Genomic DNA, 127,352 nt, shown 5'->3' on the forward strand with positions numbered 1-127,352 from the left:
TTGTTGTGCCCTGTTTTTGCAAGAAGACGATACAAAGGGATGACAAATAGCGACAGCAAAGGTTTATAAAGCCTTGAGGCGGCAGTAACCGACACACCTCTTAAACAGTAGACATGATGTCACTTAATCCGTTATTCAATACATCTTTAATTTTCAATATAATAGTAATTTAACACAGCATCAGGTGTCTGGGGTATGTTTTGTACTGAATCGAATGACTAGGGGACTTGTCTTGTATAAAACACACATAGATGGAAAGCGCGTCTTTTAATGCAAATTTAGAATAACACACTGTACAGACGAATACTGAATTTGACATAAGAAACTGAAAATGGAGATGAAAGGACTGTGACCACTAACGACAATGAACAACATCATAAAAGCTCTAATGAACAGAGATATACCTAAGGCGTCCGTGTCGGCTGTGAAGATCACTCTACTTAAAAGAAAAAACCGTTCTGTTAGTTATTTAAAACAACAATTTCACCGCCATTGAGACCAATCGTGATTACAAGCTTATGCTAAATCCATATTCTTTAAGAAGCTCCAACACATCTCTTTTAAACCTGTCATGGTTAGTTTTTAAAGCTTGTGTGTTTTATTTAAGTGTTTCTTAAAAATAACCCTCGGAAGAAAAGGCGAAACAATACAAAGGGCAATAGAAATTGAAATGACAAATTCAGGCAATTTCGTTCTCTTTACAAATATGGCCGCCCACCGGAAATTCTTTTCATGCGTTTCAATATGGGCCAACGACAGTAACGAATACAAGCTGATGGTCTGCTTTCGCAGTTAATGTAATTTTTTTAAAAATTAATTTTGAATTTATTCAATTTGTGTTGTGCTACTGGCAAAGCATTTCACTAGGGAAGACCTTTCTACGAACAAGGGCCGAACTGATTGTTACGTATACTAATAACAACCACAACGACATTATCGAATTCTACTACTATGTGGGAACCTACGGAAAACACGATAGTAAAAGTACAAAGCAAAGTCACGTGCGAACAACCAGATACAAGAAAAATGATGTATATATAACGTGTTCATAATGATAAACATCGTTTGGTCTTACATACCTCTAATACTGTCGTTCTCAAAATAACGGTGTAGCAAACCATCAGACTTACTAGTATGTGTTACACATGTGATTAGCACACGTTTAATGCGAAGATTGCAGAAAGGCACACATGAATAGTGCGAAGATTGTACAAACGACACACAACTGTATTGTACAACCATTTCGTCCTAGTAGGACTCGTGATCTAAGGGCCTAGATTTAAAGTCTAGGAGGCAACCTAGGAAAATCAAAATTGATTAAGATACAGTATATCCAAACGACGAATTAAACCGCATCATACAGCTGTTTCGTCCCTCTAGGACTCGTCAGTAATGCTACATTATACAGATGTTTCGTCCCTCTAGGACTCGTCAGTGATGCTACATCATACAGCTGTTTCGTCCCTCTAGGACTCGTCAGTGATGCTACATCATACAGATGTTTCGTCCCTCAAGGACTCGTCAGTGATGCTACATCTTACAGATGTTTCGTCCCTCAAGGACTCGTCAGTGATGCTACATCTTACAGATGTTTCGTCCCTCAAGGACTCGTCAGTGATGCTACATCATACAAATGTTTTGTCCCTCAAGGACTCGTCAGTGATGCTACATCTTACAGATGTTTCGTCCCTCAAGGACTCGTCAGTGATGCTACATCATACAGATGTTTCGTCCCTCTAGGACTCGTCAGTGATGTTACATCATACAAATGTTTCGTCCCTCTAGGACTCGTCAGTGATGCTTCATCATACAGATGTTTCGTCCCTCAAGGACTCGTCAGTGATCCTACATCATACAGATGTTTCGTCCATCTAGGACTCGTCAGTGATGCTAAGGACCTACATTTTGAAGCCTAGTAGGCGAACGAGGAAAATCTAATGTGATCGAAAGAAAATTGATAATCTAGACGGGGAGGTGCGCTAGACCCCATAATTGAATTTCTTCTTTTTATATATATATCTGATAATGTTAGAACAGCATCAATAACATGTGTATACTCTGAAACGTGTCATAACTCGAATGAATTAAAACGTGGCAGGCAGGTTACGGCAAGCCTCGGGAACTCCACCAGCCGCGTCTACCACCTGCCAACAACTATTGTCAGCAAAGGCACTGTACTTACGTGTTTGTATTACTGGATGATAAGTGAAGATTATGTAGTTAGTGATAAACTCAATATTCCATAAAATCACCTGTCAATTGTTACGTTGGTATAACACCAAACAAGATCACAATATTCTGACGTCACTTCTATTATACTTACCTGTGTTTTCTATAAAGCTGCATGAAGTCATGAATAACAAGACACGGTATACATTATATACATATCCTTGGAATCATTTGTGTATGAAATAGAGGCAGACGACAATTTCCGTTTCTACATGTCACTCCCATAGATCCTATCACATCATTTTGTATTGCATAGATAGAAGTGTAAAAGACAGTCTCTGTGTTTGCATGGCACTCAAATAAATAATACCAAACCATTATGAAGTGTTTAAAACGAGCACAGGAGACAATGTCGGTTTTCTACCTCTCACGCCATAAATCACACCAAACCATTATGTAGTGTATAAAAAGAGCACAGGAGACAATCTCTGTTTCTACTTCTTACCGCTATAAATTACACTGAACCATCCTATAGTGTGTAAAAAGAACACAGGAGACAACCTCTGTTTCTACTTCTTACCGCTATAAATTACACTGAACCATCGTATAGTGTGTAAAAAGAACACGGGAGACAACCTCTGTGTTAACATATCCGGCATATAGATAACCAAACAAACATTTGGTTTTATTAACACTACGAGCAATGTCAATCTGCTGTGCAATGTCAATCTGCCGTGCAATGTCAATCTGCCGTGCAATCTGCTGTGCAATGTCAATCTGCTGTGCAATGTCAATCTGCCGTGCAATGTCAATCTGCCGTGCAATGTCAATCTGCCGTGCAATGTCAATCTGCCGTGCAATGTCAATCTGCCGTGCAATGTCAATCTGCCGTGCAATGTCAATCTAATATTCTAATTCGTCTGGTTTTGTTAAAACAATTGCTTCATAAAATAGGATGTTAATTCTTTATGACATGTTGAAGATTCTCCTTCAAGATCGACTTATTTTTCGTCTATTTTTGACGTTATCTTAATCTTCCATTTATCCTAACTCCAAGTATCAGAATTTCTATATAAACATAATTGACATTATGACGAATCCCCAATAGGGAGCACTCCTTGAAGACGGTTTCTTTTCATTTACTTTGGTCGTAATCTATATCCTGATCTTTTGATATTATTAGGAAGCATTGACAGTATATTCATGCCGTAGTTCGTATTATATTTCTCATGTTGTCAATCGTTAAGTCATTTTTATTTGGATTTTTATTCATAATATTAACTTATTTGTAAGCTTCCCCATTATATGTAAGCGCAATGCCTATCTAATATACTTCGAACTCATCTTCTTTTTGAAGAAATTCCACCCATCGTGCTTGTTATCAAACAGTTATCATATGGTGTTGAGTACCACAACAGTAACGCATGCGCACTTCTCTTAGACGACCGGAATCGGTTACCTGATCGGACGTGGAAAGGTAAAGGGTCATTTGCCCGACCACGCGGGTTTTTGTTTCCTGGTCCGAAGCTTGATTTATAGCGTAGTGTCCCTAGTGTATAAACTCGTTACTAAGAATCGCTATTAGCCCTAAATAACTTGATGGATTTCGACCATATTTTGTCAGAAGCATTCTTAGGGTAGGAAAAGAAACTAAGTTCTCGGCGCCCCAGGGGCCTGAGGGGAAATAGAGCATATTCTGTCGGAAGCGACCTTGGATGAAGAGGAATCCCTTGCGATAGGAGGGAGAGAGCCCAATATTGGGTATATAGCTTCTTGAATACTTCGCTTTCCTGCCAAATAAGACCCATGGTGCTTCCACCGATGCCAACAAGAACGATAAATACAATTTTATAATTTGTTTCGCAATTATTATAAATAAAGGTTTTATAACAGTTGTCACAGTAGGTTTCAATTCAATAAATTAAATAAGTCTAAGTGTTCAAAATGGATTGGCTTTAACTTTGATATCGCGGTTTTCTTCAGGAAGATGGTATGGATATTTCACTGAAAACGGCGCTTTGGAGTGTTCTACCGGAGATAGTAAAATGTTCACGGTTACTCTAACAACACGCATTCCGTTCTCTCTTCGTTAAAAGCTCTGTTTGACATTATTGTGTATATTAAAAACTCAACAAACAAACCAAATTATAACCAAAATTCATACACAAATTCAATAACAAGAAAATTTACCAGGCGATCCCGCAACAAGTGTACGGAGTATATGACCAAGTATTCCGAAAGGTTGAGCGTCGCCGCAATGTAAATCATGGTAAATCCAAGAAAGTAATGATGCGTGCTCAAATGAGAGACAGCGTTATCACAACGAAACAAACACGCATGGGGTCATGGTTTATATCATAGTCTTTTAGAGTCACACCTCTCGAAATCATATCTTATAATTAACATAAGTGTCCATTTATGGTGTTGCTACACTGCTGAGACTATTTTGTACAACCGCCATTTGTTGATTTGCCCTGAATTCTAATGTGTTACTTTATGTTTCTTATTGTGAGGACTGACCGCCAACATAGAACAACAACAAGGAGAGATGCAACATATTAACATAATCATAATCCGAACTCAAATTTAATCAAACTAGGAAATACCAACATGTCAACATAATCATAATCCGAACTTAGATTTAATCAAACTAGGACAGAAACAACAAAATACCAACATGTCAATATAATCATAATCCAAACCCACGATTTAATCAAACATGGGGAAATATGAACAAAAGATAAATTTACATGAGACTTCTGAAAAAATACAAGGATAATTAGACCAGGCGTTCTGGTAGAGTTGGCATCTTCTGCTTCATAAAGCGCAAATAACTACTTTGATTAATATAACTTCCTAGACCGATGATTTAAAGAATAACACTCTAATGTCTGGTTAATTTAGATACGTGAATTAATTACCATCATAATAAATTCTCCATTGTTATGGTAGTTGTGACAGACTGGACTGGTGTATATTTAGCTTCAGCGATGACAGTGGCAGGAAGTCTAGGTTTTCTTGCCCACCACGACTAATCATGTCTACTGCTGTTAGGAGTCTGAAGGTGAAGAAATCGTGTGCCCTATCACACTGGGTTCATGACAAAGGCCGTCTAACTTTGCCTAGTGATGAACAAACTAACATCATAATGGAATGAAAAAGTTCCCGGAATTGTTCATATCGTAACATTAAGTCTTTAAAGCATTGTCTTGCAAATACATCACAGTACAGTTTAACTGATTTTTTCTGTATGTTGTCCAGAGGACTATTACCGTGTCTTATTTGACCCAGGATTTTTTCCTTCCCTTCTTGGCACACAAGTAGATTAGTGGCACAAAGACAAATCATTTTCCTGGCTCTACAACATAATGTAAGTTTGTGTTTTTACATAAATCTTCTATAACAAATATATATTGTCATTAAATAGTCTTTCTTTTCTGTAATAATATCAGTTTTCAACGTATCTAGTTTCTGGGATTTCTTCTTATTCTCTAGAAAAAGGAAAAACAGAACTTAGAAACTCTAAAATTAACAATTACAATGGAGGACTTTCTATCGTGTGGTAGGCGTACGTATGTTTTCCTTTTGTAATAGCCCCTATACATAGCTCTCAGGTGGTACTGAATACTTATCACATTATCACAGTCCATTGTCAATAGAAGGCCTCCCTGTTGGACGTTAAGCGTAAATGAATGTTTTTCCCTGTCATTACGCGTTTAAAACTGCTCTGTCCGAGACAGTGTAATACAAGTCGACTGCAGTAAAACAGTCTAGAAGCGCTTATCAGAATGAAGTTCAATTACGGAAAATGCATGAAGGTAAACATATCTACATATACATATTGAGCTAGCAGTTGACTTGTTTCGTCCATATCTCTGGACAAATAAATACATGTATTGACTTAAAGTCTTGATGTTTATTACTGACATCAACTTTTCTTGGCATTTTTCAAAATCAATGGAACAGTGAAAAAGTTGAAATTGAAAAATTGATTTATTGTTTGACTCTGATGTACTGCATCGAATCTTAGATATTTATTAAAAGAAAAGTGATTGATATAACATGATGTTATATGATTAATGCAAAACAAATATAAATCAATAGCGAAAGCCGTTTATTACGTATGTTCCGATATGCCAGTTTGTGTTTATCAGAAATCTGAGAACCGGACTAATCCATGCTAATATGTCTTTGGGTAACACGCTTTAACCGTATGACTCTAGATTGCATGCACCTTGGCGTTATGCCATTTCATGCATAATACCGTAAATATATATTAATGATTCAAAATTTATGTGTAATTATTCTAACGCTGCTCTGCTGCACGACCTCAGTGGACGTTTACAGCACTATGAATGAAAAATACACACTGTATGCTTTCATTGAATCATCTAGATCTATTCTCGGGGGAACAGTGAACGCATATTCACGGCGGTAATATGATTTCTTGTTTTTCCAAGCTGACATAGATTGGCTTTACGCGTCATGATAATGATAAACCACACCTAGCCTAGTGTATCTTATCCTGTAGATATATAACACGACTTTGAATACAGAATTATGCCAAATTTGGTATCAATTTAATTACGGACACATAAAATATTGACATTAATTGATATACAAATCAAATGCAAATGATCTGATGACTAACACACTATTTGTTACTGAACGAAAAAAAATACATGATTAAGGTAACATATGGCTTGTCTAACATCCGTCATGCATTTGGAAGGAGGATCGGCGTGTTCGATATGCTTGGCTGGTTTTACGTATTTTGCACATTCGCTGTGCTGGACTGGTTTTACTAATTACAGATATTGCCATATGTATGATTATTGTCTTTGAGTTTTTAAATAGGAGTCTATTGAGGTTTTTAATATACTGTGTTATAATGAATATTGTAATAAGTTTTAATTCAGATATCAGACGCATATAGGATTAGAAATTTTAGAGAGAGATGCGGAAACACTTTAAGGACTTTGTCAGTTGTCTTCTGTTTCTGATAACTAAGAAATACTTTAGTTATGTTATTGGTAGGAAGTATTCGTTGTCCATTTGAGAAAGGTGATGTTTCCTTTCCACCGATCGAAACAAAAGTAAACAAGAAGACAAACAGAGAACATTTAACAGATATTTCAGTATTGTCTATAAATAATGACAATGGACAATATCAATCTGACATTTCCAAAAATAGAACAAAGAATGTCGATATAATGAAGTGATTGGGTAAACATTTGTTGATCGGAACACCGCGGATATTTCGTCAAATGCGAAATTGCCCCTTTGGAACGTCAGATCGCGTTTTGTGTATAAAAGACAGAAGCGAGAGAGGTGTGGAAACTTAACAATATTAAAAGCCTCGGGGGAAAAAGCTGTCAATATTACTGTGTACAAACTAGCTGCGAGTTTATGGCGGATGCAACAAATAAACCGCTGTGTAGGAATTTCTTATTGTGGGACGGCATGGTGTGTTGTTTTATGCAGATGTCAACGTCTTTGGTCATTTAAGAACGACCTCCCTATGTATGAAAGAAGATAATGCTTATCCTTGTAGCAGTGTTTTAGACAGTGAAGCATGGTGCCGAAAGTATACACCAGGGCAGTCAACCCCAGTCATATCATACTTACATCAGACGAAGCAATTATTACACAACCATAACACCGAGCTTTAATTAGACAGTAGGACCTTCTGATATCATAGACACTAATATGTCTCGGCATGGTGACCGAACATAAAGCCTTCTTCAAGGAAAAGAGAAAATGTCAAGGACGACATTACGAATAATTAAGTATTGAAAATGTTGAGAAAAGATTAGATACCATATTAATTGCTTCTTACAGCCATGCAATCATGGATATATTCTCAAGCTACCTGCAGGAGAGATGTTTTACAAGAAGAGAAAACAATTTTAGATTTTTTTTTTCAAAATACAAACACTCTTTTTATTTGGGAGATTGTCGTGGATCGAGACCGTCGTATACTACACAATATCGTTCAACACGGAGGTACAAAATGTAGAAGAAACTAACATGACAAGAAAGTCATAATCCAAATTCCTTCCTGAAAAAAGTACAGGGAGAATAGGACCAGATGTTCCTGAAGAGTAAGCATCTTCAGCTTCATCGACGACTACCGCTATGGTCAAATATTGGTCAAATCAAGTCATTAATGTCACGTTCTCAAAAGAACAAGATATACAAAAACAGAACCAACAAGCAAACTAACGAGCATTAAACACGTCCGGCTTCATATCACCAAAAGAAATAGAATATTTCTCAAAGAAATTACTATCATGACCGTAAAACTTCCCTATAATGTTAATTGAATTGCAAGTTTGGAACTTTGTGTTGCGAGATTGTTCATCAGTTGACGACTTCCTGCACACAAATTGTGATAATGAATGAAAGTTTTTTCAAACACTACCCTGATATCAAAGCAATAGCACCAAATACATGTTTTCTTTTTTTATATGACGCATGGACAAATTAGCGGAAATGTGATTTGATGAGGGTACCCATTGTTTCAACTGTGATTTCATAACTTAATCTAGTCATATACGTTTTGACGTCACCAACAAAACAAATTAATTGAAAATTTTAGATTTCGATTAAGTTTTAGTATGATAAAATCATGTAATTATATCAAAAAACGTTTGTTTCCATTTTACATCACAGTTATGAAGCTCGTTAGGAGTAGTTCCTTTTCGTTCGTCAAATGTTTCGCAAAATGATAATAAAAAAAACATCTGAGACTCTTAATATACATCTCATATGAAATAGAAACTCAACTAAGATATTCTATTACCTGTATTCTAATGATTTGTGTTTGTCTTAACATAATACAAGCCAGGTGTCCAGTATCGATTTCTACATCTATAACATGGTGTATGTCGAGTCTTTCAGAGGCTGCATTCAACCGTGACCACTCGATACTGAGACAAGATACTGTATTATCTCCTCTTAGAAACTACTGAGTGTACACATACATAGGATCAAGTCATTTGATGCATGATCTTGTAGTTTTAAACACAGGCACAAATCAAATACTTTTAAAACAATTCATAAAGTATTTTCAGACATCCACAGAATCCAAAACTCTTCGGAAATTCACATCCGAAGAAGACTCCGTATTTTAGATCCGTCATGATATACAATGTAGCTTAATATTTAGACTAATGGTTAGTTTTCCAGTCACTAAGTGTGAATGATTCAATGGCGATGTTCATTTTTTTTGTACATGTACCTTTCATGTATTTGTAGTAATTGACTATTTCATGAATATGAAAAAATAGCAATAATGGATTTGTATTATTTGTATTCTTAGAAATCACTGATGTAAGCATAGCTTCTTACTTATCAACTATTTGATTTTCATTAATTACTGCAACATTGTGTATTCGTAAGTCACATAACATTAATGCAATATTACAATTTAAGCTGTCTTCTAGCTTGTTTTAAATGGTGAACAGGAATAGAAGAGTCGAACCCACTCAGTGTGTATATGTCACCAGTTATAAGGTCTTCATGCTCGAGAGAGGATCAATGATGTTAAGTGTACTATTTATGTCTTAATGATAATATCACCTTAAGGTGAACCAAGATATCCCGTTTGCTTTACTGCATCCTGAATTGGAAATCCACTCTTGAATCAATATAAACGTTGCATCCATTTGGAATAGCAGTGCCAAGATGTCTGATACAGGTCTTCGCTCGCTCCCTACGGTAGATGTAAAAGCGACAATCGTTCCAAACAGTATTGAGGTGTGATAGGCGTTCGTACAATTTTTCTCTTTGGTAATTCGATTAATAATTCAACGAAAGTGTATTCAATGTAAGTGATTTTACTTTTTGTTTCTCTAAAAACAGCTATTCCCATTGGCGGTTTCTGATATATATAGCGATTAAGGTTGTATATAACGGCGGTTTCACTTCCATTCATGACTACTATTACTATTAGGATGAGACCATGAGGGTCACAGGTGATAACTGCCTGGACAGGAATGATATCTCGAGTGCTTTCCAAATACCCGATATACCCCTATTACGAACCTACGCGTATACTAAAATTTAGATATACTCAAACAGTGAACAGGCGTGTCGGTCGTGATGTTAATGAGGGATGACGTCAGGAATGGTCTTGCTGTTCTTTTTTGTTGTTATTGATGATGATGATGATGATGATGGTACACATAATAGTAGGTAAAATAAGTAAACAAAACGTGCATTTATAAAATATCTATCATAAAAGTCAACTTGACTAGTTATTGAAGCCTGATTGTGACGCCCTTCTTTTACCAACAAGCAATGATCGCTAATGCAGTTGGTGATTTTATACTACATACATCAGTATCTATCGAATCTGTCTGTTACAGGTCACAGGTTATCAGTACGAACAAAGCAATTGAGGTTTTCATCCAATATTTTATCGCACTCACTCCCTTTCATTTACGTTGATGCAGAACTATTCAATCTGCGAACAGGATAGTGAACACCGACCAAAAGGATAAAAACATGGCTTCGCTTTATCAGCAACACAAGAAGCCACGAGATTACGATCCGGGATACTTTTTAACAATAGAAATTTATCTCCTTAAAGAAATATCTTCGTCACTAGCTGCATTCCGTGTACTTTTATCAAAGGTGCTTTTATCTTGAGAAAGGAATGCACTTTTACCTTAACATGTAATAGATATGGATGACTTATTCTGAAACCAGGTCAGGATCAAAACATAAGAGCACGAACCTTTATTGTTGTGTCTGTCTTCAATGGTAGGTACATGCCCTGTATTTCTTCTAATTGTATGCTGGTTCATTAACTGCTGGGAAAATATAGGTCAGTTGAAAAAAGACGTTCTTTTTATTAATGTAACAATATTTTATACGTTACAACTGGGATCGAAAACCAAACATAAAGCTCATGTTTTCAGTGTTTTCCGAAAAATTGAACTCATCCATCTTATTCTAGTACAAGTACAAGTTCAATTGGTACTGTTATAAATCAATTAAGGACATTGAACTCGCTTTCTTCATCCTTAAGCTCTTTGCCATGGTCATCAGACAATCTTTCAAAATCAGAATCCGACATTAACCTTAATGACTAAATGATCTATATATCGGGGCATCGATGAAGAATAGTATGTCATCCTTTGCGTTTTTCATTTTTTGATATGGCAGGCTTATAAGCAATTAGTGCAATGTTTTGGCGTGTTTCGCTTCGGTAGACATGTGTTGCAATTACGAAAACAGATGAATATCGTAATAGGACAAGTACACTCTTGTCTACGTTGTTCAGAGAATCTTGAATAGTGCTACTGTTGGGTTACAGTCAACGACAGAAGTCAATGTCTTCACTTAAATGCCACATTTACAGATACAATTTGAAGCATCACATTTTTTTCTTTACAGTGTGCCATACTTATCATTACTGTCAAGATAAATCTATTGGCACATTAATGGACAGGTTATTAACCGGTTCAAAATGTCACATTTATAGACAGGTTATTAACCGTATTAATGTGTCACATTTATAGACAGGATATTAACTGGTTTAATGTGTCACATTTACAGACATGTTTTTTTTACCGGTTTAATGTGTCATATTTACACATAGGTTATCAATTGACTTAAAGCGTCACGTTTACAGACAGTTCATTCACTGGTTTAAAGCGTCACGTTTACAGACAGTTCATTCACTGGTTTAAAGCGTCACGTTTACAGACAGTTCATTCGCTGGTTTAAAGCGTCACGTTTACAGACAGTTCATTCGCTGGTTTAAAGCGTCACGTTTATAGACAGTTCATTCACTGGTTTAAAGCGTCACGTTTACAGACAGTTCATTCGCTGGTTTAAAGCGTCACGTTTACAGACAGTTCATTCACTGGTTTAAAGCGTCACGTTTATAGACAGTTCATTCACTGGTTTAAAGCGTCACGTTTATAGACAGTTCATTCACTGGTTAAAGCGTCACGTTTACAGACAGTTCATTCACTGGTTTAAAGCGTCACGTTTACAGACAGTTCATTCACTGGTTTAAAGCGTCACGTTTACAGACAGTTCATTCACTGGTTTAAAGCGTCACGTTTATAGACAGTTCATTCGCTGGTTTAAAGCGTCACGTTTACAGACAGTTCATTCACTGGTTTAAAGCGTCACGTTTACAGACAGTTCATTCACTGGTTTAAAGCGTCACGTTTACAGACAGTTCATTCGCTGGTTTAAAGCGTCACGTTTACAGACAGTTCATTCACTGGTTTAAAGCGTCACGTTTATAGCGTCACGTTTATAGACAGTTCATTCACTGGTTTAAAGCGTCACGTTTATAGACATTGAATTATCCTGATTATCGTTGTACAGTTTTGAAAGAACAGATGAGATGTTAACAAATATGGTCATTCTTTATATTCTAATTGCATTTAAGAAAAGTTAACAAACACAATTGGCATCGAAAATAGTGTAGCTTTGTACATTGCCAACCGATGAGGACAGATTTAAAAGGAAAGCTTATGGGATTGAATTTTGTTTACGTTTGGATAAATACAAAGCATTCTGTGGGTATTTCAGTGTCAGGACTAGAAATAAAAACCGGCATTTCAAGAAAATCATAATTAAAACTCGAAAAATGGGGCCGAGGGTAGAAAACTACCAAGGAAAATATGTATGCGAAGATCCTTGAAAGTGCAAGGGAACAAAGTGATATGAAAAAGTGTCTCTGAAAGGAAGGCATCTAAAGGTGGGCAATCCATCTAATGTAACGTTCTCATATGAGAACAAGATTTTATCAACACATCTAATGGATATGCAAAGGAACGCTGAACACATTTTAGCTAATATCACATAAGGAAATAAAGTATTCCCAAAACAATGTAGTTCCAATGCTACCATAAAGTTGATAATATCCCTGTAGTCCACATCAGTCGCATCATCTTAAGAACTTTAGAAAATCAAGCATGACATGTGCATAAGGTTGGAATACAAATGTTTTATCATCTAGGAAGAAATGCCACTTATGACATGTACATGTACTTTATTCTGTTTCAAAGTTATCAGATAGATCGAAATAACTTTGTTTATTGAATTATGGGCTAATATATCTCACGATCCAGGTTTTACTTTTCTTTCGATTTTTTCGGATTTTACACAGTCGTCTACTAGGCTTTAAAAGGACATAGGCATCACTGATGAATCATAGAAGGACGAAGCAGCTGTATGTCTCTACTCTAACTTTAAAGTTGTATTAAAAGGTGTTATTCACATATGTCTCTTTTGTGCAATGCTCAATTTTAATGTTAGCAAAAATTAGCGAGTGGATAGTGGCGATGTTGCTTGAACAAAAGAAGGTAAGCGACAGGTGTACAAGAATTTGCCTGAAACTGCATGATCAATTCGAGAGAGTATAGTCGATGAACAAAGATATGTCTTTGACATTCCTTGTTATGTAAGGTTATGTAGGTCATCGACAATTTGTCCAAAAATGAAATTATAAGATTTGTCATGGTCAAGTAAAAATAATCAATTTATTAAGACAATGCTACTTTCCTCGATTATCATGAATTTAGTACTAATCATGAAGAACTCGCCAAAGACAAAGGAAGACAAAAATAAACCATTTAATCATCATACATTATTGTCAATTTTTCCTATTAAATTGACAACAGAAGCTGGTGTATGTTACCACATTAAACGATATAAGGCGTCATTACTTCCATACTGATGCTGTTATTGATGCATAAGGGTTACTTCCTGGTGTTTTGTTGTAAAAAGCTCAATAAAACTCAATAAATTTTAATTACAGTATTTTGTGCTTTCAAAAACAACATATGTTACATATATGTTTACATGTTGCGGTTACCTTGTAGCCAGCAACTTCCTTATTGTCATGCGTGAACCAACAATTTACTAATCGACCAACAGTATGCTTTACATAAAGTTGTACGTTTTTAAAATTGCATTACATATCTGCATCAACATCGAGCTTTGTCCCTACACCAATAAATTATGCACGTCAGGTCAAATTCGTTCAAAGTAAGTAATGCGACGTCCTCAAAAGTAGAAAAGTGTAAAGAATAAAGAAATCGCTATACTAACTTCATCGCGCATAAGGAAGTAGCAAATATCCTAATCAATATATCTTGAAACTTTGTTTTGCGCGTTTATCAGACAAGTGCCGACATCTTGAACTGAAAAAAAACCACTCTTTCATGCAAGTCTATACAAATTTCCAGTGGTTTTGAGCTACGGGTTTTTGTCATGACAATATGCCACGTCCTTGTGCTTTCAATTAATGCATATTTTTTAAATAGTTTTCATTGGCTTTTCAATTTCGTGAAATCAGCGTGAAGCAAACGGGCTATTACCAACAGTATGAGATTGAAAACTGAGGACAGAAATCCGTAAGATAATGAGTTTCTTATTGAAAGTGATTTAAACACCACTCAGCGTTGAAATCATATTGTGGTTCCTCGGCTCCTAGCAGGTAGCGGAGGTAGAGCATGAGGTGATAAGAAGGAGGAGGCAGATGGTTAATAAATGGTAACAGCAGGGATCGGGAACATGGTGTCTGTGTGAGGAAGTCGGGTACAGGTAGGGGTTCCCTTGCTGGTCCTGTTTCCTCACCTTACGTCTGTTGGGGTCAAATAGGAAGACCAGAATAAACTTGTAGGGCAGACAGACTTATAGCTGGACAGAGAGAAAGACCGCACCGAAAACAAACATTTGCCGTCACCAGACAGTTAGGCATAATGTGGTCGGGGTTGAGTTGGCATCACTGTCGCTGGTAATTTAGCAAGCTGAGTGAAGAGGTTGTGATAACATTTATCAAACCAGTTGTGACAACAACATGTAGCATGACCGGTCCTGGTTGGGCCTGATCAACCCAGCTGGCGCACCCTCTGGAGGAGAATGCCATGGAAACTAACGACGATAGTTCTGGTTAGCATTGACTTATTACAGTGTTTTCGAAGTTTCTGTAAATGGATTAGTGTTTAAACATACTGAATTTTGTCTGTGCAATATATTTTCAAAATCATGTACCAACGAAACGTATCTTTTTTAAAAACAACGAAATTTAAACCCCTCTGAAATATTTTGTTTTCGTTTTATATTAAATGTGTCTTATTATCTGTCAATATTTGTTTGTACTTTCAAAGGAGTTGGCATACTCGCATTTTCTTTTAAATATCAGTCTAGCCTCCGTTAATAATAAAATCCACTGATTTTGCTACAGATAGGTAATACTACCACACTAGTTGAATCAATACGAATCTAGTCCAATATTTTAACGTTACAGAGTCTTGACAGGATTTAATTTTGGATTTCACTTTGAAGAGGAGCGTTAAAGATTTAAATACAACTTAATTATGTTGCCACAATCATGTGACGGTTGTACAGATAAAATTAGCTTATCAAGACGGGTTTCCTACAAGCATGGTCCAGTTTCTTAATGAGTATTATATCCCAGCGAAGTCTCGGCAAAAGGAAAATAAATCCCTGCTACCAAATGCATGAACGTATATACTATGATTATGGGTTCTGGGACAAGTATTTTGGCGCCTTTTATCATTTGGTTAGAGGGGTGTCCAGAACTGAACTGTTGTCGTCGATGTAATACTTAGGATGTAACTATGGTGACCGAAAAGGGCCAATCATAAATTTCCTATTTTCGTGGGTCGAGAGCACGACGACCAAAGAGCTAGGCTGAACTCCGTCCGCTCTGCAGTAATCTATCCTCCCCTTGCGGTTGTTGTTCCAAGAATGAGAGAGAGAAAACATTGGGCCAAATTGCAAACCACATGTTTGATATTCCTATACACAAGTTAAGGTGTCGTTTGTAATGAGAAGTTCGGAGTGAGAACATCATGTGTTAACAGTTGATGACCTAATCAGTCACGCGAAACCGTAAACAGAGTTTTATGTCAAGAAGTATGGGGCTTATGGCGAATTGAACCCTGAATGTTATCAGCTATATGATATAGTTTTATATGTTTTATAGTTTTAATCGTGAGTGTCCGTAGAATATTTCTTTCGTATTGGAAATAACATTGTAGACCATGATTAATACACAGAATATGCAGTAATATTCCTACTCAATATTTTTATACACATACGAAAGTGACATAGGGTTAAATAAATGTTCGACAATTTCCGAACATCTAGTTCCTGAAGGATATCCCGGACAATCCCTTTCCTCCTTAATACTGTTTGGAATCTCTGTTTGAATTTGTCAAAATGCATAGTGTTCTTTTAAATGAAGAGGGGACACAATAAACTTTATGATATTTTGATGAATCAATCTTTATACGAGACTAAAACGAAATTATTAAGTCATTAAAATGTTTGTAAAGAGAATATGATCGGTAGAGTAGGTAAGCTATTCGAATTCTATTCGGTTGTGACTTACATCTCTCGTTTTAATCTGATACGTGACCCTACTGGAGAGTGCTCCCTGAAGACACCCCAGAGTGATATCTGAAGTCTCTGCAATGTCTAACGTTAATTACAACAGTGTACCTCTTGAGTGATTACGAGAGAAACTAGAGCCAGACCGTCTGAGATGAGAAATCATAGCTTTTCGTTCTGTCATTAGGACTGTTTTAAAAAGTCACATTGTGAATTTTAAATCTCTTGTCTTGTATAGCAACAAACATACCACAGCTGCTCTATCTTTTTCGTTTTATTCGATTTTACCGTCGTGTAATTGAAACAGCGGTCTGATAAATATTTCCGTAAACAGACATCTTTATCTGAAATAAAGATAAAGGTGTAATACTTGATTTTACTCTTAAATTTCTCCGTTAACAAACCTCTTTATCTGGAATAAGGATAAAGGTGCCATACTGGATTTTTCTCCTTTAATCTCTCCGTAAAAAACATCGTTTTGGTTTATTCATTACCGTGGGGATTGATGTAATGGAATGTCGTCTTCAGAAATATCTCTTGCAAGACTTTAATATAAGCACTATTGGATTTCTTTAATATAGAAACTGTATGACTGCATAATGTTTTTACTGGATATTATAAAAAGTAACGTAAGCCCGAGATCAATGCATATTTTTCTGTTTTGTAATTAAAGCTATCATTTCATGAATTCTGTTTTCAATTTTTGAGGCGGAAATGAAATCGTCAAGAACGAAAACATTTCAAATAATAAAAATAAAAAATGCAATCATACGTTCACTTATTTCTGTAGTAAATTAGTCTGAAATGATTCGATCACAAAAAGATCTTGAGGTAGAAGAAAAAGTAGAGTAAGGTCATGTGTTTCAATGACGTCATCAATCACTTTAATACCAGTTCAATCACAGTGACGTTATGGATCGGAATCGGAAACGTGATAATGGACACAAGACAAAGTAAACATCAAAGAAATTGGGTCATGTTACCTTGGTAATAGTCGCTATCAATATGTGTTCGATAGATTCGGATACATTATATCAACAACAGACATTAGGTACAATTCCTCTTTTTAAAGAATGTGTAATTAGGAAGATATGTATCTAAGCATACTACATAAAGAAAACCTGTATAAACGTTGTTTCATTGAAATCAACTTACACTTTAAAAGACCATCACGATGGAAAGCGGTCATTTCGTTATTGATTGCACGTGTTTTATATACATTCTATGTTATCCCGATATTCACAGTCATAGCTTGACCATTTCTTTGGATCGAGAAACCTCTCTCAAAATTAGCATTAATTACTTTACGTAATGGTTTTGATAACGAGGCAGTTCATTTTGTAGACAAGACCACGTGATGGCGGTCAGAAATGACAGCATTAGCACAGTATAGTCTCGTTTTTCAGCACCGGATTTTGTTATGGGTGTGGCAAATGGTATTTGATTTGACAAAATAAGTCACATTAATCTCCAGCACTGCCGCGGCGGATCCAGGCGAGAAGCCCTTCTTGTTTGCAGGCGGTGGTGTTTTTTTTTTTTTTTTTTTTTGCGCGTGCGTTATCATATATGACGCAAAAGAATACATATCCCGACTGTTGATCGACAAATAAAGATTTCCATTTTTATAATCATTAATACAATCTTAATATAAGATTTGTAATCTTGTTGCCAGATCCATTTTCAATTTTATAATTTGTGTATGTGTATGTTGTAAATGAAAATCTGAAAATAAAATATTGTTTAAATCAATCATTAATACACCTCTTTATTAGCATATTTCAGCGAAAACCGACTGCCAATGTTCATAAGTTGATACACTAGATACAAATGTGCAATATGATGATAGAAACAATCAGCAACAGAAATCGTTTTTACTTTCAACCATCAACAATTCTTCTCGAATTTCAAGTCTAAGCTATTTTTTGTTTTAAATTGTGTAATAACAGATATATACATTTTATATACGAACGTCTATATGGCATATTTAACATCTTTCGAGAATGTTGATATTGATAAAAGTAACGTACCTATGGTTATCTACAAAAATAGTTTCAATCTACGCTGTGAAGGCTTGAAATCGATCATCACGTTTACCAGTTAATCTAGTGACATTACAATAATTTTACATGTCATTTGTTACATTTTGTTGCATTTCTAGTCGCTGTTGGTTTTTCGCTGAATTCATGATCAGTTTAGGTTTTGTACTTAAACATTTTTATGCTGCATTACACTTACTTCTATTTCAATTTTTAAACTTTAGCAATGAGGTTATTGACCAAGCTCAGAACCTCTAAAATACTCGTGTACTATTCACACAAGAGTACATGTGCCGATGCTTATGTAATGTTTTATTACCATCACGTGGGCGTGACTCTTTAGGATTTTTTCTTCTCGATATTTACGACAAATGGGGCATACATCCCCAAAAATGTAAGTAATCGGTATTTATACTATTTATGTATGACTATTCAGCTAATTTATCCAGGATACATCTGTGCCACTTACCCACAGGAATAACACGATGCCTTGTCTGTTCTCAAGGGAGATTGTTCACGATTGTTCATTTACTTTTGAAGTCATTTCTGTCGCTGACTTCGACACAACCATATCTATTACCTTTAGAGATATTAGTCGTGTTAAATAGGCTGCTGCTATGGTGATTAGCGACTCTTTCTCGTAATGTTTCCTCATTACAAAACAAGTGCTCCTGTTGATAAGGTTAAACGGTGATTTGAAACTAACGGGATGTTGCTTTTGAAATCAAAAAACAAAAAACCTAAGTAAAATAAGAAATAAATTAGAATGAAAGAAAAAAAAATAACTAAATGCTTCGCGTGATTTATATTTTGACAAAAATAAAAGTTTGAAAGAAAATTTTATTCTAGTTCCTACGTTTGATGAAGAACATCATTAGCGGTTTTATTCAGGATTATAGGTTAAATATTAAATGTTCTATAAAGAATCTTCAAAATTTGATGTGTAGAAATTGCAATTTACCGAATTTGCTCATCCTTTCAGCAATTTGTGTATTTACGAAGGTAACACACTCTCCTGTTTATTGTGATTACTCAAAAATATTAATTATATCAATTTTTCATCCATTAATTAAATGAATGGAAAGCAAGTAAAGCATATTCTGTATAAATGGAGTTGTACAGGACAGGAATTATTATTCAATTCTTTGCTCACATGTAGCTGCTGTACTCGAAACAAGGTTCAACAACAGGTCAGGACAAATAGGATTGCCCTCTCCTCTCGCCAGTATTGAAACAAAAGGTTCCTGACATTGAGTAAATCATATGTCAAATGCCTTGTTGTGTTAATTGTATTGATCTTGTTTGCAGGACAATATTTTCATATTAGACCCATCCAATGGCATGTTGGCACGCTTGAGATCGGAAGAAATTGACCGAAATACAGGGAAAGAGATGTTAACTGGGTCAAATCAAATATATACATGGATGTTTCCACCAGTATCAATGGTATGATCAAATAACGTATACGGTTATTTCTTCTTAAATTCCGCTTTTTTGTTTCGTTGAAAACAATCCATTTGGAAGTCACTCACATTTGACCTTCAAGTTGATCGTTGTCGTGAAATATAATTGCTTCTGTCTACAGACCGAGACATCCAAGGTGCACGAATCAGGCGTTCAAGATTAAATAATTTGATAAATTTTGGTCTCACTGTTGTCAATAAAAATAAGACCAGGTTACATTGATTGCTGTCCTTGTTAACGCACGCGAGGAGACTGCAATTGATTGGCTGAAATTAAACCTTATGTTTTTGAAGATTGAGAATGATGGCATGCGTGACTTGTAAGGTACTACCATTTCACAATATTCTTTTTATTAAATTTCAAATAGAATATATTTCTCTTCTCATCTAACGATATCATACTTTTGCCTCCATTGCCAATTCCATCGACAGAGAACATCGTTTTACTTGGATTTATACCAAGATCTATATCTTTTTCAAGTCTTTGTGAAAATAATAGTCATTCATTTTTTCCCATCGTTTCTGAGATTTTAGATAAAAATACAGTATTGCTTACAACGTTTCTTATAACGAAATGTTAACAACGTTTAAATGTATACATCAAAACGATAACATTTCACTTATCTTGATATAAACTTTTCATAATTTCTTAACATATACAGTTACTGTATTAGTTCCGAAAGATTCACAAAATTTTCATCACTTCAAACTATGAAATATGAACTTGTTATCCGTGTAATGTAATTCAGTTTGAACACGAACAGTCTGTGACAGCTGTTTTATATGTTATGCAGTCGCCACACCATCATAATATAATATAACGGGATATATCATCAGTTACACTGACAAGTACCTAATGAAATGGCGTCATAAAGACATCATGAAGATTTTATGATTCCATCACTAGATTACAAAGGTGATATTTTGTCACATCTGCATACCCATTAATCTTCTACCTATACCAGTTTATGTTAAAGTTTGCTTAACGAAACAGATGTAAAATATATCTTTCCTGTCATATCTGATAAACATTAATCAACTTTGATGATAAAAAAAGTTTCTTACATATTTAAAACATGCAGCTTTTGCAGTTCACTTTATTTTATAACCCATATTTATCAAATTTAGGCGATAATTTTACTACCCTGACAACAGTGACGTGTATACTACCATGACAACAGTGACGTGTATACTACCCTGATATCTGTGACGTGTAAACTACCCTGACAACAGTGACGTGTATACTACCCTGACAACAGTGACGTGTATACTACCCTGACAACAGTGACATGTATACTACCCTGACAACAGTGACGTGTATACTACCCTGATATCTGTGACGTGTAAACTACCCTGACAACAGTGACGTGTATACTACCCTGACAACAGTGACGTGTATACTACCCTGACAACAGTGACATGTATACTACCCTGATATCAGTGACGTGTATACTACCCTGACAACAGTGACGTGTATACTACCCTGACAATAGTGACGTGTATACTACCCTAATATCTGTGACGTGTATACTACCCTGACAACAGTGACGTGTATACTACCCTGACAACAGTGACGTGTATACTACCCGGACAACAGTGACGTGTATACTACCCTGATATCTGTGACTTAGATTCAGCACACTCAAAGCCACAGAATTGGTATATTGTGCACGTTTCTATATGTAAAAGACCACATATGCGTCGCCGAAAGCCGAGCAAAGAAACTCCAAAAATATATTATTTAAGATTGTTATCCATACCATCCATACCTATTTAAATAAGCTATTTTATCTTTAAAACAGTCTTTGCGCACTGAGAAGATTCGGTACGTGGTAATATGAATGGCTACAAAATGGTAAAGAACATGAACCTTTTGAATGCTGACAGATTCAATGCGTAGAGTAACGAAACGAAAATGAGGATATGCATTTTTAGCCCACGATCATGAGATGGTTGGCTATTAAAATCGCCCTACGTCTGTGGTCCGTCCATCCATCCGTCACTAGTATATACATTAACAATCAAAATTCTGTTAAAATGTTGTAAAATTTGCATTAAAGTAATGAAATAATGTGGAATTTTTAATTGATTTGTAAGGCTTCTATTAAAAGTCAATTAAATTAATAATTGATAGCCATTAACAGTCAAAAACAAAAAATGATAAACACATGCTACACAATGAACTATTTGAAAGGTAAGAATAAAGCATTAAAAATTGTTTTGTATTTAATTAACGGCCATTTTGATAGCAGTAAATAAATTTCAATACCAATGTAAAATCACCGGATTAAAAACAATAGATATTAAAAAGATTTCAGATTGACAAATTGAATTTTGATTAAGAGCCTGATCCATTGATAAATTTTAATTCTATTTATAATTATAGATAGGTGATAAAATATCATCATGCATTCATGAATATTAATAGAAATTATTCAAATATTGTGTCATGTCTATTTAAAAAAATGGAATATTTTGATATTTCTCTTTTGAATCTGATACAATTTTTCTATGAACGAAACAGCTTTAACTGAACTGAATGCAAGATACAGATCTATTAGGTATTAAAATGTTTGCTGCATGAATTTACACAATGTTATATAAATGAACTTGTAACAAAACCATTCTATTTGTACACTTTGTACATATGCATATAGATAAATTGATAAACCTGCTGAATGGTACACCATACCCGTTACAACGAAAAGTATTACATTTATACCTGCACATTGTATCAGTATGTTCACTAAAAACAAGTCACTAAATGTAGTCAGCAATGAACATACAACAGAGCATGTGTTATCAATATTCTTTACACCGGAAAAGTTGCTTTTTCCTACTATTCATGAACCACAGACATTTGTTTTCTATGACAGTGGCAATTGATGACGGTAACATCGTAATGAGTACAGATGATGATCTTTCGTTTACACTTTCTATCCTCTGGTCAACATACCACACTCCAAAACCTGTATCAAACTTGACATTATCAAACCGTTTAATGAAAGCAAAGGTGTGGTTATGTCTTGCTGCTTGTGAGCAACCTCCATCAGAATCTGCATGATCCACATAGTATTGAATTCTAATGAATTCCACAAATATTCCAGAACAGATTTTCTGTGGTTGTGGTCTTCTGTCCACTTTTATGCACACATAAGATGGCATGGTGCATGTCATGCTAGACTCCTTCACTTTCGATGTGTTATTAAGAGCACGTCTTATTTTGGGATACACTTCTTTGTGCTTATGATACTTTTGAAGAAAACAATGTCCGCGATCTAGTATACTCAGTATTCTATGAATTAATTTAAGATGTCTTTCCAGTAATCTGCAAATTTTCTTACCCACTACTCCTTGGAACTCTACATGACCATCATCCTCAAGGTTCTCTTCATCCTCAACAACATCAATAAGAGGGTAAAACAAAGATAGCAGATCAAGTGATACACGCTCAGATTGAAACGTGAAACAGCACCAGTAATGTAAAAGAAAAAGTCTCTGCAGCCGTTGCCTCTTGATATTGCATGTTTAAAACTTTTTTGCACAGCCAAGAATTGAAACCTTCAAATACGAACTTCCAGGAACTATAAACTGGGCCTAGTCTTCTCAAACTCTCAGGTATATGATGAAAAAGATGAGTAGTTATGTTCTGAAGATTGAGAGGAAAACTCATTTACAGAAGAGACAATGCTTCATCCTTAAAATTAAATTCATCAATATCATGCAAAGTGAGCCTCTCCTGATTCATATCACTTAGACAATCCAATAGCAAAAAGAATGTCTTGCTGCACTCATTGTCAAGTGTTTCTCTCAGACAGTACTATATAATGTCGTGTGTACCTAACTGAATCCAGTTGTTGGATTACAGAGGTCAGCCTTGTTGATGTGTTTCATTATCACCTACAGACGTGCCAGGTGTATCTTCATCGGAAACAAATGAGTTCTTCCTACATTCTTCTCAGCAGTTGCTATCTTGAATGCATTAATCTTGTTTCAAGTCATCACATTAATAATATTACTACTTTTTCATTTATTTTGTTATGTCCAGGTACGATTGACAGGGCATAGGATTTCTTGCTGCTAGTTGCTGTAGCAAATGACATTGCCTGTGCTATATTTTTGAATTCTCATACCCTTTCATATATAATGATACTGACACCGCATTTCGCTATTCTGGTACTTCCTCCAGATCTTCTTTTTTCCAGAAAAGTAAAATATGTTTATCCTAGTCGGGGTTGTTCTTCGCAGGTACTTTCTGTTTGATAAGTATATGACTTTATCTAAATATTCACACATTTTGCCCACAATGCGACACCAGTGGCAACCACACAGACTGTCACTTCCGTTCTGTTTAAATACCTTACAAAATCCTGGATTGTCTAATATATACATCAGTACTTTGATTTTGACAGCAAGTGGAGCATTGTCATAGGTTTGCATGGTACAATAATATAAAACAGTAGCTCACCAACAAGAACTTCTAAGTAGGAATCCAAGTTTGATGTATTCTTTACCTGTTACCAGGAACTATGCCAGTCAAATTAACATTTTCGAAGCTATTCCTTACATGTCTTGGCAAATTTAGTAAAGTTACCATTATAGGTGTCATCGAATAATGGACCCCTCTGTTATGAAACGGGTTAACACCGTCTAATTCAAAGGCACAAAAAAAAATTTTTTTTCTCCCCTTGGAAGAATTCTTCATCAGAATATAACTCCCTCCATGTAGACGTATGGTTAACACTCCACAAATCATCTATGTCTTCTTCATAATACTGGTTACCTAGATGTAATCGTACCAACTGACATCAGCTGACATCTCCAAAAATCCTGGCAATTCTTAGTTCAATCGGTATATAGATGAATTTCTCTCTTGGAATCCGTCTATTGGCTGCAAATTTCAAGAACATTTCTTTGTGAACACTGGGCATTTAGCAAGATTAGCATAGATGTATTTTGGACTGTCACGAAAAAAACACAATCGTTTGGGCAGATACTAGATATCTTTTTCCTGATGATGAATGAATCAATTCCTGGCTGGCAAAGCATTACCTGTGTCATTATGGATACATTTCAGTATCTGTTCATTATTTGTGAAAGCACTTTTACTCAATGTCAGACGTGATGTAAGCTAATGAAATTGAAGACATAACTAATTAAGTAGTGTCAAATTGTGTTTGGTACATATTGTCTTGCCAAGTCACATTCATATAACGTTTCATCATACACACAAGACCAATCAGAAATCCTGTATATATCCTAATCGGTTTTACAGTCATGTTCTGTATCATCCAAGCTGGAAGACTGATCAAACAAGTGTACATCGTCATTTAAATCATTTGATCGGAGTATTGAGAGTCCCGGGGTAATTTTATTGTATTCTGTCTTTTTAAAATGCTGGATTCCAGACTATGAGATTTGCTTTAAATGAGCACATAAAAATGTTTTGAAATTATGAGCAGAATGATTCTTGAAGAAAAAGAAAAATGATATTTGAAAAAAATTAAAATTGAGATCCCAGTACTACAATTTTGAATAACATTGTCTATAGAACTGAATGATTGATTCTTTAGATATTGCCATAAAAATAGTGTCATCTGAAAATTAGTCATCTTCGATTTCGACTGAGAAGTTTGTTACGACTTTTCCTCAAAACGTGCGGGTATGATTTTTCTCAAAAATTGCCTGTAGGTTACTCGTTGCAACCAGTTTTTGATTTTAGTAACAAGAGAAAACTTCAAAATGAGAAGTAACAGTGAGAACCATTTTTGATTTTGACATATAAGGAATGTTTACATTACTCTCTACAAAGGATCTCCCCAGATTTCATAAATAGTTTCACTGGTATATGGATGTTACCCAATAATCAACATTTCATTTACACGTACTCTAAACTTTTAAATGAAAACCGCGGAGAAGTGAAAAAAATAACATACTAATATACTTACAAACAATCACAAACAACTGAGAGTGTTTTAATCGCTTTGGGACTCTTGGTTATTTTGTAGAAGAAAATGCTGCTGTTCGACTAGTATCTATTTATAATCATGATTCCATCAAACATCCAAAAGTAAACAGGAATATAACCAGTAAATGACTAAAGCAATGGGCATAAAAGATAATCTATTAGCTTGACGTTTAGACTAAATTATATAGTCACAAGGGATTTCTATAGTATTTGATTAGATAACTTAGTGTGAGTGAAACATTAACATTAAATGCTGTCAGTGTTTATAGCTTGGCAGAGTTTAAGCGGATCCAGTCACGTGTTATTTCTGTATATAAAATACATATGGTTAATATAGGTATCAACCGTGACCAATAAGCATATAAATTTTAAGAGTTTAAGCGGATCCAGTCACGTGTTATTTCTGTATATAAAATACATATGGTTAATATAGGTATCAACCGTGACCAATAAGCATATAAATTTTAAGAGTTTAAGCGGATCCAGTCACGTGTTATTTCTGTATATAAAATACATATGGTTAATATAGGTATCAACCGTGACCAATAAGCATATAAATTTTAAGAGTTTAAGCGGATCCAGTCACGTGTTATTTCTGTATATAAAATACATATGGTTAATATAGGTATCAACCGTGACCAATAAGCATATAAATTTTAAGAGTTTAAGCGGATCCAGTCACGTGTTATTTCTGTATATAAAATACATATGGTTAATATAGGTATCAACAGTGACCAATAAGCATATAAATCAATAAACCAATAAATACATGTACACTTATTGCATTACCTCTGCGGAAATGTATTCATTTATGACGTTATATTTTAACCGGAATGATTCCTAAATGATTTTACCGATCCCAAAATACTTTTTTTCCCTTCAATCGCAAATGAAGACCCACGACATATCAAGTAGATATATTGTATAACCCAACATTTGATGAATTATAAAGTTTGTTACCTAAATCAGATCCAATGTCTGGGGCTAACCAAAAAGACATTAAAAGGGTTATTACTGTCACACTGTCATGCCATATCGCCTATTGTTTCATTATCAGTTCAACGACCAGAAGAGTAAAGAAAATTGATGGCGTCAATCTTGTTTATGCCTCCGTATCGAAAATGAGTCTATTGTTTGTGCGCAGTTTGTTTGTTTGTCTGTTTGTCTGAAAGAAAAATAATCATTTCCACAATGAAGACATAATTGTTTCACAAAGTGTGCATTCAATTAGAAAATGCCTTACACAGTACAGTTTTAATGTCCTTTTTCAGAGTTTTGTTGTAAGCGTGGGCACGGTGTTTCATAATAACATCTATTTTGATTGGTTTTCTTTTTCTCTCTTTTACAAATATCTCTAGGTCAACGACTTGAAGGATAAAGTGAATTGATGCCGTCATGATTAGAGAAAAGTTTCCTTTAGAATCATGATAATTAGGTGGTTTTGTGATTTTCAGAATGTAGAAAATGCTGTTACGCGTAAAACATATGAGACTATCAACTTGGGCAGAAAATACACATTTTCATATATTGTCAGTCCGAAAGAAGTACGTGAACGGTCGTACAGTGAAAGAAACCGGAGAACTGTAGAAGGGGGAGGCTACGTGGTCATGACCCTTGGTTTTGCATACTATATTACAAAGTTGTACTTAAAACATTTATTTTGTGCCTTTTCTACATTCTATAGTGTAAGAATGATGAAACATGCAGATGTTTATATACGTTAGTAAACTATACATTGAGGTACATAAAACATCCAATTTTGATAATTGCTCAATCCTCGACTCTTAAATAATTTTTCATTATATATATATATATATAAACAAGCAAAAAAACGATTACCGTATAACTATATGACGAGGAAATGATGGAATCTTTATGCCTATCTGGCATATAACCAAGTAAACATGAAAATAACACGCTCTACCGAACCATGAACTTAACAATTCTTCACGCAATTTGTATTTATCTCGCATCAGTAGAGATAAACACATGCTGCACGAACTGTTAGATGAAATTTAAGATATAATGAGCAATGCAATCAATAATGTGAAGTCGGAAAGCGACTTCATTTACTGCTACGATTCAAATTTGCAGCATACAATTTAAAAACTTGTAAACAATTTATTAAATTGTTGAAATACGATAACATATCGATTTTTTGTTAGGCTATGCACTTGTTTTATCCAAAAATCGACTTGGATTAAGTTAATCACAGGGTAATGTTCTATTTCTATTTCTTAAATATATGGTATAGACAATTTAAACGACTGTATTACGCTTTCATGTAGTCAAGATCCAAAAACAGAATTTCAATTAACTAAATTAGAGATCCGCTTTAAAATTGACGGTATAGATAATTCAATCGACAATGTTGCCCTTTCAGAGTCTTACATTGTACTCAGTCAGTCATATGAATCTTACTCGCCAAAATGTTTGGTCGGTATGTATTTAATTTGATAGTTTAACAAAATTTTAAGTTGTGCGATTGAAAGGTGTTCCCTTTTTTACGCAATGATGTAACTTGCAACTTACGAAGCATACCATTGGTTTGAAATCATATGGTTTTCGTTTGTTGACATGATTTACCGAATTTCATAAAAAAAAAAAAACCCATTAAACAGATGTATTGCATTCAGGTATTTTTCATGTTCTTGACAAATCGGTGGTAACGCATAATTGATAGCACATGTATCGCGCTCAATATGTGCCTTTGCAATCATAGCAAAATTGAAGGTTCCATGTGAGACATCTTGTGGACAAGACTAATTTTATCCCTTGTTGAGGTCGCATTACGGTTTGATGTAATGGCTTTGTGATCCTGTGATTGGTCTTTTTTTTCTCCTGGAACCTGCTCTAGACCAATCAAATTACTTTGCTTGTGCCTTCAATTTTCCCATGATATGTTCAAGGATTTAGAGAGCGAAAGTGACCCTTGGAGTTTCGATGATGGTTGACACACGATACCTATTGTTACCATTAAATGAAAAGAATTTATACTCAAATTACCTAATGCACATTAACTTCACTACATCGTAATAAGAGCTTCCGTTTCCACTAAAAGTAAAGATCGGACAAGTCTTTATCTGATGATGCATTAACCCTTTCTATGACAATACAATGTTAATTTGATCATTGGATTACCTTAATACATCTGCTGCGCCAATTTTTCTATTGAATTAATGTGCGTGTGCCCTTGTTACTCAAACGAATTGCTCTTTGTTCTGTCCTCTAGAATTAGAATATGTTTCTGTGGCGACATTAAATAGAACATAAACTCGATTTCACTACAAAACACCAGGAATATCGTGCTACATCTCATATAATGTTAGCGTTCCCCGATGCAATTGAATTTTTTTTTTCGAGAGAGAATTTATAACCTATCAAACAGAAAATCATAAAAAGGACGACATATTGAAGAATAAAATAAATGCTGTGCTGGAATAGAGTTCTGTTTGTATGGAGATATATGTGTTTCTGTATCACCCACAGTATATGAACACAGGCTATGACAATATCGATAAAAGGGATAATGCTGGGAAAAACGAACGTTCCATGTTATATCCCTTAGCTATACAAGTGGTCTAGATTATCCGCAACGTTCACATGCTGTTTCAGTCATCATAAAGAACTTGTTTCAGTAAATGTACCATCTTACTTATCAGTTCCAATTTCTTCAAGTTCGGCAAGTGAACAATATCAAGGCATACTTTCTTTAAAGGCAGAATTTTATCTTAACTGCTTTTCAAGGAAGGTCCTATTCTCCACTATTTAGATATAGAAATTAACAAAATGATAAATTTGGTCAAAATTACTTTTATCCACAGAATAAGTATTTTATATATTCATCTTTGTTTTCTCAATTCGGCCAAGCCTATCTGTTACCTGGATGGAGGAGGTAAACCATTTTTTCTAAAGGACCTTGTGCCAAAGGATGTTTTGGACATTTTAAATTTGATCAAAATTCTCAAAATATCATGATTTTGTGAACTCCCTTCGACGATTCCTTCATTGGTTACCTTTTGAATAACATTCCTCAAACGGGACAGGGAGAATAAGACTAGGAGTTCTGATGGCTAAATGTCTTTTGCTTCATGGATGACAGCTATCTCAATGTTACCACAAAAACGAGTTGATGATATCGATCTAAAACTTCCTCAATCTCTTCAACAACCTGTATCTGTCGAAACCCTATGTTGTGTATATATTAGTCAGCTGTCGACATATTTCACGGAAATCGTGACATCGGTAGTAAGGCTTAAGATACCAAAACAACTGTGACACGGAAGACACTATCCTCTTATAAAAGGGAATGATTAGTGAAGTGCGTGAGAACGGTACTGATGGGGAACCTTCGTTGATAGATTTAAAGGAATGGAAATGTTCCTTTTCATGACGTGGCGTGAACATTGTTTCCTAATAATATATTATAGCATTATATTATAGCAGTGTGTCCATCGACGACGAAAAACGTTCCTTATTAATGTTAGTTTTTTGACGTATTTAAAAGTTTCATTACCAAAGTTTTATCTAGGTAAATTTTTATTCAATCTTTGAAATTAAGAATTTCCAGTGTTGACCTATTTACTACTTCCGGTGGTACGGAGAAAATACCGACCTGTCAACAGCAGTTTTTTTAGTATTCGGCCAGGCAGAAGATGTATATCATTTGAGAACACGTGTTTATTTAAATTTCTTCAAGGCTGTAATTATTTATTTCAATTTTTCTTTCTTATTTCATACTTTTTTCATTTTCTCTACATTAATAAACATTTCGGTTTTATTTTCTACTATGATCCATAAACATGATGGTTCTATTAAATTTATTTATCTACATAAACTCATTGATTCATTAATCCAAATGATTTATAGCAAAAATATCTCCAGTTTACAAACGCTTATTTTGAGAATCATTACCAAGATTTTGTAAATGATAAAAGCAAACCTGCAACCCTTTCGCTCATATGTCGAATGTCCTGATGCACCAAACGAGCAAAATTAAACAATTGACACTTGATACCACGATATATTCTGTTTGCAAGAGTAATTGAATACGTGATTAAAAATTAAGTAAGGTCAAAAAGTGAAAATGGTCAACTACCAGTGTCAAAGATAAAGAATATCTTTTGATGCATTTATGGTTCAAAAGTTTCGAAAGAAGTGGGAGACAATGTATTTACCAAATATACTCTACAAAATTGGTGAAGCCGGCGATTTGTTTTGTTCATGGTATTTACTCGTATAGAAGTTGTATTTTCAATTGAATTTCATTTAAATATTTTGTAAATCTATGGGGATATATATTCTTTATTAGATGATCAAGATAGGGACAAAATGAATAGGCGATCAATACGAACACGGAAACGGTAGCTTTAGAAGTAAGTTCATTTCCCCAGTCTATATTGACCTTTAATGACAGACTCATCCTGGAAGTATTGCCTGAAGGTTGTCTGCCAAAAACAAGACAAACGTCACTTCAATGTTCCTGTAATCGTGTCACAACTTTGGTCATTGACTTATATAACGAAACAACAGACATTTAAATCTAAACGAAAATTGTGACGTACCGTATTTATTATGCACTTTTATTTTGAGATATACCAACTATGATACATGTATGTAGATTACTTTGGTGCGTCAGAATTTTCGTTGTGTTTCGATATTTAAAGGGCCGTCGGCGTCATCGGCCGAAGGAATTATCGATACACCTAAATTTATACCACAGCTCTCGACTTATATTTATAACTTTTTTTTGTTATGTTCTATATATGTGATGTAATTTGTATAATATTTTTGTCTTGATGAAGGGGCAGATTGGCCTGAAATTCTGACAATTCGCTTGTCTTTGCTGTTGCTATTATTTAATTGATATATATCTATCCCAGTAAACTGTGAATTATATACATAATGATAATGAAATCCTGTCGATGGTATAATTACGTTGGTGAAAAACTAAAAAAAAAAAGAATTGCGGGACACTTATGTAGCAGGTGATAACATCTGGTCTTTAATTTTTTTTTCAAATGCAGCAACAATTCAATATAGTAATTAATAAGGGGAAAAGAAAAGAATGAGATAACAATCACTTACACGCCCATTCATTAATCACTCTATGTGTGGACACAGAACATGTCATTATGATACAATAACACCCACCTATTTTTCTATCGTATACAATATCTAAATAAAGAAGGTTGTAGAAAGCACACAAATTACCATATAGCTCTTAGCTTTCATACCCACAATGAAAGTCCCTTCCAACAAATCATCGGATCAAACTTCACAGCGTTTAATACAGCTTGTAATTAACTTACTTACTTACTAGAAAAAGCATGTCTCTTGAATTGAAAGAACAGGCAAATATTTATCCTATAAAACTAATTAGTCTGTTCGATGCTATTCGATGCTGGAGCTTCACTGATAAGGAAGCAAATCATAATTTCATCTTAATCACTCTTCAAAGACGTCTTTTCATCTGTCTATTTTCTAATTTCCTTAAAAAGCCTCCGATTTAATTACCGTGTCTTACAGTGCTTATACGTTAGCAAAGTCGTGATTGGCCAATCGCTGTATATATTTATGTCTTGCCGTTACGTTTGTGCAGAAAATAACACAGAAGGAAGTAACGTTATCACTCTCCTAGTTGTATGACGGAAGTCGTTTTGATTGAAGTACTTACCATTTTATCATTCATTAACCTGATATGTTTTGATATCATATTGCTATGCTTCACTGACTTTAACCTATACCATGACAACTTGGACTTCGATAAGCGAAAAACATGTATTTGATTTCTTTCGGTTACCCTTAATTGACGTTTAAACGTGCAATTTAACACTATCATTATTTCCCTTGTGAGTATCAATTGTCAAAGATGTGTTTATTCGGTTTTGTACTTTAGAACAGGATATTTAACCTCCGGAATAAAGTCAATGGAATTACGGAGTAACAAATAAATCCCCCTGTGTTTCTTACTCCTATTGGTATCAATTTTCTGAATCTCGCAGATATAACTACACTGGGTTAACAAAACGATCGGCAATTTTCTTATTTCAATAGAAACTGACTAGCAATTTCCTCAAGCCCATCAGTTAACGTGTTAGATATATCGCCGATGAATTTTCAATTTGACTAAAAACCCGAAGCTGCACCCCAGAGAGGCTCTATTTCAGTTCCGATTGTTTTTATTATTCTGTCCATCGTGGCGGCATTAAGCCATGGAAATTGCTTGCTTAAACTTTTCTGAGGTCACTCAGACCAATCAGTTATTTACAGATCATCGAAAAATACAAAGATTTGAAAGGATTTTGGACAGACAGAGTTAGCCCTTCTTTGATATATTTCAAGGTTTAGAACGCATCTAATTGTCTTCAATTTCCACCACCCGATATCCCAAATTCAATTCCAAAGGAATCACACCTGTTGTAATTGTCCTGCTATTTAATTTCTATTAAAAGGTCAACATATGCTACATGCAACAAGTGTCTCTCTGTACCATTGAGTGAGACTATTACATGTGTTGGATTTCTGGTTCCTTTGGAATCTTTGTCAACCATGTATTGGCCACATGACCTTTTAGTCATTGTTGGAACATTAAGAAAACCATTCTGTATCTGTACAAACACAGTTTTTGTCAGTGGTAACAACCCTGGCGGATCAAAGCAACGAGAACATCATCTGAACAAAATCTTAATACCATTGATCGCGGTATAATAATTTCTTTTTGTTTATATTTTGTCATAGTTTTATCGATTGTGCGTTTTTATTGAGATTCTGTTAAAATATCAGTATTTTTGTGAAAGTTGTGGGGAACTTTTATGGTCGATGTTTTTGTGCGACATGAAGCTGGACGTATTTGATACTCGTTAGTTTGCCTGTTGGTTCCGTGTTCTCATTTGAGAACGTGACATTACTTACTTGGATTGACCAATGTTTACATGGCTGGTGTCGTCGATGAAGCAGAAGACGCTTACTCTTCCGGAATACCTTGTCTTATTCTCGTTGCTCATTTGCAGGGGTCTCCATGTAAATCTTTCTTTTATTCATATTTTCCACTAGTTTTATGGAATTTGAGTTTGAATTATGTTGCCATATTGGTATTTTCTTGGTGTATTTTGCAGCTCATTTACACGATAATACTCAATATTTTTATTTTAATTAAGAAACATACCACTATGTATATTACACGGAAGGATGCAAATTGAGATATCTTATTTCAGTTTAGTTGACATATCTGTATCAGCTGAGGATTCATTCAACGCAATGCTACATGTATCTTAACAGTGATAAAATGAATACAGGATTAATTCTTGTACTCTATAATTACACCAGAAGCTGTGTTCGTATAAAATCAATGGTGAATCCTTTGTATTTTTCAAATATGGCCTGGATTTATGATATGAGGATATCCTTTTTTTACTCATACCATATTAAGGCGTAACGCTGTCTAATCAATTCACTCGTTAGAATGTTCCTAATGAGAACCCTACAGCTGACAATATCCTCTAATTGAAACATACCAAGATATACATATCAAATTTCATAACCTCTTACATGAAAAGGGGTCGAAGTCCTATTTATCACTAGGTCTCAGGTAAAGATTCATTTCGTTATTTAGATTATCAACCAAAGTTATTGAAATGACAAGCTCTTGCTCTTTTAAAGGAGACGAGCGTGTTTTCTATAACACGTATACAATGATGTCTTTAATCCTTTCCTTTAGATACTGGTTGTTTTCTTAAACATCCAATAAGTTAAGACGCTATGAGTTCAGTCCACTGAGATAATCTCTATTCCTTGGAGGCGGGATACATTATCTCCTCGTTGTGGGCTTAGATATTTATGTCCTTTAAAAGAGAAAAAAATGTACATTTTGTAGTACTAAGCTAGTCATATTATTGCTTATTCTTATATACAAATATCAATCAAAGTGGATGTTATTGCTAAAACTAAGAAACGAAACCAAATAACCGCCGTTTTTTTCCGATTTGTTTTAACATTTCACAATATCAATAAATGTTGAGAGGTTCATATGTGTATCTAAACTTATTATGCTCTCAGCATCAATGCCCTAGAAGGACAAATCAACTGTTTGATGCAGCGTATTTCATTAATGGACTCTATATTTTTAATTCTTCATATGTATGAATATGTGTTATCTACTCATGTGTCGTTTGTAAAAGCTGCAACTTTATCTGTCTTTAGCGAATTGTTCACACGTCCGTGCTACGATGTCCTATAACATGACACGGTTCACGTAACAACACTGAGATATCTTTGAATTTATTCTGGACAATTTGGAATATTTCTTCGTTTTAATATTTTTTGTTTTATCGGGGAAAATTAAGATCTTTGTGCTTGCAAGAAGTGTCCTCTGTTATACTTGGTTGATAAACACACCAATTTGAGCTGTCTTCCAGTCTGTATAAACAAGTCGATGTGAAAGCTGAAAAAAATCATTAATGTATTTCAAAGGTATTTATGATATTCAGACTCTCAAATACCGGTTAATGAATTCAGGCAAAAGCTTTGTCTTAATGAAACAATTTTTCTGTGACTTAATGGACATTTTTTGAAAGACGGAGAATCGTCTTTCATATTGAGTTTTCATCACGAGCTTATAGACGATGCAATATATGTACTTAAAAAATAAATAAAAAGGGTTATCAAAATTTGTATCGGTGGCAGCTGTGTCAGGTGTCAGTGAAATATGGGGAGGGGGCATCACATGATTCAGTATGATGTCTGATAATGAGTGTTTAAATGCCGACCAAAATCCGTTTGGTGATTTTCCATGTTGAAAAGACATTTGGTGGTCAGGTCTCTGAGTACTGTGTTAGTTACTTGCATGGCCACGATTGTCTAGGACTACGGCATGCCGGCGCATAGCGCCTGTATTGTCTAATAGTATCAGCCCGAATGGCGTTCCACTCCTCGTTCAATACCAGCGTCAGTTACTATAAGTTTGGGAGGGGCGGATTTGATTGACGCCATACCCAACTTCAAGAACAACCCATATGTGCTCTATTGGATTTCAGATCGGGGGATTTTACATAGCAATTCAAACCTTGGACATTGGTCAGCAGGAAAAACGTCCTAGTCACGTGAAATGTGTGGGATGTCGCATTATGATGCTGCAAAATTGCCCTGGCGCCTTGACGTTGTAAAAACAGACTGATGCTAAAATTTCGTTCTGATACTGAATTGCATTTGAATTTCCATCGAAAATGACTGATCTAGTTTGATTTCATTGGATATGCCACACTAGATTATCAAACTATCCCCAACAAGTCACGCTGGGCTACACTGAAGTCTGCGAAGTGTTCCTTCCGATGACGGTTCCCATCGTTGTACATCAAACAAAACAATTTTCCACCGCCGTAAGAGCCATTATCGGTGTCTCCGAGCACAATGCTGGTAATTGATGCGATGGTGTCGCCTAAGAACGGGACCTGTCTAAGGCCTCTTGGTTGTTTCGGATGCAAGAAGAAACATATCCCGAAAATGTTTCAAAAGTCTTAGACGGTTTTCACGACGGGTGACAACTCGTGGTCGCCGCTCCTTGTACGTCCGGCTGTTAAAGCGGTTGTATAAATGCATAAATGACATACCGTCTTTTGGCTACACTCGTCTTGGAATTTATCATTGCGTTGCGCCGACTGGGAGCTTGCCCTTTTCCTTTCATGTTCTACCTTTCACTCTAAATTAAGTGTCCTCTGTAGCAGCCGCAGTCTATCCTTCCATGGACTCCCCCCTCCACGAATTAAGCATCCGACGTAGCAGTCGCAGTTTACTCTTCCTTTCCACCTTAAGTAAGTGTCCTATGTAGTGTCCGATTTCTACTTTTCCCTGACGATAGCTTTCACTGTAGCGGCCATATTGTATTCTTCCCCATAAGGTAAGCTCCCTAGCGACCGTGGATTACTCTTCCGTTTGAACTTTAAAAAGCGTATCTATTTTATTTCTTATGTTTACTCAACCGACCACGGTCAATGAAGTAGTATAATTACCCTTTTACGGTCGTGGTCTAGTATGCGACCTCTGGAAGCCGGGTGAAGGGAGAAAATGCAAAAGCTTCAGCTCATAGAACTATTGAATACTGATCTTATGAAATCCTGCGTTAAGATGTCGCTGAAATGTCTTGCTCATAGAAAGGAATCCTCTGTATAGTATAATCCTTCTAGTGAAGTGACTTCCCTTTCGGTCTAAACTTCCTCCATAAATAAACATCACTGTGTCGGTCAACTTCAGCATACATAACTCAAAACATAAGACGTGACAAGACTAAATTAAGTTTGTATTTACCATATCAGCGCTAACAGTAGGAGAATCTTAATTTCCCCTCTAGGATCAGTCATCAGCGGAGACAGAAAGTTATGCGGGGATATATTACCACATAACTTTGCTGTCTCTCATGGCTTCTGTAGGGAGGAAGTAAATTGTTTTTGCCGTATAAATATGGGATGCGTATTATTCATAGGAGATGATGATGAATATATTAGACAGCTTAATTTCCTAGAAATGATATTTTGTACTGTGATATACGAAAGAGTGGCAATATTACCATATTTCTCTGGTCCGGATATTGGTCCAAATGTTATATAGATCTATCGCTAACTAGTCATGACAACCTGGTCAGCTTAGTCAGAAATAAAAAAAAAATAATTTTCAGTTGATATGATATCTAAATAGATATGATAATTGAAATTATTGTACACTCCAATTCATTTTCAATTTTGTCGAAAAGAAGAATGATATGTTTTGAAAGAGAAACATGAGTTCAGTACCAGAATCCAGTCTGGAAAACTCTTTTTTCTTCGTTCGGAGTTCAGGTCTGACGAACTGTAATTGGTTATTATATACATTAGTTGGATAAATGATCCGAAACTGATATTCGTTTTCAGGTCGATTATGAGACCGTTTTACGGATTATGAGTTTGCCTGTCGGAGCGTTGTTGTAGAAATTATTCTCATTTTGACTCTAATTTCATGGATTAAACAATATTTACGTGACAGTTGTCGCCGATGACGAAGAAGTCATTTATTCTTCCTGGATATCCGATTTTATTCTTCTTGTACAATTTCATTCCATGTTTTGTAAATCTCTCTTTCGTTCGTATTTTGCAAAGGTTTTATTGATCGGAGTTTGGATTATGTTCACATATGGTATTTTCTTTTTTTTTCCTGAGATAACACTTTTCATAAAAATCAATATTACTTCGAGGTTTTGCAAAATGTAATAACTTTAAATTGTTTCATACTTAAGGGAATATTTCGAATGAGATCAAATGAACTATTTTTCAATTCAAAATAAGAAATTGATCAGACGCCGTCTTATCATCTTGTATCGAATTCTGTAATATGACATCATTTTAGAATATTTTATTTGTATTTAGATCAATTTCTATAATTCTAGCCAGTTTAACTTCTAAAAAAAACAAAAAACAAAGGAAGATCATGTCAACATTATCATAATTCAAACTAAATTTGATAAAACTATGGCAAACTATGAACAAAAGACAGATTTTTACACATTGGTATGGTTTTACATGGGCCGTCGTTGTTTAGTGATAATCATGGTGCAAGAGAATGTCATATTCCAAACATTGATCGGAATTCAACCATAATTAACATCTGACACGTTTTACTGTGAATGTGCCTGACTGTATTACGTATCGGAGTTGACGTAAACCCCTGAGTAAACTAATTGTCATCAAGTCAGACAGATTTTCTTAATGGGACCATTTCGTTTTGATTTATTGACGGTCAACCTGTTAGCAAAACCGTTTCCAATTTGTCGAGAATATCAAAGAAATTACCAATATGTTAACAGATTCTTAATCCAAACTCAAATTTAATCAAATTAGAACAAAATATGAACGAAAGAAATATTATATGAAAACGCCTAGAAATGTGCAAGCAAAATGGCATGAAATTTGATGGAATTCAAGCTTAACTGTCAACACAATTTTCTGCGTCTGATGTAATTTCTGGCGTTGTATGTTTTATATCGGTATACTTACTAATATACTAAGACTAGGCACATAAAAATAATTTCGTTTATGGTTGTACTTCACCTTCTGGAGCAAATCTTATGAACTATTTTTGTAAAAGTTTGGTCAACGCTTTCAATCATGCAATTATAAGAAAAGCTGAATTCGTATGTGCAGACATGATTTACTGTTGGAGAATAATTTGGTGAACACTGCTTATATAAAATATTATAACAAAAACATATAACTTCGGAATGATGTTAACCTTGTACAATATTTTCATTAATGTGATATTCCAAATATTGTTCGGAATTCAACTAGAAATACCCTCTGGCACATTTTACTGTGAAGAGTATCAGAGTTGACGTAAGCCCCTGAGTAAAGTAATTGTTATCAACTCACAGACAGGTTTTCTTAATAGGACTTATTTTGACTTATTGACGGTCAACACAGTTTCCAGTTTGTCAAGAATACAAAATAAAATACCAAAATGTTAATAGAATTCAAACTAAAATTCAACGAAATTAAGACAAAATGGATTGTTTTACGATTGCATGATCGACATGTAAAGATTTAGTATGAAATCACATCATAATCATTGATATTCAGAAAATCACAAAGACAGTCTCAATGCATGTAAGATACTTTCTGTTTGAAAGCGTTTAAATTATATTCTTAGCGATATGCTTTATAAAAGAAATCTAATATCAGTTTAAAATGTTCGTTTTGATATGTAATAGTTGATTTTTGTCGAAATATTCATCCCGTCAGGTAATGCTTAAATGCCAAAGGCATATAACAATTGGGAAAAAAACGTTATCACCATTCTTGCGAAGAAGGTTTCTTCAATTTTTCAAATTGGCTTAACAAAAATTGACATACTAATTACATAACAGCGCTCTCTTGGAAAATGATGGAAGAAAATATCCCTATTGTCTCGTTTTGATCTTGGAACTAGGATATAAAAACTTATCCAATACTAATTTCTCATTCTATAGCCTTTAACCTTTAATATCTTCACCAATAATTCCACGCAGTGAATATATTTTAACCAGCTTTGTTTTCTTTTACCATTGATTCCGCTTTCCACGCGTCTTTGTAGCTTCAAGTATAGACATAAACAAAACCACCTTTATGAAAGAATTCTTACAATATCGAGACACCCGAGTGTTCGTTTAGAGTGTGTCTGCACATCGCATCAAACCGATTCTAATTCGCCAGACATTTAGTCCTTGCCGAGGAGCTCGTCATCTCCCTCATTACTCTGGTCGACATGTATCCCACCGATCTGATCTAATATGACAGTTATCAATAATGAGTCGACGTATCTCTTTCACGCTCAACGGCAGCTTCAAACAACGAACCTTAAATATATATATACCACAGTCTGGCCTTAAATGAACTGTGTACTCCTCAATAACTAGACGGGTTTTTTTTCTGCGTCACTGATATCAATTACGTAAAGTAGTGATCTCTCGCTGGTCAACTGGTTTCCCTTTAGGTATAGTCATGATAGCAGTCAAAATAAGAATATGTCTTATTTTCATTTTGTTTTGAATTTGTTCTTAGATTTCACAGTAATTAGTATATAACTTTAGAAACTATTCTGATTCCTTCTAATTTACGAATAGCTCTATTGGCCGATTGCTCTTTTTTATCTTTCTTAATTATAGTTAAACTAGCTATGCAAACCCAAGGAAATGAAAGGCGTACTTTAGTATAAAATGTGCACAAAACTCGACGGTTGTTCCCTCGCATTATTGCAAAGCAGAATTTCTTCTGCTCATATAAAATCACTTTACTTGTGTTACAGAAGCAGAATGTGTATTAAAGAACAATCCTATCCAAAATGTTTTCATCCTGACCACTGTGAGTAAGATAAGGAGTCAAGCATCCTTCATCTGTATGCCTTGTCCTTGGTGTCTTTTAATATTTTTCCCTTTAAAACTAACTCTCAAATCAATTTCTTTGGGGAAGATTAAAGAAGATAATGATAGGGTGCAACAGTATTCAATCAACTTCAATCTTTTTCTAATATTTTAAAAATTATTTGATCTGATGCATCCTTTTTGAGAGTTTAGATCTTGGTCTGTTCCTGTTTCTTCCTTCATCATATGGTTTACTTTTCGCTATTTGCGGTCCTCTTGAAATCCGTTCTTATTTTGACCTTGCGTGTTGCGAGGATGTCTATATTGGCAAAACGATAATAAAACCTTCCAGTTCATACTTTTAACGTCTTTACAGTTCATGTCTTTGAACAATTGTGCACATTGCTTGTATAATGCTTAAACGATATTAAGTAGTACGATTGATATTAAGGCCGGTAGTGCAGCGTATTTCCGACGACCTAGCTACCAAATTCGTTTCAGATAGACCAAAATGTAGCAACCCAGCCTCCTTTATTATACATTACCACAATCCGTCAGACTGTGATTTCTCAGAAATCAAACATATCCCCTTTGTTTTGCCTTTAGACAGTAATGTTTATGTACACTTCCTTATGATTTCTGTGTAAGTTGGTCATTTCATCTGTGGCATGTTTTGCATTCCTGTTTGATTAAAACAACCAGATCTTATAAATGGGCCACATCACAGAACCCTGCTTTGAAATAACTTTGAGATTTTTAATAGCAAATGATGTTGATTTAAGTTTAAATGACACATTTTTTGTTTTTTCTCTGACATAGTTTCAAGGAAAGTATGTATTTCTTTAACACAACACAGCATATTGCACGGAAGTTTGGTTATTTAAAATCACATATAGGCTTCGTCGGCTAACTTATTAGAGCTGCCTGTCAGAAAAATCATTTCGAATCGTAATGGACTGTCACACAAACCTACGCTTGGTTGTGATGATGTACATAAACAGATCGATAAGTTGTCATGGTCTTGCAGCTATGTTATGTGCGTTCTCGAACAGTCGTCTTTTGTTATTGCTAAAATCACGACAATATGTCCATTTCTTAAGTGAGAATATTGCCAAATACTTTGACAGAATAACAAATTGATTCACAGTTCACAATTTGTATCAGTCATGTCGATAAAATCGTTGTTAAAATCACATTGCTGAAAATTCGCGATAAACAAAAACGAATTAATCATTGACAGGCATGCATATTTTCTGTTGTTTTTTTTTAAACAAAAAACAAAAAATTGCCAACATCAAAAGGTATACGGAAATAAGACCAGCTATTCCAGAAGAGTAAGCGTCTTCTGCTTCATTGACGACACCAGGAATTCAAATCTTAAGTAAATAATGTCAAGTTTTCAAATGAGAACAGGGTTTACAACGGAACCTTCTGGCAAACTAATAAGTATCAAACACGTCCAGCGTTATATCGCACAAAGAAAAAGAATTTGTTGTTTACAATAATTAACAATTCAGGTATCTCTCTAACTCGGAGCCTCTTTTCAATTACATTTAAAAAATAACAATTTAAATATTAGTGCTGATGAAACCGTGTGAGACGTGAGCATTTTTTAAGTCTTTGGTGCTCAAAAACAATGAAGAAAATCCTTTGACTATTGATATTATAAAGACGTTTCAGACACCAATAAGCATCATTTGGTATACTAAATATATTTGCAATCTCACAACCACTGCCAAAATACACATCTACAAATTCTTGTGAGACCTCTGTTTCCCCCTCTTTATCGTGCTATGGAGATTTTTAGGAGACACAAGATTAATTTTACCTTACATACACTGTCTAATTTATTTTTGTTTCAGACCCAGCAGGTGGCGTTCCTGTGTTTTCTATTCACCCTGACCTTGACAGCGAACTGTGTCGTACTTACTCTCATCTATCTCTCACGGAAGCTAAAGTCGCGTATGAACATGTTCATTGCTAACCTGGCATGCGCAGGTAGGTATTATGGAATCTTACTAGGTAGTAATATTTGGTATTAGATCAGATCTTGATTTACAGTAAGAATCCTTCAGCCAATCACAGCTCAGTTGTGTGTAATAAGGAAGCATATACAACGAGTGTTTTTCCAAGGATAACGAGTAACTGTGCGCTAAAACCGTTTATATTCGATCTTCGAAGATATAAACATCAGGAACAACAACATCCTTACAGTAATGGTCAACTGTTGAATGATATATCACTTATCATATAGGTAATATCATTTTTTGTATTTCAAATATCCGCCGGTATATTGAGATTGATTTTCAAAAGTGGAGTGCATTGGAGCTAGCGAAAATGATTTTTAAAATTTTATACAGCTACATACTTCTAAAACCTTAAGCTTGAATGTATTCTAACACCAAGAATTAGTCTCATTTTTAGGCATAATTTCAGAAGTTCGGAGAACATTCCACAATATTCATAGTATGTCACATAAAGAGAAAATATATTGACTTTTAATGGTCACAGTATCTTCCTGGCGTAATATTCTTGGATTGTCGAGATCGTTGACATTATCAATAACTACCGTCTAGGATATGTAAAATGTAATTGAGAAATAATGTTGTTATACTGCCATATGTTATTCTCATTGACCAATCAAATGTCGTGTTACATTTTTGATGAATTTGAAAGCAGTATGTGTCTGTTGTAAACACATAGCCCATAACAAAAGCACATGTTTCCTGATATAAGATACATGGACATAACTATATTTACTTGGATAAAAGAATGGATGTTATCTTTCCACTGATTAAAGCAAAATGAACGGAGAAGAACAATTCTTTCTAAGAATACATGTTCGCTTCGTTACCTGACTTACAATTAAATGCTTAAGTTGGGACAATAGCGTTTCACAATTGAATAATCAATGATTTATCGAGATTATTTTTGTCTAGATTTTGAATTATTTTGTTTGTTTTTATAAATATTGCGATCATGATCATATTAAGGATTTTGGCATATACACCATGAAGCTTACCGATCTTATATGTAATTTGTCTTGTTTGTGATATTGTGTCAAAAGGCACTGACTATTTTTTTGTTAATTTTCCGTTGTAAACAATTTTGAAGGAAAGCACAATATTGGAAAAAAACTTTTGAAGGAGCATACCCAACACATGTAGTCTTTAATTATTTATATACTGTCATCAGCAAGATTGATCTGACTCAGTAAAGTTTATATATATCACTCTACGAGGGAAATTTTTAAACCTGATATCAGAATCAATATCCATCATATTACAATGTCGTTATTTCTCAGACACCAATCACCAATAAATTAGGCTGACTTATGTAGCCGACTTTAAATGTCTATAAAGTTTTAATGGCTAGTCAGGATTCATCGTTGTAGTGATCAATCTTATTCGTCCTTCATTTATTGCTAATTACAGGCTGCATCTCATTGAGGTGATATACATTACATCCATCCGTTCTATATGCTCTCCCCCGAAGTCTGTTTGTGTCTAGACTACAATTAACTGTACAAAGAATTACAGATTTATGTCACTCATCCCCTATCAGTTAACCTAGAATTGAAATCAATGGTCCATCGGAAGACGTCTGACCGAATTACATTGAAACTATCAAAGATTGTACAAAAGACACACAAGTGAATAGCACCTTTTAATACAAATTTAGAGTTGGATACAGTAGAGCCAAACAATGAAGTAAATTGCATCATAAGCTGTTTGGTCTTTCTAGAACTCGTCATTGATGCCTAAATTTTGAAGCCTGGGGGCGACTGGGGAAAATCTATAAAGAAAGTCAATGTGCTTGTTTTGACCGACATGTTATAGGTTTTATCAAACACATTAAAGTAAATAGACCATATTTCAATACACACCTATAATGAGATACCGAACAAATACGGTCCCTCTAAATATGTCCTTCTAAAGCTTTGAACTCTTAAAGCCGGCTGTGGCAAATCGTAATTTATTCAAAATTGATATAAACAAAACTGGACAGGCAGTATGTACTAAAATATTACCCTTTTCTCCGCCCCAAAGCAATTTTGACACCCAGCTTACACATGTACCATATGCGACTGTGTCTTACTTGCCATGCCCACAAGACGAGCAATTTTAAATGATCCTTTAGCTATCAGATAGATTGTACACAGATTCTTTACAAAATCACGTGAGAAATAGCACTTCAATCAGCAAATTCATTTTATCTGGAATTATAATAAGATGACCGAAGAACTTAGTATAACATTATCTTTCCGCGCAATTGTCTTTTCATTTTTTCATTTTCAGAAGAAACTCTATTGACAAAATTAATCATGACAATAGCATTACGCTGTTTTTAATTGTTTTATTTTTAAAACTGTTACATAATCGCATTATGACCGAGTAATATTGCTTGCTGGTCTTCTAATGCAAGACTATCCTTTTAATCCAAGCCATTAGACATACACAAGTTCTAATAATTGTAGACTTTGACTTGATAAAGAAATACTTATACCGGACCGTCTATCTGAATTATAGACATTGGATCATGCTTTGATAGATATATAACAGCTTGATGAATTGATTTGCTCTTGAGACGAACTCAACATTCGCAGTTCATTAAAATTGTCTCAAGACACTTCCAAATCGGCGTTAATGTAGCTCCAGCTCATTAATGTAAGCATTGCTGTAATGTTCAATGTCATTAATCCTATCACCTTGTTTACAACCACAGTATGAAGTCTACACCGATTGTCATGTTTGTATATTTGAGTGCTGTTCAGTCCTTTTATTGATTTTGTGGGGCGTCATATGAAATGATTATGCAAGAGCTACTAAGTACGTTGTCAAACACAATTGCAGTTTTGCATGAACAATCGAGTAAACGACAAATTAACCATTGTTCGTGGTGGTTCATTATCTAAAAACATACATAGCCTTGCATCGTTTGTTTGCGATGATTAATCCTAGAAGTATGCTTTATTCCTGGAGAAGATTATATAGTCATCAAATCAGATAACATCATAGATATAAAGAAAACATGGTCGTACTTCGGTAAATGAAAAAGCACCGATTCTTAGTTTGCGATATGCATTTTAGTTACTCTTTTCTATAAAGTACATTAAAACGTTATACATTTTCATTAATACTACTCGAAAACTTGTGCCGTCGCAACTTTTTCCCTGGTATGTGTCACTTAACGGGACAGTTATATAATTCCCATGTAATTACGTTAATTTGTGTTATTTAGTGAAAAATGTACCCTTACTGGAAACCTTGGTGAATATGATGTATATAAAAAAAACTCATCTACAGCAAGTTGCAACTGCTCCTACATACAGCTGTGCCTCATTTCTAATAATCCACCAAGGAAGATGAGAATCAGGTTGTGATATATGGGAAAAGGTTGTGCAGATGATCTACTCCATTTCTAGGTCATGTGACCCATCGGTAGGAACGATAACTGCGCTATGCAATGTACACAGACCATTAACAATTGCGTGTTACGGTAAGATACTCTGAAGATAATTATTTTTGCGGTGATGATAAACAGAATCTTAGTTTTTTTTCACTTTGTTATGATTTGTTACATTAAAACCCACGCGACTATTCTTCTTTCCCATGTATTTGACCAAAATTCAATCCTGAATGCAGCATCATTGATTTTATCGGTTTTTTTTTTTTCTAATTTGCGACCATAGCAAGAAACAATAATTTGTTGCCGTTAGAATGTTCATGAAATTCCACTAGGTAAATACGCTTACTACAAACAAGGATTTTCTCTCAGATCTTCCTGATAATCTGTAAATAACTCTTCCCCTATCAAAGAGTACCATTCCGATGACTGATGTACATTGTGTTTACTTTCACAATGACACTTTTAATAAAGATATTTTGATCCTGTTCGTAAATCCAAATTACACGCACGTGTTATTCCGAAAACGGGCCTTATCATAGACATTATTCAGATTATCTCTGGAATGTCTCCCTTGGGAAGGCTGCGGTAGTTTATTTTCTCGTATCATTGCCTATGACCAATCGTTCGACCCCAGCAGCAATTTGTTCTCTTGATGAGCTCGTGTGTGAACTGCCAATGTACGATTGCCAACATTTGCTATATTTCAGATACATGAACGCGGAGCAATAAAATTTCAAGGGGAACATTGACTTCATTTTGTCCATGAAATTGGACATTTTACCGTTTTCATTTATCAAATTCATCAACATCTCTTTGTGTAGCTCTCTTTTCATAGGAATAAGATAAGTAACATAAATCCAAATGTGCTTTGTTGTAACAGGGATTAATCATATATTAAAGATGTTAGTCGTTAAAGTGAATGGCAATGTACTATATTGAATCAACCGTCCTTACTGTTTTCTATACTGACGATTAAAAGCAAAGAGCAATTTCATGCTATGTATTGGATTAGGTAGGTGTGTGTACAGACCCCATGACTTCATCCTCCCCGGAAATAACGTTGAATAATGAAATCATATTGTCAATACAAAGATGTGACAAAAGAACAAAAAAAAAAAAAAAAACCGGTTTTACGATGGACGCATCAGATATTGCAACGAGTAAAACTCAAACGACTTTAAAAATCATACGCCTATATAACGAGAATCTGATTTAGATTTGGATTCAGCAAAGAATTTTATTCCTGCCATATCCCAGTAAGATTTATCGAAAACAACGTCCATGAGGAACTGGACGTTTTATTATAGGCATCACGTTGGCATCATATTTTATTTTCGCTGTTGTTTGTTAAATAAATACTGAAAAGAAGAGAAGCGTTATCTTTTATCAAAAACATCATGAACAACGATAACATAAAACGTAAATATTTGGCATATCCGTAACAATTTGGTTAGTAACCTATCATGAAAATTAGTATGGAGAATCATTGCTGTATGATATCCCTATTTCCTTCGCATTCTCATTTGAAAATCGGAGGTTATAAGATCCCCGAGGCTATGTTCCCAATATCACGATATTCGTGGGGGATATAAATAGATGATGAGTAAACAGAGGTTGTATGATGTATGCTGCCGAAGACTATTGACAATTGTTACGGTCATGATCACGATTTCAATGGTTAATAGTCTTCTCCTTTCTTCAATATTTGTTTGGTGTGTATGGTACTTGTTAGCATGCCTGGAGGTTTGACAGAAACCCGGAACCTCATTAGAAACATTTTACACATCTTATCAAGACCGGCATTCATAAAAAACATTAATGATTTTTGAAAAGACGTGGTTGCATCTCTTTCTAATGGTTGCGAATTATCCACTCCTATTTTGACCATAAATACAGAGAAAAATTACACGACTTTTTGTTGCAATCTAATCAAGATTAGACATGTAATTTCCGCTCGTCCAGGATCCTGATCAATCATTGCAATGCAAAGCAGTTTTAAAGGGTTGAAGTTGTGCTCAGGTATGTAGAAATTGTGTTGAAAATGAGGGGGAAATGCAACTCTTTATTCGGAGTAGCAATATTGTTAAGTATGAATAAACATCAAAGACCTCAGGTATGTCAATATGTTTTTGATGAATGCTTAATTGTAAGGATGTCCGTTGTAGTGACATTTGCAGTATATTATAAGAATGTTTCGGTCACTTCTGGTAGAAAATGTTTCAAGCTGGCAGATTACATTGTCAAATAACTTGACAGCTCATAGATAGGAATATATATATATATCCGGTGGAAAACTAATTTAATCAATAACAAATGTCTTATGTATCATTGAAACAGCGTTCTCAATTGGCTTACAATACCGAAACGCTAATAAAAATTTAGTATTCTTTATACCCTGTGACAGGAAATTTGTCAGAGAAGACAAGATAAGGAATATCTTTCAATGAGATATTTGTTCTTATAGCCAACCGCGGATGTTTTTAGTTTCTATAATAAAGGATGAATATTAGTTTTGCGCTATATATAGAATAACGCTTGGTTAGTTTGATTACGCTGGTACATTAATCACTTATGAAACAGAACATCCCGTGAAGGATTTAATCAATATGCCGACACTCAATCTCCAATCTGGAGTTGGGGTAAATTACCTTGCGTTTTCATATGTATGTGAAAATCAATTATATTAAATGCAACTTGTCACCATTTGGTACTTAACTTTTGCAATCATCCAGGTTATCCCAGTTAACAGAAAAAATGCGATACGAAGCGCATCTTTTGTCCAGGAAAATCGGGCAAAGCTTCTACAGAGACTTACAACATAAACAATATTTCCAAGTTGTGGACTTTCGTGTTTGGTATGATTTGAATTGTGATATATTTACCATTGTGATAAATAATTCTAATATTCAAATTCTCGTTTGCAATATTTGGCGTCTGGGCTTGATATCGGTACATTCTCCAATAAAAATTGAAAAACTGAAAGTCGCAATAGATTCAGTATTTATGGAATCAGAATTAACGTTTAAGTGGTCAATGTAATATTATCAATTTGTTTAGTATATGTGTGTCTATATCAATGTCATTGATGTCTTAAGAGCTCTACTGTCATCCATAGTTTCATCGCTTATGCTGAATTTGACCTGTATATAAATATTCAATATGTTAACTGTTTCAAAAGAACTTTCATATGTGTAATGCTATTGTAAAACTTTGAGTGTGGGCAGCAGGTTAGTGCAGTCAATGAAACGTGTTTTATTATTTTATTCATTAAATTACGTTTAGTTCATACAATTGCAAATCAAATTGATATATTAATCACTATTATTGGCCCGGAAAAAGCGCATGAAGGGTCTTACAGTGGGAAAGGAACTAGAATGCACAGGAAAAACCACGTGGTTAGACAGGAGACTCATTACCTTTTCACGTCCGTTCGGTTGCATCGAACCGCGGAAGTCTAGGAAAAGGCGAGTGTGTTACCACTGCGCCACCCGACCTTCCACAGTAAATGTTTCACGCCTGTTGAGGTTGGTTTTCGGTCTTCCGTATATGTAAATGTCAAATGTATGTATGACCCATAAGAATACGATCAATGCCGAGTTTATCTCCGCGTCTATCTCTATAGTAAAAATACCATAAACACATTGTCAGTTTAATCGGATATTTATATCAGTCCATTTGCTACTGTGACATTAGAACGTGTTCACACTCAGTATTTTTTTTTTTTTTTTTTTGAAAAGAAAGACGAATGGTAAAAAAAAGGCACGATCTACCTTTTCATTATTCGATATTTCCTCAACTGTCCAGAAACCCAGCATAACACAATCAGACAAGTTGAGGTAAGACTATTATGTTGTAGTATAACCGTATTGCCAATGATAATGAGTTTTATCACTAAACGTTTTTAAAACAGAATCCGAACCGGAATAAACAACTCCTTATATTTCCAGCTTTTATGTGTTCAAGGGTGAATGTATTAAAGATAGGGATGTAGTGTTATTAAATGAAGCAGAAAATGCTGTCTTCATTTAGGAAGCATGGAACGAGGACCCAAATGTCGCAGACTGAACATAATAAAAAAACATTTCATTTGATTTAAAGATCCTATTGCCCGTTGTGAATGTCTCTAAATCAAACCAAATCAAAATCCTATAGATAAACTGCCAATGCCATTTAATTATCAACCTTTTTGGAGCGTTAATAGGGTTTGGTGATACTTGATTATTTGTTTATTCAGTAAACCGTAAAATGAGGAATCACTGTCTCGATAAACACCGGAATGAAATTTAATTTACGAGGTTTGAAGATGCAACCTGTGACGTGAATTAACAGCGTGACTAGCAATTATGCAACACTTGGGAAATATAATTCCGACATGTTTTCAGAGTTTACGCAACAACATCTACAAAAGAGCATTACCTGATGCTAAATTGAATTTTTTTGTTTCGGTTTTATATTCCTATCAGAAGTTTTGATCATCTTCGGATGGCCTCCTGTCTTTGCGAGGTGGACGGCTGTGTTTAGTGTGTAGATTTTACAAAAGAAGAGGGTAGTTATTAAAAATCAACACACATTTGAAATTCAGGAATTCGAGTAAATGCTCTCTTAGATGCATTTGTTCGCGTGATATCTGGAAACGTAGGCGTCACCTTCGGAGAATCGATGCGACACCGAAAAATATATTTCAACTTTTACCATAGTGATGCAGATTGTTAAGAGTTTTACGGCAGAAGACACGACAGAAAGTTCAATTCTGCGTGCTACCATATCTACCATGAACTGAAATTAGACATGACTATTATTTCATCGATTTAGGGTAGTGTCCGAACCATTACTATCTCCGATGGTAATAACTCCGACCAATATTGAAAAATGAGTGAGGAGAATGACCAAGAATCTTGGTACCTCAACATCCATGGAAACTATAAATAATCGTTCCACTTTAAGTCCCAAATTCAGGCTCTGAAAGATATTTTATCCATTTAATACATATTTAAATGAGCTACACTTTGAGCCAATGGACTGCATTTCATCCTTCTAGGACTCGTCAGTGACACAAACGGCTTAAATGTTAAACCTAGTAGGCGACTGAGTAAAATCAAAAGTGATTGGAAGAAATGTCAGAATCTAAATGGGAAAGTGCAAAGAGATAAAAATGTTAAGACGAGACAATTTTGTTTCTTTTGTTTTTGTTTTTTTTTTTTTTTGGCTAGGCTTTATAACGGTAGACTGCAATATTTGGCTGTATACGCTTATTGAACATTTATTAAAAGAACAAAATTCTAGTAGATATATCGGTCTTCATTGTTTGTCTACATATCACATTACACAAACATTTCGCAGCCTCCCAAAAACACAATAACTCAACGCATATCTTTAAACAAGAGAGTCATGGCCTTTAACGGTCATCTGACAATCAACGAATGAATGGACAAACCACAGCATTTGCTGATACTGGTCTGACAAATGTAATGAATTCAAATTATGAACATTCCTTGAAAGTATCAGAAACTCATAAATGTAAGTTCTGTTCACGTTACAAAATGGTTACAGCGGTTATCATGTTGACATTTTGATCAGACTGAAAAAATAAAATCAGATAACAAAAATCAAACTCCAAACATTTTTCTCATTGGCGTGAATAAAACATGACAGGTAGTTCAGACTATTTGTTCTCAATCAGTTATGTTGGATTTCGTCAGGACAATCTCATGAGCACTTCATGCATGCTTTCTTATCATTCCCACTGATAATGCTTTATACCACGTTTGGCTGGAATCATCCGACGCATTAAGAGCGTTTTGGATCCCTCTCGGTCAAATTAAATTTCTGAATTGAGGAAACGATAAACCACTAGCAATGATGTTTCAGATCAAATTTGCTTGAAATCTACCAAGGCATTTAAAAGGAGAAGCGTTTTTATGCAAAATAGTATTAAACTTCCCATTTCGGGGCCCTGCCACAAGTCCCTGGGAGTCAGATCAACTTTCTGAATTCCAGAAATAATTCCCCACTCTCATTGATGTTTCAGACTGAATTTGCTTTAAATCAATTTAAGCTTTAAGTAAGACTAGCCTTTTGAAGCAAAATTATGGACTTATTTCCCCTTTTTGGGCCCCGCCTCCAGATCACGCGGGATCTAATCAACTTTTTGAATTGAAGAAATGATAATCCACCTACATTGATGTTTCAGACCATATTTGACTGAAATCTACCCAGGCATTAAGAAAGAATAGCGTTTTTAAGCAAAATAGTGTCAAACTTCTCCTTTTGGGGCCCCGCATCAAAGTCCCTAGTAATCGAATTATCTTTATGAATTTAAGAATTATTAAGGAACAACTACTGATGTTACAGACAAAACTTGAATGAAATCGATTCAATCCTTCAGGAAGAGTAGCGTTTTAAAGCAAAGTTTGTCTCACTAACCTTTTGGGTCCCCATCCCCAAGTCCCTAAGGATCGAATAACTTTCTGAATAAAAGAAATAATTCCCAAATGATGTTTCAGACCACATTTACTTGAAATCCGCCAAGGTATTAAGCAAGAGTAATGTTTTAAAGGGAAAGTGTACGAACGGTGCACGGCGCACGACGGCTGACAATGCACTTTAGCAATAGGTCGTCTTGACCCTTCAAATCAAATGACTTAAAAAACGACATCTCTTAAAAGGATTCTACGCAATAAAACCAAATCATTGAAGAATCTCAGACACTGATTAATAGTTCATGAAAATACCAAGAAGGAATACCGACACTTTAATGCTGTTGCGTCTTTCACAAACGCCACCGGTTGTTTGAGGATAAGCGTGTTCGTTAATATTCATACAAATTGCATGTTGGTGCAAACAGACTAGTTTGTCTCGGTACGCAATGCAGAATGCAGCTTCATCTTAAAAATCGAAAACCGTTTTTCGCGTTATTCTGAGAAATGAGGAATATATGCGATTTCAGTTTCATTGGTGTCTCAAACGTCCTTCCGACCAAGATCGTAATTTTATAGCCACAGACAGTAAGTCCTTTCAGAATCAGCCAGATTCCATATAAATGATATGCTCTCCCATGAGGACCAGTGGAGAGATAAATGAAGCAACATATCCAATTCATTCTGTATGTACTGCGCGTGCGGTCTGTCTCTGATCTCGTGAGAATCTCGATTTAAGAGGCGTAACAGCTTTTATGCGTGTTGATTATGTACAAATCATGACACTTCGTAGATTATTGTCCATCAAGGGATACACCTTCCAATTAGCAGGGAAAACAGCGTATAGATCTTATGGTGCAATGAAGTCGATTGACCAACCCTTTACTGGTCAGTGAGTCAGACTTGCCTGATATGTAATGTCTTTTGTACAATCTTGTAAAATAAGACGTATATCTGACTTACTATTATAAAAGACGTGCTCATTTCATTAGGAAACTGCTGATACAATGTTTATTGGTTGCCTCCTAGGATTCGAATCTAAGCCCGTAGTATCACGTGTCCGACAAGATGAGATAGCTGTACAATATAGTTTAATTAATTGTCTAGCTCTACTGTATCTGACTCTAACTTTGTATTGAAAGGTGACATTCACTTGTGTGTCGTTTGTCTATCATTTTGAAGTTAGGACTGAATAATTCATATGACTCTCTCATGAAGACGATCTGTATTCCTCCAGACAAAAGAGCATTCGTAGAACTGTGTAGCAAATAACAGTCCAGAAAGGGTTCAGATATTCATCTCTTTTTGCCTTTAATGGTCTGAACTTAAAATGACCGGCCGTAACTAGGAAACAAATGTGATTTTGTTTACAGCAGACTGTTAATTTCCACGTTAATATGGATATTCTGGTAGCGGACAATATGGACTGAACGATTTTCTTATGGAACTTTGTGTGTTTTTTTTTTTTTTTTTTTTGGTATTTTGGTTTTTTTGGGGTTTTTTTGGGGGGGGGGATTAAGCATTACTAATAAGTGTGAAATAACACACCATTTTTATGATCCTGTTCAGTGAGTGTTTTGGCTATACCGTATGTAATTCATAATGAAAGGTATTAATCACTTGTGTGTCAAATGTGTCATAGAGCGACAGAACTTTTTTAGACATACGAGGGTGATGCCAACAGGCAAAGTAATTATCAATTACAACATATGGATGTCGGATAACCCAAACAAGATACAGTGACCTATTTATGGTAAATCCAAAAGCATTACATTGTGAGTCTATGTTTAAAGATTCTACGCAATTTTGTCTTCTACACAATTACTGTCGTCTTACATTGTAGTAGTGAAACGCTGACAATTTTAGTAGTCGCTTATGGTAACTCAGCTGCTGCATAACAATCGATTTAAGATTTATGTTTTTGTTTTTGTTGTTTTTTATGTCGCATCAAACGAACATTTTGTAAACAATGATTTTAATTATTCATTTTTAACATGAAAAGTATGAAGTAGAAAATGGAATTTTTTCGATATATGAGCAATAGCTTTCGCTATCTACTCTATTCTCGGAACATATTTTTTTACATGATGTATTCTATCCTTAAAAATATCATTTTTTTAGGATTGTAATACAATTATTGATAGTATCATGTTTAATATGAATTTTGTCCTAATTACGTTACATGTACATTGATTAGGAACACTACAAAAATGTTTCGGAAATATGATGGAAGGACACAGAAAACAACAATCCCAATGTCAACTCAATCATAATAAAACTCACCTTCAGTCAAACTATGGAAAATATGAACAAAAGAAAGAATAACACACGGAGACACCGGAAAAAAGACAAGAATAAAACCAGATGTTCCGGAAGAGCTAGCGCTTTCTGCTTCATCGACGACACCCTTCATGTAAACCTTGGCAGAGCATCGAACACGTCCGGTTTCATATTTCACAAATAAAGAGTACATTTATCGATGAGATTACTATGACGATCGTAAAATGTCCTCTGTATTTTAACAGATATGTTAACATTCAAAAAGAGAAACCGACAAGTTCTACTGACCATATCGGCATTACAATCGACTTCAAATATAGTATTAGTACTGTGAATAGCAATACTGTACAGAATTATACGCCAACGCATTTGGTAAACCACTCACAATATTCATTTCAGAGTTTCAAGGTCAAATGTCCTTTCAATAAAGAGTTAATATTTTTTATGCGTGTTTCGACAATTTTCCTGATTAGAAAAGACTATTGAACACAATTAAGAAACCCAGGTAATTTTGAAGCTTTCTGGAACACGTTTGAAAAATGGATCAGTATATACCTCGTGTAAATCGTATCTCACATCATGTATTTATTACCTCCATGTTTCGATGGTGTCTTGGTAAGAATATTGTACAAAAGACATTCAAGTGAATAATGTCATTCACATTTAGATTTAGATAAAGTCGGGTTTCGTCCTTTTTGGACTTGAAACAAGGTCGGTCGCAAATTTCCGGATGGTTTCCGTTGTACTTGAGATGAAAGGATTGAAAAGAGAACATTCATGATGACAGTTATTACGATAAGAATTACTTTTCCATAGATACAGTCATTCCTGACGTGAAATGACTGAGATATTTGTACTTTCGGTACAACAGGACAAGCACGTGAACCAATAAAGATTCACTATCATTCCTTTTCTGGAACTTTGCCACAGCGCGACTATCGTACACAATCCCATCACGTGGCAGGATCACGGAATCAAATATTACTTCAAACAGAGTACATGAGTTTCCAGGAAAAAAGATATTATGCTATAGATATAAAAGTACGGTTACTCTTCATACCGGAAATTAGTACGCCAGCATGTGGTACTTGGGTTATAATCCATTTCGCCATCAACAGATATTGACTTTACACGTGTAAGGATGAAATCAAAGTAATGGAGAATTATCATTTGTAATGTTTTCACAGTCTAGAAATTAATTATGAACAAGTAATAAAATCACAACAAAATTTCGATCGGTCACCCACCAAGTTTGAATCATATGGAAAACATATCCGACTTCTTGTCGTAAAATATTGAAATCAACAACAATGAGGTTTTATGAGAAGATATTCATGGTCACTTGCAGGACCTCTTCTAAATCAAATGTTCTTGTACTTACAGCCAAGTATATGGTATGAGTACATACTTCTTTCTTGTAAAACTTATATTCTTGTATGTCGAAAAACGTATTGCCGTGCGTGTACTAAGCGCTATTGTGGTTTGAGAACATGCTGGAGCTCCAAGGAGTAAGTCAATTTTCAATATCTTACAAAAGTAGAAAATATATTGAATCGCAGAATCTTGTCAAGTCGATTGAGGGACAAGAACGTCATACCGATGTTTCCTGAAATACTGAAATTATAAAGTTGTTTTAATCATCTATAATGTTTTGTTCTAACATTTGCATTCTAATCAACACAGGCAAACCAATATTTTTGAAAGGGAATGCTGTCTTTTACAGACATCATCGTAATCAAGTCTCATCAATGCCTAACGTGCGCAATATTATTCGATTGACATCCTCAAGACTTATTCAGAGTCGTCCGGAAGATTTGCAGACAAGAGAGATCATTAAGCGTTTAATTGACAGCGATGAACGAAAGTTGGCGTCTGACTGCAACATTTGTTGAATCATTTGTAGTTTTCATGAGGCCATTTATTGATAAACGAACATTTGATATTTTGTATTTAATTCCGTTTTGAATTCCGATTTGATTACCGTTATCTTGACGGTCCGTAACTGAACGAACCCGACCTAACCGACTGAACACTCTGTCTAATATATATCTTCCCAAAACCACATGCTCTCTACACATTCCCTCACTTCGCGTTCACTGGCCGTCATTCATTTATCAAAGCTGTCGATATAAGTACTAAAGCAATAACAACCAAACCACTCAGAAGTTATTCAGTTTCGGTTGGAAATTTCAGAACAGGAAATTGACTGATTATTTAACAGGACAAATATTATAATTCCGTTATTTCGTTCTCTCGCTGAACTGATCCGTTTTTTTTTTTTTTTTTTTCATAATTGAAGCCTTGTAAGTCGACATAAGTGCAAATACATTGTATAACAAGTACTTCTGTGGTCATTAAAATAACAGTCTTTTCTGCTTTATGCTAACACCTTCCTGACTAAAAATATTGTGACATGACGAAAAATTACCGAGGTATGACGAAAGTCATACAGTAAATGGCTTATTTTCACGGAAGTCAGCTCAGCTGCAAAAGTAGCCTTGTGATCTCCTGCTCAGGGATGGAAAAATAAACTACATTATTCACATGTTTCTTCCTCCTGAGATTGTATAACAAAAACTGAAGTACAAAAGATTAGACAAAGTACAACCCAACAATGAATTAAACTCCGTCAAACAGCTGTTTCTTCCTTCTTCATAAGACACAAATGCTAGGGCCTAAATATTAAACCCGAGAGACAACCGAAGAAAATCCAATATGATCGAAACGAATGTTAATGAGATGAGACTTTGTAACCAGCTCAAACATTTGCAGAATTGATTTGCAAGTCATGCTAATTGCTACCACTATGTTCCGTGCGGATATTCTAGAAGGGCAGTACACGAGCGCTGCCATGTCATCTTCAAAATTTTTAGACGACAAGTTCGGTTTGCAATTTTTAAGAGAGAATCAAACAAAACTGGAACAATATCAAATAAACCCATTTTCTGATTTTCCATGGCAACTGCAATAAATTCTAGCTTAATGGAAAAGTCATCGATAGTTTCCGAGTCATTTTGTTCATCTAACGGAGTTATAAAGTAGATGTTTCTCTGTCAGCAAAAGCAATTTATATTAATTTATAAGGATATTTGTTTTTGCATGTAGGATTCGGGATTGACGTGTGAAATTGTTATAGATCTTTCGTGTGTACATTTGACCTCTCCTTATCACTACATGTAATCGCCATACCTCCGCTGTAAGAGCGCTGGACTTGGCGACCTCAGTTATATAAATTGATTTATCTAACGGGTTTTACTTCCACCATTACGACCTTTTGACCTTTCGCGGACGAGTACCCTCCCTCTCCTCTCTCCCCGACCTCAGCTTCAGACATGAGGTAAAGTATCCCTACTTGAGCTGTTTTTATTTTTGAAACGAAGACCACGAATAGGCCTGTACTGTCTTAGATGTCTCGACTGACAGGACACTACCCAAAATGCGTTGGATAACTTGCAGCAGGCCTTGTGCTATCATAACTATCAGTGTTTAATATTATATTCATACAAATTATTGCGTGCCAATACCCAGGAGATTATGTATAGGTTATATAAGAAAATAGAACAAAGTGTTACATTTGAAACACTGAATAATGAGAATATGGATGTCACGAAAGACACAGAAGAGCAAACAGAAATATATATGAAAGATGTTCTAGGAATAGCAATATGGGGCCGGATGATATTTCTATGTCTAGCAAAAAGAACTTGAAATTCAAATAAAAACTCCCAACCAATTGTTCACGTAATTTGAATTTCTAGCAGCAAATGTAAACTGTGTGTTAATTGGATGAATGAGGTTCAGAAGTTGTCAGACTTTTTTGTTATTATGTTCGATGTTAGACTTTTGGGACGTGTGCCATTAAAGGGAAAAATCAGACGAAAACGGTGATGGTGTTTCATATAGGCAAATGAATGCAAGTCACGACGTGTTCTGTTGAACATTGTTTTCACTTCCATGGTAACCATTTCAAAAGCCTAATGCTCTCCCATCCTCATCCCTAGCTTTTATCTTGTGATAATCAAACAGCCTCCAAAACGCCAAGACGAAATGTAAACTCTAAAACTGGATATTGATAGCGTGTTATCGAAAACGAAACGGATTGCCGGGCTCCGGAAATAGTGACGTCACAAGAAGGTCGATATACGTTAATTAATTAGAAGTAAGTGACATTGTTCTATCTTTAGACATGTTTAAGTGGCACTGCCTATTGTAAATTTCAGTAATTTGGTGAACGGCTTCATTAGAAACTGTGGTAGTGTCAATATATAAGTAAATCTTCTCCCTAATGTCGTTTGTTCATGTTATTAATTTTAGCAAGCATTCAATTTTGAAACAACATAGGTATATTATCTACTGTAGTATTGGCTGTCATTTTGCTCAGATTAATAAATCCCGATTTCCTTAATGACCGGAAAAATCAGGCAATATATCAACACTAATCACACTTGTAGAAATAGTTCCGGATAAACGAAACAAAAAAAAAATTCAATTTATCAAAAATTATATGTTTTAAGTCGAAACTGTCAGATATATTGAATTGTCAAAATACATCCTTGCATGCAAGATGGAATAAATGTAAATTGCAGAAAGTCTATGAATAAAACATTGTGCTGTGATTGTAAAATCTGCGGCTATAAATTCAATTAGATCCTTTCATGAGTGATATGGAGAAAGCCTCGTAATTCATATACACGTGCATATATCATCAAAGCAATGAGGTTATCGATCTTTATGTAGGTTTATTTTTATATCTTGATTTATCTTTTAAACTGTAAACCGTAAGCACTTACCAATAATTTCTAAAAGTCTCACTGAAGATCAAAATTCATAAATCACAATTTGGAAGCCCTAGTCAACACGTCTCAGGTTGCAGAGAAAATATTTTTGCCGGAAAGCACATCGATGGAATGTGGTAGATTATGATACGTTCATGTATCCTGTTTGTTAAGGCTGTTTTTTGTCGGTAAAATTAGTTGATAAACCATATGCGTAAATCTTAAAGCTCTTCATTTTATTGGTTCCGGTCCTGTTTATCTTGTTGAGAACGTGACATTACTTACTTCAATTGACCAAAATTTACATGGCGGGTGTCGTCGATGAAGAAGAAGACGCTTACTCTCCCGGAACATCTTACCTTATCCTCTCTGTACTTTTTCCAGAGTAAATATTTCTTTTGTTGATCTTCTTTAATTGAATTTCACTTTTGTTTATGATTATGTTAATATGTTGGTATTTCCATCATTATTTTTATCCTCGTTTTATATCTTTTGCGTTTGAATTAAAGTTTTGTTAACATGACTGTATTTTTGCTGTAGTTATTTAAGTCACTAGTGTGGTCGTTTTCAGCAAATGTTTATACTGTAATGGATGAGATAGAGGATTTGAAAATTGGAATTTTCACTGTCATTAGATAAACGCAATAAAAATCAGAAAGTTGGAGCATTCCATTGATAGGAAATTATCTTCCTGTATCGCTTTTAAATATGTTTTTTTTTCAATTTCAAAATATATTATCGAGGGCTCACGCTTATTTAGGAAGGTAGTTTCGCCTGGAGCATTTGAATTTAATCTATACGAGACATTAGCTTTCTTTTTGTCTGTTGGTTTTTTGTTTTTTTGTTTTTTTTTTGTTTTTTGTTTTTTTTTGCTTTTTATTTATTTATTTTTGTTTTGTTTTGTTGTTTGTTTGTTTTTATGTTTTACATTTGATCAAGTATCATAGTGTGGAGCAGTAGAGGACGCTATTTATAACAAAATATCTCAATTTGCTGAAACGATCTCAAGTTATCATTCCCCACCAAATGGATTCCGTCCGTCCTTCTGAAGGTACTCCAAAACCGTTTAAGACACCTCCAAGCACATTTCTACACACAGCAATCAAGAAGTCTAGTATTGCATGTTCCTGTGGAGTAGGTTTAATTTTATATATACTTATGGCTACCATGAAACAAATAGTCAAAATCACGATTTCAGCGTTTCCGGAGCATAACTCCATGACTCTTCCAGATAACTCCACAAAACTTTCTACATACATCAAGCAAGTGGACTTATGAAGAATTTTGATATGGAGAAGCTTTCAGTTTCAATACTTGCATGGTTACCAAGGAAACAAATAGTCAATACCACTGATTTATTTGTTTCCGGACCATATGTCCAAAACTCTTTAAGACAACTCTTTCTACTCCCATCAATCGATTGGTCTAATTGAGCCTTCTTGTTTTGAGGAGTTTCCAGTTTGGCTATTTATTTGGTTACCATGGAAACAAGTAATCAAATGCACAAATTGAAGCATTTCTAGAGCATATCTCTAAGTTCTATTGAACTTCTTCTACCGATTAACCCAATAGTCTGGTTGTTGCTTCTGCCACAGGGATTTTTATTTATTTATTTATTTTTGTAACAATGGAAGCAGATAGTTTAATGACGAACTGTTTCCGGATCACATCTCCAAACCCAGTAAAAATATTAAGTAGAACTCAGTCACTACTTCATATCCTTCCGGTGGTCCGGTGGCGCAGTGTTACCGGGGTTCGATTCCCGGAACTTCATATCCTTCCATCTTTCATACTGTTACCTCTAGATATCAAATTATAAAATAAAAATGTTTTCGGAACATTTACTTCTGCTTGATAATGTAAATAGTATAGAGGTTCTTTTAAAACAATCAAAAGAATATTTGAGAGTGACGTTTCGATAACTGCACGTCACCTTTATTAGATAAATGACCAGTGTTGAACGTACTAGCACTGACGTACATAGTGTGTATCTTAAGACATTGACCATGTATTCTATTTATCCTGCATCATTGGTTGAAAATCATACTACTGAAACTTAAACCGTTTTGTTGTTCAATCTGTGTTTATCTCCATTTCCGCGACGCTGAATTTCGCCTAATGACGGAAGCCAGATAATTGCTCCGCGTGGAAACATAGTTTCAAACTTTGAGCATGGATGTAACCTCTATGTGGGCTACAAATAGATACCTATATAATCATGACTGCACGGGTCTCCGTGTTTAAGTCTGACAAAATCACTCATCCATGACTGACCCCATTCTACCAGTACGCTCACGTGCCCACGACTAGACTAGCGATAAGGGGATATAACCCACGGTATCCGTCGAAAAGAATATAGTTGCAAATGAACGCAATAGCTTCAAAATCTCATCATATTTTAGTTTTTTATTGAAAATATTGCTATGTAATTTGTTATTTTAAACATGAATACCTCTCTACAGGTTAGTTTTATTAGTTGCATTGGATTTTGAGCGAAACCTTTTACTATATATGCAAATGAGTGTTTACTCACACAGCCGACTTTATGGGCCGGATATAAGAAATTCACAAAAGGGTGGATGGTGGGCGTTTCCCTCCTCCCAAAAGGAAGCCTTCAACCGACACTTTTTTCTTTTATAGGACAGCTAGATACAGTAGAGCCAAATAAACTGTACCTAGCAACAGTTTCGCCCTTTAGGGGTAAGAACTTTGAAATCCAACAGGCGACTAAGGAAAATCCAAAGGTGATCGGAAGACACTGGACGATTGTTCCTTGTGTTCAACTTCCAGTGTAAATTCTATTAGCATAAATAATAATAAGTTTAAGAAGCACACAGGGTTCAAGTTCCATTTTTCCAAAGAAATATAAACATTTAAAACTCTACAATAAATATGCCTACAACGAATAACGTAACGGTACCACAGTGGTAAGATCCATGTTCTCAGCTGCAAAGTTTTTGGACTGAATTGTACCTATAGGGATTTTTTTTTTGACGGAAGATCACATGGTATTTTTCTAAACAGCTAGTTGTAATGTTCAGTGCCAGATCCATCATAGTAATGCTACATCGTTTTCATTAAAGTGAAATTAATTATCTCATGATGACCTGTTTTATCAGAAAAATTTAATTTTTTGAAAAAATATCATTCAATTTCAAGACGGTTTCGATCTTACTAGCACGTCGTTCGAAATAACTAACCATGTGCACTCATATAATAACATGTGATCTTTTTATGCAACACTCTGTTATTTTATAATAATCATTGAAAGTGGGTATTTTTGTTTGTAAATTTGAGCATGGATGTAGCACGGACTACAAAGTGTGTAACATCTATGTTGGCTACAACAGATACTTATATATCCATGATTGCACGAGTCTCCGAGTCTAAGTCTGATAAAATCACTCATCCATGACTGATCCCATTCTACCTGTGCGCTCACATGTCCACGACTCGACTAGCGATAAGGGGACATAACCCATGATATCCCGTAGAAATTAATGTAGTTGTAAATGAACAAAATGGCTTCAATATCGCACCATATTTCATTTTTATCGTGAAAATATTGCTGCGTAATTTGTTATTTAACCAGGAATACCTTTCGACAGGTTGGTTTTATTAGTTGCATTGGATTTTGAGCGAAACCTTTTACTATATATGCAAATGAGTGTTTACTCACACAGCCGACTTTATGGGCCGGATATAAGAAATTCACAAAAGGGTGGATGGTGGGCGTTTCTCTCCTCCCAAAAGGAAGCCTTCAACCGTCACTATGTTCTTTTATAGGACAGCTAGATACAGTAGAGCCAAAAAAACTGTACCTTGCAACAGTTTCGCCCTTTAGGGGTAAGAACTTTGAAATCCAACAGGCGACTAAGGAAAATCCAAAGGTGATCAGAAGACACTGGACGATTGTTCCTTGTGTTCAACTTCCAGTGTAAATTCTATTAGCATAAATAATAATAAGTTTAAGAAGCACACAGGGTTCAAGTTCCATTTTTCCAAAGAAATATAAACATTTAAAACTCTACAATAAATATGCCTACAACGAATAACGTAACGGTACCACAGTGGTAAGATCCATGTTCTCAGCTGCAAAGTTTTTGGACTGAATTGTACCTATAGGGATTTTTTTTTTGACGGAAGATCACATGGTATTTTTCTAAACAGCTAGTTGTAATGTTCAGTGCCAGATCCATCATAGTAATGCTACATCGTTTTCATTAAAGTGAAATTAATTATCTCATGATGACCTGTTTTATCAGAAAAATTTAATTTTTTGAAAAAATATCATTCAATTTCAAGACGGTTTCGATCTTACTAGCACGTCGTTCGAAATAACTAACCATGTGCACTCATATAATAACATGTGATCTTTTTATGCAACACTCTGTTATTTTATAATAATCATTGAAAGTGGGTATTTTTGTTTGTAAATTTGAGCATGGATGTAGCACGGACTACAAAGTGTGTAACATCTATGTTGGCTACAACAGATACTTATATATCCATGATTGCACGAGTCTCCGAGTCTAAGTCTGATAAAATCACTCATCCATGACTGATCCCATTCTACCTGTGCGCTCACATGTCCACGACTCGACTAGCGATAAGGGGACATAACCCATGATATCCCGTAGAAATTAATGTAGTTGTAAATGAACAAAATGGCTTCAATATCGCACCATATTTCATTTTTATCGTGAAAATATTGCTGCGTAATTTGTTATTTAACCAGGAATACCTTTCGACAGGTTGGTTTTATTAGTTGCATTGGATTTTGAGCGAAACCTTTTACTATATATGCAAATGAGTGTTTACTCACACAGCCGACTTTATGGGCCGGATATAAGAAATTCACAAAAGGGTGGATGGTGGGCGTTTCTCTCCTCCCAAAAAAAAGCCTTCAACCGTCACTATGTTCTTTTATAGGACAGCTAGATACAGTAGAGCCAAATAAACTGTACCTTGCAACAGTTTCGCCCTTTAGGGGTAAGAACTTTGAAATCCAACAGGCGACTAAGGAAAATCCAAAGGTGATCAGAAGACACTGGACGATTGTTCCTTGTGTTCAACTTCCAGTGTAAATTCTATTAGCATAAATAATAATAAGTTTAAGAAGCACACAGGGTTCAAGTTCCATTTTTCCAAAGAAATATAAACATTTAAAACTCTACAATAAATATGCCTACAACGAATAACGTAACGGTACCACAGTGGTAAGATCCATGTTCTCAGCTGCAAAGTTTTTGGACTGAATTGTACCTATAGGGATTTTTTTTTTGACGGAAGATCACATGGTATTTTTCTAAACAGCTAGTTGTAATGTTCAGTGCCAGATCCATCATAGTAATGCTACATCGTTTTCATTAAAGTGAAATTAATTATCTCATGATGACCTGTTTTATCAGAAAAATTTAATTTTTTGAAAAAATATCATTCAATTTCAAGACGGTTTCGATCTTACTAGCACGTCGTTCGAAATAACTAACCATGTGCACTCATATAATAACATGTGATCTTTTTATGCAACACTCTGTTATTTTATAATAATCATTGAAAGTGGGTATTTTTGTTTGTAAATTTGAGCATGGATGTAGCACGGACTACAAAGTGTGTAACATCTATGTTGGCTACAACAGATACTTATATATCCATGATTGCACGAGTCTCCGAGTCTAAGTCTGATAAAATCACTCATCCATGACTGATCCCATTCTACCTGTGCGCTCACATGTCCACGACTCGACTAGCGATAAGGGGACATAACCCATGATATCCCGTAGAAATTAATGTAGTTGTAAATGAACAAAATGGCTTCAATATCGCACCATATTTCATTTTTATCGTGAAAATATTGCTGCGTAATTTGTTATTTAACCAGGAATACCTTTCGACAGGTTGGTTTTATTAGTTGCATTGGATTTTGAGCGAAACCTTTTACTATATATGCAAATGAGTGTTTACTCACACAGCCGACTTTATGGGCCGGATATAAGAAATTCACAAAAGGGTGGATGGTGGGCGTTTCTCTCCTCCCAAAAGGAAGCCTTCAACCGTCACTATGTTCTTTTATAGGACAGCTAGATACAGTAGAGCCAAAAAAACTGTACCTTGCAACAGTTTCGCCCTTTAGGGGTAAGAACTTTGAAATCCAACAGGCGACTAAGGAAAATCCAAAGGTGATCAGAAGACACTGGACGATTGTTCCTTGTGTTCAACTTCCAGTGTAAATTCTATTAGCATAAATAATAATAAGTTTAAGAAGCACACAGGGTTCAAGTTCCATTTTTCCAAAGAAATATAAACATTTAAAACTCTACAATAAATATGCCTACAACGAATAACGTAACGGTACCACAGTGGTAAGATCCATGTTCTCAGCTGCAAAGTTTTTGGACTGAATTGTACCTATAGGGATTTTTTTTTTGACGGAAGATCACATGGTATTTTTCTAAACAGCTAGTTGTAATGTTCAGTGCCAGATCCATCATAGTAATGCTACATCGTTTTCATTAAAGTGAAATTAATTATCTCATGATGACCTGTTTTATCAGAAAAATTTAATTTTTTGAAAAAATATCATTCAATTTCAAGACGGTTTCGATCTTACTAGCACGTCGTTCGAAATAACTAACCATGTGCACTCATATAATAACATGTGATCTTTTTATGCAACACTCTGTTATTTTATAATAATCATTGAAAGTGGGTATTTTTGTTTGTAAATTTGAGCATGGATGTAGCACGGACTACAAAGTGTGTAACATCTATGTTGGCTACAACAGATACTTATATATCCATGATTGCACGAGTCTCCGAGTCTAAGTCTGATAAAATCACTCATCCATGACTGATCCCATTCTACCTGTGCGCTCACATGTCCACGACTCGACTAGCGATAAGGGGACATAACCCATGATATCCCGTAGAAATTAATGTAGTTGTAAATGAACAAAATGGCTTCAATATCGCACCATATTTCATTTTTATCGTGAAAATATTGCTGCGTAATTTGTTATTTAACCAGGAATACCTTTCGACAGGTTGGTTTTATTAGTTGCATTAGCGAAACCTTTTACTATATATGCAATTAGTTGCATTGGATTTTGAGCGAAACCTTTTACTATATATGCAAATGAAAAAGCCTCACACAGCCGACTTTATGGGCCGGATATAAGAAATTCACAAAAGGGTGGAAACGTAACGGTAGCACAGTGGTAAGATCCATGTTCTCAGCTGCAAAGGTTTTGGATCGCATGACCTATGATTTTTTTTTCACGGAAGATCACATGGTATTTTTCTATTTTGTTTCGAAAGGAAACAGTTAAATATAAAACAATTAAATCGATGGTTGTTTGAGATGTGAAAAGAAGTTTCCATATAAATCTTATAATTATTACATCGTCCTCAATCAAATAAAACGTCTCGGGCGTATGTATAATACGAAATTGTGAATATAGGAAAGTTGTGAGTTAAGGGATTGTCTTTAGATTTACTCTGTGATATATGATTACAGTATATTAATATTTAAAAATTATTTATGTTTAAGTTTGCTCTCTGATCAATTGTAACTGTTTGTTTGTAATAATGCGAGAGAGGGCTTTACATCATTTCGATTACTTGTGCCCAATCCTTTTTTCAATTAAATATGCTGAAAGGGCACTGATTGGCTTCTTTTGCTTCATATTATTTAAAATAAATCAAATTTCAATAATTTTGCGTACTCGGGGTTTTAAATCTACAACCAGTGACAGTATTTCTTACAAACGAAGTCTTATAGCACTTGTCTTCATGAAAATGTTTATTTTTTCCCCACATGTTTCAGTACCGGTGAGCGGCTTCACACCGGTGTAAAATCAATTTCTAATCAATGCCTTTTTCTTTAGTGTAATGGGTTACTTTAAGTTAAAGTTAACGGTAGATGTTTTAGATCCCTTCCGATCCGAATCCTTGATTTAGAGGTTTCAGTTGTTAATATTCAAATTTTAATTACTACAGTAAAACTTAGTTGTTCTGTCTAAATGTATTTTTAAATTCTAGATCTTCTCGCAGTTTTATTTGTTTTAACCAAAGTCATCGGTATCAGATGATTTCTTCGTATATTGACTGTAGTAATGTGTGAAAGCATATAGGACATAGAGTTGGACCATGAGAAATTAGCCCATGAAAGAGATGGCTATAGTTCACACCTGTCCAGGTAAACAACAAAAGACTCTCAGGTTCGATTTTACCAACACGTCCTTCGAAATAACTGACCATATGCACTGATATAATCAAATGTGATTTTTTTATGCAGCACTCTATATTTTATAATAATCATTGAAAGTGGGTTTTTTTTTTGTTTGTTTGTGGTTTAGAAAATGGATCAATAGCACGGACTACTAGGTGTGTAACCTCTATGTAGGCTACAACAGATACCTATATATCCATGATTGCACGGGTCTCCGAGTCTGATAAAATCATTCATCCATGACTGATCCCATTCTACCTGTGCGCTCACATGACCACGACTCGACTAGCGATAAGGGGACATAACCCATGATGTTCCGCAGAAATTAATGTAGTTGTAAATGAACCAAATAGCTTCAATATCTCACCATATTTCAGTTTTTTTCGTGAAAATATTGCTACGTAATTTGTTATTATAAAAATGAATACCTCTCAACAAGTTGGTTTTATTAGTTGCATTGGATTTCAAGCGAAACTGTGTACTATATATGCAAATGAGTGTTTACTCACACAGCCGACTTTATGGGCCGGATATAAGAAATTCACAAAAGGGTGGATGGTGGGCGTTTCTACACTACCAAAAGACTTGCAACAGTTTCGCCCTTTAGGGGTTAAAACTGTGAAGTTAAGGAACCTCTAAAGTGATCGGAAGACACTGGACGAGTGTTCCTTGTGTTAAAATTCCAATGTAAATTCTATTAGCAGAAATAAGATCAATAGGCAAACAGGGTTCAATTTCCTGTTTTGAAAAAAAACATAACATTTCACACTCTACAATTAATAGGCCTACAATCAATAACGTAACGGTAGCACCGTGGTGAGATCCCTGCCCTCAGCTGCAAAGGTTTTGGATCGCATGACCCTGTCACATGAGATCACATGGTATTTTTCTATTTTGTTTCGAAAGGAAACAGTTAAATATGAAACAATTAAATCGATGGTTGTTTGAGATGTGAAAAGAAGTTTCCATATAAATCTTATAATTATTACATCGTCCTCAATCAAATAAAACGTCTCGGGCGTATGTATAATACGAAATTGTGAATATAGGAAAGTTGTGAGTTAAGGGATTGTCTTTAGATTTACTCTGTGATATATGATTACAGTATATTAATATTTAAAAATTATTTATGTTTAAGTTTGCTCTCTGATCAATTGTAACTGTTTGTTTGTAATAATGCGAGAGAGGGCTTTACATCATTTCGATTACTTGTGCCCAATCCTTTTTTCAATTAAATATGCTGAAAGGGCACTGATTGGCTTCTTTTGCTTCATATTATTTAAAATAAATCAAATTTCAATAATCTTGCGTACTCGGGGTTTTAAATCTACAACCAGTGACAGTATTTCTTACAAACGAAGTCTTATAGCACTGCATGAAAATGTTCATTTTTTCCCCACATGTTTCAGTACCGGTGAGCGGCTTCACATCGGTGTAAAATCAATTTCTAATCAATGCCTTTTTCTTTAGTGTAATGGGTTACTTTAAGTTAAAGTTAACGGTAGATGTTTTAGATCCCTTCCGATCCGAATCCTTGATTTAGAGGTTTCAGTTGTTAATATTCAAATTTTAATTACTACAGTAAAACTTAGTTGTTCTGTCTAAATGTATTTTTAAATTCTAGATCTTCTCGCAGTTTTATTTGTTTTAACCAAAGTCATCGGTATCAGATGATTTCATCGTATATTGACTGTAGTAATGTGTGAAAGCATATAGGACATAGAGTTGGACAATGAGAAATTCGCTCATGAAAGAGATGGCTATAGTTCACACCTGTCCAGGTAAACAACAAAAGACTCTCAGGTTCGATTTTACCAACACGTCCTTCGAAATAACTGACCATATGCACTGATATAATCAAATGTGATTTTTTTATGCAGCACTCTATATTTTATAATAATCATTGAAAGTGGGTTTTTTTTGTTTGTTTGTGGTTTAGAAAATGGATCAATAGCACGGACTACTAGGTGTGTAACCTCTATGTAGGCTACAACAGATACCTATATATCCATGATTGCACGAGTCTGCGAGTCTGATAAAATCATTCATCCATGACTGATCCCATTCTACCTGTGCGCTCACATGACCACGACTCGACTAGCGATAAGGGGACATAACCCATGATGTTCCGCAGAAATTAATGTAGTTGTAAATGAACAAAATAGCTTCAATATCGCACCATATTTCAGTTTTTTTCGTGAAAATATTGCTACGTAATTTGTTATTTAAAAATGAATACCTTTCAACAGGTTGGTTTTATTAGTTGCATTGGATTTTGAGCGAAACCTTTTACTATATATGCAAATGAGTGTTTACTCACACAGCCGACTTTATGGGCCGGATATAAGAAATTCACAAAAGGGTGGATGGTGGGCGTTTCTCTCCTCCCAAAAGGAAAAAAAAGCCTTTTATGTTCTTTGATAATCCAACAGGCGACTAAGGAAAATCCAAAGGTTTTATAGGACAGCTGTGAAAATAAAGCCAAATAAACTGTACCTTGCAACAGTTTCGCCCTTTAGGGGTAAGAACTTTGAAATCCAACAGGCGACTAAGGAAAATCCAAAGGTGATCGGAAGACACTGGACGATTGTTCCTTGTGTTCAACTTATGTAAATTCTATTAGCATAAATAATAATAAGTTTTAAGAAGCACACAGGGTTCAAGTTCCATTTTTCCAAAGAAATATAAACATTTAAAACTCTACAACGGATGTAGCACGGTACCAAAGTGTGTAACATATGTTGGCTACAAAGAATATAACGTGCACGAGTCTCCGAGTCTAATCAGTGATAAAATCACTCATCCATGTTCTCAGCTGCAAAGTTTTTGTAAATGAACAAAATGGCTTCAATATCGCACCATATTTCATTTTTATTGAAAATTACTTTATAGGGATTTTTTTTTTGAGCGATCATATATGGTATTTTTCACAAACAGCTAGTTGTAATGTTCAGTGCCAGATCCATCATAGTAATGCAACATCGTTTTCATTAAAGTGAAATTAATTATCTCATGATGACCTGTTTTATCAGAAAAATTTAATTTTTTGAAAAAATATCATTCAATTTCAAGACGGTTTCGATCTTACTAGCACGTCGTTCGAAATAACTAACCATGTGCACTCATATAATAAGTTGTAATGTGATCTTTTTATGCAACACTCTGTTATTTTATAATACAGATACTTATATATCCATGATTGCACGAGTCTCCGAGTCTAAGTCTGATAAAATCACTCATCCATGACTGATCCCATTCTACCTGTGCGCTCACATGTCCACGACTCGACTAGCGATAAGGGGACATAACCCATGATATCCCGTAGAAATTAATGTAGTTGTAAATGAACAAAATGGCTTCAATATCGCACCATATTTCATTTTTATCGTGAAAATATTGCTGCGTAATTTGTTATTTAACCAGGAATACCTTTCGACAGGTTGGTTTTATTAGTTGCATTGGATTTTGAGCGAAACCTTTTACTATATATGCAAATGAGTGTTTACTCACACAGCCGACTTTATGGGCCGGATATAAGAAATTCACAAAAGGGTGGATGGTGGGCGTTTCTCTCCTCCCAAAAGGAAGCCTTCAACCGTCACTATGTTCTTTTATAGGACAGCTAGATACAGTAGAGCCAAATAAACTGTACCTTGCAACAGTTTCGCCCTTTAGGGGTAAGAACTTTGAAATCCAACAGGCGACTAAGGAAAATCCAAAGGTGATCAGAAGACACTGGACGATTGTTCCTTGTGTTCAACTTCCAGTGTAAATTCTATTAGCATAAATAATAATAAGTTTAAGAAGCACACAGGGTTCAAGTTCCATTTTTCCAAAGAAATATAAACATTTAAAACTCTACAATAAATATGCCTACAACGAATAACGTAACGGTACCACAGTGGTAAGATCCATGTTCTCAGCTGCAAAGTTTTTGGACTGAATTGTACCTATAGGGATTTTTTTTTTTGACGGAAGATCACATGGTATTTTTCTAAACAGCTAGTTGTAATGTTCAGTGCCAGATCCATCATAGTAATGCTACATCGTTTTCATTAAAGTGAAATTAATTATCTCATGATGACCTGTTTTATCAGAAAAATTTAATTTTTTGAAAAAATATCATTCAATTTCAAGACGGTTTCGATCTTACTAGCACGTCGTTCGAAATAACTAACCATGTGCACTCATATAATAACATGTGATCTTTTTATGCAACACTCTGTTATTTTATAATAATCATTGAAAGTGGGTATTTTTGTTTGTAAATTTGAGCATGGATGTAGCACGGACTACAAAGTGTGTAACATCTATGTTGGCTACAACAGATACTTATATATCCATGATTGCACGAGTCTCCGAGTCTAAGTCTGATAAAATCACTCATCCATGACTGATCCCATTCTACCTGTGCGCTCACATGTCCACGACTCGACTAGCGATAAGGGGACATAACCCATGATATCCTGTAGAAATTAATGTAGTTGTAAATGAACAAAATGGCTTCAATATCGCACCATATTTCATTTTTATCGTGAAAATATTGCTGCGTAATTTGTTATTTAACCAGGAATACCTTTCGACAGGTTGGTTTTATTAGTTGCATTGGATTTTGAGCGAAACCTTTTACTATATATGCAAATGAGTGTTTACTCACACAGCCGACTTTATGGGCCGGATATAAGAAATTCACAAAAGGGTGGATGGTGGGCGTTTCTCTCCTCCCAAAAGGAAGCCTTCAACCGTCACTATGTTCTTTTATAGGACAGCTAGATACAGTAGAGCCAAATAAACTGTACCTTGCAACAGTTTCGCCCTTTAGGGGTAAGAACTTTGAAATCCAACAGGCGACTAAGGAAAATCCAAAGGTGATCAGAAGACACTGGACGATTGTTCCTTGTGTTCAACTTCCAGTGTAAATTCTATTAGCATAAATAATAATAAGTTTAAGAAGCACACAGGGTTCAAGTTCCATTTTTCCAAAGAAATATAAACATTTAAAACTCTACAATAAATATGCCTACAACGAATAACGTAACGGTACCACAGTGGTAAGATCCATGTTCTCAGCTGCAAAGTTTTTGGACTGAATTGTACCTATAGGGATTTTTTTTTTGACGGAAGATCACATGGTATTTTTCTAAACAGCTAGTTGTAATGTTCAGTGCCAGATCCATCATAGTAATGCTACATCGTTTTCATTAAAGTGAAATTAATTATCTCATGATGACCTGTTTTATCAGAAAAATTTAATTTTTTGAAAAAATATCATTCAATTTCAAGACGGTTTCGATCTTACTAGCACGTCGTTCGAAATAACTAACCATGTGCACTCATATAATAACATGTGATCTTTTTATGCAACACTCTGTTATTTTATAATAATCATTGAAAGTGGGTATTTTTGTTTGTAAATTTGAGCATGGATGTAGCACGGACTACAAAGTGTGTAACATCTATGTTGGCTACAACAGATACTTATATATCCATGATTGCACGAGTCTCCGAGTCTAAGTCTGATAAAATCACTCATCCATGACTGATCCCATTCTACCTGTGCGCTCACATGTCCACGACTCGACTAGCGATAAGGGGACATAACCCATGATATCCCGTAGAAATTAATGTAGTTGTAAATGAACAAAATGGCTTCAATATCGCACCATATTTCATTTTTATCGTGAAAATATTGCTGCGTAATTTGTTATTTAACCAGGAATACCTTTCGACAGGTTGGTTTTATTAGTTGCATTGGATTTTGAGCGAAACCTTTTACTATATATGCAAATGAGTGTTTACTCACACAGCCGACTTTATGGGCCGGATATAAGAAATTCACAAAAGGGTGGATGGTGGGCGTTTCTCTCCTCCCAAAAGGAAGCCTTCAACCGTCACTATGTTCTTTTATAGGACAGCTAGATACAGTAGAGCCAAATAAACTGTACCTTGCAACAGTTTCGCCCTTTAGGGGTAAGAACTTTGAAATCCAACAGGCGACTAAGGAAAATCCAAAGGTGATCAGAAGACACTGGACGATTGTTCCTTGTGTTCAACTTCCAGTGTAAATTCTATTAGCATAAATAATAATAAGTTTAAGAAGCACACAGAGTTCAAGTTCCATTTTTCCAAAGAAATCTAAACATTTAAAACTCTACAATAAATATGCCTACAACGAATAACGTAACGGTACCACAGTGGTAAGATCCATGTTCTCAGCTGCAAAGTTTTTGGACTGAACTGTACCTATAGGGATTTTTTTTTGACGGAAGATCACATGGTATTTTTCTAAACAGCTAGTTGTAATGTTCAGTGCCAGATCCATCATAGTAATGCCACATCGTTTTCATTAAAGTGAAATTAATTATCTCATGATGACCTGTTTTATCAGAAAAATTTAATTTTTTGAAAAAATATCATTCAATTTCAAGACGGTTTCGATCTTACTAGCACGTCGTTCGAAATAACTAACCATGTGCACTCATATAATAAAATGTGATCTTTTTTATGCAACACTCTGTTATTTTATAATAATCATTGAAAGTGGGTATTTTTGTTTGTAAATTTGAGCATGGATGTAGCACGGACTACAAAGTGTGTAACATCTATGTTGGCTACAACAGATACTTATATATCCATGATTGCACGAGTCTCCGAGTCTAAGTCTGATAAAATCACTCATCCATGACTGATCCCATTCTACCTGTGCGCTCACATGTCCACGACTCGACTAGCGATAAGGGGACATAACCCATGATATCCTGTAGAAATTAATGTAGTTGTAAATGAACAAAATGGCTTCAATATCGCACCATATTTCATTTTATCCTTATCAAGGTTGCCGAAGAGTTCTGACCATTTTTTTCTCTCATTGTCCACTGTCCCCAATCGCTAAAACGTATTATCCATTAACGCTTTTTCCGACTAAAGAAGTATACAAACTGCCCATTACGTATGCTCACAGAACCAATGTCTAACACTTTACATTTCCGTTTGGAAGGTGATGGAACTGAAAGTGGCGCCAATGAACCGTCAATGACGTCACGTTTTGTCACGTCATGTCACGGAAGTTCTTACTCGTAGTGATGTATCAAAATAATCCTTCGTTAAATCATCAAATTGATATGTGTATATATTCTAATGAATAAACGATATGTTTTGTTAGAAATATAATTCTAGTTCCATGGTGCTATGAAAGAACACATAGTGTATCACGAATGTGCATTCCTTTAGCTTGCAAATCAGTTATTTTCATACCAGCATGGGACTTCAATTTTTCTAGCAAAGATTAAACCATTTAAGAGAGAATATTTTGAAAGTAAGCTAGCAGATGTCCTAAAATAGTTCCACTCTACGCTGTACCCACATAACCAGTAGTGTTGCATCTCTTAAAGTATTTCAAAAGCAACATATTAATTAATAAGACTTCCAGTACCGTAAACGAAACAAATTTTATGAGAAGAAATTACGAAGTATGTGTCGCCAGATGGTCATTAGGGATCTATTACGGAACAATTTGTCCCTTTTAATTTCCCAGTGAGAGTTCACATATCCATCAGATGTTTTATTCGCTCTCGTAAGCATCGTTTTTTTTCAGATTTATTCCGATGCTTGGAGCTCTATTGGGACTTTTAGCAGGCTTTTCCGATTTTGCAAATATCTCTTTAGACAGTATAGACACTAGTAGTGTCGAAAGTTCATAGCCCTAAAACACAAAATAAATGGAGATGACATTTAATATAAGTACTAGTATCTTTTGATAAAGAATGAGTAAGACCTGTAGTGTAAATCCACGAATCAGTTCGAGCGTGGAAATCAAAACGTAGCAAATATCAAAAAAATATATATATATATATATATATGTCAAAAATGAAGGTAGCTGCAAATACTCGATCATTTTTGGAAAAATAGTCATTTCTAATTTTAAATTTGAATATTTTAAAAGAATATTAAGAAGACTGTGCTGCTTACGTAACTTCAGCTGAAGGTCCATTGTGCTTGGTTCGACGCTCCCTACCCGTGGCAATTTATTTTTTCTCAGAAAGATGAGAAACGGATTTATCAGCACGGTAGCAGCCAGCTGCTGTTCTGCCTCAACTTTTTTATGTTAATACTTGACATTGTACAATGTTAATTATGCCTCAGAATAAAATTTTTAGATAAATAATTCGCTTGATATATCTCATATGCATTATGGCAGTTTACAATTGACCTTGATTTCAAGGATACTCAAGGTCAAATGCTATAGTCTATTAGGCAGTTGCTGAGCAATTAACAATGCGTTAGACGTCGTTGATAGAGTGGGCCTAATCATCCTTTCTAAGTGATATTTGTTTCACACTACTTAAAACTCACTCTCCGTATATCTTAGCAATATGTCCACATACTGAATGACAAGTTAACAAATTCTCCCAAAATTTAGAAAATTTGATTTTAAAAAATAGATATATTTGCAACATAGTTATACTGATAAATGTGGTCTAATTTTGATTGTTCTGTTTCAGATCTGCTGGTAGCATTTTTCTCCGTGCTGACAGACATAATTTGGAAGCTAACTATCCAGTGGTACGCTGGACACATAGGATGTAAGCTCATTAAGTTTATCCAGGCAGTTGGTACTTATGGTTCGACATATGCGCTGGTAGCACTCAGCATCGACCGTCTTGACGCCATAGCAAGGCCGATGAGTATGAGAGGCAAAAGTACGTAAGTCACTACCAAGGTGTAATCCAATAGGCAGGGCATTAAAAGTTGGCAATATCACGGTTTGATATAATATCATTATTAGTGAATTTTTATACAGGTCCTGAATTAAAGATTTCGCAGCATCATAGAATGCTGTCTAATATTTAACCTGAATAGCGAATACATGTGTGATTTTATGACCCCAGCATCAGTAACTGTGCAACTCTCACAATTCTATCATACGTACACAAGATTGAGCCGTGACAGCTGGAAATTGTTTAGCAGCTCAATCGGTTGTAATGCATTTGAAATTGCTTCGTTAATTTGCCCTTTGACAGGAGAATTATCAAAAATGATAGATATTATTAGATATTAAGACTGAAATATAGTGTTAAAGCCATGTGGTTCAGATAAATGCTGAATGATTTCTACAGGGAATTGTCTCGTTGAAGATTTCTCCGACGGAGAGGCACGACTCATCTCGTAAACTAACCCCATTTCCTGTGAAAGTTTCTTTATAACATCGTAATTCAAGATTTGTGTATTTCAATGTGATTAGATGATTGTACAAAAAACATAAATAAATAACACCATTTAATACAAAGAGTTAGATACAGAAGTGCCAAACAATGAATTAAACAGCATCATACAGCTGTTTCGTACTTCTAGGACTCGTCGGTGATGCTAAACGCATACATTTTAAACCTAGGAGGTATTTAGCGATCGAAAGAAATTCAAATATATATGAAGAGGTGTAGCAGTCAAATAATTCTATAAGTTTCGTGAATTTCATATTTCTGACCATTTTAGTAGACCGTCAAGTACATGTGTATGTTCTAAGTCAATATTTGAATGAATTTATAAGTGGTATTAGTTTCAGCACTTTTAAATTAGTTGTTACTATATCCTTTTGATCATTCCATAATTGACAGTTTCCTGGCATTTGTATCATCGATTGGTTATAATCTGTTGAAGTAGGAGAGTGATTGCTGCAGGTTTGTAATCATATCTCATTAGATGTTTATTTAGTAAATATTTTTATGGCTTGAAAATAAACAACATGCAAGGAAAACCCCCAACCCATACAACACACTGAGTCTTATTAGTGAAAGTTATAATGTCAGACTGTTATAGAAAAATAATCTATAAAGTAATCAATGTTAAGGGACGCGGGTGTATTTACACTCAATAGAAATATGTGAATATAAACATTTTCAGCAAAACATCAATGCAGGTCAGCTGTAATAACAGAAATATCGATAAACTAATGATTAACTTTTAAAGGCGAAACGTCATTTTCAAAAGACTTAGGGCGACCTGGCCCTTCAGACGGCGACATTATGGTTCGGATTATTTTTATACGACCTAGACATTCTTGTTTTAAAATCCAAAAGTAAAAGTGAAACTACGACCCCTTTTGGTACAGTGTTAATCATATCTAAAAGGGTTCAATGATATCCTTAATTGTTGTTTCTGGTACCAGAGTATGTCCTTTTTTGAAGGATTACAATGAATGAAAACAAACATATAACACCTGTTTCGTATATACACCTGTTTCAACATTCTCGGGCTCATCAGTGATGCTGGAGGGAGAGGGTTTGCGACTAAAGTGTTCTAGACAGATAACACCCAAGAAAGGGAACGTGTTTTATTTAAATATTTACCTTAGCGTTGTTCACCATCTTTACCATTTAAGTGCAGAAAGGCTTCTCAGTAAAATGCCAGCTCTAAATCATTTTTAATTCGAAACATTTTTATATCGACAGAACAGAATATGTGCGTCAACACAATATAAAATTTTTCTTCATTCGTGGTAAAAAATATTTAATGTATATATGCAACAGCAAAAGAGTAATTATGTTACTCTAACTTGCAATGGAACAACAAAAATGGTATTGGAATTTCCGTACTGTCAATCATTTAGCTAGGTTGAGTCAACCTGATTTGTTATCAGGATGTTAGCGCATTTGGTGTAATGGCATTCGCAGCTTACAAACATAAATCTTAACAAAACACAGCCTACAGCACAAATAAATTCAAATGCACCCACAGGTGGGTGATAGGATTCTCCCTAATTAGCTCTTCCCTAACGCTCTTTCAATTCACGTAATATTTCATCAGGTCGGATGTGAGAATTGCGCGCGATTACGCTATTCCAAATTCATCAAACCGACCGCAAAATCACATATCTTCATTGACATACGTAATGACTGTTTCGCGACTTTGGACTTGTTTAACGTGAAATTAATTACTCTGCTTGTATTTTCATGGCAATACTTTTAGAGCGTTCAATACGGCGAGCGACTGACGACACCTGACTGACTAGCTTTTCCATGTTAAAATGTGATTATTTGGAACTCAGTTCCAGTGTTTTACAAATGCTTAAGACCCATGACTCAGTCATATAACAAATGGGTTCTTATTTCATTTAAAATGTCAAAAGCTATTGGAAAACGCCTGTGATTCCGAACAATATTTTTTTTTTTTTTTGGGGGGGGGGGGGGGGGGGGTATTTGATTTGTTACTATTAACAGCGTTAGCCATCTTGACGCGGGACCATCATGGCTACGGGAACTTATGGTGGATGATCTTTAAATATTTATCTACGCTTTGCTTTCCATTTGCATGCTTTCCGCGGTTGCAAGAATCCGATGCAGTAAACGGTCAGCTTTTCATCGACAGCATAGATTATGAGCACCAATAAAAGCTTTCTTCCACGGTTGTATTTATCCTGACATTAAAGATATGCATAATATTCAAAAGCAAAGGAATCTTCTCAGTATAACACTCAATTGCTTTGCAAGGCCCAGTCAAACTGATGTATTGCCCGGATGTTACAATGTTTAGTGTTATTTCCTACAATCGCAGCTTACAAACATAAATAAAAACACACCACAACCTAAAGCACTATTAAATTCTAGAGCATCAAAAGTGAATGGTCGCGTTTGTTCTAAATAGCTTTTGTCTCAAGTGAATCAGCCACAATTTTCTTTCTAGCAATATTTCGTCATGTCAGAAATTATTGAAGCGAGGATTGCCTGTGATTACGATTTTCAAAGTCAATAAAGTCGACCAGAAAATCACAGATCTCTCTTAACATATGCTCTGACAGTTTCACGAACCGGATTTATTTGACGTGAAACTCATTATTGTATGGTATCCATACAAGGAGTAATCATGCGGTTGCATTTTCATTATAGCACATAAAGTGTTAAATACGGTGAACGATAAATGTTGTTCTCGGTTAGCTTAAGTCTATAATCCTTTTTCATACTAAAATGTGATGATTTCGAAAACATGTCTGAAGTTTTAAAAAAAAAAAAAAAAAAACGGAACACCATTTCTCAATTTTATAGCAAATGGATTAATGTCCCATTTGAAAGTCAAAAGACATGAATAAATGCATGGCAATTCCAAACAATTTCTTTGTTGTTTTTTTAATGCTAGATTTATCACTGTTCAAGCTTCGTCACCTTAAAGTAGCTTAGATTGAATATTATGTAACAAAAGCAATACAGCTTTAGTGAATATTTTCAACGCTTTCGAATAATCAATTACTCAGAGCTTATGGTATTTAAATTTTCGTTACACACATAACATATACTGATAGTAGTATACTTTTGATCTTCCTGTTAATATATTTAACAGAGTTCATATTCTATGTGGTCAGGATACAATATATGACAAAATATACAATATTCACATTTCAGAAACGTTTTCATGTATACTAACATTATTCAAAATACAAATACTAATAGAATCTTCCCCTACCCTGAGGGTGTGATAGAGAAATCTCCAACCCGAGGGGTGATTTTTGTTGTTGTCTAACCCGAGGCTCTGCCGAGGGTTAGACTACAAAAAAAAAATCACCCCGAGGGTTGGAGATTTCTCTGTCACATCCTCTGAGGATAGGGGTTGATTATTTTTCTCCCACCCCATTATTTCCACCACGACGTAAAAAAAAATCCCACGGTACAAGTACCTGAATGGCGCATAAATATCACCATTCACGTTTCCAAAATTCTACATTTTTCCGCGAGAGCAAAATGACAGACTACAAACACAATATGAATAACCATTAAAAATATTTATTTTTTGGAAATTAGATATTTTAATTAGCGACAGATACGTGGAAATACTTGTATTGAACAACATTTAACTCCGTATCATTTATTAAGGTAGGGTAGGCTTGCCGCGATGTCATAGACAAAAAGGAGATTTCCCAGTTTATAATGACGTCAATTGTTTATGCGCGCGAAAAATTGCAATGGTGTGAGTGTCACGCGTGTGTTCATTCAGAATCAGAGTCATAGATGATCCTCCGACGTTTATTTGTGTTCACTGGACAGGGATTGTTATAGTTAATGTTAACTGTGATGTTACAGTCGCGCATTACGGAACCTGGAAACAAAGCATCCACTCGTAGGTTTGAGTCAGTTGTGGTAACCGACTGAGATTTATCCTCCATGGGTGTTCCACATGGGACATGCCTATCCTACATGGGCAGAGGTGGGAGAATAAACTATTCTTTTGAAAATCCCGACTTTCTGGAACAACGGAAATACATAAAATATATATGATTTTACAGTAAAGACTGAGAAAATTTAAATATTAGGACATACAAATGATTGACTCATGAAAAGTTAGATATTTTCCATTTTAAAAAATGTAAAGATGATATCTTTTCATTAAAATTACAAAAGATTTTAAAACCAAAGCCTTATTCTAAAGAATCTAAGATAACTTCTACATGACAACAGACGTTACAATTAGCCGATGAGTTCTTTAATTCAGCTTCAGTTGACGAATTCGTCATAGAAATTAGCTTTGAATGGGAAATCGTAAATATCTGCACAATAACATATTCTTATCAATAAACTCATATAAACCGTATATGTATTTCCTATATTGTAAATATTAATATTCTATGGGCATAGTTTTAAAATAAAACCATTTTCTACCAATATCCAACATCCGGAAACGGTTCTAGCATATTTCATGTGTATTATACATTTACACATTTGGTGCTCGTATATTGTAATATTTTATGTCTATACAGATCGGGTTCATTCAAAAAATGATTATTGATACAGACATGGCACATGACATTGTTCATTTTTTGATTTGTGGGTCTCCGAGATAAAGAAGAAGACGGTTACTCTTCCGGAACACCTAGTATTATTCTCCTCGTTCTTTTTTTCTCAGATTTTTCGTGAAAAGTATCCCTCTTTTTCACATTTTCCCCCTTTTCAACTAATTTGAACTTGACTATTCTACTGACAGGTTGATATTGTCTTTGTTTTAGAGAGAACATAGTTTTAACGTATTAGGGTCTAAATCATAACTTGTATCCAGACATAGTGGTAGTATTCTTAGTGGCTTTAATGACATTCAAAACTGGAATTGTGCACTTAGCGCAGTAACAGATTTTGCATGACTCAAGCTTAACGCATTGTTGCTGAAGTGAATAAACTTTAGCTTACATATTGATATTAAAGTGGCAATTTGAATTTCAAAACAAACCAGTTTACCTATTGCATATTCTACATAATTCGTGATAATGTAAAAATTGTTTCATCACCTGTGACTTGAAAATGCACTCCATGTTACATTTGCTGTTATGTTGGGGTGAAATGGTAACAGAAGTGTGAACATACTGCGTGAACATGTTTATTCGGATAGTGGTAGAATATATACATATACTTGACGTTCTTCTGAAATTATCAGATATTAAAATTTACAAAACTTACTGAATAATAGGACTAGTCTAGATGACAATGGAATTTCCTCAGTCGCCTTCTAAACCTCATATTTAGGCTCTTTGCGTCACTGACGAGTCTTAGAAAGATGATATTACTGTATGATACAGTGTAATTCAATGCTTGGCTCTACAGTATCATATTCAAATTTGTATCAGATGGTTTTATTTCCTTGTATGTCTTTTGTACAGTATCAAAAAGGGAAAGTCATTTACACTCCGTCATAGATAAGCTTTTCATTCCGATTTCTGCATAAATGCCGTATTATGATTCAAAAAGTACAGAAAGACCCTTATTACTTGTTTATTTATTTCCCGAACCGCTTTAACGTTCAGAAATGATATTTTCAACCATGGAAGATTGTCATTTATGCTGATAGACATTTAAGATCTTTGGAAATGTAGGTAATAAAGATATCAGTTATAAAATCGTAAATATAGATAAATATAGATATTTTCTTTTATCCCTTCAGCAATATTTACCGGAACCTATTGAGTGGTATTATTATATCTGAAGTGATAATACAATATTTCCTTCTATACATACATCTCCTGTAAAGTTCTAGCGAAAACTGCACCTATCGTGCTATTACTAGATAACCTGATTGAGGCCTGTGACAAAGCTCGTACTCTTTTCTATAGCCTTATGCCACTAACAACAAGATCTGACATGTTTCTGTTAGTAAAACACTTTCTTCATTTTCAACCAATCATTCTTCTCTTCTATTATTTTCTACGTGGGAACTTGTCTTAAAACTTTTATATAATATCTGATTGTTGAATATGTTGAAACTTTTACCAAAAGAAATATTATTTTCTGTTATGTACAGCCCGGAGATGCCGTATACTTATCGGATTGAACTGGTCCTGCGCTATTGTTTTCTCCATCCCAATGCTTTTGTCTTACAACCTTCAACTTGTGGATGGACATATGCCCCAGTGCTGGATGGAACTACCAGAGCCGTGGATGTGGAAGGTACACATCTATTACATTGGTTATAAATATTAAAAAATCATTGTGTTTTATGTTGTTTAGGTAGGTCCTGAATGGCGGTTCAATTTTATATGCAATGGGTCGAATTTTAGTAGTTATACAACAGCAGCATACAAAAGACCATATTTCTTACGGAGCTCATGAAATGGACAACGAATTTTTAACCGAATTTGTCAGGAAAATTTTGATATAAACATTGATGGGCACTATTTTTCTCATTTCTATTTACGTAATATTGGTCAGTCAGGTGCAACAAGAATGATTGATATAAGATAAAAGCATGTTTCGCTAAAAAATATTTCATGTATTGCTGGATGTATGTTTGCTTAGGTAATACTACCTTGAACGTGTATTGACACTTGATATTTATCCATGGGTAGTATTTACAGAAAACATTTCTGAAGGGATATCAAATATATCAAATGTATTCTTGTACTTTTTCAGGAATCTCCATATTAATCTTTCTGCGGTTCATATTTGGCCCTAGTTTTATGAAATTTTTACTAAATTTGAGTTTGGATTATGATTATGTTGACATATTTGTATTTCCGTTTTGAGTAATGACCATATTAAATGCAAATAATTCAGAATAATGCTGAACTATATTTTAACGCGCATTGATATAGATATTCGGCCCGTCGCTAAACAGGACATGATTCATAGAAAAAGGTGACATTCTGAAAAATGGCGTCCTTTTGACAACAATGCAGATAATGTTTCTCGGTATCATAAAGTTTAAAATGAGGGAAAACTTATCTTTAATATGTGCTTATGTCTACATACAGACTATTAGAATCAACTATACAGAGTCGTCATCTCATTTAAATGTCAATATCCACGTACAACATAGTCAACTCGTCTCAGGGTCGATGAGTACAGACTATTCTACTCATTCAACAGTAATGTATACCGACTAGTCAATCATATGAGAGTCAATTTATACAGACTAGACAATTCATCTTACAGGTCAATGTATACAGACTAGTCAATTCATCTAACAGTCAATATATATATAGACTAGACAATTTATTTAAGTGTCAATGTATACAGACAACCTTTCAAATACTTGAAAAATGCCAACATTTCAACTTCGAATTCTCCCTCATTACGCAAAAAAAAAAAACTTCTAAACTTAGAACGATAAAAGATATTTCAGTATTGTTTTGAAATGGAAGTCATAGAATAATTTTGTATTAACCGTTGGAAAGCATTTAAGATGGCTTAGGTTTCTGACATCTGGCCAAGGCATAGCTTTAGATTACTACTCCTAGCATAACATTTTGTTAGTGGAACGACTGGTTCGTCCGTCGTCAGTATAACAGTGTGGCAGGATTGATTGTCCTGTTGCTTGCCTTCAACAGTATACATTTCTGAGTGGTAGGGCTATAATTTCGGCTCCAGTTCCACATTTACATAGGCTTACACGAGCACATATAGCAGCCTTCCACAATCATATCCATGTAACACATGGCTCACCTCATATACACCGGAAGTCGTCCTTAAATGACCAAAAATAACAGAACACCAGTTAATCTAAAACAAATAAACATATTGTTTCAAAATTTGTGACCCTCATAGTCAGGAATCTGTTACATACAGGCGGAGATAACATTACATGTAAAACACAATTTTTCCTTTCAGCTCTTCAAGAACATTGCTTGATAATTTACTTAGGAACTTTCTAAATGTATAGTAAGGTTATACCTTATAAAGTATTAATAAAGACTGAAGATGACATTGTAACATGTCATGTCCTTGTCCTTGTCAATCTAAGCAGTAAACCTTCCATTGGCTGTTTTACTTATTCAGTTTGTTTTGACCTTGATTTCATGACGTCGATACGTCACAAGTATCATTAGCTTTAGTGATAAACACTATCAGGAGATAGAAATAGAACAGCTGAGACGATAGGAAGCTGAAGATATTGACAATTGAATGGATGTGACCTAAATGTCAGAACATTGCTGATTTCATCCCAATTCAAAGCCATGGACCAGTCCAAATCTATGTATAATATTGATTTAAAGAAATTGAAAATAACACAATGTAAGACTTTATTTGTCTTAAATTTTCTAAAAAGAAAAAAAAAGATTATATGGTTATTAAATTAAACAGTATATAAATATTGAAGCCGACCATAAGAGGGAATGAATTTGTTGATAGTTCGCAGTAGATCTTTACAGCAGTGTTAAAATAATTGTGCTAGAACTCTAGCTAGTTTGAATTGGTAGGTAATCATTCATATGCTGGTTGAATTCATTGCCTAATTATCCCTAGGAGGTCTTATTCTGAAGACTCTTTTTAGGTAATTAAATGTTTTTATGAGCTAAAGGAAGGGTTTTGACATTTTCCCTGTATCATTCTGCCAATGTGTGACAAGTCACCAAAGTGTTTGATCTCTACGCCGTCTGTCATTACAGGACAATTACTGTCAGTGAGCAGCCAATTTCGACCTGTTCATATGAACATTGTGATCTGTTCCACATAGCACCTCAGTTGCCGATGGTGTTTATGTGAAGGTTATTGAAAGATTCTTCCGCAAAAAGCCATGGCTTTTATCTTACGGCTTCTCGAGATCAGATTAACGATGTGAATTTGTCCATAGTGCGGAAACAATTTGTCTGCAATTTTGTTTTTTAGATTAAAAACAAGCATCTCCAAGTTAAAACCTTTCTGGGAAGGTGTTACAACTAAACACAATGGTGTTGACGGTGCTGTCGTTTCTTTTTGTGTTTAACTGGCCCTGCGTGGCCTAATGTGACACAAGAGAATATACACCTTTGATGAAACGTGTCGAAGATATGCATTAAAATATGCACAAGTATTTTTGAAATGTTTCATGTAAAAAAAGAACATATGATGAACAAAAATATTGCACAGAAGACAGAAATGTAAAGCATGTTTCAATACAATTTTAAAACTAAAGACAGTGGCGCCAGAAATAAATTGAACTGCATCACAAAGCTGCTTCATCCCTTGTGATGCCAATTGTCTTATTAATGGAGAACTAGAAGACGCCCGAGGAAAATCCAAGCATGTCAAAACAAGTGACAGAAACTAGATAGGGACGCGTACTAATAAGATAATAAGAGAAAATTCACAACCTTCTTCAGTGATTGATTTCGGAATAACACATGTTGGCATTTTTTCCTTTGCTTTTAAAATCTTAGAACAAAAATAAAATTAATTATAGATATTGGAAAGTTTAAATTATTATTGATATTATTCATATTGATTTATTATGATTTAATAAAAAAAAATAAGAAAGTAAATTCGACAATGATGTTTATTACTTTATAGATGATTTTCCAGATAAGTCTTGTAATTCTCAAATGATTCAAACAGTTAATTTTATGCTAAATCAAATTAGAAGTATTACGTCACGCTAAACCTTGCGGAATACCCTTTTGATTCTCCTCATACTTTAGTATATGTCGAATGTAGTTTTATTATTCATATTTTGATAGTTTTATGTTAACTTGAATCGTAAGCATGTTCAAATTTTGGTATTGCCTTGTTCTGAAGTATTTCTATATCATGAGTCAAACACTTACAACCCCGATCATATACCGTAGAAAGAGCATATTCTTCCTATCATTTGTATTTAATTTTATTTATTTATTTGGTTGGTGGGTTGGTTGGTCGGTCGGTAGGTTACATTTTGACTCTTCCTATTTCTAGGAGTTGTCTCACCAACGGACGTTCGTTCGTTCGCCCGACGTGCTTTCAGTGCTTTCATTTATGACAAGTCTTGAACATTTATCCTATCAAACGTTCTGAGAATCTCTTTACAAAGTTAATGATAATAAGGTTTAATGTCAAAATATCGTTCATTTCCATCACCAATTCACTACATCAGTTAAAGACATAGCACATTCTTGATAATTTACATTTAATGTAATTTGCTCTTTGAGGATGGTTTCGGACAAAAAAACCCAACACATTAACGATTCAATCAGTTTGATGCCGACGGTACTTTATTTGTGTATTGATTCTGCCATTCACAATACGAAAAGGGAAATACGGTTACCTTTCATGCTCGCATTTAAAGTGACTAACGTGCGTAGGTTTTTTTCTTATTAAAAGATAAAAAATAAAAATTGCTGCTAATGAACTACACGCAAACAGCTGTATTCATTTTCAAATTTCTTTCCAAATAACATAAAATCTTAACACTTAATTGATTGAAAATGGATTTGCTGATTGAATCTCCCGAAGCCAAAATAGCCATGCCATTTTCTAGTCATTATGAGCACACGTCCTCTAAACATTTCATTTATTAATATTTACGGGCACGAATCTTCAGACAACGTATCCAATTACTTCATCATTGCATACAAGTGCCATTAACTCTCCTTATTCCTCTTCAAAACTAGATTTATTTGATAAAGTGGAAGCCATACATAAACCTTTCAATAATACTTCAATAATACCGGTCATTGATGAGTGGCTTGTAATTAGAATATTGCATTGGATCATGTGAGCTCGTCTGTTGATCATGTACGCCTTTTAGAAACTTCGTATTCAGTAATGGTTCAATTTCTTTTTCGGGGATGTTTACTATTATTTAAGATAGACACCTTCTTTGTTTCGTCCGTTTAGGCCCAAACCATCACTGACGTGTCTTAGAATAATGGAACATGTGTATGATACAGCTGAACTCATTATTTCGCTCTCTTGATATCTGCTTCTGAATCTGCAGGAACAAGAAACCATTCACTAGAGTGCCTTTTGTACAGTAATAGTCAGTAGGAAGGCCATCAAGTTTAAATTAGTTTAAACAATATATTTATTTCGTATTCAAAGATTTAACCACTAAGTTTGATTTGATTTGACATGCTTTTCACATTTGTGTTCTTTCATAATTCTTTAAAATTATCAATGTCATTGCAATACAGATCATCATTCTAGCTGTGTCTCTCTCCGTATAGGATTTGACATCATCTCACCAGGGGTCATGACCTGGTGAACTTTGCACCCTCTGTACATAACACAGGGCGAATGGTGTAATTGATCATTACATCAAAGCAAATCATTTCATTACAACATGTAGATCAGTCTAATTAAAATTCATAGGTTCGTTTCTCTTCAGGAAGGCGCGAGAGAAGGGATCAGCATCGCAATTAGATAGACATGTTCTACCTTTTTTCGACATGTTATGACGAAATATACAAATAGGTTTTCGCCCACTCTCATTCACTTTCAATATTTCGTAAGCGGTATTTTGATTGGCTGATGCAAAATTTCACCAGAAATGAATCTTTATAAGATGTTGTCAGATCTTATGACAGAGTGCGGATTAGGATATGTATGATAATGCAAATGATGAAATTATTTTTAAACATGCAGTACAACATGAGATATGTTTTAATTTCACATCCTACATTACCATATGTACATGTTCATTTGTAACTTTATTCCTGAAATCAACTCCTTACTTTCTTATTACTTGAACTTTCTTTATGCATAATTTGTGAAATTTCAAAATGTCAACATAAAACACGAAGCGATTTAATCGTGCATTATTCTGTTAAAAGCTGAATTTCCAGATGTGCCTAATATGTTTTTCGTGCTAAGGTACCATTGAAACAAGCTGTTAACTCATAAACATCCAGCAACAAGGATTACTAACTGTCGTCAGTGTTTATATGACACCACGACAGGTCACTATATTACATTATAACGGATTTGAATCACTGGTAACCGTAAATTCATCACCCAAATATATGTTATTATTTTGGTGTTATTATCATCTTTTTGCTTGTAGGAGATACATACTTTAATCAGCTGTCCTATTTCAGGTATATATTACGCTGATAGCAACCCTGCTCCTGATTATCCCAGCTCTTATCATTGCTTTCTGCTACATCTTCATCGTCATCGTCATCTGGAGGCGGTCAAGTCTCTCATTGAATGCCACAAATAGCGCTGAACACACGCGCATTGTATCAAAAGGTAACTGACAATTAACATTTTGATCACAAGCTTTTTGCAACACATAATATGCTGTGCTCGGAGAATACTGAAATCATTTACTAATTATTCGAAAAACAACAAGTAATATTCATGGCACATTTGTCATGTGACAACAGAATATTGCTTTTTTATTGAGCGATGGCATGTCGGTTACACAGATGACATTTTGGACGGGATGTGAAATGTATTCAAATGACAACTGATTTCAGTCTGTATATATTGTCACCTATTTGATCAATTTCCTTCCTCACTGTTTGGTTGACAATCTGTTGATATTGCTCTAGTAGAGTGAAAAACAAAGAAAATATCGATATTTTATCGGAACATTTGTTCAAAAACAATCTTGATGGACAAATGGAATTTTTTTAAATAGATATACAGTATAAAGACAATAAGACCAGGTGTTCCGGAATGGTAAGCGGCTTCATCAAAAGATAACCGCTATGTTAACCGTAGTCTATCCAAGAAACAAAATCAATCCTTAATGAGGATAAGGAAAATAACTAGTTATGGTGAAGCAGATTTGATATGGGTCTGTTAGGATATCCAAATATAGACAATTCCTGAGAGGCTGTCCCTAACATGTTCACCTTATCATTATTAGGACGTTTGTGTTGGAAGGGAATTAGCGTGCATTTCAAGTACTGTACATGTACTTTTCGTGATTATACTTCTCATGACTTTAATCAAAACACAATTTGATCTAAAAGTATCGAATTAAGTAAACAAAGAAAATGTATCGTAAATAAGCAATAGACTAAATTTGCCGAGCACATTTTGATCACAAGCTTTTTGCAACACATAATATGCTGTGCTCGGAGAATACTGAAATCATTTACTAATTATTCGAAAAACAACAAGTAATATTCATGGCACATTTGTCATGTGACAACAGAATATTGCTTTTTTATTGAGCGATGGCATACACAGATGACATTTTGGACGGGATGTGAAATGTATTCAAATGACAACTGATTTCAGTCTGTATATATTGTCACCTATTTGATCAATTTCCTTCCTCACTGTTTGGTTGACAATCTGTTGATATTGCTCTAGTAGAGTGAAAAACAAAGAAAATATCGATATTTTATCGGAACATTTGTTCAAAAACAATCTTGATGGACAAATGGAATTTTTTTAAATAGATATACAGTATAAAGACAATAAGACCAGGTGTTCCGGAATGGTAAGCGGCTTCATCAAAAGATAACCGCTATGTTAACCGTAGTCTATCCAAGAAACAAAATCAATCCTTAATGAGGATAAGGAAAATAACTAGTTATGGTGAAGCCCCCGAATTAAGTAAACATCGTAAATAAGCAATAGACTAAATTTGCCGAGCACCCCCCCCCCCCCCCTTTTTTTTTTTTTTTTAACTGAGAATAATTATTGTTCTGACAACGACATTACATTTCTAAACATTAGCGGTTTGTGAATTGTCATACTTATACATAAACATATATCACCTAGTTCACCTAGTCATAGTATATCTGTTGCGATCTATAAATGATATGCAAAATAAAATTGTTGGAATATTGCCAAAGTCATACAAATCACATATACAGGATTCTTTACATGTTATTTTATCATTCATATCAATACTGGGCTTTTAAATTGACATTTATTTCGAAGTTTGAAGTCTGGGAGGCGACTGTTGAAAAAATAAAAAGGGACAAATTCTAGACGGGGAGGTGCAACAGACCCTAATTAAATGAATTTCGTTATTTTCGTATATAAGATAAGTTTATAATAACGTCACGTACATGCGTATGTTCTGAACTGCGCCACTAATCCTTTGAATTTAAACTTGGTATGTAGGTTAGAACAAGCAACGAGGACTTAAAATTCACCAGCAGTGTCTACCACCTGCTTTCTCAAAGATTGTGCAAAAGACAAAGCAGAGCAATAGGGTCAAATGACTTTGTATGCATTTTGTTTCCATTAACAAGCCGGGATCCATCTTTAAATGTATTGGGTTTTTTTCCCAATTCATTGCTTGAAAACACTTTTATTGGGGCAAAATAGTTTGAATCCAGCTATTGGTTTACAGATGCTCCATCCGGGTCTCCATCCGACAAAAGGAAGCGTGTTCACTGGACAGAGTGTAACGTAAGCTCCAGGGGTCTCATCCCGAAAGCAAAAATCAAAACCATCAAAATGACGTTCGTTATAGTCTTAGGTAGGTTCAATCTTTCTAACTCCGATATTGTATCAAATACAAAAAATATACTATCGATTTCCGATGTATTTTTGAAACTAATGCGTTTTGCATTTACGATTTCCAGTATCAAATGGAATACATGAAGTTTCTAATGAAACAATGGAAATCTGTGTTTATTTCTGGGGTCGATTTTAATCTCCCCCACTGTTCACTCTAACTCACAATCATTTCAAAGAGAAATCACCAGAAATAAAAAAGCTCAAAACAAATAGGATTTTAATTAAAATCAATGAAATTATGAAAAGTAACTAGTATGTCAACGCTTTGGGATATTTATTTATCAATTTTTGTATATTATCATATAATTGTTTGATACCTTATAGTTTTACATGTTCTATTTAATGCTACTATCGTTTGAATCAATATTTCTATCACTATATGCAACATTTGATCTAAATGTTTACTTTATAGGGCATTTGTATATAGTGACGACTAATTCATCCGAATTTATATGAAAAAAATGAATGAATTTCGTGTCGTTTTTTCCAGCGTTCGTGTTTTGTTGGAGTCCGTATTTTGTATACGACCTCTTGGATGTATACGGTCACATACCAAGGACAAATGAGATGATTGCGGTCAGTACATTTATACAAAGTCTTGCTCCTCTTAACAGTGCGGCCAATCCAATCATTTATATGTTGTTTAACAGCAAAATGTACAAAAAGTACTTTAAAAACAAAAAACACCAAAATTCGCCCATCACAAGCACTGCAAGGACTAATGTATGAGGTTACAATCGACACCGGAAGTTGTACATCATATGTTGTTTGGTTGTACGTTTTAGCTTTTTTGCTGAAATTCCATCGATTTCTTATAAGCATGCGCTGATGGACAACTTCATATCAAAGTGTACAGTGTGGTTAAGCCCACGGAGACAAGGGGGTACACTGTTTGTGTCGTCGGACAGTACCATGGCTGATTATTTTCAGGAATTATGTGATATCATTAAAGTTGTAGCGAATACATATCGTTTTGTTTTGTGTTGACGAATCTGCGTAGATGAATACTTTTCTGTATTCTCGAAACCTATGAGCATGCATTTCAGCGGAAGGAAACATCACCTACGTCCGAATTTTTCTTTCAATTCAAAACTTCTGTGAACTAATTATCCATCACAACCTGTAAAATACAGCTGTACACTGAAGTTTCCTTAGATGCAAAAATGAGCTGCAGAAACATGTCTTTTTGAAGAGATTTACCTTTCCAATTCTTCTATAGATATTTCAGTATTCTTGACCAAAGTAAATGCTATTAATTTGGCGCTCGATCATATTGAAAAATAATTGTGACAAATAACGCTATTTTTATGCTTTGACTCTATCTTAGAGATTTTCAAATTACGCAATATTCAGAACGAATCAATTTCAAACTTGGCACCTGTGATAAACATATTCCAAAAGAAAGTCGGATGTTGTTCCAGTGGATCGCAGGACATGTTGCAGGTAATGGCAATGAAGGCGTTAAGATGGAATTCAAAATGCCCTACACTTGTTATATTGTGACACAAAACTGCTATATCCTCACCCTAAACAAATCATCTGCATTGAAAGATGGTAGGTAGCAACGATTGTCTCTGGAGACAAAAACTTCATTATTTCTTATATTTAAGAAAATATCAGAGCACAACTTTCTAAGCGAGCAAACTCTATCTGGTTTCTGATCCTCAACAGGGTATCCTGGATATATCTATTATATCCTTCATTCATTGTTAAGGCGAACTAATGCAAAAAAAATAAAAAAAAAATAAATAAAAAACACAAACCGGAAACAAAAACAAAACAAAAACAATATACAAAGATGTCAACATTGTCATCATTAAAACTCAAATTCGATCAAACTAATGCAACATATGAACAAAAGAAAGATTTACACGGCGCTCATGAAAAAGTACAAGTAGAAATAGACCAGGTGTTCCGGAAGAGTACGCACCTCCTGCGACACTCGCCGCGTAGGCCTTGATCAATCCAAGTAAGCAATGTCATGTTTTCAAATGAGAACAAGGTATACAACAACGGAACCAAAAGACAAAATATCTCAGATATGAAATGTTTTCTTTTCCGTAGAATTGAATAAAGTATTTAGAGATGTTAAAAACATTTCTCTTAAACAAGATTTTGAAACAGACTTTTTATTAATAGTATCGGGAATCTCCGGCATTTTCCGTAAAGGAACTCGTTTACTTCAGGAAATAGTGATAATCACAATAAACTTCAGAAAATACCAACATGTCAACATAATCATAATCCAAACTCAAATTCAATAACAAAAAATACCAGCATGTCAGCATAATCATAATCCAAACTCAAATTCATTAACAAAAAGTACCAACATGTCAACATAATCATGATCCAAACTCAAATTCAATAACACAAGAAAATACCAATATGTCAACATAATCATAATCCAAACTCAAATTCAATAACACAAGAAAATACCAACATGTCAACATAATCATAATCCAAACTCAAATTCAATAACACAAGAAAATACCAACATGTCAACATAGTCATAATCCAAACTCAAATTCAATAACACAAGAAAATACCAACATGTCAACATAATCATAATCCAAACTCAAATTCAATAATAAAAAATACCAACATGTCAACATAATCATAATCCAAACTCAAATTCAATAACACAAGAAAATACCAACATGTCAACATAATCATGATCCAAACTCAAATTCAATAACACAAGAAAATACCAACATGTCAACATAATCATAATCCAAACTCAAATTCAATAACACAAGAAAATACCAACATGTCAACATAATCATAATCCAAACTCAAATTCAATAACACAAGAAAATACCAACATGTCAACATAATCATAATCCAAACTCAAATTCAATAACACAAGAAAATACCAACATGTCAACATAATCATAATCCAAACTCAAATTCAATAACAAAAAATACCAACATGTCAACATAATCATAATCCAGACTCAAATTCAATAGCACAAGAAAATACCAATATGTCAACATAATCATAATCTAAACTCAAATTCAATAACAAAAAATACCAACATGTCAACATAATCATGATCCAAACTCAAATTCAATAAAATAAGGACAAAATATGAACAAAGGAAAAAAGAGACCCCTGAAAAAGTACAAGGAAAATAAAACCAGATGTTCCGAAATATCACAAGAAAATTGTCAAGTGCCGATAACCTGCAAAAAAACAGAAAGTGATTATATTTATCAACATCGGTACTTAAACTTGATCTTTAAAGCTTGATTTTGTTCGGATGAATGGTAAGATCGATGTACCTCATGTTGAAATGGATTCGCTGTCATTTTATTTCATTGTGTGTGTTTTAACATCCACACATCTGTCATGTATTTCATTGTTATCATAGCAGAAGGCGAGATACAGTTCAAACATGAATTTAATTTCATCAGATAAACATTTGTCCAATGTTAATGTTATCAGCTAACTAAATAAAAGAAGTCGTACGCCATATCTGTTACGTATGATATCAAGGTAGCGTTATACACCTGGAGCTAAACACAATATCTATCTCACACTGACAAACACGGACAAGTCTTGTAAAGATATTGTTTATTGAGAATAATCCCTGAATGTTCATATCAGCGGGATGGTTAATTAAATCTATATCAATCTTTGATTTTCAATGTTAAGGTATTAGAATAACAGGGTTAATGGCCTATTGCGTTTCAATGCACACCCCCTGAACATCACCTTCATTATCGTACAGTATTGGTTATCATTGTGTATGTTTACAATACATCTATATCAAGACAAAGAAAGGAGAAAAATGATAACGTATTCGATAAGCACATGTATAAAAGTTGGATTATAGTATGTTTACCATTCGCTATCTCACCCGAAGGTCAAGAGTTCATCATACGCTTGTTTAGTTAACACTATTTCACCCTACAATCTGGATTCCTTAGCACTAAGGTGAAATGGTGTCTGACCTCTGTTTTATGGGGTCCAAATTAATAAGTTATCTTATTCTGTTTTTTCCGTAAATACAAATCCATTATACATAATTTATGTGTTTGAATATAAGTAATATTGCAATATTAACAAGATAAGATATTCTAAGCAGTATCTTTGAAATAGTCTTAAAGAAATTAGAAAAAATAGTCTCAAAGAAATCAATAAAAATAGTCTTAGCGAAATTAGAAAAAAATAGTCTTAGCGAAATTAGAAAAAATAGTCTTGAAGAAATTAGAAAAAATAGTCTAAGAGAAATTAGAAAAAAAAATTAAATCCGGATATCTATTTATGCTTCGTACAGAAATACTGACATCAACATCAAAATCCATGATTTCACTTCCGGTAAAAAAAAAGTTGAAAATCTCCGGCTGGCGGGTACCTATTTCGGCATATCTGTGAATCTCATTTTTATATAGATTTTTAAAAATTCAATATATTTGTGTATTGAAATACACAATTTCATTAGATCTAACAGGTTTTATATGACAGATAAATGTATGATAAGTGAACAACCGGAGACAGATTGTACACAAAGATAACTAAAATCCGGTCGCAAAACGTTAACTAAGACAATCCTAATCTATTTTGAATTTGACATTTGATCCAATTTGTGTGTGTGTGTGTTTTTTTTTTTTTTTTTTTCCCTGATTTAGATAATCGCCTTCAGAATATATCAAAAATGACGCTGTTAAACTGGCGTAGTTTGACCGAGCCATGTTCGTCACATCCATTTTACATGCTTCGGCATTCAGTAAGAACCTAGAGTAATCTACAGGTGCACCTGGGCCAGAATTATGATGAAGACTTGATATCTCGCACCTGCCGAATACTCTTACCCACTATAGGTCAGTAACATATGTCTATCACTATCAGTAATGGCATATCAAACTAAAAACTCACAGATGACCTTTTAACCAGTCAACAGCCCCCGCCTTGACCGTGGTGACCATTTGGTCAAGATTGGTGTTTATTATAGATAGACAACACTTTAGGTAAGCAGGCTTTTATTGTTGTTTCATATTAACATTTATTTTGTGTCTGAATAATTTTGTTTGGGATTTTTGTTTTAGTTGTTGTTGTTATAGATACACCCTTGTCGCCTAATAGAGAGTACTAAGTCATATTTCTACTTTCTGTTATCTGTAGTACCAAGTAGTCGGTCCGCCATACTTCTGTTGTGTTGACTAACATACCGTATCACGCACTTAACTGGCTTCATTTGCCCTTACCTCTCTTCATTCGCCCTTTCCTCCCTTCATTCGCCCTTAAATCTCTTCATTCGCCCTTGCCACTCTTCATTCGCCCTCTCTTCATTCGCCCATACCTCTCTTCATTCGCCCTTACCTGTCTTCATTCGCCCTTACCTCTCTTCATTCGCCCTTACCTGTCTTCATTCGCCCTTACCTCTCTTCATTCGCCCTTACCTGTCTTCATTCGCCCTTACCTGTCTTCATTTGCCCTTACCTCTCTTCATTCGCCCTTGCCACTCTTCATTCGCCCTCTCTTCATTCGCCCTTACCTCTCTTCATTTGCCCTTTCCTCTCTTCATTCGCCCTTATCTGTCTTCATCTGCCCTTACCTCTCCATTCACCCTTGTCTGTCTTCATTCGCCCTTGCCACTCTCCATTCACCCTTGCCTGTCTTCATTCGCCCTTGCCTCTCTTCATTCGCCCTCACCTGTCTTCATTCGCCCTTTCCTGTCTTCATTCGCCCTTACCTCTCTGCATTCGTCATTACCTGTCTTCAAAAAAAATCATCCCTTCTGATCGGCACTTGGTTTATCATAAAAATGAATATGTTATTTCTGTATGTAACATCCATCAACTTAATTTTCACTGACTTTCAAAACGTCGGTATATAAGCTTTTGGTTCAAAAATGATATTCTTTCCCTGGCTCAATCGTCTTGAGAACTGACGTCAATTTGAATAAATTAAGGATACTTTATCTGAGTTAAAATCATTAAAGTGACATGATCAGATCCGAACTTTCTCTGATTGAAAATAATTACATAATTCTTCGTCGCTATACTTAACAAAGAACTTTACAAAATGTGTTTAGGAAAAATACATGTAAACCTATTAAAACACAAATTAAAAACACATAACGAATAATGATAATTTATTTCTATCAGTTGTTAGTATGAAACTTATGAATGAAAAACAGGAAGATCGGATATCTCAAAAGATAAACGAAAATGAAGATGATACAACGGATGAAAGATGGGAAAGACAAAATCTACGATTTGGATGGGGAGGCTGGACTCCTGAGTAAGTTAATCGTTATTTATATGAAATGTGAACTGTGTAATGTTGTCGAGAATTGTATACAATATTTTGTTGAAAAAGAAAAAGTTTTTTTATTACATTTTGCCAATAAAATATAAGAATTCATCTATTTAGTTAAAACTAAAATCATAATAGTGATGACATATGAAAATCTTTTCCATTGGTGATAGAACTTTAATTTTTTTCCAAACAGAGCGGCTATTTCTAGTCATTGCATTTTGATTCCTCTATTTTCTTATATGGACTGTAACGACGAGAATTTTTAATAAATCCGTTTGCCATCAAATAATTCCCGTGTACAATATTGATGTTCTGTTATACTCTTGGAAGATAGATATAATAGCAAACATGAAGCCATTAAATATTCTCTTAATACAGGGTTTATATATCAGACCATAAAATGTTGATCTTTAAACTCAGTAACGGGTCAACAAGTCATATATACAAAAAAAAACATTGACTCTATTTCACTAAAAATCAGATGTGAACATGATGACCATTACGCTGTCTTTCTGATTTATATAATTACATGTTATGTCACATTTATTTCCTTTTTTCTGTACATACAACGACACGTTCATGTTTAACACGAGTCTTGACAGATAAATAAATAGATCATTGCTTTGGTTAACATTTTCTGTCGAACGTACATCGACGAGGCTTTCGGCTTCTTTTTCTGTTGTTAAAATGGGCTAAGGGAGGCAACTCCCGGACAATGCTAATTCAGCGTAGAATGAAGGTTAAAAACGACTTATTTGTGATAAGTAGAGACAAGGATATTAGCAAACGACTTTATGAGTTGGTTCGTTGTCATTCTTTCCTCTCTAGATTCTAAAGTTAGTGCAAGATAAATATATTAATAATCTCCGGAATAAAATGGCGAATAAATCAAGGAAAATGTTAATTCAAATGACGTAAAAACTTTCCATGATAATATTGTTCCAAGAAAAAAATATATACTTCTGGCATTCTTGTAAACCCTTGCTGTACAATCTATCTACCCTTTACCAAACTTACTTTCTATTGTCAGCTTATGTCAACATAACGGAAATTTTGCGTTGATAAGTCAACATGATAACACATTTTAAAATTCCTCTTTTGTATATGTAGCTATTGAGGACACACCGCGTCACGCATTCCCGGATTTCTCGCTCTTGGTGAACGATTTTGTACTATAGATTTTATAGCGGCATTTCAGAAAAAATTTAATATACCGTTTTGTTAATAAAAATTCCAAAATGTGTGCCTCTGATCAGTAAATTTAACATTTCTTCGTTACAAATATATATAATTCTTAAATTTTTTAGATGAATATTAGTTGTGTCATTTTTCAGTGGAAATTTACACATGAATCTTCTTCATAGTCTTATCATATTTTAACAAAACGATTATTTTGACAACTTCAATGTGAAATAAAAGCAATATTATGCATAGATCTCCAAATATATGACTCTGACTATCAAGTATAGTAAACTTCCAACGTATTGATAAAACTTTGACAAACCTGAATTAAAAAGTAGTGTCACTTTTTAGATTATTAGATTATTTTGTTTTTCATTTATTTATCAATAGTCTTCAGGTTCTTTTCTCTTTATGTTATAATGATTTAGGAAATATGTTAAGGTGTAGTGCTAAATCATCCAACATAATAACATTATTTATTTATATATGTTTTAGTGCTGAATGAAGTCAAACTGAATTATTTAGCATTTTCGTCAGAATAAACCATACTGCTACACACTGACTTTACTTTTAACATTTTTTTTATTACAAAAATCCAGATGTACATGTTCTATACCAGGATTTTTACACGAACCCCATATTTAGCTTGAAATGTTAAATTACTCAACAATGGTGTCCTCTTTATTGGAAAAATAGCTAAATTACTGTCAGGTCATCCTGTAGTTTCTTTTCTGTTATATATAGATACATTGCAGCTGCAGTGTTACTATCAATGTATATTTAGTATCAATTGTTGATTAAACAATCTGTACTGTAATTTCTCTAGTGCATTGTTACTATCAATGTATATCTAGTATCAATTATTGATGAGACAATTTGTCTGGTAGTTTCTCTAATGATATATAGACAATGTAACTACATTGTTACTATCAATGTATATCTATAACTGGTACAGATGTACTTATTCGACCTTCCTGTATTGTCTAGATGACCTCTTTTACCATATATATATGTACCTGAGTGAAATACAGAAACTTGAAATGACATGATAATGAAAGACCAAATAGAAATTTACTACTAGGGGGTGTTGTATGTGGTAATTTCCAAATTTCATTATTGCTACATTGTTTCAATTATTTAAGTAAAACACGAATCGGTACCTTTTTCCTTCACAGCCAAACATGATCAAAGAGATATTTAACCCTGAGATTCAAAATGATAAACAGGCTTTTGCCCATGGACATATTACGGAGGGTAGTGTATGCTTTCCGGGTGTTAGATTTTGTGTTCATTCATTGAGCCGTGAAAACCGTTCCTCTGTTACTTACCTGTGCCCTGGTCACTTCCAAATATATGCTGTCTTTGCACTGACCGGTCTGACCAGAGTCAATTTGTCGAACAGTGAAAAGGGAATATCATTTTCGTAACAAAAATAATGTTAATAAATTAAAATGTCAAATCATTTTTTGCGATATCGGGTGGTATTTCAGTTGTGAATAGCTCAAATTCGCGTTTTGTTTTCAAAAAATATTAGTAAACAGAAAATATTTGTTACAAAAGTTAGCGAGATCAATTTGAAATTTGAGATTTCTACTTTACTTTTTGTTTTGAAAAGATTTATTAGGAGTTTTTTCTTACTTTTTTTCTTTTTTAGAAAAATGGTATATAAAGACAGCAACGTAATTTAACTATAATTGGTACAGTATTTCATTTCAAAATATTCCATAATACAATCATCGTACAGAAAATATCAATTTATACGTTAAAATTAGCACGTATCTAGACAACCATAATAATCAGATATCAAAATAGATACAAATATGCATTTTCTAGCATTTTAAAAATAGAAAAAATCTCAAATCCCTCTATAATACGTTTCTGAATACGTGACATAGTTGACTTTCAAGACTTGGTTAAAAGAATTGGTATTTGATTATGTTGGCGTGCTAGTATCGCATCTAGTACATTGTATATCATTATATTGGACTTTCAGCAAAAAACCACGGACATGTTGCTTGAAAATAAATAACATGGATTGATGATGTAACATCCAAGCAACTGAATTACATAAATGAATTGACTTATTGACTGCTGTTTATAAATGTAAGTCATAAACCTTAATGAGAAACAAAATATACGACTTCAATGAATTCGAGATTTGCTCGGTACTATGTATTTAAATTAGTTAGAAGCATTGCCACAGTAGAGGAAAATGTTGTTCTGTTCAAATGTTTTTTTTTCAAGTCATAGACCTTCTCGCATATCTATTTGTTTTAAACCAAATCCAGAAGTGTCTTTATCATACGCCCCTTACCAAATCAGATTTTTTTTCTTCGTAAATTGACTATAGGACATAGAGTCAGACGATGAGAAATTAGCCCATGAAAGAGATGGTTATAGTTCCTACATGTCCAGTTAGTTCACACATGTCCAGGTAAACCACAGGGGTTCTCTGTTGGGGCTTTACTGTCGCTTCCTTCAATTAACTGACCATATGCACTCATATATTAAAAAGTGATGTTTTTATTCATAAGATAGCGTTGACCTGAATGGCAATACTCTGATTTTTATAGTAATCATTGGAAGTATTTATCTTCTGTTTGTGATTCTGAACATTGATATTTATTCTATCACGGATTCAAATAAGAAATAAGTCCGACATGTTATGTAAAGTATTATTACGGAGTAGCAGATGTGTAACCTCTATGTAGGTGATGATGATGATGATGATGATGATGATGATGATGAAGGTTTCTCGTCTCCGTGACTCTGCCCGTCGCCGGGCATTGTCCAATCGACGTGTGCCGATTCTCTGGCGACGTGAGGAGGGGTGCGCCCCTCATGGGTTGGAGTCGTCTGGGGGGTTACTGTTCTGTAATTTGGAGATGACTCCTTGGTCTGAAGGTAACCTTGTGGTGATGTGTCTGGACCTCCGGCGGTGGAGGGGGTCCTTGTCTTTTTTACTATGATTACTAATATTAGTTATGAGAAATTTAGAAGTCCTTCCTAATAGAATGTGTAGGCTACAACAGGTACCTTTATAACAATGGCTGAACAGATCTCTGAGTCCAAGTCTGATACAATCACTCATCCATGACTGACCCCATTCTACCTGTGCGCTCACATGCCCACGATTCAATAAGCGCTAAGGGACATAACCCATGGTACCCCGTAGAAATAAATATAGTTGCAAATTAACCCAATAACTTCAAATCTCACCATATTTCAACTTTTTCGTGAAAATATTGCTACGTAATTTGTTATTTTAAACATGAAAATCTTTTGACAGGTTGGTTTTATTAATTGCATTAAACTGTAAGTAAAACTGAGTACCATGTATGCAAATGAGTGAATGCCAACACAGACGTCTTTATGGACCACATATAACAAATACACGAAAGGGTGGATGGTGGGTAGAGTCCTAGGCTCGGCTATGACCTGACCAAGGACGTTAAGCTCCAAGAAAGAAATTGGATTTTGGGAGTGTCTCGGATCCAGCGTCTCACTGACTGGTCTGACCAATATAGTGAAAAGGGTCTCTCAGGGAACCTCCACCGAACCCCTGTAGTTATAGTTAACTATCACTTTCATGGGCTCATCGTATGTGTTAATCAAGGAAGAGGGAACTAATTGATAGGATTGTAAGCATATTAACTTCGTGGTTAGCGTCCTGTTTCCTGGAGGTGTTCATACAATCGTCTGATAAAGAAAACAGGATACACTGATACGAACATAGTGCCAAAGTATCATCATTAATTTTTAAGTATGGGTGTTATATGATTGGCTATCTGTAATTTTATAAGAGAAAAATACAGTCTAGATCTAGATGAAGAAATGTATTTTTTAATAAAATAATCAGGATATTTAATTTGTTTTAGATGGCTCCAGAGGTTCAACACGATCCGTTGGTTTGTGTTCTGGACATGTGTGTTCAGTCTTTTCCAAGGGTTCATTGTTAATGGCGTAATAAATGCTATCATAAGCACGTTGGAAAAACGATTTGAGCTCCCAAGCTCGAAATCAGGGCTCATTGTAAGCTCGAATGATTTCTTTGCCTGCTTTTTAGTGCTTTTTATTAGTTACTATGGCAGCCATCGCCACAAACCCAGAATAATTGGTATCGGAATACTGACCCTGGGATTGGGATCATTTGTGTTCTCGTTGCCACACTTCATGACTGGAACACACAATGTCGGCACCGAAGGTGAGTTTTCATTTTGAATTTAATTTCACACTGGTACTTTCAACAAGGGAAAGTGAACTCCGTCTAACTCAACAAGCTAGTTTTATTATGATACAATCAGTGTGAAAGTAGAAATTTTGTTTCAAAAATGAAGATATATAGATATTTTCACCTTCTTTGTGAAATTTTGAGATCGTCATATTTGCTGTGCGAATTGTATCAAAGAAAGCGCACTTTAAAACAACAACCTGATATACATTATATAAGCTGTAAACACCGGTAAATATAATGAGACGAAAATATGTAAACTATTTATTTCAAATTGGTTTTAAAAAATTTCACTTCTTCATTTCTGTGAAGCCATCGGTAATTTTGAAAATGTTTGCCGATATCAAAATGAGACCACTTCCGGTTCCTGTAACGTGAAAAAGTCTTCCGACCTACAAAATTATCTATGGATATTCATGCTTGGGAATGCTCTCCATGGGGCGGGATCAACGCCCATGTTTACACTTGGAACGGCGTTTATTGACGAGAACGCGCAGGCGAAGATGACATCATTATATTTAGGTAATTTCATTTGTATTTCAAATATATTTTCGCAAAACATACCGATCGAAGGATATATATATCAGTAATGTAATGACTGAAACATTTGTCAAAGTTTGATATCACACAATTAAATTCAATAGTCGATTTCAAATAAAGCTTTAAGATTAAAAAAATTGTCTATGAATGTAAATCATTAAAGATGTTTCAGTTTTAATGAATTCCAAAAACTGACAATTTTTTTTTCTGGTCACATTTCCATAAGAATATCCATTTTGAATAAACTATGCTTGCACTTTATTCATTTATTCAAGGTATCATATACGCTGCAGCATCTGTCGGAGTGGCAGCTGGTTACATGCTTGGGGGTCAGACGTTAAATCTGTTTACGGATTTCAACGTGTTGGATCCTGAACAGTGAGTCCTAGAGATCTACATGCCGTATTTGTGCTTGTTTCTATAATGTTTTTATTTGTTCTTTTCTTTTCCTAATCTAAAAGAGATCAAATCAGAGTAACAGAAGTGTGTGTGCGCGCGCAACGCTAAACATTAGCTCAACCTTTCCCCCTTGTAAGAGCGACTAAACAACATGACTCGCTGTTTAACACTTGTAGCTACGATGTCATAGCTTTTTCGTGAAGACTTAATTTCACAAACTGCATGATCCCATGCATGTTATTTAAGAGTTTTGAAGCCCATTTCAATGATTCAGTATACCATTTCACACAGTAAGGATTTTTTTAATTGAAATAAAATTCTCTTTTTTTCTCAGTATTGGCCTCTCCCCTATGGACCCTCGTTGGGTTGGTGCATGGTGGCTCAGTTTTCTTGTTAGTGGTACCGTCATGTGTCTTGTTGTACTACCCATGTGTGCCTACCCAAAACGATTACCAGGTAAATATGTTCCGGAAGAGAAAAACTCCTTTGGAAACCAGTTCATTTAAAAAGTACCCTGTGATCAGATGTATTGCTATAACGAAATGTGATGACATTAAAGGAAAAGTATTTGTGCTGTTATTCATATGTGATTTGTATAATATATCCAAACATACGAGCAAGTTATGTACTACACTGAGTGAGAAGTCTTCGGAGACTTAAGAGAGTTGCCTCCCTTCCCTCTCGTCTTTTGGAATCCGATAGATTATTGCGGCTACAGTGATAATTTGGAATATTTAGGAATAGTTGAAATTGATAAATGAAGGGGTTTTTGAAGGCAGATGATCTCCTCTAAGTTGACATTGATTTACTCGTATGTTCGCTGTATACTTTGCTGTAGGAAGTGCCAAGATTCGGGCCGACAGGAAGTCGGAAGCATATCAGGGAGGGAATAGTGACCAAATGACCAAGGATCAATACGGAAAAGACTGGAAGGCCTTTCCCTTAGCAATGTGGAATCTAGTAAGTCAGGCCCATGTATATGATATGGGACAGCGATATGTGATAAATAGGGAATAAGGACCTCTACTCGCGGATTGTCACACTTCTGTCTACATTCCACAGTGGTGATTATCATGAAGTTTGTCATGTGAACATAACACAAGATGTTCATCGATTCGCTACGATATACTTAAGCATAAAGAAGGATAAACAATTATGTTCCCTGTCATGTCTGTCACAGTCTTGATCTTCGGTACCAAATTGTCTTTTCGAGCACAATTATCCACAGCTGGAGAAATTGCACCCTCGCTACATCAACCAAAATGTATGATTTTACCAAAGGATTGTTATTTATGAAACACAAATTTCAGATAGCGAAAATACTTATTTTTTTCTCGACGAGATCCTACTGAACGAATTCGGTGCATTGATTCCCTTTCTGCACCATTCCATTTGATCTCTTCGTTATTGATATCAAAATGTCCTCAACTCGCTAAAACCACCCAACTTTTTCCTTTTGATTTGAGAGATCCTGTATTAATATGTACTAAAGTATCAACGCAGCGTTAATTCACAATAACTGAAAGCAGTGTTTGTCATATTGTTACCAATATTTGTTTACACAATACAGATCGTGAATCCGACATTTTTATTCCTGGCCATTGGCACGTGCACAGAGGGCCTAATTGTGAGTGGTACGGCTGCGTTTGGTCCAAAGTTCATGCAAGAAAAGTTTAACTTACCAGCAGCATTAGCTAGTTTTATTATGGGTAAGTTACAATAAAGCTGTATGTACAATGATTTATATTAAATTTCTCTGCCATATTTTTTTTCATGTTTAAGCAAGTTGTCACTTGTTTGGCCTCCGTTAGGGCTTAAATGGTATCAGCGCATCAGGCGTCTGGACTTTTTCTCATCCCCACTGAATTTTCTACTGTTTTGCAAACAATACGAATTATAGTTACCCAGATCAGTAGCAACAGTGTAGTGGTGTAGTAGTAGTAATAGTAGTAGTAGCAGTAGTAGTAGTAGTAGTGGTGGTGGTGGTGGTGGTGGTGGTGGTAGTGGTGGTGTTGGTGGTGGTGGTAGTAGTGGTGGTGGTGTAGGTGGTGGTGGTGATGGTGGTAGTAGTGTAGTAAGTAGTAGTAGTAGTAGTAGTAGTAGTAGTAGTAGTAGTAGTAGTAGTAGTTGTAGTAGTAGTGGTTGTAGTAGTAGTAGTAGTGGTTGTAGTAGTAGTAGTAGTGGTTGTAGTAGTAGTAGTGGTGGTGGTGGTGGTGGTAGTAGTAGTAGTTGTAGTTGTAGTAGTAGTGGTGGTTGTAGTAGTAGTAGTGGTAGTAGTAGTAGTAGTGGTTGTAGTAGTAGTGGTGGTGGTGGTGGTGGTAGTAGTAGTAGTTGTAGTTGTAGTAGTAGTGGTGGTTGTAGTAGTAGTAGTAGTGGTTGTAGTAGTAGTAGTGGTGGTGGTGGTGGTGGTGGTGGTGGTGGTAGCAGCAGTAGTAGTTGTTGTAGTAGTAGTGGTGGTGGTGGTGGTGGTGGTGGTGGTGGTGGTAGTGGTGTTAGTAGTGGTGGTGGTGGTGGTAGTGGTGGTAGTAGTAGTAGTAGTAGTGGTGGTAGCAGTAGTAGTAGTGGTGATGGTGGTGGTGGTGGCGGCGGTAATAGTAGTAGTAGTAGTAGTAGTAGTAGTAGTAGTAGTAGTAGCGGTAGTAGTAGTAGTAGTAGTAGTGGTGGTGGTGGTGGTGGCGGTAATAGTAGTAGTAGTAGTAGTAGTAGTAGTGGTGGTGGTGGTGGTGGTGGTTGTGGTAGTAGTAGTTGTGGTAGTAGTAGTAGCAGTAGCAGTAGTAGCTGCTAGAAAGTTAAATATGTTAAGTCCTCTGTAAACACTTCCACACTATTACAAGGAAGCCTGCACAGTCATATTACAGCGTCCGGAAAACGCAAGCACTCAACTCATGCAATCTTCTCGTATTTGCAGTATAACAATATAAAGATTGTAAAGTGTTTTGCTACAGGTATCATAACGGTGCTTGGTGCGGGCGGTGGTATGTTGTTGGGTGGTTATCTCGTGAAAAAACTCAAACTGAAATGTAAAGCTATCATTAGGATGAATCTTATATTAGCGTTAGCCGCCGCTGTGATGGGCTGTCTCTTCTTAATCGGCTGTCCAACACAGGACATAGCTGGGGTCACCACACAGTACACAACACACGGGTAAGTCAACAGAATGTGTTATCAATCAGTATTTTACAGTATAAAATGTTTCAATGATTCAAACTACCGCACTGCTTACTTAGTCTTTGGTTTGTTCTGTTGAAGTGTGTATGCGTCTAACGAAAAAAAAAATTGAGCGTATGATTTTTGGTCTCCAAATCCGAATAGAATAAAAGTACATAAGTGACAACTACAACGTGATAACTACGCTGACTCCTTGACCAATATGCAGCCTGTTTGCTTCGAGGTTAACATTGTACGAGAGAGTAATTATTGGACAGTATTTTTAGATATCCCCCGCTTTCACCGAAACAGGGGGTATTAATTTAGGTTCGTCCGTCCGTCTGTCTGTCTGTCACACTTTCGTGTTCTAACTTCCCCAAATATCCTCCAATTTGGGTGAAACGTGGTCAGCAGATGTATCTTAGGGTCATTAAGACTGAGTTTGACTATCAGTGTCATCTGTTAATAATTATGCATACTAATGAGGTATCCTTTGATTCCATTGGTCGGTTCATTTCCGTGCTCTAACTTCCTTAGATATAATCCGTTTTCCCAACATTATCAACCAACCAACACATTTCCATGGAAGGGCTCTTGATTTCATTCTTACATCAAATGCAGACACTCAAGGATATTCATTTCCAGTCCCCTATACTGATCATCATATTGTGTGGACTACTATACCTGCTGATGACCATGGATCTGCTTAGCACCATTATAGTTACTAGTATGCAAGTTTGCTTCAATTAGTTCACTTTATTGGTTAATATTTGATATGTCCAATAAAACATCTACTTTCTATAATCCTTTACATCTTTCTTTGGCTTTAAAGCAATGCATCATAGTTCAAAAGAATTTATCATTCTACATAGCATTATGACATGTTTACTCCTAACCTCTAAACTATTTACTTACAATATGTTTGGAAAGTGGGGGAAATAAATTCCATGAATTTGCTTGTTGTGCACTATGTACACAAAGCTGGAAAATAGTGTTGGCAATATGGCTACAGAGAAAACAGGTCGATTTGATGATCTTCAGCTTTGACGATCTTCATACGCATGGTTACATTTTGTTAAGATGGTTTCGCAATTGACGGAAATCGTATGGAAGTCACGGTCGCCATACTGATCTCAGTGAGAAATATTCCATTTTTTTGTGCAGAAGCTGGACGTATGTGGTGCTCTTTAGATTGGTTGTTGGTTCGGTTGCTGTAAACCTAGCTCTCGTTTAAAAATGTGACATTACTTACTTGTATTGATAAAGGTTTACACGATGGGTGTCGTCAATGAAGCAGAAGACGCTTACTCTTCCGGAACACCATGTCTTATTCACCTTCTACTTACATGAGTCCCCCTGTAAATATTTCTTGTGTTTATATTTTGCCTAAGTTTCATTGAATTTGAGTTTCGGTTATGATATCGTTAACATGTTGAAATAGTATTTTGTTGTTTTTGATAACTCGGGTGTACTGAAGCTACTTGTTATAAAGTAGATACCGACCTAGTGTTCTTTAGTTGCTTCATAATCTCAACAACGTAGCCCCGTGAGTAGCATCACTGATGAACCTAGAAGGACGAAAGAGTTATGTGATTTATATTCATTCATTAATTCACGCTTCTGTACCTTATTTCAAATTTTATTGAAAGGTGACATCCTTTTGAGTGCCACTTGTATATTTCTACAGTAGACCGAGTAATGTCAGTCATTTTAGGGATTTTATTGGAACTGGTTATTTCTCCTTGAAACTTTTTGCAAAACTTTAACTTCTTTTTTTTATCTGTGTAAGTCTCCATGTTTTGCAATAGTGCTGTTTTTAAAACTGAAACAAGAAACGCCATTTGCACGGGTCCTAACAGTTTTACATATATTTTACCTGCAGTAACAACATACATTGTAGACACTCGCTCTATGAGTAACTTATTTCATCCCAGATATACTGGAACATCACATTCTTACCACGATTTTATAGTATATTCTTGGATTACAAAAAGGATGAAACTAACAATGTCAATTTGAATATTCCACGAAGGCAGCTTACAAGTGAACCGAATCTACAAGATCAGTGCAATTCCGAGTGTGGATGTTCCGCTGTGTTGTACGAGCCAGTTTGTGGCATGGATGGATCTATCTATTTCTCACCGTGCCACGCCGGATGTAGCCTTGATTTCGAATGGCTAGAGGGTCCCATGGGACCATTTAAGGTTAGTATCATGCATTCTTAATGATAAATATAGATACATCCCGTATATTTCGACTTTTCATGAATTTCACTCCTTTTATTTCATGTAAGACGATTTTAAGTCCTATGTATACGACGTTGAACTAGATTATCATGGATTTACCAAAAATAAAAAGAAATAAGGCCTAAGATTTATGTACATGTAGCTGTAGACTTATTGTAATGTCTTGTACTGACGAGGGCTGTATGCGACGGTGTTGTTATATATAATTGATTTTTTACAAAAAAATATTTTGTACTTAAAGTGTTTTTTTCTATTCTTCTATCAAGCTAACACCTCTGTCGGGATTGTCTTATTCGGTGCAATTATGCTTTCCTTTGAAAAGGAAGTATTATGATAAAAGCATGCTATATTTATTTTGGAGTCATGAACTGATGACGTCACAGTGAATGAATCATGCATATTACTTGGTACAAGTAGCAACCATATGTGAATCAATCCACACTGCTTAATCACTACTTGCTGTTATTTATTTATTTATTATTCAGTTTTATAGCAATTGTTCGTGCGTCACTGCGTCATTGATAGCAATGACTAACAGCACATTACCAACCGAACCGGAAGTTTCGACACAAGGACCAACAGCAAAAGAGAGCACAACACAAATGATTTCCTTGAATGTAACGGGCCCTCCCATTGGTGCATTCCAGGGAATTTGCTTATCGGAATGCAAATTATTCTATTTGGTTGCCCCCTTACTTTTCCTAGGGATGCTGTTAACGTTTATGACCGTTTCACCCACCCAGACCGCCACGTTGAGGTAATGTTTGTGTAAAGTTCATTATATAAACAACTACTTAACTGTTATGTAAATTTTATTTACATTTTACACACATAAATTTTCACACTTTGCTGACTTTTCTTTAAATCACATTGGATTCCCCTTAGTCGCCTCCTAGCTTTCAAATTTCAGGCCCTTACCGTCACTGACGAGTCCTAGAAGCAACGGAACAGCTGTATGATGCAGTTTAATGTATTGTCAGGCTCTACTGTCTCTCACTCAAAATTATAAAAAAAAAGGTTCCATTCACTTGTGTGTCTTTTGTACAACGTTTGATGTTATTTACTTCAAGCTAGTTTATTCCGTACTTTAGTCTTACCTATTGTCAAGTTAACTGGAGGTAATAGGGAGTCGTTCCGTTAATATAAAATAACAAATATCTTTTATACCATTACTTCAAGAAGAGGGTAATGGATAAACATATATTCACCAAATCAAGTAACAGGCTGTCCCATATTTGGGCCCTGGCTTTTTACTAAATTTAAACAAAATACTACATTTCAAAAGTATATGGATATCTGAGAATTTGCTATATATCCTATCCCATTGGACCTTCTATCGGGCCTTGTTCCTCCCGCTTCCGTTGCCCTACCCCACAGTTTATACAAAATTGATTTCTCTTCACCCAATGATGTTACATATCAAACGGAGACAGAAAAGGAAGGATTTATAATAAATCAATTATCTTCACTCAAGGATACTTCATTTTTATTTTGCCTTAAATTATACACTTGTGAGATAAACAGATATAGAATATACACCCTTACATGTATATATATTTTATAAACTACAAGATAATTGTAGTTGCTGTAAAAAATATTTGTGTAAACAATAAAAATTTCCGCTGATTTGGGACGGGTGAAAACCATGGTTACCACCTCAAAAATGCTACGAATGATCAAATAATCACTAATTTCAACCCAAAAATTATACCTTCACGTAACAAATTACTCATATTTAAGCAAGACCCAGCTCGTGCAAAGGTTTACCGATTTCAAAATGCATGTAGCATCCTAAAAAGTACAGAATACTACCTACGTCGGCATATACCCCCAAGGTTCTCTGCCAAGTAGAACACTGGTAATATCAATCCTTTACGTGATTAATGGCGTCGGAGCGGTCATGCTCGATCCACACATTTTACATACCTTACACTGATCTTATGCCTCGAGTGAATCGTACAATGTCTCGTGAGTGCCGATAGATCCAGATCCAGTAGTCACCATTATCACTGAGGTGCTCACTTATGTAGCCATTTTGTATGTGCCACAGGCCATGCCCGAAAGTATTTCATGTCTTATAACTTAGGAAAGTTACAATTATCCACAGTAACATCTTGTTTGACAAATAGTGACATGACCTTTCTGGCAAGATCTGGTTATTTTTTTCACACGCGGAGTTTTTATGAACACAAAGGCGCACTTTCATTTTGGAAGTCATCGCCATATCCTTTACGTCTCGCCCTTTTGTTCTAATATATATGGGTCCGCAGATTCCAATGAGACAGGCTGTTACTATTTTAACAGGTGCCTTGATGACATCAATGAAATAGTTGGAGGCAAGTTATGTTTTGTAAAACAGCAATTGCTTGAAAAGCCCGTGATATGACTCCACTACCCATCTGGATTTATGAATCAATCAAGGTTGGATGATCGTCATGTTGAGTCTGTCCAGGTTTTAGATAAGACAGCATATTTGTTGTCCAAGCATGTGATTCCAAATCAGGCAAAAAATCCAAAAACTTCGATTAACAACGACATTGCCATCTTTCTCCTATCAAGAGAGAATATTCATGGTGGCTTTCGTGATCTCCGCGTCATTATCGCTTCCAGAAAAAGTTCTTCTGTGTCCAGAATGTAAACATCAGGCAAGAGCTACACTCATGAACTTCAAATAGTTCCGTTTCCTGTGGCCACTGTAGGTTATTCTCTGGAGCTTGTAATCAGAACTCTTAGGAATCAAGATATATGTACCACCAAGTATGACAGTTGTCCGTTGGCCAAGAAATGCTCCTGAGAAAACAGTGTTTTGCTCCATAATATTTGCTCTTGTATGCTGTTCACGTCCAAGGAACAAAGGAACAATGGTTATTTCTAATGATTTTACTATGGAATGAAATGTTTACGATATACCGAAATATTACATGTTAAAAAGAGTTGAACATTGTTTCCTTGATTTCTACGGCTTCATTTCTACCTAGATCAACTCGCGCATACTCGTGGTTTGGAGTGTAAATACCAGACCCAATAGAGAATGAAAGAAAGAATTTTAGAAACTCTTTTTTCTTGTCCGACAAGTCTAGGCTTTACAATCTGCATTATCCAGACAGGAGAAACGCACAATTAAAAATACTCCTGCTTTGATAGCATAATGTGATATCTCCAAAAGGTCATTGATGATTTCCTTTGATCATGGAGGTAGCTGGGAAGTCATCTTCATCAGTAAGGATTTCAACATTTAGTTTAAGACGAGATGATGTGATCAAATACGTGAAGACCACGGACTCCACAGCCTGTGACGAAAGATGAGTTGAAGTTTTGTGCGCTTGTTAATATGGTCGAGTTTTGATTGAAACATAAAAAGTGTGCATTTTGCGTGTAAATTCTGTCCATAGAATAAATCCTCTATTAATGATAGTGGGATGTTTCGCCACGTATCATCATCAACATCAAAGTTTTGACTTTCAGGTTGTGGCTTTCTTATCTGATAATTCTTAAAACAGCACACACACCAATCTCTTTATTTTGTTGCTTTTAAAACATCAAACAACCAGTTGTGCTGAGGAAACGTTTTATTTCTAGCAGTTTTCTTGGTTTTAATGTCACTCTTAAAGACAACTAAAAACCCGCACCTACACATCTACCCCTCATTGTAAGAACGTTACTATATTAATTATTTAAAGTCACCACCTTAATAGAAAATTTGAAATGTAACGTCAGTTGATATTGGGGTATATGGATTATATAACATGTTGTTGGAAGATTTGTATAGTAACTATTGGTCATATAATATATTGTATCTAACGTCATAATTATAAGTGACATTCAAGAACATGTCGGCATTATATGTTAGGGGTTTTTACATACCAGGAAAGGCACATGCATATATAAATGTTTGGTATGTAACAGCTTGGTCTCATATGTCCACTGTAGTTCAACAAGTCATCAGGGTGATACACACCGAAGCCAAAAATTTTTGGGCAGGATTAGGGTAAGAGATAAAGCTATCTATATGCTGGATAATTTTTCATGGATTGAATATGGAAGACATTCCAAATGACATTTGTTCATAAAAATGACGTTTTTCTTACAAAATGCCTAAAAAATCAATACTATCGGTGCTATACTTACTGTTTTAGTATTTTGGTATTCAGTGAATGGTTCGAACTTGTACTTTGTTCCAATAATTGATTGTTGTTAACTTTTTTGTGACAATCGACGTTCATAGTGATGTAATTTAGTCATCGATCAATTGGGATTATATGTCAAGCTAAGGGAACCAACTTTGATGGAACAAAGCAATTGGCGAGTGGTCCCGAAGAATGAACAAATCTTTAGGGCGACCTCTATAGGAAATTAGCATTGCCGGAAATCCCACCTTTCCTCTTTTAGGCCCGCCCCTCATGCTCCTGGGTATCGAGAATCACCATGTATATCATTTTGATTTCTCTTCCCCCAATAATGCTTCTTACCAAATTTGTTTGTCCTTGATCGGTAACTTTTTTTCAATAAAAAGATGGCGGACGACGGACAGACTCCGCGCCATGGAATAAACTCATTGGCCCTTAAGACAAGGTGGGTCAAAACGAAACCAACATACTTACGAGCCTAAAGTAAATTTTCATATTGCACAAGGAAATAGGATAACATATGATAAATATATGTATACATTTCTCAGAATAAATACTACTTGTTATAATTTCTTTTTTAGATGCGTTCCAGAATCACAAAAGGCTCTAGCAATAGGGACACAATGGCTGCTGTTGAGGCTGCTTGGTATGTAATGTACATGGAGACATAGGGTTATTTTTCTGATTTAGGAAGCAAAAAATATAGTCTTGTTTTCCTTAAATGTTTTTTTCTAAGTTCATCGTGTGTTTCTTCTTTCTCCCGACCTCCGCACCTTTTCGTGGTCCTTTGAGTGCTAGAATAACTTGTAATGTTATGGTTTCTTTCTATCGCTTTTAGATTTATCTCCGTAGCCACGAAGGTTTAAAATATATGCTCTGATGAGTCCTAGAACGACGAAACAGCTGGATTATGTAGTTTAATTCATCGTTTCACTCTACTGTATCTAACTCTAGATTTCCATTAAAAATGATGTTACAATTTTTTCTGTGCAAATGTATCTCTGCCACGATTTTCTGGGTACAACTCTACCACGATTTTCTGGGAACACCTTCTTTACTACGATTTTCTAAGTACACCTTTACCACGATTTTCTGGGTACACCTTCATACCACGATGCTCTGGGTACATCTTCTTTACCACGATTTTCTGGGTACACCTTCTTTACCACAATTTTCTGTGTACACGTTAAGTCATGCATGATAGGCTAAGCAATATTCCTCTGACTCCATATAGTTAAACCAATATGATCAAATTAAAAGAAAGACAACATTGAAGTGCGTCGTTGAAGTAATTTTAAGTAGTTGAAATAAAAATATTGTTTTTCTTAAGAAGTGAAAGTTTTTAACTTACACTAATTTGTCAGTTAAAGTCCGAAAGTAACCCAAAGTGGCAGCTCACCGATTCACTGAAGAGATAATTCTTAAGATCGCTTAAATCACTTAAAAGCTTAAATCGCTTAAAAATTCAATTGAAAAACTCGATTTAGCAATATAGTAAAGCTTTTGAAAGATAACAGACTGCAAATGGAGCCGACGTTATACTCGAAGTTTCAATCAACTTTAAATTACGGTATTATGTCTTTACCATAATCTGAGCTGATTTTTAACCATGAATTTTTCTTTACATGAAACACTTGGTTGTGGGTGGGGAAGTCCTATGTTGTGCCATGTCTGTGATCGATGTCACGTGATATCAAAATGAAGCCAATTCAGAAATCGTGACATATTCAAGAACCGACTAATAAAGATACAGTTCAGACAATCCTTAGTTTATCATGGCCAAGCACATGCATTTGAATGATCCTCATTTTGACATATTATTTGAGAAAAAAAATAACGTAGAATATTTCTGACGTTGAACGAAAAAATGTCCTTTTAAATAAAAGAAACATAACATGATACATATAGAAATGTATATATTTTTTCAACAAACAATGTTTATTTTTTCAGGAACAACTCCAGGACCGCTTATGCTTGGATATATTATTGACAGTGCATGCAAAGTTTGGCAAGATGTTTGCGGTGAAACCGGAAGTTGTTGGATATACGAAAAATCTGATATGGGAATCCGGATTTTTATATGGTGGTGTTTAGTGAAGTCTTTCAGTATTGTATGTTATTTTCTGGCTCAGTATTTCTATAGACAGCCTAACGATACCACAAATGAGTTACCGGAGGAGGAAAAAGCGATGCATCCAATAGGAAATCTCGACACAAGAGAAAATGTTATTTGACTTGCTTCATCATAACGTTTCATTACCGTTCTGCCTTCCGTATTCCACTATACTCGCTTCATCCTTTTATGATAATTAAATAATCATCCAAATCGATTTGCTCCCATTTTTTCGTTATTATTTTTCTTAGCTTTTTTTGTTCTATTTTGTGTTTTGAGAAGTTTTTGTTATTCATTTTCTTGAGCTTCATCAGAAAATTGATGAAGTACAATGTTATTAACATAAACATCAAAGTTGCACTCATCAAAATATAACCTGTTTCATAGAAATGTTAAAGTAAAGTTAATGTTAGTTATAAATTATAAGTCAAAACACGTCATCCAGATGTATATTTTTGTATATAGTCCGAATGTATTTCCTCAGAATGTCGTTTCAGAAATGAGAATGTGTACATAACTTGCGACTTTGTTGTAAGATAGTTTGATAGATCATACAACTACTACTTTGGATCGCGCTGGTCTAGTGGTTAAGGCATCTAACCGTCTATATAACAGCCCTCCACCTCTATGTCGCAGGTTCGATACTTACGTGGGGCAGTCTCCAGGTACTGGCCGATAATGGTGGTTTACCTCCGGTTTTCCTTTATCACTCATTTTCATGGCTTCTACTTTATCACGAAATTATATAAGCTCTAGATTTTGTCATTACCATAAATTATAACCCCGGGTAACGATTTCAGACCTCGGTAATGCTCGAAATAAAGGTTATCATTTCAAGTCAATTAACCCGATTATACGTCACATAAAACACATCATGACAATGAAAAACTATCAGAGATCCTTATAACCAATTCCCACTGATCACACAGATCGAGCTGAATGACCTGACACTCAACTAATAAGACTCATTTTCGGCTGCTCGTCCGAATCTCGGAAACCAGAAGTTTTGATCAAGGGAATTAAGTCTATTTGATAACCTATACAGTAACTTAGTACTTTAACGGCTTTCTTTAAAGTAGATCTGAAGTACAACTTGTTTTAGTGCATAATAGTGTCATTATCGTTTACATTATCATATCAGACCTTTTTAAAGATAACTTCACTGGTGTGAATGAAATACTTTTTATCATTAACATCAGGCGTTTTAAGCTTTCTCTAACGCATTCTATTCTGTTTTGTGCGATTTTTTTTTGGTTCTAATTCCTATATATTTAGTCACTAGAGGTAAAACACAAATGCACTAACTAGACTTCAATTTTATAATTGCAATTGTTGTAAAAATGAAAATTCCATTTAGCATGCAATTTATTCCACTTATCCCATTTGAATACAGTCTATACAAAGTTCAAGTTGTGTTTCATTTTTCTAACAGTTTGATATCACCACATCATCGTATTTTCTACGAGTATCAATAAAATATTCGCCTGTATAACAGAGATATTTCCCAAGGGAAATCCATATGATTATTATTGAATAAGTTCAGTTAACATTGTATCACGTGAACTAGTCTGTAATTGATTACTAGTGTATCAATATAAACACGTGATTATCATTCGATAAATGTAAACAGAACCTCAGGATATGATGTTCACTGACGTTACAACAAATGAAACCCGTCTAATCTATTATTCTAGTCTTATTATGACCGATGGGTACTTCAACGGTATTCAGTATTTGATCTCAAATAATTCAAATAATGATTGGAGTTGATATCGTTATTTATTCAAATAAAAATGGTTGAATGCATAGGATAAACAGCACTATACAAATATTGATAATTGATTTTACACTTGCGACTTATTATCGCATTTTACCGACACCAACAAGAGTAATTTGTTAATACAAACGTACTTGCTAAGCCATTTTTGAAAAACATAAATCGTATTTTTACATGGTATCCACATCAAAGCTACTATTTCCTTTATACTTTAATGAAGAATCTAGGGTCCTCCTAACGCCATGGTTAACATAAAGATAAAGGTGCTCACCACAGTGAGACACAAAAACACCCAAAATAAAATTTCATCTAGACGAATACTCAATTCTTGACAAGTGATCTTTCCACGAGACTTCATAGTCTCAAGTCCATCAAATTCCTCTGACACATAATTGTTTTTAAGTTTTTGAATACCTTGCGATGAGACGTCTTCGTTTTCATGACACTCTCTAGCTTTCATTTTGCCCATATCAAGCCCCGTCTCTTCATTCGTGCTTTTCACAAGCTGTTGTCTTCGTAAATGTTTTCGAGAATGAAGTACTATCCTGATCGCTTTTGGAAGATCTGTGTCATCCCCTCTGTGGTACAGCTTCAGCACTAGAGACGTCAGTAGCACTGCCAGGGCTGATATACTCAATACCACCACCAGGTAAACTTCTGTAATAACGGTGAAGGCAGCGAGGTTAAACAAACGGCATCACATGACAACAAATACAGATATATAGATTTTCCCGATACATTTAAACAGTTGGGCACACCAAAAAGAGAAATGAAAGATAGGAATCATGACAGAAGAAAAGAAAACTAATAGATACATTTGTATACACGATACAAGAATAAAATACCAAAAATAACTGAAAGGCATCACTGTCCATCAAAAAATGTAAAATATTGCATTCGTTACATAATAGTTAATATAATAACACCGGAAATATGAGTGAGATCAAGCCGGTACTTCTCAAGAAATAGCAATAACAATATTTCATCATCAAAAATCAGGATGGTTGCTTTTCAGTCATTTTGGTTTTTCTGATCAGCTCCAAAATCAAACGGGAAAAACTGGGTACCAGAGGGAACTTACGAATGAAATTTAGGAATGACCCATACAATACTTCTCAAGAAATAACGATAACAGTTTTTTAAGGACGGACGACGGAACACGGACCATTATCAGATTGTGAGCTTAAAATTAAACGAATTGATAAGATTTCAAATGATAGCACTATACGTATCAATGTTTTAAATAAATAGTTGAGTAACCACGAATATCTCAGGTTATACAGTATTCTGTTGAAATCTTACCCATGACTGATGTATGAAGTGAAGTTGCTGGCATGTTTGCGGACACAACAGTCAACAGGACTTCTAAAGCAAGAAGGACCGTCAAGATAAAGGAAACCCGTTCTCCAGATTCTGAAGGAAGCTTGAACACCATCGGTGTTAGGAGTGACGTCATCAGAATAGGAACGATAACATTCATGGTGTAGAAAGCAGAAAGTCTTTCCAGTTGCATAACGAAATTAAGACGTCTCTGACCGTCCTCTACCACGGATAAAACATACGTGCTGGAAAGCAGCCATTCTCCGTTCAATTGATAATCATTTGTTGTGATATATGGAAACTTGTGTGTTAAGTTTATATCATCTGTATTATATGGCCATCCTGATATCTGAAAGACAAGAAACATGAAATTTAATTAATACACATTCATTGTTTCAATAATGGCAAATTTCCTTATTTTTCTCTCTTTGTTTAAACTTTAGTCATATGTTATTCTTTGGTTCAAGTCATCATTTGGATTCAAATTGGTGTGTATGTCTTAACATAAGGTCAATCTGGCACACCGTTACGTATATACTGGCATAGAAAAGGCACAACATTGGTGTGGTACATCTTTACATAAATATTGTTACTGAATGCGCGCGCAGACAAAATAGAAAGAGGTATATCATACAGGACACTGCGCAATATCCATACAAAGATGGTCAAAAGACACACAAGTGAAAAACAGCTTTTGATCAATTAAAGTGGGGTTCATTGGAGCCAAACAATGAATTAAACTGCATCATGCAAGTGGTTCGTCATTCTAGGACTCTTCAGTGATGTTAGAAGTTTGAAACCTTGGAAGCGACTAAGGAAATCCAAAGTGATCAAAATCAAAATCAAGACGGGGGGATGCAACAGTCCTATTATCAGATAAAATTCGTTATTTTCATATAGAAGGTAATTTTAGAAAAGCGTCAAGTACATGTGTATTTTCTGAACCGTGCCACTATTTGAGTGAATTAAAACGTGGCAAGCAGGTAATGGCTGACCTCGGGGACTTAAAGTCCACCTGCACCAGTGCAGGAGCGGAGACAGAATATCCCTGATGTTTTTCTCTGCATGTCATTATAGGCGACAAATTGCTCTTGCAGGACATAATGATGTCACAAACGTCACCTTCTTTGTGCATATTGGAGAACCTTAGAATATGGTCTGCTTTGTTCATCTTTATGATCGTAGGAGGCGACTAAAAGTTTATCACATGCAGAATCGAATGTTTTCTTTGTTGTCTTGTACTACAATAAAGACACCAAAATAGACATGTTGTTCCATTGAAACATCTGGGACATCGATCCTTGGTTTCGTTTCATTTTTGGGTCATCAGTCTTTTCATTCGTTTTCTATTTTGGGCTTAGATCTGTCCTTCCGTTTCCTACTTGTGACTTCAATATTTTTCATTGTTTTCTACTTGGGACATCAATCTTTCCATTTGCTTCCTACTTGGGACATCAATCTTTCCCTTTGTAGCTACATGGGACATCAATCTTTCCCTTTGTAGCTACTTGGGACATCAATCTTTCCCTTTGTAGCTACTTGGGACATCAATCTTTCCCTTTGTAGCTACTTGGGACATTAATCTTTCCCTTTGTAGCTACTTGTGACATCAATCTTTCCCTTTGTAGCTACTTGGGACATCAATCTTTCCCTTTGTTTCCTACTTGGGATATCAATCTTTTCCTTTGTAGCTACTTGGGACTTCAATCTTTCCCTTTGTTTCCTACTTAGAACATTAATTTTCCTTCGTTTCTTGTTTGTTCTTCTTCTTCTACAATTTTTATCACTCTCAGTGTCCCTCTTGACAACCATCCTGACAAGAGCCTTTTACTTTTATTAACACTCGGATATAAAGTTTCAGCACACCAATGACTACACATAAATAATAGCCATTTTCTACACTTATCATTATGGTACGAAAGGGTTTCAATATATACCACAAAGAGACACATCGTTTACATACCGATACGGACTGATATGATATACATACCGACAGTATACATGTCTGCACATCGAATGGAAACCAAGTGGTGTCGACGGCGCAGTGTGTATTATATAAGCCCGGTGGTTCCCATGTTACTAGTCCTTCTGGCGTCACACGTACCAAAAGATTTGAGCCAGCCATTGCAGATATTTGATTAAATCTGAAAGGTATTAATGAATAGTTCCTGCATTTCTTTTAAACTATTCAATTATCTCTCACTGTTCATATAAATTACCAGCTAATGTCTACTTAAGATTTTTTCTTCTTTTTCTTTCATGGATTACTATGAAGAACATTTTTTAAAAATGTATATGCTTTATCAAAACTTTGAAAGCAAAACAAATGCATTTGTCTTCCGTTACCAATAAAGTCTTCAGGTTCACAGGTAATATATTTTTTTTTTAAAATATTTGTATATCATTATCATTATATTATTCATATATACAATTGCTGATCGACTGTATACATCGTATCTTTTCCTACAATGATATCACGTGATCAGAGAGCATACTACTTGGGAAAGCATCTAAATGGTTCAAATGGGAAAAGTCAATAATATGCGAATGCGACAATAATCAGGCGGACCTGATCTTGAAGTAAATAATACCAAACTACATCAATACAAACGTTATACTGTAACTGAAAATATCGATAGGAACTGTTGTCTAAACAACACAAAAGGCAAACACGCCTTTTCTTGCAGTTGAACACACAAATGGATAATGCCTTTGTAGTATACACGATGTGACCTAAAATTAATCAAACAGTTTAATGTGTGAAAAGTTAGTAAAATCAAAATCGGATTTAAAATGCCCAAATTCAGATGGAAGGCTGTGATTATACCAGTTTTATTTAATTGGAAATATTGCTTACAACACAGATTGTCCAGAAATGCTCGTTGATTAAGAATATGGACAAGGTTAAGGTCTTCTATTTATTCTTTTTTGTACTCGTTTTCCTTGTGCGATATGGCGCTAGGCGTGTTGGGTGCAATTTGTATTTGTTATTTTTATTTGGGAACTTGACATTGCTTACTTGGATTGGCCAATATTAACATGAACCAAATAATTCATAAGACGCTTACCCTCCCGAAACACCTGTTCTGATTATCATTGTACTTATTTAGGAGTTCCTGTTGTTTTTAGGTCATATTTTGTCCTTGTTTCATCTTTTTACCTTTTTCTTCTTTGAGAACACTTAGCACGTGTGAATATTCTGAATCCTGTCAGTATAACTATATATAGTCTAAGTAACTGACAATCACTTACGTATTGTCAATGACGATCTGGGGTAGCCAGATGTTGTCTTCATGAAAGTAGGCATCCGGCATATTGACATAACTAGTGCTTGACCAATTGAAACGTTGATCTATCCAAGTCTGAAAAAAAACAACAAAAAAACAAAATATCGCCTGATCTAATATGCTCCGAAGAGACATTAAGTCAGTCGTTTTAAAAACGGTATGACAGAAATTATATAAAAATACAAAATTATCGCCATTTTTGATTGGAATTGATTAAGTTGTGTTGAAATCATCACTATGAAAATTGATACTATAAGGACCTTGAGCAACCGTTATTATATATTCAACTAAAATTAACAATTGTCATTGAATAGATATTAATCATCAATTCACATAAAACTAATGCTGTATAAGATCATCCAGGGACTATTATCTTTTCGATAAAATCAGTCGGAGACGGGTAGGCAACAGTTTGTATGGATATGAACTATTAAAAATATATAGGTAGATGATTGATGCCTGCTTCAATATTTACATATTACGACCGTTTGGTATGGATTTTTTGCCACGTGTTGGCCTGGTCGATTACAATTTCCAAAGCCAACAACAGTAAAAAACATATAAGAGCGTAAAATTACAGTATATTACAGAGAGGCGAATATGCATAATTGTGTGTGCAATAAGCGTGGTCAATAACGGTTTTATTATGATGAAGGGTAAAATTACTATATATTATAAATAAACGAATATGCATAATTGTGTATCCAATAAGTGCGGTAACGGTGTTTATTGTATTTTATAGCCTTAAGAATGAAACACTGCAACATTCCCCAAAAGTATCTTTATCCTACAGCATTAAGATAGTTTCTACCTTCTCTTTATTTCTTTATTCATTGTAGACGTGACTGGTATAGAAATAATACTTCATTAGTTTTGTTTTACCATTCTGTATTTTCACATATTATTTTACATATAAGCTTGTTGCAATAAAATGCCTTAGATATGAGATGATGCGCGTGCTTTAGATAAACAATAATCACGTACCAGTGTAAACCAGCCCGAGGTCGACAGCTTCTGGGTTCGGACATCCTACAGAAGAGGAAACACCAAATACAGTTAATATGACATCAAAATGACACCCTAGTTCTAAATAGATGACGCAAAACGTCTGTCATATGATTTATCAAAAATTGTACAAAAGATACATAAGTGTGTAGCCAGATACAGTAGAGTCAAACTGTACATCTATTTCGTCCTTCTAGGACTCGTCAGTGATGCTAAGGGCCTAGAGTATATATATACTTATCATCAGGCAAAAGCATGATAGTATCAAAATGTCCTTCCATTTTTCCATAGCTGACCATGCAGTAAATGGATATTTCTGCTGTTCCCAATACATAAACGAGATACCCTTTGCAGTCTCTCAGTAGCCGGTATTTCCCTTCCCTAGACGTATTTAACCAAAACTGATTACGACACGTTCACCATTTAATAGCCTATTAACTAAATTGACAAACATGATTTAAGAAATATATCCATTAGATTTGACAGCTTGAACGAGCATTATGATGAAGGAGTGTTTGCCAATGAATTACTGTATTACCGCACTAATTGATTTGGGAAAAGTAATACAAATTGTCTAGTGAATCTGGTTTCTTCAATGGATGTTACCAGCTACACTTTACCTTCCATTGGGCAATTGCGATTAATGCCTCTTAATTTTGATGTTAATATCATAACTTTTGTATTTAAAGTGACAACTTTGCAAGTTCATGTACCAACACAACATTTAACGTCTGTACACATGTACATTGTATCCTCGTGCTTTTTAGTATCTCCACAAAAGAATATATTTTTCAATCGCAGTTTTTGCTAAAGATAAACATCTTCATAAAAATATCAAACCTAACCTTTCCGAATGCTTTGTATTTATACTGGGGTCTTAAAACCAGAATCTTTTAAATGCACTGGGAAGATTTGTTGTCACTTCCTTACTATATTTACACAGATGATATTCTATTAATACTGGTTTTGCTTACTAACAATTACACTTACATAGCATAACCTCTAAATGAACCATACTTAATAAACAGTAATTATCGCGATTACCATCTGTAGTTAGGCTTGCGTGATAATATATTGTCTTGTCGCTTCATACATTGTGTGTAGGTGCCTGAAATTTGATTACATCCCTAAATATTATATGACATTATCAAAAACATCTATTTGTAAACGCCAAACATTTTTGCTTGTTTTTTGTTTTTTTGTTTTTTTTTTTGTTAGGTTAGAAGTAAATAAAAATATTGCTTTTGGAACTATTGTGTAGGCGTAGTTAGTGACGCCACAGTGGCGCCATCTACTGCTTTCGGACTGACAGATGTAAATAAGGTACCATGTTTTAATAGGTTATGAACAGTTTTTCATTTTTTTATAAATAAAATATGAGTCCTTTAATATGTTTTTTCGTATTTGTGATTCGTTTTTGTTTAACAATATTGTTAAACTTTCGTCAACCGTTCTGATTTCGTTAGATTGGCAAATTAGTGATTCTATCGATAAAATGCTGTCGTGGTTTTATCTGTCTGCAGTAATACTCAGACCTAGAATAAACCAATAATCGTGATTCTTTTTTATCTTGATATCAATGGGCTTGTGAATGGAACACAGTTAATAGTACGTTATAGTAGATTTTACTCCAACCGATGACAAACAAATAATCATGGTCCTTCTTGACCTTAATATCGATGGACTATTGAATGGAACACAGATAATGGTTTGTAATAGAAGACTACTCAAGCCTAAAATTAACCAATAATTGTGGTTCTTTTTTATCTAGATATCAATGGACTAGTGAATGGTACAGTTTTATAATTACAAAACCTGTGTCTATCCGTCAATATATCATATAATATTAATTATCTCGTAGAATCTATCAAATTGTTATAATTCTATGAGTGGAGTAAAACCGATAATATTGATTGCTACTTCACATCACTATCAACTGATACAACTATTTATGTAGACTATCATCCATCCTCGTTAATCTCCAGCGTAATACATTTAGGTGTTTTCAATACGATAATTAACATTAATATATAAACACGTATTAACACTATCCGACTATATTTTCAGACTGTCGATAAACCTATCAAGTTTCTTACTACATTGTACTATTCTCAAAACCAGTAAATCAGTATCATCACAGTCTTGTTGTAATACTACACATAAGTGGAAATAATGAAATGTGAATTTTTAAATTCCATCATTCTTTGTGTGTTAGAGCACGTGTGTCACCATGAATACCAACAAGAAATACTTGTAAGGATTCAGTCTCTTGCTTTTTAAGTAAACATTTTTTATAACCCTCCAATACCTAAATTTGTCAATTTGATCAAATAATTCACATTTGTTTTCCCTAGACATCGTTTAATTCCATTATATCCACGCATCAATGAAAAATCAGATTGTCTAATCTACTGTATTACATTAAAAACAAGTCAAAGCGAAGTAAATAAATAATAATTTTTTAATTGAACATGTTCCATTTAACGAATAATTAGTTTCCATACATACCAGCTGATTGATTGTTAAGAGATGGAAATCCAGTTCGACGTCGACAGGATCGGCTGGTTTGACATACCGATTATAACTATTCAGTATGTATGTATGTAATGCACTGGCCTCAGTTACGTTAAAACTGCAAACGGGGGTCACTGAAAGAGAATTAGGACTGATAAAGATTGCGCAAACGTCACACAAATGTGTAGTACCTTTTAATACAGATATAAACTGCATGCTATTGCTAAGACTCGTCAGTGAATGCTAAAGGGGTCTTAATTTTGAAGTCTAAGGGGACGACTGAGAAAAAACTCAAAGTGATCGAAAGAAAAGTAAATATCTAGATTAGCCCTATAATTGTTAAAAAATGTAATTTTCATGTTTGATATTTAAGAACCATGTACATGTTTATGTTATAAACCATTACGCTATTTATGTAACTAAAATGACAAACATGCTACGGCAAACCTCGAGGTCTGAAGTCTACTAGCAGTGTCTGCCTCCTGCACTTCCAATATTGTACACAAGACACACACGTGGAAAGCACCTTTTAATACAACTGTATAGTTAGATATAGTAGAGCCAAACAATTTTTGAGCTGCATTATAAGTGAGGGTTTAAGACAGGTAATTGTCATTTCTCTGCTCATGTGATACGTAAAAGGTGTCAACGACCTCCTAGCAAAATGTAATTCAAAGCTTCACCAATTCTAACCGATCCGACTGTTTAATTCGACATTTGTATCAAGGTCAACAACAAGTATGTTTACTGTAGATTACAGTACACTTGCCCTTGTATATTTTGCTGGATTCATCGCCACGGCAACAGTCAAGGTAATTTTGAAGCAGGGTCAACTTGTAGCTTGTGGCCACCTCACTCTTCACTTCGTCTGTCATGCAGAGCAATTATGGTAAAAGGATCCGCTCTAATTGGCATATCGTTGCTCTCCTACTTTGTATAAACAACTGACTCATATCACTTTCCGAATTAGATAGTTTGTTTCAGTGACGTCCAATAAAACACTAGGTTAAAGGTTGGTATAACACACGCAGAAAAAATTAGGAAGGGTCAACGACAAACTTTAATTAGTGTCTGTTATCCGCAGAGACAAACATTTAAGTTTATTGTTTTCCATATACAATGTACACGATTAAAGTACAGTTAAATATTGAATTTCATTGATGTAATGGTAGTAAATCGGGAAATGTGTTAAGTTTAACGTAAAATGATTTTTATTTCAAAACGACATATCTACACGTTTATTCAAAATCAAAAAATGGATTTGTCTTCTGCATATAGCTGACCAAATGACGCCGCTAAAATTATTTTTCATTAAAGACAACCAGCATGAAAACAATTGGTTTTAAAGGGTGGATACCAACAAGAAATAGATGGAAAGTAGGAAAGCACACCAAAATCAAAATCATTGCAAGGTAAATTTAAGATTTAAATTGGTTACTCCACTGTCTCCAACGCAGGCAGTGATAAAAGTAAATGATTATGCAGGGACCCCACTTTTGATCGCTTGCAATCACATGAACATGCTGTTTGGTACAGCCTGACATCTGTTTGGGTTCTAAAAAGATGGGG

General features: G+C 34.9%; 3 protein-coding genes across 3 annotated transcripts; 2 read left to right on the forward strand and 1 right to left on the reverse strand.

Annotated features, from left to right (window-relative positions):
- Positions 1-42,680: 42,680 nt before the first annotated feature.
- LOC132545952 (cardioacceleratory peptide receptor-like) lies at positions 42,681-92,359 on the forward strand. The gene is made up of 6 exons (XM_060209634.1): positions 42,681-42,885; positions 76,502-76,699; positions 83,271-83,416; positions 89,236-89,389; positions 91,461-91,589; positions 92,121-92,359. Exons 1-6 carry the CDS (start codon positions 42,681-42,683, stop codon positions 92,357-92,359), a joined length of 1,071 nt encoding a protein of 356 aa, XP_060065617.1.
- A 5,390-nt stretch (positions 92,360-97,749) lies between these two features.
- On the forward strand, positions 97,750-116,001 carry LOC132545953 (solute carrier organic anion transporter family member 4A1-like). Its single transcript, XM_060209635.1, has 12 exons — positions 97,750-97,877; positions 102,956-103,281; positions 103,621-103,830; positions 104,124-104,226; positions 104,582-104,703; positions 105,086-105,207; positions 105,818-105,956; positions 107,193-107,391; positions 109,427-109,598; positions 110,126-110,397; positions 114,349-114,413; positions 115,718-116,001. Exons 1-12 carry the CDS (start codon positions 97,750-97,752, stop codon positions 115,999-116,001), a joined length of 2,142 nt encoding a protein of 713 aa, XP_060065618.1.
- A 1,879-nt stretch (positions 116,002-117,880) lies between these two features.
- On the reverse strand, positions 117,881-120,789 carry LOC132545954 (neuronal acetylcholine receptor subunit alpha-6-like). Its single transcript, XM_060209636.1, has 3 exons — positions 120,610-120,789; positions 118,960-119,326; positions 117,881-118,314 (listed from the first exon to the last, which is right to left on the reverse strand). The coding sequence occupies exons 1-3, from the start codon at positions 120,787-120,789 to the stop codon at positions 117,881-117,883; spliced, it is 981 nt and encodes a 326-aa protein (XP_060065619.1).
- Between the last annotated feature and the right edge of the window lie 6,563 nt (positions 120,790-127,352).

This window comes from Ylistrum balloti, unplaced genomic scaffold (genome assembly GCF_031769215.1).
Source record: "Ylistrum balloti isolate Yb309-2 unplaced genomic scaffold, AGI_CSIRO_Ybal_v1 Utg369868, whole genome shotgun sequence".
Taxonomy (NCBI): Eukaryota; Metazoa; Mollusca; class Bivalvia; order Pectinida; family Pectinidae; genus Ylistrum; species Ylistrum balloti.

Coding starts and splice junctions, on each gene's coding strand:
- LOC132545952 (XM_060209634.1), top strand. CDS start 42,681: ATGGAGATTTTTAGGAGACACAAGATTAATTTTACCTTACATACACTG. Junction 42,886..76,501: donor TGCTAACCTGGCATGCGCAG/GTAGGTATTATG, acceptor GTTCTGTTTCAG/ATCTGCTGGTAGCATTTTTC. Junction 89,390..91,460: donor CACGCGCATTGTATCAAAAG/GTAACTGACAAT, acceptor ATTGGTTTACAG/ATGCTCCATCCGGGTCTCCA.
- LOC132545953 (XM_060209635.1), top strand. CDS start 97,750: ATGAAACTTATGAATGAAAAACAGGAAGATCGGATATCTCAAAAGATA. Junction 103,282..103,620: donor ACACAATGTCGGCACCGAAG/GTGAGTTTTCAT, acceptor ATTTCTGTGAAG/CCATCGGTAATTTTGAAAAT. Junction 105,208..105,817: donor CCTTAGCAATGTGGAATCTA/GTAAGTCAGGCC, acceptor TACACAATACAG/ATCGTGAATCCGACATTTTT.
- LOC132545954 (XM_060209636.1), bottom strand. CDS start 120,789: ATGGTTGTCAAGAGGGACACTGAGAGTGATAAAAATTGTAGAAGAAGA. Junction 119,327..120,609: donor GGGAAAGATTGATGTCCCAA/GTAGCTACAAAG, acceptor CTTGTCTTTCAG/ATATCAGGATGGCCATATAA. Junction 118,315..118,959: donor ACTTCATACATCAGTCATGG/GTAAGATTTCAA, acceptor CCGTTATTACAG/AAGTTTACCTGGTGGTGGTA.